Source organism: Chelonia mydas, chromosome 5 (assembly GCF_015237465.2).
Source record: "Chelonia mydas isolate rCheMyd1 chromosome 5, rCheMyd1.pri.v2, whole genome shotgun sequence".
NCBI lineage: Eukaryota > Metazoa > Chordata > Testudines > Cheloniidae > Chelonia > Chelonia mydas.
The window spans coordinates 95,263,031-95,384,926 of NC_051245.2; the positions used below are offsets into that span (position 1 = coordinate 95,263,031).

The 121,896-nt window shown below is 40.9% G+C and overlaps 1 protein-coding gene, 2 long non-coding RNA genes and 1 pseudogene across 4 annotated transcripts; 1 reads left to right on the forward strand and 3 right to left on the reverse strand.

Annotated features, from left to right (window-relative positions):
- Positions 1–806: 806 nt before the first annotated feature.
- On the reverse strand, positions 807–4,179 carry LOC122466005. The gene is made up of 3 exons (XR_006291190.1): positions 4,056–4,179; positions 3,315–3,401; positions 807–1,179 (listed from the first exon to the last, which is right to left on the reverse strand). It is a non-coding gene; the product is annotated as an uncharacterized LOC122466005 (long non-coding RNA).
- Positions 4,180–18,629: 14,450 nt separating this feature from the next.
- LOC119566556 lies at positions 18,630–22,507 on the reverse strand. 2 transcript variants are annotated; one of them, XR_006291189.1, is made up of 2 exons: positions 22,422–22,507; positions 18,630–19,069 (listed from the first exon to the last, which is right to left on the reverse strand). It is a non-coding gene; the product is annotated as an uncharacterized LOC119566556 (long non-coding RNA). The 2 variants fall into 2 exon arrangements; XR_006291188.1 differs by lacking the exon at positions 22,422–22,507 and adding an exon at positions 20,180–20,847.
- A 2,803-nt stretch (positions 22,508–25,310) lies between these two features.
- On the reverse strand, positions 25,311–26,172 carry LOC114020789 (annotated as a pseudogene).
- Positions 26,173–69,739: 43,567 nt separating this feature from the next.
- On the forward strand, positions 69,740–119,565 carry ALDH1A1 (aldehyde dehydrogenase 1 family member A1). Its single transcript, XM_007065556.3, has 13 exons — positions 69,740–69,930; positions 83,498–83,602; positions 93,145–93,285; positions 98,986–99,115; positions 100,270–100,331; positions 101,644–101,772; positions 104,836–104,949; positions 106,678–106,780; positions 107,501–107,685; positions 112,736–112,900; positions 114,609–114,766; positions 116,260–116,334; positions 118,957–119,565. The coding sequence occupies exons 1-13, from the start codon at positions 69,835–69,837 to the stop codon at positions 119,027–119,029; spliced, it is 1,536 nt and encodes a 511-aa protein (XP_007065618.2). The 5' UTR covers positions 69,740–69,834; the 3' UTR covers positions 119,030–119,565.
- The last annotated feature ends 2,331 nt before the right edge of the window (positions 119,566–121,896 follow it).

Consider the following 121,896-nt stretch of genomic DNA (forward strand, 5'->3'; position numbering starts at 1 on the left):
TATGCCCCAGTAAATTACATCCAGATCTAAGGGATTATTTCAGTTTTTGACAGGGTAATGGGAAAGCGGTGAAGTGGGTAGATCTCAATTGTGAATGTTGAACAGCACAGCATAAAAGAGGAAGATTAATTTGGCATACTGTGAAGTGTAACATAAAAAACATCTATCTTGAATCTCTCCTCACTATACAGGTGTAGACTAGGAATGACTTTATTGAAATCAATGAATTTACACTAAAGCAGAATATGCATAAAAGTATAATCAGGCCGAACATATCCATTCCTTTTATCCCCTGTATTAGATGGAACGAGAGAGTCTAGCAACCAATGGTAGAGAGGGGAAATAAGTTGATTGTGCTAATGACTCCCATCTAAGTAGTACACAACTAAGGGTTGAAAGGATGCACAACTGATACTGCTCTGTATAAATCTCAGAAAATTACCATAAATACTAGCCAGGCAGTAACTGCTTGATTACTAATATAGGTCCTGAACCTGCAAATACTTACTTATATGCTTAGCTTGTCCACAGAGAGCAGCAATGTGCACTATGGGGTGTGATTTCTAAGGCACTCTAACACGTTGTGCATTAATTGGTCCATGTAGACCCTGGTGGTGTGCATTAAGGGTTCCTAGTGTGCTTTCATGTAGTAGTGTTTGAAACAGCACTGCATTCAAGTACACTAGGGAACCATCAGGGTCTACACATACCAATTAACACAAAACATGTTAGTGTGCTTTAGAAATCACACCCACATTGCTGCTCTGTGTACACAAGCCCTGATTTAAGTCCTTTTTTAAAAACAATTGTTAAACTCCCCCTATTGTTTATGAAGGCCCAGGTTTTTAAAATGGGTATGTCTCTGATTCAAAATTTGGGACCAAAATGTACTTGAAATGTATAGGTAGAGAGATGGCAATTTAAAACTGTTTAGGTTTCATAGTTAGTCCAAAATAGTAGATCTAGATCTATTTTCTGGCCTTTCAGATGCTTGATGTCCAGTCAGTGTAGTAACATTGTTAGGAAAATGAATATTTCCATGTGAGCAAAGCTTTCTTCCAGACACCTCCTCTTGCCAATCCTGGAGATCATTACTTTTCAGCTAGGTTCTTGATTTCTTGTCTGTTTTCATCAAGAAATCTTTCAGGGCTAAACAAACCTGGGTTCTTCTATAATTTTCTAAAAATAAACATCACACTGTTAGGTGTTTGATAGTTTAATATCTCAATTCTATGAGGTGCTGAGCACCTGTAACTCTCAATGAATTCAATGCAAATCCAGGGTGATCAGCTCCTTGGAGCATCAGGCTCTAAGTAAAATTAGTTAGCATGAAAACACATCTCTGACTCATGTATGGATCTTTCTTCAGAACAGTAGAAAATACGTGCTTTTTTTCATGTACTAGAAACATGTTCAGGTGCTGAGAACCTGCCGCTCCCAATGGGCTCAGTTGTATTCCAATGAAAACCAGCAGCAAAATTCCTATTGACCTCATTGGGACCCAATTTGGGAAAGCATCTCTATCTGGAAAGTATTGCAGCAGGTTCTTAAGTTCAAGCATATACATAAGCCCCACCGAAGTTTAAAGTTAAGTGTGTGGTTAAGTGCTTTCCTGAATCATAGCCTGGAAGCCCATTGACTGTGATGGGAGTGAAGGGTGCTGAGGATCTGTCCCTAATAGTCACAGAATAACAGAATGTTAATGTTGGTAATTTTAAAAAGTAAACCTCTCAATATTTGTTTAGTCAAGTCTATTATTATTTATTTTGCAAGACTGATTTATATTAGAACAATAAAGTTCTTTAATAAACCAAAGAAGAAACATAGAAAACAACAACTGTGAAATGCATCTGATACTAAGGGCTAGTCTACACTAGAAGCGTTACAGCTCTCCCATTGGCATAATAAAACCACCTCTCTGAGAGGCGGTAGCTATCCCACCGACATAGTGGTGTCCACACCAGTGCTTAGTTTGGTGTAACTTATGTTGCTCAGGGGGGTGGCTAACTCAAATCCCTGAGTGACATAAGTTATACTGCCATAACCTGTAGTGTAGACAAGTTCTAAGAGTTGTGGGGAGAGAGGGACTTAACAAAAATTTGTATTTTTATATTATTATTCTAATATAGGTCACAATTATTTAGCTTTAAGTTAATGCAAAATGATGATCACAGAGCACATAGGTAATAATTAATGGCTTATATAAGAACATAAGAATGGCCCTACTGGCTCAGACCAAAGGTCCATCTAGCCCAGTATCCTGTCTTCCAGCAGTGGCCAGTGCCAGGTGCCCCAGAGGGAATGAACAGAACAGATAATCATCAAGTGATCCATCCCCTGTCATTCATTTCCCAGCTTCTGGCAAACAGAGGCTAGGGACACCATTCCTGCCCATCCTGGCTAACAGCCATTGATGAACCTATCCTCCATGAATTTATCTAGTTCTTTTTTGAACCCTGTTATGGTCTTGGCCTTCACAACATCCTCTGGCAAGGAGGTCCACGGGTTGACTGTGCGTTGTGTGAAGAAATACTTCCTTTTATTTGTTTTAAACCCGCTGCCTATTAATTTCATTTGGTGACCCTCTAGTTCTTGTGTTATGAGAAGTAGTAAACAACACTTCCTGATCTACTTTCTCTACACCAGGATTTTATAGACCTCAATCATATCTCCCCTTAGCCATCTCTTTTCCAAGCTGAGAAGTCCCAGTCTTATTAATCTCTCCTCATACGGAAGCTGTTCCATACCCCTAATAATTTTTGTTGCCCTTTTCCAACCTTTTTCCAATTCCAATTTATCTTTTTTGAGATGGGGTGACCACATCTGCACACAGTATTCAAGATGTGGGCGTACCAGGGATTTATATAGAGGTAACATGATATTTTCTGTCATATTATCTATCCCTTTCTTAATTATTCCCAGCATTCTGTTCGCTTTTTTGACTGCCTCTGCACATTGAGTGGATGTTTTCAGAGAACTATCCACAATGACTCCAAGATCTTTCTTTCTTATGACTGATCTTTTCTCTAGTTTTGATCTCTCAAAGAAGTCACTACATGTAAGGGATTAATCTCATAACAGATATATAGATTCATAGATTTTAAGGCCATAAGGGACCATTAAGTCATCTACTTTGACCTCCTGCATAACACAGGCTGTGTAATTTTACCAAGTTACCCCTGCATTGTGCCAAATAATGTGTGTTTAACTGAAGCAGGTCTTTATACAGATTTCATCATGGAGAGTCTGAAAATTCAGTACACATACAATCTAAGACTTGTGATAACCTTGCATACTGGGCAACAAAATACAACTTATTATAGTTGATTAGATATTGATGGATGAAAACACAGGAATCTTTGGCAATAAAATATCCGCTTAATACAATATCTTCAGCGGTACTGCAAGAAAACAAGGATACTAAAAAATCAACCATTTCATGTAGGGCTTGATCCAACTTCCATTAAAGTTAATAGGCTCCCATTGACTTTAATGGAACTTATTTGGTTCTTAGTCAGTTTTTGATTATACAAATTAATTGTGAAGAGAAAAATGTACTTCTAATAAAAGTTCTGAATGTTTTAAATTATAAATAAGCTTTACTAAAAGGAAAAAATGTCTTGTAGATCACTACATGTAGTACAAATTATTTGTAAAACACTCACAGAATGAGAACATTCTGTCATTTCTTAGCATTTTGTTCCTATCTTTCTTTTAATGAAAATGTTATTTATTTTCTTAAGCAACAAAGAAAAATACCATATAAATCATAGTTACATCCTAATATAAAAAATATGTATATTTAGGTGAATCAGATAAACCTCCTGTAAGCCAGTGAGATCTGCTGAGTGGTTAGCACACTTCAAAATCAGTCCATCTCTAGATTTAGGATCCTAACCTTAGGCTCCAGTTTTTTAAAAAAATATTGTCCTAAATAAATAAAACTTTTAATATGGTGTAATATCTTGAAAAGCTACTGTCATTGTTGTTCTGGAAAATTATCAACGTAACAGTTTTTTACAATACAGACTGAAAACTTTTTGCTAAATACTTACCAATGAGGAATCATGAAAGGCACGTAAGATGCATGTTGAACACTTCATAAATTAAAGCTTCAGTGTAGGGCACTGAAGACCTGTCTTCAAATCTGGGCAACCAGCTCTACCCAAATTTCTCATCTGCATGTGCAGAGACAAAAACAAATGTCACTGAAAGATATCACACCATACTAAGAAATAGACTTTGATGAGTGCAACACTTTACAAGATGAAAACATGGCATATTTCAAGTTTCAGAGTAACAGCCGTGTTAGTCTGCATTCGCAAAAAGAAAAGGAGTACTTGTGGCACCTTAGAGACTAACCAATTTATTTGAGCATAAGCTTTCGTTTCAAAACACTCTTAAAGAGAAATTTTCAGAGGGGCCTCAACCTGGCCTCTTGGACTGAATGGACAGAGCAACTAAGAATGAAAAAATGGAAATACATAAACCTGGCTGTAGAACTTATTAGTTGCAAAATAGTTATGCCAGTAACAGCCCTAGTGCAGATGCAGTTGTAGAAAGTGTTTTTATACCAGTATAACTTATACTGGTATAAAGCTGAAGAAGAGTGCTCTGTGGCTCAAAAGCTTGTACCTTCCACCAACAGAAGTTGGTCCAATAATACCTGTCTATCAATCATCTAGACACTTTTTAGAATCACTGAGCTTAGAGGCTGGTCTATGTGAAATGTATGTGATGGTTCCATTCAGTTCCCAGTGGACTCCACATAACAAAGGCATCACAGCTGGTATCTGTCTCACCAGAGAGGGTAAGCACTGAGGGCCTTGTTCCCTGAGTTGTGGAGTGACTCCTCTGAGCAAATGAGAGTTGAGGGCACTCTCCACCTAACAGGAGGTGCACAGCCCTGGTAATATTAATATGGGCCTCTACATCTAACTGTTACTTTCTTTTTAGACACTTGTGCAGGTCAACAGTAACCAAAAGTTTTAAATACCTCTATCAGTTAGGCTTGAGGCCATTATAAAAGTTCTGTGAAGAAGTTTCTTGTGGCTGCTGCCTGAGCTATATTTGGCCTTTCAGTTCTAGCCATGTTGACCTGGCACTTTTCAGGGTAGCTAAATTAATTCACTGAAAACCAAATGAATTAAAACATCAGATTTAAAACACAGAGCAAATTGTGACAGAAAGTATGTTTAAGAAAAAGTAGTCCCTGAGTAGTTTTTCCTCTCATTAAGTGACTGAAGTGCTGTGCTGCCTATTTCTAAGACTGCCGAGCACTACCAAATTGGGGGGAGGGTGGGTGGCTAAAATGAGCAGCTTTTAGATATTAATTTTTAACTAACTTTTCTATTGTAAGCAATTTTGAACATTGTTACTGAAAACAGGTTGTTAGAACTTTTTTAAAGTATGTGAAACTAAAATAAAACACAATCTAAAATTTTCAGAAAAATAATTGGCATTTTTTTGACCAGCTGTAGTAATAAATAGACTTGGAGCTGGCCTTCAGCATATAGGTGAATTTCATTCTGTGTGTCTATCTCTGTGGTACATGAGTACTCGGAAGCAGTGTGGTTGGATATATCTTGAGTGAGAGATTTATTCTACTCTCATTTTTCCCAGTTTTACACTGGTGAAAATCCAGTGACTTCAGTGAACTCACCCGATTTACAGTGGTGTGAGTGTATGATTTGTCATTTAGAAGTGGATAATGTTTGATTTTTAGAGGACTGCTTGCCTGAATTTTTTTTTGCTTCTATTGATTTTAGATGAAAAACAAAAACATATCCTTTGCATATTTATGGTGGCAACTCAATGGTAGTATGGTTATTAAATCTATTTTCCCATGTAATATTTAATAGGAACTGAAATGCCTCGTTTATATTTTGCAACAGTAATAGTTCTGTACATTATTAATGGCAAATACACTGAAAAATCAAGGAAAACTTTAAAACAAAGCTGCTATTGAGTGTTCTGGAATGTAATGTACTGCCAGGATGACAGAAGAGGTCTGTAGCTTCTAGCATTTAGCAGTAAAATTGTTCTGATGTTGTGTTTTCACAATTTCATATCTTACCTCTGTTATATTCTAAGTTCTCAAATTCCACTGAATAAAAATATTCTGATTCACCAAAGAAACAAAATTTAAAGACTGGCCTTCCTAGAAATATTCTGTTGCTGCGCTAAAGAAAGCGGGTGCTGATACAAAAAATAAGCACCATAGATTCTGCTTAGTTGTAATACACATTCGCTTGCACAGAGATCTTTTGTGTCTGTCCGTTAATCAACATTTGAAAGTTTATCTGAGCCAAGAAAATGAAATCAGCCTGTGTAATAATTGGTGAAAGAAAATCAAAAATATAATGTAGCAGAGAAGGGATTTCTATTTTGATTTGGTTGCATGTACCAGGCTTGTGATACTTTTGTTACTTTGTGTTCTAGACTTGACTAGTCACAGCAAACAGCTTTGAAAGGTTGGACTGAAAGTTTTGATGTTGTTTTTAAACAGGAATTTTACCTTCTGTAATAAACAGCCTTAATATATAACCCAAAAATACAGAGATGTAAATCTAAAAAGATTGAGAACAACTGGAATTAGGTCATTTGGAATGATTACAGATTACTAGAAATGAGAGGGGAAAAAATGGTCCCTGGATAGGACTGGCGTGTGGGCAGTCACCTTTGCCCCCTTCCTGGCTACTACAATGAGCAAAGCTCTGGCGGACCTGAGTACTAAGCCCACCTTTTTCACTTTTGCATTGAAATTACTTTTTTTTTTTTTTTTTAAACTGTGTGGACAGTGATCTTTGAGGCTCTGATAGGGCCATGGAGGACACCCCCTTGTGGAAAGAAAAAATATAGTTTACATTTGGCTGTTTGAGTGGTCTGACTGGGAGTACAGTATGCTGTCTCATGGCAGAGCCTGGTCTGAGAGCCACATTAGGGCTTCTACTCAGGGTAACAGAGCAGAGTCATTGTTCTTTGCTTCTGAGGAAGGCAAAAGCTATTTATCGATGATGTTTTGAGTACTGCTACATAGAGGGTAGAGCCGGGGACTGTGGGATTCAATATTGAGTAAAATGGCTGCCCAGAATGAAATTTTCCGTGAAAACCCAATGACTCAATTTGTAACTGCCAGTAATACTGATTGTCAGTTTAGGAATATGCTTGGGGTTGGGTTAGGGTCAGGGAGAGGGAGGGATAGCCCTGCTCATCTGCTGGAAAACTTGGGGTCACCCACCCACTGATGATGACCACCTCCACTAGAACGATATCAGGCAAGGCCTTTGCTTGCAAAGAGCTAAGCACCCTGTGCTCCCATGGGCCTCAAATGGAGGGTTAGGTCACTCAGCACTTTTTCAACACCAGGCCCTCAATGACCGTGTTGTTAAAAAAGAAAAAGAAGCAGAAACCTGACAGGCTTCTATATATATATTTTTTTTTCTTGTAATTCAAGCAGGTCTTGCACCATTAAAACATTGGCATCTATGCCGTTTGGATGCCATCCAAACTCATCTGCTGAAAACTAAAATATTTCCTACCAACAAGCCCTGACAGTTTTCTCAGCTTTCTATGAATTTAATGCACAGAGCCTCCCACACTTAATGTTGATTAGCACCTGTATGTAACTCATGCAACTAGGAGCTTTGCTTAAAGAAAAGAAAAGGGAGTCAGATTTCATTGGTATTTTTGTCATGTATCTTCTGTAGATTTCCATAGGTTAGCTGTCACATAGCCTATTTACTTTAAAGATGAAACACACAACAGAGCTGATGTAGTCTGCAGAACTTTTATAAAATCTCAGTTTCCAATGAGGTTTAATTCGAGCTTGAGGGGGGACAAAGGAAAAAAACCAGATGTAGAATGGAACTGGGTTAACTGTTAAATAGCTCAAATAATATTGAGGAATTCAGACACTTATTCAAACCTCTCTGAACCTTTTCTGGGCCTGAAAATCAATCAAGGAGTCTCACACGAACAGAAGGAACAGGCACAATCACACTCTCACTAATAAAGTCAATGGGAATTTTGCCATTGATGTTGATGGAATAAGGATCAGGCCATTGGAAGAGGCCCTTCAGTGCTTCTGCTTTCCATGTCAGCCTAATTGTAAATTAATGTCTCCTAGTAATACACTTAATTTTGCTTTAATAAGACAGTTATTGTCCTGTAACCTAATAAATGCCAATTGACTGTTTAAATTAATTGAGCTTTAATAAATCAATTTAATGGATTTAAAACTCCATTGTCTGGACCATCTTGAAGCTACAGAGCTCTTCCTCAGGTCTCTTACTTTTTAATCATACATTTATTGACATTCGAGATGTGTAGGGTTTGTTTGTACTGCACTGGAATTTAGAAACAAAATCTATAACTTTTAAAATAACATGCCATTCTAAACTGCAGTTGCATTGAGGTAAAAACTAGTAAAACATTTTTTTCTATATGAAGGACTCACTTGTCAAATGTATTTCAATTTTGTAAACTATTCATGCAAGAGCTCTAATTCTAGAAATATACAATACTAAAGAAAATATGATTAATCTAACAGTACCACCACTAAGAAACAAGTTATTATTAAAAAAGCAATTTAACTTTTAAAAGGTTATAAATGCAAACATACATACTGTGATACAGAATCCTATCCATCAATTTTACCCAAACTGAACACTATTAAGTGCAGTCTGTACTTTCTTTACAATGCATGCATTTCTTTAAAAAAGTTACTCCTGAAGCTATTCTGCTTCTTTTTTTGATGGTAGAATCTGTTTTGGGGAAAAAATCCTTTCAAAGATTTTGTTTATAGATCGTAGTGATGATGATGGACAGATGGGTATTTTGCTGCCAGTTCTGTGTGGAGCTCTTGCAGCAGTTTGAGGCTGAAATGAAGAACTTTCAGACACTCTTATGCTTCCAAATTTCAGGGGGAGGAGCAACAAGGATGAGTTTGATGTTAGAGAAGCAAGCACTAAATTTTAGACGATGGAGAATGTAATTCACACAGCTACATGTAAAATATCAGTGTGTTTTCTGAAAAAAGCTTCAAAGAATGTGTGAGGCTGGTGCTAAAACCTTTTCCCCTCAAAGGAACCACTCTGACTATACAGCAAATGCATTACTTCACAGGAGAGTTTGAAGTTTCAGCTTCTCTTTTTGTACTCTGCCTCCTATTCTCTCTTCTCCTTAGATTCTTATAGTGCTCTCGTCACTGTAGAATCTGAACAAATTCCCATAGTGCATAAGCAACATGACCATACACACACACCCCCGCCACCTCCTTGCTGTTCATTCTTTCACGCATCCTCTTCCCAGGGATTTAAGTGTATGCTATGTTGTGTAGAGCTTTTTTTCACCCCCTCCTTTCCTTTCTATCTCTCGCTCCCCATCAATCTGTGTTCTAAACATGTTCATGACAACTAGATGAGAACTGCAAATATCCCAGTGAATCCATCATATATGGATTTAAAAATAATATCATACCAGTGCTAAATTGTCCTTTATTGGTTAGCCATTCCCTCTCTTCTGCAAAGAGCACTAGAAAGGACAGGGAGATATGGAGAGAAGGCATGGGAACATTAACCCATACTGAATATTACAAAGCATAGCAAAGTTTTAAATAAAGAGGCTTGCTCTTTTCACTGAACCAACAAAACATTATATTATACAAGATTTGTAGTTATTCATAATTTGTTTATTGTATTATTATTTATAGTTTGTACAGCAATAACACTGTCCTAAATACTTCAGAGACGGACACTATAATCCTTCTGCCCCTTCTATGCTCTCTCTCTTTTAGGCAGGTCCGCAGGGTTATGTGAAAGTCCATATCCAGTGCAGTAACGTATTGTGTCTGCATAGCAGAATATTTGTCCTGAATTCCTCATGGTCTGCCAGGGTCACTGCACTGCCATGAAATTCTGCCCTCTGCTTTTGCGGGGTGATTTGTGGTATAAGGGTGCTATTCAATAGTGAGGTAAGGTTACTTCATCTTCTTTCACTGGAGTGAATGACCCTGGCTTTAGTGGAGCTACACTGATTCACAACAGCTGAGGATCTGGCCCTTGTCCTTCCCTTCAAATGCCATCATAACTCTTTCCCTCCGTACGTATCTGATCCAGCCTCTTCCTCCCCTAGCCTTTCTACTCCACCAGTGATGCCAGCCTCAATGTCCTGTTCATCCATTTCCACAACAAACATCTCTGTGCCTCCTACCATGAAGCCCCTTACTCCTGGAATAAACTTTTTTTTCTCTCATCTGCCAAGCTACTTCCTTCTCTTTTAAATCCTTAATGAAGAAAAAAAGACCTATTTATTTTGTACTGTCTACAATAAATGGCTTAATAATATCCACTCTTTCATATATTTATTTTATGTATAGTATGCTGACAAATTGAAGAGGGCTCAGAGAAGAGCCACAGGAATGATTAATGGATTGGAAAACATGCCTTTATAGTGACAGACTCAAAGAGCTCAATCTATTTAGTTTAACAAAGAGAAGGTTCAGGGGTGATTTGATCACAGTCCAGAAGCACTACACAGGGAACAAAATAATTAATAATGGGCTTTTCTGTCTAATAGACAAACGTATAACAAGGTCCAATGGTGGAAGTTGAAGCTAACCAATTTCAGACTGGAAACAAAGTTTAAATTTTTAACAGTGAGGGTAATTAATCACTGGAATGATTTACCAAGGGTCATAGTGGAGTCTCCATTGCTGCCAATTTTTAAATCAAGATTGGATGCTTATATAAAAGATCTGTTCTAGTTCATCAAACAGGAATTAATTCAGGGATAGCTTATGTTCTGTGTTATGCAGGAGGTCAGACTAGATGATGAGAGTGGTCCTTCTGGCCTTATCTATAAAGCTCTATCAAATAGCAACAACTAACAGAACCTCCAAGCTGCTCACATGGCTATTCTGAGTAATCACAGTGAATGGAATCTGTCTCTCCCCTTCCTGTGTTAGCAATGTTAGGACCCCCAGTATAAATGGGCCACCAGTTGCCAAGACCATTTCAGCATTGTATCATCTAACTCTGCTGGCAATAATCTATGACGAAATGCTCAAAACACCTATTCTGCCTTGATTTAGAAAGAGCCTCACTCTACTCAACTTGCCTGCAAGCAAGTGGTGAAAATGTAGGTTCACACATTTCTGTCACAACCCATGAATCTCAAATCCAGGCCCACAAGATTCATGGGAAGGGCCATGCTTCAATCATCTACCTGGCAGCCTGCTGGCAACAGCTTACCTGAGACCCATGAAGTCCAGCCCCATGTGAGGCTCCACGTCTGATGTCCAATTGACAGAGTTTCCAGAGCAGTTGATTGGTCTGACTTAAGCCAGCGGTAGGAACAGAAAGCTATCTGAACAACTGGACTCTACCCTCTTTTGGACTGTGTGCTTCCTGTAACCTGCTCCTGCTTCCCCGGCTTGCTCTCCTAGCATTCAGATCTGGCCTGACTCCTGGCGCTGGAATTGTGGTTCCTGACTTCTGAACCATCTCCTGCTTCTGACCTCCCGGTATCCCAACCCAGATGAATCTTGACTCCTCTTTCATGACTGTGTACTCTGGCTCTGATTACTAGGTCTGGCCACCCACAACCCAGCTGTGACAATTTCCTGTTTTAGTTTTATTTGTTTCCCCAATCAATAGTACATGAGTTCAAAAACTCATTAACAAAAGTGTTTTGTCTAATGCACAATGTTCTAATATACATTGTACACACAAATATATGCCCTGAGCATGGCAAGAGATCTTACGCAGACATATAGGTCCCGTATAGTATCCTACACATACATAAAACATGAGACAAATTTACTGAGCCAAGAAATACAGGAGTCAGGAGTGTGGCCTAACTTGTTGAGGCTAAATAATTGGTTAATTATTAGTAATACAAATCAGCCTGAACCAAATGGTCTAATCTGAGCAACACTGAACTTCAAAGCAGAATTCAAATTGGTAACAAACCCCAATCTGAATTTTGTGATTAGGATTTACCTCTGCAATATCTCAAATGGGCACGCAAAATCCAAACACTGCCAAACTTTGAGGTTATTCAAAATCTGTACCTGAACCTGGATAAAGTGTGGTTCTGCCTCATTTCCAAGTATTATTGTTAGGAGTTACGAGAGACAAGGTTATGCCCATATTTAGAAAGACTGTGGTGCCCTCTGATGTTTGTTTTTTGAAACTACCCAGAGAGATTTATTTAATATGTTTGCTCACTTTAGAAACTAAGCTCAGTTACCAATGTCTCTGAGCACATATATTGTTAAACACAACCCTTTTTGTTTGTTTGTTTTTGTTTTTTTTTAAAAACAAACAGTCATTCCGACACACCAGACTCTGACATTTAAATCTGGGAATTGTTTGCTGCGATTCCTAATCTGATTTCAGTTGTAGTTGCTCATGGAGAGAAAAAAGGCCTCCCAAATTCACCTCTGCCTCAGTCAAAAGTGAACCCTGACCTCAAACTACAGGAGGTGATGATCTGACCATGACATTTGCAATTTTCACCCCCTTAGTCCCCAAATCTCATCCAAAGAAACCTGCAGGGTGTGCCCATCCGAATGCATAAAACCAGAAATCATCTTTGGAATGACATGGTGGTCGCTATTGTAATCTAATCCTGATGCCATCGTCATGTTTGCAGTGTTGTTGTAGTCATGTTGGTCCCACCATATTAGGAAGACAAGGTGCATGATGTTTTATTTGACCAACTTCTGTTGGTGAAAGAGAAACGCTTTCAAACTACACAGAGCTCTTTTTCAGGTCTGGGAAAAGTATTCTCTGTCACAGCTAAATACAGTTGTTTAGCACAAGTAGTTGACACATTTTAAGGGACCATTCAAGATGAAGTGGCCTGTTAACACCCCTACAGTCATAAAACCAAAAAAAAAAAAAAAAAAAAACTTGTGAAACCTTTAACAAACAAAACCTTTAATCTCCATGCCAGAGGACAGCTATACGGTCCCTGAAATCAAACCACCAGATAGTGATCAAATCAGCAGACAAAGGGGGTGCTATGAGGCCAAGCAGCAATTCTTCAACAGCACCTACTATAAAGAAATCAAAATCCCACACTGCAATTCACCCAGCACTTTAAGGATATCATGAAATCCTTCCCCAAACATTACTCCAAGGAAAAAATCCTACAATCTCATCCTCAATCCCATCTCAGGGATCTTCTATATGCTTCCAAGGTACACAGGTAGATCCATCATATCTGACTCTTACTGAAAGAATATCAGAACTCATAGACACCATCCTCAAACTACTCACCACACAAAGGGCCAGCTTTCTCCAGGACACAATCGACTTCCTCCAGAAACTCTGCAACATTATCAACCTCCATCAGAATGCTATCCTTGCCACTAGGGATGTCACCTCCATATACGCCAACGTCCCTCACAATGGTGGCATTGATTCCTACCTCAAATATCTCAGAGACAATGGACAACACTCAGATATTCCCCCATAACACATTGTTAAACTCCTCCATTTCATCCTCACCCATAACAATTTTACATTCAACAACAAACACTTTGGCCAAACCATCGGAACAGCTATGGATATGAGGATGCTTTCCAACATGCCAACTTCATGGACAAATGCACCAGAAAACCAATGATATACCTAAGCTACCACAATGATATTTTTATCCTCTAGACAGATGACCTAAACTCCCTCATAGATTTCCACCATCATTTTAACAACCACCAGCCATTCATCAAACTCTCTCTAGAATATTCCTGTACCAAGATCAGTTTCATGGATGCTATGACCAGCTTCAGTGATGGAACCCTATATAGACAACTACATACAAGAATACCACAGATCACCACACTTACCTCCACAGATTCAATAACTACCTCAATCTCACCAAGAAATCTGTTATCTACAGCAAGGCCCTCAAATGTGACAGAATATGATACAAGGAGAAAGTCCAGGAGCACACCTTAACACACTTAAAACTGTCTTCACCAAATAAGGATGCTCCACCAGAGAAGTACATCACATCATGGAATGGGCTACCTAAATACCCAGAGAGAACCTGATTAAACACGGGGGGTGGGGGAAGGGGGGAAGCCTCTGACCACACATCCCTAGTTGTCTTCTGCCACCTCCCCTGGAACCCATACGGGGTATCCTTAAACAATTACAACTTATACTTGATGTATAGCAAGCATATATGTATATAGCACTCTGATCTCACTTCCACCAGTTTTACGTGTTGAGTTACGCTGAAGTAAATGTCGTTACACTGTAACTCAGTACTGCCAACTCCAAACATTCTAATACCATGAGCCAGGTGCAGGGGGGAATCATGAAGTGTGCTTAAAAATAAGATTTTTTAAAAAAATGTTAAATTTGGGCTTCTTTTTACTTGCCTTCTGCTCTGCAACCATGAGGGATAGAAATTCTCATTTATTATAAAATGAGAGCTGCATTCTCATGTAATAATAGCATTCCAGGAGCTGACTCGAAAGGAAAATACCAAATATCATGAGACACACAATAAAATCAAGAGAGCTGGCAACAGTGTGGGAGTGTGGCTGCAGAGACCAAAGGTGATCCCCCATCTTGGAAGGCAGGGTCTGGATTGCAAGGATAGATCAGCAAACTGCAGATGGTACCAGGCAGCAGGTGCTAGTTGCTATAATATAAAACCTTTTTGAATAAAGGAATAATTTTTAAATACAAATTCTCATTGCTTTAATGCAAATAGAATCCCTGATAACTGAGGCTGTTTGGAAGTGGCCATGAATAAGCACATCTCCCAGGTAGCCTGGCTCCATCCACTATTTTGGCTACACCAATTGCCTCAAAGACCTCAAGCAGACATTTTCAGCATGGGGGTCTTGCAGCTTGGCATCTACTATAGTGAAAATCAAGCCCTAGGCATTGCTTTTATAAGTCTGACCTGGCATTATTTTATGTATTTTTTTAATCTGTGTTATATGATGTATTTCTCTTTCCCTGAACTCATCTCCTATTGCATTAATATTTAATATTGATCTTTTTTTAATTGTCTGTGCTGTAAAAGCATGTAGTATGAAGACACTGCCTGGATAATTTTTGCTTCATAGAGCTTTTCACAAGGAAAAGAAATGAAGTTAGCCTCATCGCTTTATTGTTTTTTTGGGTCAACATCTGATGAGACTCACGTGCTAAAAGCTTTGTCCTCAAATGCCGATGTTATTGATGACCAAGATGCAAATGGGTTTGGGGTGATACCATTAACATTCATCTCCTAAAAATATGTTGTGGGGCGAATCCTTAACCCTAGGAGTTTTTACATCTACTGAAGCATTTGACTCCATAACTAATAAACCACTCACATGGATTATATTAACACGTTAGCAAACGGGTTGTTCACTGTTTATGCAGTAAATGAGCCTTAAAAATAGGGTTGTCAGTGTTCCCTGAATGGCTGCTAATTTATGTGCAGCTGTTTGATTAATCTAAAATGCACACCGTTAGAGATGACCAAACTGGTTCAGAGGAAACAAGAACCGATCCGAACATTTGAGTGTACTGCCGTGCTGCCAGCTCTGATGATTTTATCACTCTCAAGCCTCATGGCATTTGGTTTGTGTTGTTGTTTTTTTTTAAATCCCAGGTCCTTGGGCCATGGAAGTATATGAGAGTCTCTGGTTTCCTTTCAAATCAAAAGTTATGTTTCTAGCCCTCACGGGGTTGCAAAGAAGAGCCTGAAACCATGATCTGAGTGCACCCCAAGGACTCAGAAACTAGAAAGCAAATAAAAAGAACCCACAGTTTGGCTTAAAATCATGGTTTAAAAAATTAATCTCTTGATTTTTTGGGGGCGGGGGTGGGGCTGACTCATGATTTTTTGAATGCTTTGGGTTGGCAATAATGCTAATGAAACAGAATCATTTAGTACCAGGACCCAGGGAAAGAGGAAGCCGATTGGCTCCGGCAAAGCCTCCCACTTCCCACTCTATGGTTAAGTATTACCAGTCGTTCATCCTGCTGAAGGCTGCCCCACCCTGCCCTGCCTTAAAGCCAGTGTAGTTGTCAGAGCTGGGTATCCAGGCTTGCTGGAGTGTTTAACCACATTGCCTTTCTGGGTCTGAGAGTAATTTTTCTCTGTGGGCAAGATTTACAAATGTCCGGTTGTTTTTGTTTTTTGTTGTTTGCCTTCTTCACAGCAGCCCAGAGCCTGATAGTTGTGGCTAAAAAGGATTAGGAGTGTCCAAAAAAAAAAAAAAGTTCTGATCGTGGTAAAGAACATCACTCAATATTGTTGCAAAGGGCAGCCTTGTCCAGTGCAGGTCAGAGGCCTCAAGGGGCCAACTCTTAGGGTAAATCTGAGCACAGCACCCAACAAGGGCTGGTGGTCTGAACCATGAATTTGATAGTGGAAGTTTTGCTAGGAGGGCAGCAATTCCTTGATTGTATGATATGAGGCCATTTAGTCTGACACTGGACCCAATTAATACCTGATAGTTTCAGGAGGAGCACTGAGCTTCTTTCATAATACAATAATGTTGTGTCCTGGCACTGTAAATCTATTCACATACCTATTTCTTCCATGCCTTGATCAGTGTACCATGCACATGGTTTTCTGAAGTTTAAACGTTCCCCAAATTATCCAGCTGTACTGTCCATAAACAGGAAAGTGGCTGAAATAATTACCATCACTGCAAGTGTCCTTCATGATAGAGAATACTGACTTTCAGCGGCTGTTACCACATATTGAGCTATGTGAGTCTCTTCCAACTGAAAATTCCTCTCCGCAAGTGCTGTGTCCTGCATACTGATGGCAGCTCATTGAACACAGCAGGGTGTGCTCTCAGAAAAGCAGAGGGAATGTTTGTGATATATGAACAACAACCCAAAACAGCTGAGTGTCTATCACAGCTGGGTTAATTTTAAGTCTGAGGAGGATGGAATTCTTACTTGTAGCAAAATTTCTGGGCCTGAAATATATTCCTGCCACCATGACTGCTACTAACCAGAGGAATGGGCATCCATACACACTACTGAAAATGACTGCTCTAAGTTACAATCTTCCTTCTAACAGAGACAGTTGAGAATGGTCAGAGGTAAGGGGATTCTTAGAATCTAAGAGCCTGGTTCAAAGCCCACCAAAGCCAATAAGGCCATAAGGGCCGAAATCTCCTCCCATAGTAGTTCCATTCAAGTCTGTGGCATTTCAATAGCATAAAGCCAGTGTAAGTGAGAGAAGACTCAAGCCCTAATGTTGTTCACAACCTAATAACAAAAAGAGCAATAATCTGTCTCAGGCCAGTGAGTTTTTGGCTTCCTCACTCCTAGCTCAGTCAATTGACATCACTTTCATGGAACCAAAATTCTGTGAGTGCAGCAGGAAACATGAGAATTGCATTCAGTTCAGTTAGGAGTATCAATTCCCACCAACTCATATTGCTACTGGAAGGAAACCAGGCAGTCCAAAAATATACTACAAGAATTTGAATCCCTTTATGTTAACTTATGCACACCCTCCCTAATAAGAAAGAGTCCTATGAAGGTAAAGTCTGAGACCCAAAAGCAGCTGGTGCAGGATGGGGTAGAATAAGTGCCCGAGAACAGAAGTGGGAGGTTCTACTGTCATGCTCCAGCCACTTCAGCAGGACTGAGCTGCTCTTGTTTTTTTCCTCTCTTCTGAACAGTTTCTTTGCATCTTTTTTTCGCCTGGCAGCATCAAGAGATTTTGGAAGATGATCCTGCAGTGAAACCTAGGCTAGACTGGATGGAACTGTGTCTCCACTGATGAACAAGGTATTTTTGTTCATTTTGAATGCAGTTCAGATCCATGGACCTCTAAATTAAATAATACGCTACCCACATTTAAAGTGAAGCACAAAGAAGTGAGCTAAGAAGCTGATATAGGTCAGGGTCTACCCTTATGGAGGCCACCAGCGGTGGAAATTCAGTTGGAAGAGGACAGAGCACACTGTTGGCTGGAGCTGGAGCTTCAGCTGTGATCTAAAGCCACCTTTTCTGGGTGAAACCCCAACAAAGAATGTTGCCACTTCTGAGCATGGCTCAGATTAAGTCACCAGTGGAATACAGGTGCCAGGCTGGGGCCTAGATGATGTAATATATTACCTGGAATGGCAACCAAAGAAGGAACTATGGAAAAACCATCTTTATGACAAGTTATCCCCCTTGTCTAACTGAGATCAAGAAATTAAAGGAGAACTCGGAATTCAGCCTGGTCCTGCTTTATATCAAAAACCTGGTTAGCTGAAATAACTCATAGATGTGGAGGCAGGCTGAGACAGGGGTGATGTGTCAGCTGTGATGTCAGATGTGGCACACATCTCATTTGCAGTATGGAACTGGAAAAAAGGTGGTATTGGTTAATTTTTAGTTGATGAAGCTGAGACGCTGACACTAGCCACGAACCAATTTTCTCCCTCTCTCCCCATGCACTTACAGAGATATCCAAGAAATACCAGAACCCCATTTAATAGCACACCTTCTGCAATGATCTGCCTTAATTGTATGGACACAGCACATTAATTGTTTCTAAAACAGAAATGGACATTCTACCATTCAGACAATAGATTTCATTTCAATTTACAGCTAGGCCAATCTTCTAATCTTCTTGAGTAAATCACAGGGTACATATTAAAATGAATAACATTTATTATTTTGTTTGTTTTGTTTCGAAGAGGGAAAACTGTCTGTCCACATTAGAGGTTGGTAATTTTTTGTTTGCCACCAGGAGGTGCAGTTGATCTTTCCAATGAACAAGCAGCTACCCCTATGCTGTCTTTCTTGGCTTGGTACAGTTTCTTTTCAGTATCAATAATGCTTTTTACTTTGATAAATGTTTTTGTCTGTGGTACTTCTTTCATGGCATTTGATGGAGGTGGAAGATGGACAGTAAACTTTCATGTCCTTTGATGTTTGTGTTTGCTGAACTTTACTCCCTCTTTGAGGAGCTCATCTCTTTCTTCCTCATCCTCCCGCAGCTCTATCTTCAGTTTCTCAGCTTGCACTCAGACCTCAGAGCCCAGGTAGTATTCCAGATCTGGACAATCTCCTTTGCTGCTGTTGAAGCCACACTAGAGACAGACAGAAATTTCACTTGCAGTGAGGAATCTCCAGTATCACTGTCTTCCTGGCAGTGAGATTTATTAGCCTGTAAAAACTGCCTGAAGGAAAGTGTGGAAGCCCCATCATTTATGACATTTAAAACTAGTATATACAAAACCCTAGTCAATGTACAATGGGGAGCAATCCTACATTAGAAGGGAGATAGACTAGATGCCTAAATGAACTTTTCCACCTCTAGATTCTATTGAGCTAATTAGTGAAAATCTGCATTAAATATGTTGGACCTGATTCCTTCCTGCCTTGCCCTGTGTGTATTCATTAATACCTTTGCAATCCAGATATAAATCACTGTCATTCTGAATTGGTAGGGTTTAATGTCCACTTTGTGTTCACTTTCAACCGTGTAAATTACCACACAAGGTGCAAGGCAGAGGAGAACTTTGGTCTGATTTAATCAGAAGTGGTATTTACATGTTTTAAGAGCCTATGTGTGAAATCTGCCATATCTGCACTCAGTTGTACTTCCAAATTTTTTTTCTTTTTTGAGGAGCATGGCAGGTAAAGTTGCCTCCTGTACTGAGTTCCGCAGGACATTCCTGATTTTTCTGAGGCTATCCTGCAATTACAAAGCTGCCAAGATATTGAAAACATCCCCAAATATCTTTGCAGCTAAAACATTATGATCTGACACATGGAAGGCAATATTTAAAAGATGGCAGCCTGTCTAGAGTTCTTTCCATTCTCTTTTCTCTGGGCCTCGGGTAAGTGCATTGTCACTAATAATGCATTCTTTTTCTATATTTTCCATTTTTGTTGCACTTTTGATATTTCTTCTTCAGGTTCCCCCATATTGATTTTCAAGGGCACTTGTACAGTTACAGTTCCCTTCCATTCCTCCTACAGTTGATCAGCTATTGAGATTTTCCCTCAATTATTTCCTCTTTACTTTTTTGATCTATGGTAATTTGGGGGGGAAACGCTTTTTTTGTTTTTCTTTTTAAATCGAGACTATTGACTAGCCCACATATACTTCACAGGACTATGTTTACAGTTTCTGTTTTAATATATACTGTCAGATACGGAAAAGAACTTCAGTAACAAACAAACAAAAAACATACTTTGTTTTTATTTTTTCTCTGTCCACAAAACCTTTTCTTCTTTCCTTCAGCAGCCCAAGATAAAATCCTCCAATATGTGTATTCTCCAAAAAATGGCTCAGTCCATTCTTCTTTTTCTCATGTTCTTATGCTTAAAGTGAGAAAATGATTTTTTTTTTTTAAGAATCTAGATTTTTAAAGACAATTTAGTTTTCCTGAAAAATGTCACCTGTGTGATGGATCAGTTGAGATTTGAACTAGTAACTGCTTGTAGACATAGCATGACCCTTTCTGCTAGAAGTCTGAACTTCAGTGAGAAGGAACAGTGCACATTTCGTTCTCAATTATCAGTGATCCAGAAGCAATCCCTTTTTTTGCTGAGAGAGTATTTTTAGACAGTTTCATTCAGAAACATTTTGTGAATTACTGCCTTCTCTGGTATATATGATTAGAATGTTTTTAAGCCTCAATCAGGAGCACTACGTTGTGGGAAAAGTTGAGGAAGGAGCTTGAGTTGCCCATTCCTTTAATTTTGTGTACGGTAGTTTAAAGGAATACAGAGTGTCACTTTGAACAAAGGAGGTATGTGATTCATATGCAAGAATGTGTGAAAAGTGAAGACAATTGTGTTTTCAGATTGCATGAGTTGGGCACATTTAGATGTCTGCTGCATGTGCAGTCACCTGGTTTGCAAGCACAGCTGAAGTAACTGTGCATGTAACTGAGCGTACCTGTTGGTGCACAGACCTCAGGCCTCTTTTCTCAAAAGTGGGCCCTTACTACTTTTGCCAAATATCTCTATAAAAAAACAGTTAAAATGGGAACATAAATGCCACTGATCACTAGATGTTTTCTTCAACAAACCCCTTTATTTTTCCTAATTTAATGGTAAAGGGGGAGTAGATGCTGCTTTTCATTGTTATAACTGACTTTTATGGCACCTATTTTCCAAAGATATCAGCAAATTGATCTCAAAGGCTCCAAACCTGCAACCTGATCCACTAGCATGGAACCCTGGGCCGATGCAGAGCCAGGCTCGGGTCTGTGCTAGCAGATCTGATTGCAGGATCTGGAACTCAGTATATACAGGGGTCATTTCACCTATCCCTGAATGGCTACCTGTTAACAGCACATCATAGCTCTGCGCAACACTATATGACAGGAAACAAAGAACACTTTCTCCAGTTAAGACTAACAAGGAAATTTTAAGTAGCGAAAATGAAATCCCCAACTAATTTAGCCAGGTACCACCTCTAAAACCCCTACTCTTAAGAAAAAGTGCTATGGTACTGTGGATCTCAGTTTTGCATCTCATCTGAAAGGTGGCTCTTTCATCAGCTCAGTTCTCCCTAACAATGTATTGAGGCATGCCTTATAAACACTGGTCTGTGTTGGGACAGTGCTGCACTATTCTGTCTAGAGGGCTCCCCAAGAGGAATTCTGCTTCAGTGAGACAGCATTGTCCTCCGAGCTCGCTACATACACTAGAGATGCACCCACTGCTTCAGAGGGTGCAGCATATTTCTTCCTGTATACACAACAAGCCCCATGTCTTCTATACTTGCCCTCCCCCGGTTCACCTTTGTTGAGAGGGTGTTAAAAAGAAGCAGCGTCTCCACTTTCACAAACGTGAACTTCGCTTTTTACCTGGCCACTGCTCAAGAGTACAAGGGAAGGAAGGTTTTTTTGTTCCCTCCCGTCAAACACCTCAGGAGCAGCCAGGCACAATCAACCCCGGAGTTCTGACTAAGAGGGGATAGAATTGCAGCTGCCTAGGGTTTTGCTTTGAAATCTGCCATCCAAGGACTTATTATCCATGACCTTGCTAAGCTTGTGTTTTGATCTTACAAGACCACAGCCCAAGGTTGCATGACTGCCAGTTAAGCAGATAGTGGAAATTTAACATTATCATTTAAAGTCAGATTACTTTACAATCTAAGCCATTCTCTTCAAAAGCCTCTGTTTCAGGAGCCCTAGTTTCTACTGACTTCTTGGTATGTTGCTATCTTTGTTTCTTATTTACCTTGTCCTTCCACAGCTGTCCATTAAGGGCTTGAGTCAACTATGTTACTTCAGTTTTATGCTGGTGTAATTCCATGGCTACACTGGCAAAAAAACTGGAGTAACACAGGGGTGAATCAGGGCCTAAAAAGCTTTTTTAATTTATTTTATTTTTATACCATTTTAAATCCAAAAGTTTGAATAATATCACACAAAGAATGCCATATAACAAACATAATAAAAATACATAGACATGACTTACGCGTCCAGCTCTGTAATCATTATATCACAATGAGCCATGCTGTGAGTAGAAATCAGTGCAATAACTTTGTAATGCTTAATGGTATAATAAAAAGCAGATGCAGAAGAAATTTTAGCAAGCCTAGCAAGAGAAAGCAAATTATTAACAGTTCATGAACTTGAAACTACTTTATAAGCTTGAGGAACTCCCAGACAGCAACAGACAGATGAAAAACTGATACCATTTTATTCTTGCCAGATAAATAACGAAGTTCATTTCTGTGTATATTATGATCCACTTAAATTGCCGTTTAAATCACTGAAATATCACTTCATTTGCATAACCACACTGATCTGTTATTTATGAGCAGATGTGGCTGAGAGCAGGGTTTCCAGATACTTATTTCTGCTAAATATAGTCCGTGTTCAACCTACACATCAACACATGTAGGTGGCTTTACTAAGTAATTTCTCAACCAGACATGACATAAAGACCAGCATAGTAAGTAACTATGAACATGTGAAAAACAATCTTCAGGTGAAATTTCAACATACAAATAGGAATAAAATATTGGTGATAGTTTGTCACATTTTACATCTTCTATTTCTGGAAGCAAAAATTAAATATAGCCCAGTGATTCAATAACATACTTAACAGGGCTTGTCAAATTTGTTTTTAATTTTGATGAAAACCCATCAGCTGGCCTTGTTGCTCTATAAGGGGCTGAGCACAAACATCTAGTTCTAAGGTGAAGAGATGGGGATTTGGACTGGGCCACTCCCTGGAAATGGCATTCAGCCTGTGGCTCTTCATCACCATCCTATTGTTATCTTCTCTACATGGAATAAGATGTTTTATAATGTCCTAAATGATGATTTGGCAGTTGGCCCACTGAAAAAATGGTAATTTTATACAAAAATATAGACACAAAATGGACACCCTCTCACAGAGCCACTGCACAATGGGCACGCCAATCCCACTGCTGGAGAGGCCTGCACAGGGCTTTGTGTAGGTCTTTTATAGGGTAGAATATAGCAGGGTCTATGCAGCAGCAACAGATCATCTGTTCCCACCCTGGAACCTTCTCCATTCCCGACTCACTCCTTTTTCCAGTATTTGGACTGCAGGCGACTGACATGGAGTAAAGATCCACTCCACAGACCGGATGTTCGTGTACATGAACGCACCCCTCCAAACACCTCTTTCTCCCACCTTACCCCATAACCTCCCTGCCCCATTCTGCTAGAAAGGCTGTCAGTGTGGTCTGAAATATCCCACCCTGATAGCAGGTGTTGATCCTGCTGGGGAATAAGTGACTTCTGTTCAATCACTGAAGCAGGTAGCCTGTTCTAGCCTATCCAAATATAAGGGAACTGGAAGTGGCTTTTTAGAAAGAGAAGACTTACGGTATGAGCTGCGTAAAGCTGGTGTGGAATTCTCTGATGGAACATATTTCCATTTGGAAAATCATTAATAGTGAGAGAGATTGAAACGATTGGGAATGCTTACTTCAGAAAGGAGATGAAGAAAAGGTGTGTGATAAAAGCATATAAAATAATGAATGGTTTAGAGGAAGAACATCAGGAACTTTCTTCCTGTCTCATAACACATGGGGATATTCAATGAAACTGAAAGTTGACAAATTCAAAACTGACAAGAAAATACCTTTTCACATAACACATAATTAAAATCAATGTCACATGATGTCACTGAGGCCAAAAACTTAACAAGATACAAAGGGGACCGGATATTGATATGGATAAGAATATGTAGACTAGCATTAACTATTGTGACCAAAAAAAAAAGTTTTGGAAGGAATATGAAACCTCTCATGTTGAGGTTTAACACAAGCTAACTATTTATGATGAGATGTGCATAGGGAGCAGATTATCTCATAACTGAATCATTGGGTGCTACTGATTGTCAAAGACAGGATACTGAATAGGTTGACCACAGGTCTGATTCCGTATGGCAACTCCTGTTTTCTACATAGAGTCAAGCACTAATAGCCTTGTCCTGAGCTCAGAGCTATAAGTCATATGAACCAAAGCAGAATAATCAGGGTATAAGGGCTGTACAGCTATACATGAAATCTCAAATGTAGTTCCACTGGATCCTGCCATCCTTTGAAATACCCAGACCTGAAGAAGAGCTCTGTGCAGCTTGAAAGCTTGTCTCTTTCACAAACAGAAGTTGTCCCAATGAAAGATATTACATCACCCACTTTGTCCCTCTAATATCCCCTGAAATATGCATTTAGGACAGCTACATCTTTTATAGCTGGGCTAAAACAGACCCTCGCTGGGGATGTGGTTTGAACCACAGCTGAGAGTCTCTGACTTCCATCTATTCATATGCCACCCTCTAAAATTGTCATATAAACAGTAAATTTATTGAATGCAAGTTCGTTTACCGCACAGTAGAAATAAACAACTCCCATGAGACCAGATCCAATGCCTTGGGAAGCCATTAGCTGGTGATGCCTCTCCAAATCTTTCCTTCAGCCTCCTCAGGCTCTTCTCGCTCCAATGAATAATCCTGCATCTTCCAGTCCCTGCCAGCAGGTGGAGCTGTTTGCTGCCATCCTCAGTCTCCATCAGTCTCTGTCACAGCTGGCTGCCTACTCCTCCTCCACTGCAGATTGAAAGGAGAGGTCCTCCCAGGTACCAGAGGCTGGAGGAGGGATATATACATATGTGGTGTGGACGTTGTTCCCTTGTGGTCCTTACCAGCTGCTGTCCCTTGGTAGCGCAGGGCAAATGGATCCCTCGGCCAGGAAGCGGCCATTCAGTAGTGACTGCCAGGCCCCATGTGTCTGCAGCAACCCGAGGTCAGGGCCACACTGCAGGAGACAGAGTCTGAGAGTGGAGCAGGCAGAGCTGGGCTGGGGGATGCTGTGGGCTGGCCTGGTCATGTGCACTGCACCTTCTGCTAGAAGTAGGCCTCGAAGTGGCACTGCACACAGTCCGGATACCCGACCTCGGTAGTGGAGATCTTTGCTTGCAGAATGGGACTAGAGGCCCCAAAAGAAGTGAGAGGCCAGAGCAGTGAGTATCTCCTCCTCAATGCAGGCCTGCTCCTTGTGCATAATGTCCCTGGGCCTCCCCCAGTCCTCTCAGAGGTAGTGCTGAATGAAGTGCAGCTGCTGCTGGCAAGGAGGATAAGGTCTCCATGGAGGCCTTGTACAAGGGCCACGTGTCATGGGTGTAGTCATAAACCCACTCACAGAAGTGATTACCAATGTCGAAGCCTCTGCAGTTGTAGCTGCTGTACTTAAAGTCAGTCAGCATCAGCTTGTCAAGGGTGAGAGCGACTGGCAGCCCACCAGCAGCAGGATGTTCCCTTCCTGGATGTCATCATGGCAGAAGACCACAGGGGGAGGGCGTGGACTCCAGCAGCTCCCTGAGGCTCCTCATTTCCTTCTGCAGATTATAGGCTTTGAGATGGTTGAACTTCTTCAGCTGGGCTTGCTGGGTGAAGGTGAGCTCGGTGTTAGGTACCGTTCCGTGGTCCCAAACAGCTCAATGGCTGTGAGGTTGCTGGGGTGGTCTGAAGGGCTCTGAGGATGCAGGAGTGCTGGCGTTCTATGAGTGCAGAAGGGCTGCGGGAGAGCAGAGGTGATGGTGAGCGGTGGGAGGCAGTTCGAGGTGGCAGAAGGGCTGCGGGAGAGCAGAGGTGGTGATGAGCGGTGGGAGGCAGTTCGAGGTGGCAGAACAGCTCGGGGAGAAGTAGGAAGAGACACACCACACAGTGTGGGAATGGAGATTCCCATAGGAAGAAATGAGAGAAACCCAACGTCGGGGGGGAAATGGGAAAAAACAAATGGCTTTCCAGGAGTGAGGGAGAGAAAGACAAGCTGACCTATTAAGGGTAAGAAAAAACAGATGTGGAAACCAGGTGAAGGTACCAACAAAAACCTGAAAATTGTGCTCTTTTAATCTTTGCCTCAAACGAAGTTTCCAAAGGGGATTGAGGACAAGTTTTCACTTCTGCTTTATTTAGATGTTACTTGATGTGCAAATGGACATCTAGGTATACTCCACAGTTGATGGTTGGGTTATGTACAGTAGCACAGAGCATAGAAGGAATATTTTAGAATATAAGCAGGATGTATGGTATTATACCAGTAGATACACCCAATCATCTCAAATTTACCTTTCAGTGCTAAATGTCTGTTTTATGATTGATTTGGTGACATTATTTTACTTGATCCTTGAACAGGCCCTGAGGATGAAGAATGAATATTAGCGAGGTCAAAGGATGACATGAATGGAATTGAAACGGAGGTTACTATTGCCACTGGTTGAAATTTTCTATGCAACCCTTTTTTTGATGAAAAATTACCTCTTTTCTAAAATGAACATTTTCCCAGAAGGTTTTTTTTCTTTTGAAATGTTCTGAGGGAGGGGTCAAAAAAGGAAAAAGGAGAGAGAATGGGGAGAGAGCAAAAATCCAAACACAAATATGTTTTGGAAAAGTTGTGGTTTTTTTCATTGAAAAATTTGATATTTCTTGAAGAAAATATTGAAATTTGTGTGGATTTTTGTTTGTGAAACATATCTACTATGGGTATGTCTACACTGCATTGTAATTGCAGGGTGAAGGGGGAGGGCCGCAGAGCCCGGGTTCCAGCCCGAGCCCAAATGTCTACATTGCAATTTTACAGCCCCACAGTGCGAGCCTGACTCGGCTGACTTGGGCCAACCACAGCTGTATCACAGGTCTTTTATTTTCCCTTGTGCGTTTTGAGATCTTCTGTTCAAGTGTAAAAAATCACATATTACCTATTCTTATTTAAATATTTTGATGCTTTGTATTTACCCATTATGCCCTTTTGTGTAGGTGCTTGAAATCATATGCAAAAGTCCAATTTTATTAGCCCAATTTTTTAACTAAGATTGTTCAGCTCCTGGCTTCATGTTATAATCTTTTGTAAAGTACTATCAAACTCTATGAGTTAGCAACACACACTACTGTGTTCATTAGCTCTGGTGTGACTGAAGAAAAATCATTAAAAATAACAAACCCACATCCAAAATCAATTTAATATTATATCCATTTAATAATTTCATTTTCATTAATGAATATTAACAAAGTCTATGAAATGAAAGATATTTTAAATACTTCAGTAAACAGGAATGTATAGAGTAAAACACTCAAAAGGCACAAATTATTGTGGTAACACTGTGAACTCTCACATAAACAACAAAACATCTCTAAACAATCAGTTTTCAGAGTAGCAGCCGTGTTAGTCTGTATCCGCAAAAAGAAAAGGAGGACTCGAGGGTGCCACAAGTCCTCCTTTTCTTTAAACAATCCATGGCTTTTTTTCTTTGGTCTTTGGGACAATGAACCCAGATAGATTTATCGATAGGATGCATTACATCATTTAATAAGCCAAATTCTACTCTCCGTCACACCAGGGTTAATCAGCAGTAACATCATTGAGTTAAGTGATTGTACCTTAGTATAAATAAGAGCAGGAATTGATCCATTCATTCTTTTTTTTAAAAAAAAAAAAGGTGCAAAAAGTATCCAAAAAGTAGATAATTCAAAAGTGGGAGGAGGAAGGTATGAATGTTTTGGCTCAAAGCCTCTTTCAGCAACTTACAATTCAGTAAAAGATATTTTTATTTCAAGTGTCCAGTCTATCAAGGCTTCAGTTGTACTGAAGAAACTAATGTTCAGCATGTGTGGAAAGAGGGAGGAGATATTTAAATATGAGTTTTGGTATTAACATTAAAGTTCTTTAGAAAACACATAATAATTCTGAAGAGAAAAACAGGAGGAAGATACATTGATCTCATTAATTTCTATCTCCACAATGAAATAGAAACCTGTATTTAAGAGTGGGTTGTGTGTATGCATGATCAAACCTGTACATTCAGCTTCGACAAATGGGAACAGAATGGTCATTCATAGAGAAGTTTTTTTGATAAAAACAATCGAAGTGACTAGAAGGAAATTATTATTAAACTGGAAATGAGTACATTTCAAAATTAGTGTGCTGGGAATAAATATTTCCTGCTGAAACAATTAAATCTGAAAAATGCATAGTTATATGTGTGTGCTATTAATGGGAAGGGGAAAAAAAGGAATAAAATCCCAGCAGTGCAATATAAATCCCAAACCGGCAATTCATTAACTTAATAACAATTATGGTATTTATTAAATTTCCAAAGAAATAGTATTTCCCGGAACTGATTCCAGACACATTAGCAGGGAGTGAGCAAGAAGAAAACCACACAGAAAAAGAAGTTGCGGTATATTTTTCTTAAAAATATTACCACCTTTTATTAATCACAAATTAATTCTGAAATATTTTTAAAAGATTGCTCCCATCTCCTAACAATAAAAGGAGGAACATGAACCTTGCTTAAAAAATGTTTACTGTGCATATATATAAATGTATACTGTGTGTATAATTTCCATTCTTATGCTGAAGATTAGTCCCATAATAATTTCATAATAAATTATTGAAACATATATTAAGTAATCTATTCAGTGATTTTCCCAATTTTTTTGGAATAAATTATTAATATAAAATGTACACAATAAAATTTTAAACTGACTTATCAGTTTGGTTAATGTTTATAAAAGGGAAGGAGGGAGTCTGTAATTATGGGATATAAACATGGACTGCCCCGCATAAATATTTTTTCTTGTGTGTTTTATATCCAATTTATGTTAGTCTTTCTAAACATGACTGCTTGAATAGCTGCTTTAGTAACACTTGTAAAATCATCAGCTCATTTAAAAAACATTTCCATTAGAAAGGAATAAATGCAAGTAATGGCAAACATCCTAATCAAACACTTTATAGTTTACAAAATCTAGGTAGAAGTCTAACAGAGGCACAGACAACACAGGCTGAGAGGATTTCTCATGATCAATAATAACGTTCATCACACATCCAGAATTGTAATCTGGCTTTTTCATCATTAGGTGTATCTCAGCTCAGATCCCAGTGCAGATCAGGACCACACAGTCAAAGACCATCATTCAGATAGTGATTCTCTTCTCATTTACACCAATTTTACACCCATGTAGTTATGCCTGATTTCGTCCTGAGAGGGGAATCAGCTCCATCATTAACCTCCTGCCCCCTGCCCTCCACTACTTCCATCATATCTTCTTCTGTTAGATACATCAGCAGATAACTAGAGGAATACTTTTTTTTTTTTTTTTTGGGGGGCGGGGGGGAAGGGGGCATTTAAAATTAAGCAAAGCTTGAGATTCTGCTGGTATATCAGGAATTTTAATAAAAGGATCATATTTGCTTTTTGGCTTTCTTCTTAATAGGAAAATAATTCAAACTTTCAGAAGAAATAAAAGCAGCCCTTTAAAAATAAAAAAAAAATAAAATAAAAAAAAAGAGCTGCAATTACTAATCATAGTTCTTTGTAAAATATATAGTGATTTATACCTGGGAGGGATTAGGCCTTTGCTCCAAATCCCCTCTTAACAGTGGATGCCCATAAGTATTATTTGAAAACAAAACTGGAATATAATATGTTTCCCAAGTCATGGCCAGAATCTAGAGAAACTTTTAGATTTGAAAATCTTACCCCAATCTTTACATGCATGCATTTTAATAATATAGTATAAACTCTCAGCAATATCTGCTTCCACTACCTAACAGCCTAAGTTCTTGATTCTGATCTTATTTACATCAGCTCTAAAGTGGTACAATTCCAATGACGTTAGTGGGGCTACTAGTGATTTGCTAAGTACTGGTGTAAATGAGATCAAAATTACAACTGGGCAAAATATTTTGGAAAAAAATTTTTTTTCTGAAAAAATCAGATTTGGGTCAACCGAAACATTTCCAAGTTCATGTAAAATTCACCAAATTGTTTCAGTTGAAAACAAACACAAAAAATTCTGGAAAAAAAATTCATTTTGACAGTTTTGAAATAAAACATTTTGATGCAAAATGTTTCATTTCAAAGTTTTCTTCAATTTCATTAAAAAAATTTAGAGATGTAAAAAAGTCAAACACGAAATGAAACTTTTTTAGGTTAAACAAAATATATCAGTTGACACAAAACAATTTTTTAAAAATGTTTTCTGTTTGCAAAAATATTTGAAAAATGTTCATTTCAGGTTGACCTGAAACTATTTTTTATTTTATTTTGGCAAACAAACCTAAAGTTCAGTTATTCACACAACTCGAATCAGAATCGGACCCTAAAGCAGTGTGGTGTCCTTACTTCAGATGGAGGAGTTACACATACAGTACTATCATGACTAATAATGAACATTTCACACGATCAGTGTACTACTGTACAAAGAATAATTAGCCGTATAACATTTATCACAAACCCACTCCTCTGCATACACTGAGTAGATTTAATGGAACGAAACTGCGCAAGTTAAGTGTCAACTCCAGCAGTTTTTAGTCAATGGAAGCTTATCATCAATAAGTGCAAGACTGGCTTCTACAATATTAATGATATAACATGTTTTCAGGAATAAACTGCAATTTTGCAAACTGCAAACTGAGATTCTAAGATTAAAACAAGGACTGTAACATAACCTTTTTTAACAATTCAATAACTAGCTGTTAATGTATTTGTTTCATATCACTTAAAAGAAAACCTAGTTTCAGTACAAAGATCAGTTGAGTAGTCATTTATAAGTGTCATAATGACATACCAAATATCCCACAACATCATTACATTTTCATCTGTTGATGTACAAATTATCAATGAAACAACACATTTCAATCATTTTAAAAGTCTTATTATTTACAATGACAGTTAAGTACAGAAAGCAACCTATTTAAGTATAAGTCAACAAGCATTACCGAGTAGATATGCCTAATAAATCCTTTGGACTAGTTCAGTATTCGTAGAAATTAATTCAATTAATTTGCCTACCTGGCAGCAGTAAAATAGCTTTTAGTGCAGGGGTTCCTTCATCAGGCAAAGTAGCTGATTTGAGCAGTCCAACTCCAGCAAAGCTTTTTTAATAAACCATTTATCCCAAGAACAGTCCCAGTTCCACTGCAACAAAAGGGCAGGGTCACACATGCAACAGAAAAAATAAACAAACAGCAAATTCATTGACATGGGATTGCTCCACAAAAGCTAAACTCCAGCTCAATTCCATCCAATCTTCTGTGATTAACAGGAGAAAAATCAGGCCCTTCTCATAGCCAGTTTTTTTCTACTGAGCGACCCTGTTAACTTCAAATAAATCCATTATGAAAAAGGCAGTCCTTTACAGAAACAAGCTTCATATATGGAAAAGCAGAGAACAGGCCTTCATGTGACAGGTCTCTTTCACAGCCAGCTAAGCCCACCTTCACTTCAGCCAAGTTCATCATGAAAAGTCACAACAGAGCCTCTTGCAGCCAACTCCTATTCTGAATTTAAAAAAACCAAGATGCTAGAACCAAAGATGTGGGGAAACCTAAATCATGTCATCAAATAGAACACCTCCAGGTGCAAGCACACGTGCACACTTGGCCTTGGTCATCTTGATCATCCAGTTCTGGGTCCCCTGGTGGGTAATCCACCTGAGAGCTGGTCAGTTCACTCCACAGCTCTCTGTGATCTGAATAACTGTACATTCCAACACTTCCATCTTGAATTTCTTCTATACCTGGGATTTCATAAACTACACATCCTTTTGTGACTCTAATTTCTGGAGCTGTCTTTTTAATTGCGAGGGCATGCATGGTAGGAAGCAATTCAGTGACTGAGAATAACTCACTTTCTGCTAGATTGTCTCTTGTGTTATTTGCCAGCAGCTGACCGTGACTCATCAGTTCCTTTTTGTTTAGGGGGACAGTTTTCAAGCAGCATTTTTTTACAGTACTATGTGATTATAAACTAGAGTTAGAGATTTGTTGCTTGGCAACAAGTTTAGCAGTATGCTAACTAGAATCATCCTGGAAAGCCTCAACTTAATTTATTCCTTGAATTCAGATACATGAGGGATTCACAGAAAATTCTAATTTTTGTGTATATTCTCTGGTTTAATGAAATCTTGCCTTGAAAATTAACCTGACAAAATGTGTTGTTCTGGTTATTCACATTATCTGGTTCCCCTTTAAGAGTAGCAGAAGCAATTCATTGTTTTTCAGCTTGTTTAAGTTTTTGTTCCAAGTAATAAGATAACCAACAAGATTTCCAACATGTACCAGGTTGTCATAAAATGAGTATTTAATACCAACAGTACAGAAACAACTGTATATTTTTAATATCATCTAGTTACATAGCAAATGGACCTTAATTTCCAATTGTTTTGCTTAGACTCAGATAAACTACTTATCCTCTGAAAGACAGGATGTGATTCATCTTGTAAGCTTATTTTCTCCTATAACCATTTTAATACTAGATACAATTTTAGCAGCTCATCTGAAAGTTGGAGACATTTGCTTCATTGTCACGGCCATAGATGTGACCAAAACAAAAAACCTTCATAAATTATAGGCTCAGTCATGCTAGACACATGGTTCAGAGGATGGTCTTGCTAGTGAGAGCATAGACCTGATTTGGCTACTTCTAGTCAGCTTTTGGCTCCAAGGCCTTCAGAAGAACAAGGATGGAAATTGGCGGACAAGTGCTAAATAGTCCTTCATCCCGCACTGGTCTGAAAATGACTGAGTGAAAGGGTGATATGTAATGTAACTATTTCACCATATGTCAGCAAACCTAATTAAATCAAAATAATTTCCCCACTGCATACTGTATTACCATCCACAGGGAAATCTTCTTTAGTAAATATAAGCTTAGATCATGTTTATTTTTCTCACGTTCCAACTGGGGAACCTGAAAAATACCAGGAATATAAAAGGTATTAAAATATGTGCAAAATACTAAAATGAGTGCAATCCAAACACCAAAAAATGATATAAAATTTCACTATTTTTGACTCTTCAGGCCTGATTTTGATCTAACGCTGGCCTAAATCTGGATTTGAAGTCAGTGCAGTTACACTGATGCAAAACTGGTCTGAGATAAGCAACAGACCTGTGTTTAACTGCTTAGAACTTTTTCACAGCCCTCTGTGACCCAAAGTTTAAAGAAGAAAGGTATAGACAGGGCCCTTGTACTCTATGGCACAACCTTTACATTTTGTGGCAGCATTCGGTGAGGATGTTACCAGGAAATGCCCTTATCTCCCTCCCACAAACCACACACGATTGTGGCTCATGGCTGGAAATCCTCATTGACATAAAATTCATCAATAATTCTTTTCAACAGTAATTTAGGAGGATTTTTTTTCTATAATTACCAGGGGGCCCAGCGCCAGTCCCTTGCTGTTGGCTCCCCCAGTGTTGTTCAGGCATCTGCCCAAAAAAACTCCTTTTGCATGTGTGCCAATTAATTCCCTCTTATGAGGAAAGCTGGAGAGCAAGATGCAGCCTCAGGCAGGTTCTGCCAGGTCAGGGAGCCAAAAAACAAAATGTCAGTCGCCTAACTGCAGCAAAATAGAAAATTCCATGGTAAAAATATTGTATTCTGTGGCATCTTGGAAAAATACCAAATTCTACAGCTACTGAATCATGGGGCCCTAAATGATGGGGCAATTCACCTATCTCACTGTGATTGTTTTAGCTCTTTGCAGGCTCAGACCATGTCTGCCCTAGAGACCTTACAGCAACACAGCTGTACAGAAGCAGCTACGCTGCTGTAAGATTTCCCAAGTATCCACTCTATGCCAACAGGAGAGAGGTCTCCCTTTGACATAATTAAACCACCCCCGACAAGCAGCAGTAGCTATATCGGCAGGAGAGCATCTCCTGCCGACATAGTGCTGTCCACACCAGCGCTTCTGTCGGTGTAAATTATGTTGCTCAGAAGGGTGCGACATAAATTATAATGACACTCCTGAGCGACAGAAATTATAATGACAAAAGTGCTAGTGTAGACATAGCCTCAGGCAGTCATCACTGCATCCTGTACTCTTGGTTCACAGTTTTAAGGATGTTGCGCAATCAAAAGGGATAATAACATGTTATTTAAATGAAAGCTGAGTTTCTCAAGCATAATTCTGCAGCATGGGGTGAAATAGAGTATAAAGTTCGTGGCTGACTGGTCACTAGATTCATGGGCCTTCAGGTATAGAGTAGTGGCTTGCAAGATGGAAATGTTTTTTTAGTTATGGTTTGTCTTTTAGATAATAGCTTCTTAAGAGGCTTAATGTTAAAGACTGTCATTTGAAAGCAAAACTTTCATTTTAAATTATGATCTGTCTGATAAGTATATGACTAATTTATACATTGGAAAGATTATTAATGGCTTGACATTGTCACCTAACTTCTTTTCAAGAAGCAGGCTTCTTGCTTGAACAGTGATAATTACAGTCTGAGAGCCTATAAACTCCACCTGTTCTGCAGGAGAAAGGTGAATGCCAGGAGTGTGCATGGGAACTTGCTGTAGCATAACAAACTGTTCTCTACTTATTTGTTTGTTATAGGAGGCTAACAGAAATGGAGAAAGTGACAGCAAAGCAAATTGTATTTAACTTTTAAACAAAATTTGTTTGTGCTAAGCGGCTAGCGTCAGATTCTGTTCTCATGCTGGTATAATTCCATATAATGTGAATGCAGTTGCTCCTTATTTTGATTTAAGAGACTCAGGCCCTTCATTTTGTCGACCAGATCGTGACTAAAGGCACAGCCCTGAGCATTGGATTTTACATAAATTGCACCATGCAGGAGTAACCCAGGAGGCATTTTACGGAGGTGGTCATATTTTTTCCATTTACAGTTTTTCTTTTGGCAAAAAATCACTGTTTTAAAAAAATGGAAAAAAAATGTGGAATTTTTGCATAGTTTTTGAAATTTCCGGGGTTTGGATGAAAAAAACAGAAGAAATATCAGTTTTCAAAAATCAAAAAGTTCTTAGTTTTCAGTTTTTCAGTGAAAAATTTCCCCTGAAAAATCTAGGGGGAAAAACTAACATTTTTCATTTCTTGTGTGGTGTTGTGTTTTGATTTGGTTTGGTTTTGGGTTGGGAGGTTGGAATATACTTAACATTTTCCAAAGGTAGAGCTTAATCTCTCTTTTGTGCCTAGGCTACCATGTATGGCTACTCTGGTCAGCAAGAAGGGAGAAGGGTCATAGCCCAGGGCCCACCCATTTTTGCCCCTCTCCATCCACTTTCTCACAGAGGAGAATATTCTAAGAGTAGGGCCTGTGCTCCAACCAGACCCCAGGTCTTGATAGATCAAGCAAGGGGGTGGTTGAGGAACAAGCGTCCCTACTTAGCTAAATAGAACAGGAGGACAATGTAGCTCTAAATGAAATAGTTGCATATCTGATAATTGTATCTGTGTAAGCTACACTGCAAGGATATCCTATATACATAGAACAGAGGAGCATCTTAGGGCTTTCGTAACATTTTGCACAGAATGGTCTCACATTACGCTAATGTAATCATGGTGGGGCATTTGTCATTTTTGTCCACCATTTTGTTTTCCTTTTTTCATGAACACATCCGTTCACGTAACTTTTTTATGTCCCAGTAGGAAGGACAGTTTGCTCAGTGAAACTATGAGAAATTATACATTGTGAAAAACATAATTTTCATTGAAAAAATGTTAGATTTGGTTCATAAATCTAGCCTCTCTCACCCCCACACCATAGCCACATGGCTGCACACACACACACACCCCTTTCCTTCCTATTCATTTTGGTAATAGTTCACTAACAAGAGAGATTTCCCACCCATTTTTTCAAACATATTTAGATTTAAACATTGATGTGAGCAATCCTTTGTTGGGCAATGAGACTGTGACGTGAGAAATAACTCCAGCAAATGATCATATGGTTAACTTTAGTTCATTTTCATAATCCAAAACTATCAAGTACAATACTGTAAAACTTACTTTGTGCATTTTCCCCTCATATTTTAAGAGAGTCATTTCCTGGCTATAAAATCACAATATTACAGGATGGTTTTTCCAAAGGGCTCAGGCCTGATCTCTCTTCCCCCGCTTTCTGTAGGAACTAGCCTGATCAATTTTTGAAACCTGTTTCTTGGGGGGGAGGGAATAATGAAAGTGCCAACAATCCTGCCTCAACTAGACCTCCATTATTTGCACTGCCAAATGTGGAGGCCAGTATCTGTCTTGCCTTAAAAATCACTGTGTCTTGGATAATTATCAGTAACTGAGAATGTATTTTTAATATGTTTGCATATATGGGGAATACGAATGTTGATATAACATGGTCTAGATAATAGTTAGGCCTTGCCATGAGTGCAGGGTACTGGTCTAGATGACCTCCGGAGGTCCCTGCCAGTCGTATGGTTCTGTGATTGCTGCACAGCGTTCTAAATTTCTTGGTATAAGAAAATGCTGAACAAGTTTGATTAGTTTCATTCTGGGCTGAACCAATGACCGTTGACTCCCATTGATTTTAGTGAGCATTGGGACAGGCCCAGCTGTATACTTGTCCTGGCCATGGTTTCTGTAACAAACTTGTGACAATTAGGAGTTTTCCACAGAAAAATCCTGGGGCCTGAATATACTCAGCCTTGTACTTGTTTAGTTTTTTACACCTGGGAAAAGTGAATGTAAAATGAGTGTAAAAACAAATCAGAATGGTAGCGTTTTACACCCCTTTTCCACACATGAAAATGACCTCATAACATACATGGCAGTGGAGAATCAGGACCATAGTGTTTGTCACACTTTTTTTTTTGGCTATACAGGTTTGTTTAACGATGATAGGAGATCTCTAATGTAGCTGTAATTTAGGAATGTATAACATGCTTTATCAGATCTAACTAGGCTATCTTTATTTGCTTTTAAACTATTAATGGCAGCTATTTCCACTTTTCAAGTGGAGAATAATTTAATAATAATTAAAATATTTGGTGCCACCAACTTTCACGTTTTAAACTAAAATGATTAGTGTTCTCTCTCTTTCTCTCTCTCTCTTTTTGCCATGTCAAACAACCAGCCTTATTAATGGTGTATATTTTAACTCAAAAACAGCTTTCTGTGAATGCTCAAATGCTGATGACTAAAGATGTGTTCAGATGTAAAGATGTTTCCATGTGCGTGCAATGAGTATTTGCACTTACTAATTAGCAGCACACACCTCTGGGTGTGCAAAGTAGGTGTATAGTTACAGATATACAAGTGCACACCAGTGTATAAGTCCATGTGTACTTACAGGATCTGACAATCAAGTTGTATGTCTTCCCAGACATGTCTTTGGGGGCAAATTTACTGAGCGCATTTAGAAAGAAAACCTTTGTTTTCCCTCACAATATTGCATGCAAAAAAACCTGTTGAAAATTGTACCTGGATGAGAGACATCTACCCAGAGATATTTTTTAACTACGTGAAGGGAGAATGAATACAGTCTCTTCAGCAAAAATATTTCCTCTTGGGAAGTTCCAGATCCCAGAGGCAGTGGCTGTAGTGTAAGTGTGTTTTGTATTAGATCTGAAAGGAGGTGATCTATAATCTCACTTTCCCTTCTCCAGCCTCTTTTCCCCTACCCAAAGTCTGGTCTCTGGCTTTGCACCCCTCTGCTCCCTCCCTTCTCTCCATTTGCTCTTCTGAAGATGTCCGGGATGGTTAGGATTCATCAGGTCACACCTCAGCCTGTCAGGACACGGCGCCTCCTTTGCCCTGCTTCAGCCCATCGCTTCATTTCATCTGCAAAGAGGCTGGCGACGAGTTGGCCTCGTTAGGCACAAATAACCACAGTGAGCCAAAGGCAGACAGCGATTTCCTTCTCAGTTACCTGTCACATCCCCTCGGCTTTTGCAAAACCAGCCAGTGCTTTTATTAACCCCAATCAGAGCCATGGCAGAGAGGCAGACACACAGGCAACAGAGCTTCGGACAAGAACTCCTACTTTCAAGTTGATAATGACTTGAAACCTGAGGAACCCAAAATCTGGTCTTTCCCCTTGCCCCAGCCTCATACCCATCCTGACAAACTTTTCCTCATCTACCCTCCCTTTCTCCCCTTTTCTGTCCTGACAACTCCCCCCTCCACACTCCACCTCCTACTGAAACTCCTCCCTCTGCTTACCCAATGGCTCAGATTTGACCCCTCTCCTGTTCCTCTAAATGGTTGCCTTTGTAATATTTCCCCCCCACTTTCCTAGCTTGACCCAGGACACTACTCTTTACCTCACCCTTTTACAGCTTAACTTTCCCTTCTCACCTGCCCTTCTTCACCTTCTCCAGCCTGAAACTGTCTTCAGCGCATGCTCATTAGTAGTCTGACATTTCTTCCTGCACTGTTACCCCTCCTTCCCAAGCTTGACATGGCCCTCTTATCACCCAGTGCTCTTATTTCCCCTTTCTTGGCTTGATGCTCCCTGTCTTTCCTCAGCCTCTGCTTCCCCAGTCTGAACATCTTCTCACTCTGTCTGATTTCTCCTCTAACCAGTTTGTCTGTGGTGTGTGTTAAGGGGGAAACTCTCCTGTTTGGTATGTGGTATTGCCTGTGTTACAACTGCAGTAGAGACATTCACTGTCTCCTCTTCCGCTTGCCATGAGGCTTACATTTCTGGCATTGGACAGAAGAGAGAGGGGATACCAGAAGGCCCAGCCAGAAAAAGTGTATTAGGTAATTTGATGCCTCCACTGAAATAGAGGCTGGACACAGAACATGTTCCTGTTAACACCCACTGCACACACATATATACACACACACATATTGGTCCTGCTGCTTGTCTCACACCAGTATAAATCAGGAGTAGTCCCTCTACAGCCAATGAAGTAACAGCAGTGTAGAACTGGTATAAGTGAGATTAGAATCAGGGCTACTGTGTTTAAGATCACCAGAAACTTGAATTCATGCCTAGACATAGGAAGTCCTTCCAAAGAAGTGGCATCAAAAATATATGCTTTCATATAACTGTTTTATATCTTAAAAAAAACTATCAACACATAGAGATGTAATTATAGTAATGAAAGTTGAAGATTAAGATCTCTTTCTCTTTTCCACAAATGTGTGCGTACACATATATGTGTACACACGCTCTTGTAAGCCACAAATTGTGCCCACTTACATCTTAAAAAGCATTGTGTGTGAGCACTGCAATTAGATCCTTCCGTCCTGACTTTTTGTTATGTTGTAGATTTTTAACTGGTATCATAAGGAAAGGTGTATTTAATTTTTGGTTAGAATAATGCAAACCCTGCCATTTTGCTGGCAGTTGAGAAGAAGTTTAAAAAAAACCCCAACAGTCAGATACCACTTCCTTCCATGAACATTTAGCAACTATAAGTAGTACTTTGGTTGGCAAAAATAACTGCAGCAATAAATCATGTATTTTTTTAGAGGTGGGTGCAAGGTAGAAACAGCTGCTGATGGGATAGCAATATCCAGATTTTGGAATCTGAGCTGTTCCCCTGTGGGTGCTGAAATACTTCCTAACAAGAAGCAAGAATCTAACACAACATTGGATTTTATATATTTATTTAGTAATTTTACAGAACGTCATCATCTTTTCTTGGAAACCATGCAAATATCCCACCCCCAAGAATGCAGCCTAACTGTATCTATCTGTTTTCCCCTTTCTCCGTCCCCTTCCAACTCATGATCTCTCTTCTCTTCCTAGCTTCCCCCCACCCCCCTCTCTCTCATTAGTTTAGCTTGAGTTAATTAGGAAGAGAAGGCAGCCCTCAATCTGTTATGTGTTAAAATAGAACAATCCAAACAGAGAGGCACAGACACAACTATGTGATTTCATTGTCTACGGGAGACAGAAAGCCAGTGGGGCTTCTCTTATCAAGGCTAACATCTTCCCAATGGTTAATCTAACTGGCTTTAAAATGTCCCACAAATGCAGATCTAGGATAACAATCTTTCCGTGTTTCCTTTTTTTCCATTTCATCATAGGCAAGAATGAGTGAATTGGATTGACGTGGAGGTGATGGAGGAAGAGAAATGGTCTACACGTCAAAATGACAATGTATATTACATGGTTAACAGAATGAGTGGTACGTGCAATAGCTGTGGGTATTTTCATCTGCTCTGTTGTATAACAAGCTGTTCCCCCCCCCCAAGTGTATCATCAAGATCCCTCCCAATTCAATGCAGATTAAGTGTTTGCTTGAAGGTTCTCTTTCTATGAGTAATATCACTTGATAAATTTGGGATTGAAGTAAGAATCTTAGTATTCACTTGTTGCTATTACTGCTTTGTGTATATATAGAGGTCATGCCTGGTGCTGTGACTATACTGTTGATCACAGAGCTGAGGGCAGAGTGTGCTGTGGAAGTGAAGTTTAGCAGATCTGGGACATCAAGCTTTGGTTGTAAAGGTAAGGCCTTGAGAGTCTTGATTATCTGAGTATGGTACATTTTGCATTTGATAAGATGTATGTTCCAGGAAGAAAAGCATAACAGTACACATACAAAGAAGAATGTTTATAATGCTTTAGCCCTCAAAGAAATGTTATGCCATATTATATGGGCTACCAATATTTAAGTTTATAGCAATGGTTAAATAAAACTGACAGCTTTGTGTGAAGGTGTGCAACATTTAAGATTGTAATTAGTGTTAAAATTTATTTGTGAAGTACTAAAATGCTTAATGCAGATACAAGTATCTTTGAAATTTAAAAACATGTCAATAATCTTTGACATATGATATGCAGGACACAGAATGAAAAATCAGGGACCTTTGCTGAGAAAAGAAGAGAGAGACCTTAATTGTTTAGGAAAAATATTCTGCTCCCCCTCTCCCCCCAACATGATTTTTGAATGAGACAGAGCACCAGCATTTTAAATGAAGAACAAAGTGCAAGCTTCATAATCAGACCAAATAAGGGCATTAAAAATAGGGGAGTCGAGTATCTCTTTTGAAAGGCTTTCCTTGAAGTTTGCTTTTTCTGGAAGAGTTTCAGGCTAAGCAGAATGCAGTTGGCTTCAGACAGGGATATACTGTCTGTACATTTGCTTTGACTAGATTTTTAAATAAAATCATCTTTTCTTACAAAAATTAATTTAGGGCCAAAGTGTGCTCACCTTATTGAAGATAACAGGATTTGTCCTTTAAATTTACTTGATGTTTTTGTACTTTATATGGTAATTCAGAGTTAGTCCTCAAATGCTTTTTCTGTGTAAAAGATTTTATATATAGTGCTTGAAGTATTTTCTATTAATAATTATATAAAATTATTATTAAGAGAAAATACTTCAAGTAATGACTCTTGACTCAATATTGGTAACCAGTGGCAGATGGTATTATGTCTAGTATTTCCATTTTCTCTTTTTTTACTGTAAGTGTCTTAGATCACAGTGTGAAATATTTTTAAACAGGCAATCAATTGAAATGTTAGAAATTACAACAAATTTGGCTTAATTTAAAAATCAAGAAGATTTGAAACAATAGAGTAGGTAAGATTAAGAATTGTACACGTTATTGTTATTTGATATCTTATCAATTCCAACTAAATGTCAGTATGCTTGTAAGGATAGCCATAACATACAGATATATGTATGCATACTTTCTTGGTTTACTCAAAAAGTACAATAAGTATTAAAATATTAATGTTTAGTTACCAATTCCAAATCTCTGGAAGAGTAATCAAGGTTTCCCCTTTTGTAAGGTTGTTTTCATGGACTATAGTTGTTGGGTAAGACTAATATGCTGTGGGTCCCCCAAAAATTGACTTTTACTGGAGTAGATATTTGGCACCATGTGCAGCAGATTAGACCCACAAGTCCCATTACTGTTCATTGCCTATGCCCATGTCAGACTGCCATGCAAGACACCTGAAAATCTACCATTCAAAGCATAGCATGCATCTCAGTATAACATACAGAATCCTTGGCTCCCAACAACCACTGAGGGAGGGGTATAGAGACAGCATTGCAGTTGGAGGAGAACAATTTTAGAACATAATTAGCTAGGGCAAATGTTTGTTTCTAGTCAGTTAAGTGAAGCTACTGTAGAAAAGTGTTGTTTAAGAGAGAGAAATGACAATCTAAAATATTATGTAATTTATCTACTATAAAATTTAGGCCTGATTCTGCACACTTACAACTCCAGCTGAACTGAGTCTGGGATTGTTCAAGACATACAGAATGCAGGATCATACCCTTTTATCTGTAATAAACATATACTATACTAATTTCAGAATAATGTTTGCATTTGATTAGCGATATATGGGTTGTTTGTGTACCAGAAGAATCAACTGTATTGGCAGCTTTGTTCGTTGTCTAACAGCAAAACCTAGAACACTTAAAGCTCATGTATTTTATAATTTGTCCTTCACATGCCATTATCCTATTTACACTGCTTTGTACCAAAAAAACCCTACAACACACCTATGTCTAGTGGATCAACAGATTTGCTAGTAGAAGCTGCTTCAAATGATTCAGTTGTGCTGGTAGTTTACCCCCATGACCCTAAAGCTGATGAGTGTATTGCAGTGGACTTTACTGTAACATTAGCTAAAGATCAAAACAATGATATTTTTTGTACCTAGTGTTATGCTACAAATTAAGCATTGGAGAACTAAAATAGACAGTGATTAGTGAGTAGAAGACAGTATTTATTTTGCTTTTGCTGAAGTGTGTGTGTGTGTGTGTGTGTGTGTGTGTTTGGCCTGAATGTTAAAAAATAACATACCTATACAGTGTTAACACCCATAGAATTTTGCAAGTCTAAGAAGTCAGGTGAAAGGTATTGAAAGCACTGTAACAACTGAGTCTGGTATTCAAGTTGTAACACCGTATTTCTTAACTAAAATGAATATTTTGTGTTAATTGTGTAGTACATCAACAATAATTAACAGATTCCTCTTTATGCTCCACTTCAGGCATGTACAGTATATTTACCACTTTATGTTGATTTCTTCAAAGGGCAGAGATATAGCTGGCGATCTTAATGACTTCACCAACTTTTTAATATTAACATGTATGCTGTCAAGGGGTTTGAAAATTCAAAGTTTTCCATAAACCATTTCCTACAAACTGGAATATTTTACACTGATTTGAAGTGTTTTATCTTCAGCAGTGCATATTTCATCTTGCAACCCATTGTCTTTGGCAAGGATTTAATGAGGGAAATACAATTGTAAGTTTAGATGCAAAGGGCCTGATTGTCCACTTTATTGCACTGCCATAAAAGTAGCGTAAAAGAGTGGATCATCAGGCCCAAGGATCGTCAGACCATTTCTCCAAAAGTCCAGTGTATTTTCTTAGAAAACAGCACTGGGTCTTCCCTTTTAAACATGAAGTAGACCTCTTGTTTGTCTTTGAATCTGTTTTCTGCTTGCATTTGAGTGGTGTTTTCTTCATATCTAGAGGGGGATTACAGACTTGAACACAAATGGTATTTTATGATCTAACAAATAAAACAGTGGTTGAAAATACTGAAAAACTGGCTGCAAGGTATGTGCATGGACGGGGATAACCACACCCAAGGCAATTGTAGTTCCACTGTATTAACAAGTGTGCAGTTCAGGCTAATATCCATATTTTACAATAACAGTGACATCACATGGTGGGTAACTTCTGCAATGCATACTACTTTCTTAAAACAAACCAATACCTAATGAAATTTTAGTTTTTAGGACTTCTTATGGGAAATCTGTGTTAAACAGACTTATTTCTAATTTTAAGCTGTATTTAACATAATGTGATTATTAGTTTTTTCACCACTTTCTATTTAAAAAGAGAAATAGATTTTTAAATGATACTTCAGTGAGAAGGGGAGTTCTGGGTGGTGTGTTTGGTTTTTTTTTCCCTAATGGTACAGTAGAGATAAAGTAAAGAGAAAACCACTATAAAGTATTTTATCGAAGGGGAATTTGACTACTACATGTTAACTGTGCAGACAGATATCTGACAATTAATTAATTTGTAGGACAACAAAGCAAAGAGTTTCTTTGCCCATAATGGATTTCCACACTCACCAATGTACTTTCCTTTCTTGAGCTTGGTCCACCACATATTAACAAACGCCAAACAGACACATGTGATGTAACATAAGGTCCCATTACAACAAATGCTTACTACAAGGCATAGCACCTACTACCATGACTGGAAATGCTGAAGTTCCTCACTGGCACTCCAGCTCCAGGCTCACACTTACATGATATTTCAGTACATAATAAGTATCTTTAATCGATTACCATGATTATATTTAAATCCATTCTTGGGCATGAGGATCTAGACTTTCCTGTTTTTTAACACGTGCTACCATTACTAATATGTTTCAAATTACTAAGTAAAGTTTAAAGAAAAGGAGTACTTGTGGCACCTTAGAGACTAACAAATTTATTTGAGCATAAGCTTTCGTGAGCTACAGCTCACTTCATCGGATGCTGTAGCTCACTTCATCGGATGCTGTAGCTCACTAAAGCTTATGCTCAAATAAATGTGTTAGTCTCTAAGGTGCCACAAGTACTCCTTTTCTTTTTGCGAATACAGACTAACACGGCTGCTACTCTGAAATAAGTAAAGTTTAGTGATCTGAAAACTTTTCTTTTCAGACTGGAGAAAATACTACATTAAACTATTTGATTTTCTGATGTGTGGTTAGATTAGGGAGAAATTATTAAAATGATTCACAAAGATTGCATTTGGCAAATGTTGTGAAATTCTTAAGTATCTGAGGAATATTTTTCATAAATACATGTTAATTTCACAACATTTTCCAAACAAGATACCTGTGAATAATTTTAATTATTATTCTCCTAGTTCTAACCACAACTCAGAAAGTCAAACAGTTTGATATTATACATAAAAATGTCACTGAATGAGTCATCTGTATGTATTATTCAACTAACTTTACTTCTTAATTCAGTATAAAATGCAGCATTGAGTATTACTTTGACCAAATGAATTTGAAACTTATTAAAACTTTATTGCATTAAGTTCACTATTATGGTTCTCATTCTCTACGTTAAGGAAAAAACTCTCATTGACTTCAATGAGAGCAAGATCAATCCTTCTATCTCCATACACAAATAAATATTAAAAAAATAAATGCATCATTGACTTTCATATAAGTGAATTATCTTTACAGCCATGGCTGCACTTAAAATGGACAATATACTTACTACAATCCAATCTGATATAATGTTCATATAATATCCTTTTATATGTGGTATCACACTGATTTACAGAGGGAGTCAGTCATATGATTAACATTGTTAAATACCATATACACTTTGCTTTTCAAAGGGTCTTATGTTGATTATCCTTCCATCCAAAATCTGTGGTCTCTGATGAAAGACTTTTAATTGCATTAGGTGAACCGAAAATACATGATACAATTCTCAAAACACTGAATGCTCTTGAACTATGAGTACTATATGCAGCTATAAATTTGCCTAGTCGCAAAGCAGCATCTTAATAACTTGCCCTAGCTTGGTATGAGCTTGCATAACTTTACTGGTAGATGACACTACTGCCTAGTTTTACAATTGTTCTTCCTCTTCATTGCAAATTACGGCACTTGAATGTTGTAATTTCCTCTCAAAGAACAGATATTTTGTAGTTTTACTATGTGCAATCTTGAGTGGGTAGGAGGAACAGCAAGGAATTCCATTACTTATTGCATAGACATGATGGTATTCCATTAATACTATTCTGTAGGACTGACAATCCTAATGAATTAACAACAAATTGTATAGAGGGAAGAAAGTATTCAGTGCAGAGAATTTTGGTTTCTGTATGTGATTAACTGCATCATACAGTCATACCTGTGTAAAAGTATTATTATTGTTGTTATTTCTACAGGAGTTAGAGTTAGAGCCCCTTATAAACACATAAATTGAGAGGTTTCTGCTCCTGAGATGAGATTTTACACAGTAAGGGATAACAAATTGTGGAGTGGAAAAGTGGCGAACGATTATGAGAGTTTATGCTCAAATAAATTTGTTAGCCTCTGAGGTGCCACAAGTACTCTAGTTCTTTTTGCTGATATAAACTAACACGGCTGCTACTCTGAAACCTCCCAGATTGTTGGGAATCAAGAGAAACTTTGTTTGCTGGAGAGCACTCTGTAACAACCTCTGTCTCACTTTTGCCTCTCTGTTTGCTCTACAATTTGCTGATTCTGCAGGTACATAGCATCATCATCATCATGACCAGGGGCTATGACTTTGGGTTATAATTCAGGTAATGTATAATTCTTATAATTTTGATAGCTATGGTTCTAATAAACATAATTATTGTATGTTCAGTATAACATTGTCACACACACAAACCATAGAGTTAGTAGTAGGAGATAGTGTGGATTCGGCAATAGACACTATTGTCAGGAACTTAGAAAAATAAATCATATGCACTGAAACTTTATAAGCTTACACTGATTTTTCTTGGGATACGTGAACCAAATATTAAATGAAATGTTGACATTTCCAGTGCACAGCCATCATATTCTCTCTTGTGTACAATGATGGAAAACAAGTAGGCAATAACTAGTTTATTAGCTGATAAAATTAATAATCAAACAAAAATATATCTCTTTTCATTTCAGACTTTTTGAAGTATAGTAAGTTCTTAAAGGATTTGTTTTAGGATTGGGCTCTGTTTCTCCTCTTAAGATATTTGGGCAACCCCCAGCCAGATAATGTTACACACAAGTGGCAATAAAAGGATTTAATTTACATTCTTGATTATATAGATTACAAGCGGCCTGAATCCATTGGTGACCAAAACTTGCTTCAGAGCATTATTCTAGACAATAGAATGTACAATTTAAATAGAACAGAATGAAATATACAGTGTGAGATCAAAAGGTACTCTCATTGTATAACCATGTATTTTTGTAGAGAAAAAATAATTATATTTTTTTAAAAAGCAATTATAAAAATAAAAAGTAAAGGGGACAAAATATTTACGTTGCAAATAAACAGCTGTCCTAACATTTGGTAAATGTCTGTAACCATACTGGTTCTTGTGAATGAGTGGACTAGGTAGATAATGTATTACCTTTTGTTTGACCAATTTATTCATTAAAATATACACATTTCTAAGCCACTGATTGCTAATACCTGGAGAAAGGGCTTTTTTTATTTTCTTTTTCTGGCTACTTCCCTAATGGTGAGATTAAACATATATATTAAATTAATGTGAAATCATAGCTGCATTCAGTGATCCTACTATTCTGAAACTGTGAAATATTCTGGCAATTAAAAAAAAAGAATTTTAAAACAGGAAAGGGATTTGTTTTGTGCTAACTCTAATTTTGGATAAGATAGTTAATAGTGTCACTACACAACATGCAGAAAATTCAAACATATTCCGTTTTTTAATGCAGGCTAGGCTATCTCTAGGATTTACTGTGTACTATAATTGGGTTTGCTTTATACTTCTGCTGACTAAAAGCATTCCTCCAACAAACTAGCAAATTAATTCTTAGATTTTTAGTTGATCTCTTTGATTTTTGCTTTAGGATTGTTTTAAATTTCTGGGTATAAGTGGGTATTATAGGAATGCCATTCCCTGACTGAGTATTAGAACTGGGCTTAAATATACATTCAACGTGTGTTCATATTATTTGCCACAAAATAGATTAATTTTTAAAAATATTTATTTAATTCAATGAGACTGTCCTACTCCCACTGAAGACAATAGCAAAACTCTGATTGACTTCATGCGGAGCAGGGACTAGCACCTAAATTAAACTGTATTTCCAAAAACTGCAATAAAATGTTCTGCTTTGTTTTATTAATTTTTGCTGATCAGTGTTGCAGATGACTTGGAACCTGTACGTCACTGGTTCAGCAAACAGTATGCATGGGACCACAAAACAACCAAATACATGAGAAACCGGTATTTCAGATTATTTAATTAATGAAGTCAGTTACACTGTATTTAAATTTGAGGATTAGAGGTGTACTACAGAACAATGGGATAATGTAAATTCTACTAATTACCTTAAAAATAAGGTACCTCTCAAGATCCAGGTGTGGGGGGTTTATTTGGTCCATGATAAAGTTAGCAGTTGGTAGTGAAATTTGGATCCGAAATCCAAGTTTGAGTGTGTTCAGATCCACAGTTTTGGTTCAGGCCCATCTTTAATTAAACTGCTCTGGACTCAATGAAATGCTCAGCAATGCTTTACAAAATGTAAATGGAATAATGTTTTCATTTTTCTTTTCTTTTGTAAACCCCCCACTTTCATTATATGGCTAGGATAATATTTTGAGTTGCACAGCAAATTAATCTGAAAATGTTGTCTGATGAAGCCCTATGGGCAATCATTTTTGATAACAAAGATTATTATGACATGGATGGAATTTTCATGATCCTTCCCGTTCCACTTCAGATTTTACAAATTAGCATCCTGATCCTGTAAATCCTCACTCAGGCAAGTAGTTCCTACTGTAGGCAATGGAAATACTTGTGTGAATAATAGCAGTGAGGCCAGACTCAAGAATTGACAAAAGATCCAATGCTGATCCCACACTGGTTTTACAACTGTTTAACTCTATGCAGTTCAGCAGGATTACTCCTGAATTACTGCAGTGCAGGTGAGATCAGAATCATGCCCTGCATGTTTACTCCTGTACTGTGTGGCAAGTGAGTACTGGATCTCAAACTGTACATTATTTGTAATGTAAATTTCTAATCTGCCGATTCTGAGATCCTGTAAATCAAATGAAAACAAATCTAAACAATGGCACTGCAACTTATACTCTTGATCAACTTTCGCTTCTAACAATGCCATTAGTAATAATAAAAAAGTGGTAACAGGCTATCTTGGAAAATGCATTTGGGTATATAATCAAAAGGTAAATGTGAAGGTAAGTAGGAGAACAAATGTCTCACCATTACCTATCATATATTATCAAAAACTTCTAACTGTACTACATTTAAGTATTTATTAAATACTCCCTCAAACTCAAAAAAAGGAGAAAGACATTTTTACATACAAGACTTCCATAATGAAGGACATAATCTTCTACTGACACACAGGCTTATAAAGCACACAAAGCAATTATGTAAAATCAATTGAGGCTGTCTAAATCTTGGCTTTGAAACAAATGTTCATGTAGGGAATGCTGAAAACTACTTGGCAGCAATTGTTACTAACAATGCAGGTTAATAACTGACAACTTTTGGCTTGATCCTGGTCTCACGCAAACCATTTTTACTTCACTGACTTCAGCTGAATCACTCCTGATTTACTTCACTGTGAGATCAGGTTAAGGTCATTTATCTGCAACCTGTGGCATAGACCAATCTGTTTGTTCAGACACAATTATCTGAGAAAACTTTGAACCATTTAGCTAATTATTACTCTAGCATTACTAGCAAGTTGGGAGCTGAACAGAATTATGTATCTTAAATTCTTTTAACAGTAGAAAAATGGGAAAAAATTGACTTCCTTCTTCAAGTATAACTTCCTTATATAATTCAACTGTCCTATAGCATTTATAAGGACGAAAGATAATTTTGCTTGAGTAAATGCCACAGATTTTTGTTGGATTGATTATTAATTAAAAATCTGCTGATTTCTTTTCATGTGTGTGTGCTTGATCCTGCTAACACTCAATATCAGTCATAGTATTTCAGAGCATGAGAAATCCCATTGAAATAAATGGGGTTACTTCGGAGTATATAATGTATACCTTTTCGTAAGTGTATGCAGGATTAGGCCCCAATTTAAGATTCATACTTGCTTCCTGATTGGGACCAGGACTGGCCTTAGGGGTAAGCCACCCGGGTGACTGCCCAGGAGTGCCATGGTCAAGGGGGTGCTATGTGGCAGCACAGAGGTGTGCCCTGCTGGTGTAGAGTCAGAAACTACTCCCAGCTGGCAGGGAAGCGCTGCGTGGGGGGGCATCCAGATTTCTCCCTGCTTCCTTTTGGCAGAGGAACATGGGTGGGGAGCAAACAGTGATGCACATATACTGTCCCTCCCACCCAACATTCCTCTGCGCCCCCCTAGGGCTTATGTGAGGGGGATAGCAAGGAGCAACACCAGGGCTTCCTGTATCCAGGTCACTTTCCCCATCTGGGCTGTGCTGTGAGGCATCAGGAGCTACTGGTCTCCTGCCCTTCCTTTACGCAGCCCAGGTGGGGAAAGTGATCTGGATGCAGGAAGCCCTGACGTTGCTCCTCATTACCCCGTCTCTCCCCGCCCCCCCCCCCAAAAAAACCTAGGGGTGCTCGGAGGAGCAGCATTTGGCGGGGGGAACAAGCTGCAATGCCAGCTGCTCCATGCATCCAAGTCCTTTTCCCCACATGGGTGCAGGAGGGGGGAAGGGGTTGGGGTGCAGGAGGGGAGTGCAGGGGTTAGAGGAGCGGGAGAGGGGGCAGGGGTTAGGGGTGCAGGAGGGGAGTGCAGGGGTTGGGATGAAGGGGGGTGCCTAGATTCCTTTTGAAAATGAGATTTCAACTCTTAAATCTTTAGGTGCAGTAGCACCTAAATACCCTTAAAAAGCTTCATCTGGGTCCCTGTTGATTTGTAAAGTTCTCTCTTCTTACATTAATTATTATTGGCGTTGTTATTGCTGTTACTAAATAATTATTTCATGCCCAGATTTGCTAGGCACAGAGAAGACATGGTCCCTGCCCAAACAACATACAATCAAAAATTAGATAAAACAAAGGAGACAAAACATAGTAATTGTCAGGGTAATAGACAGAGGGATAAATGTCATAAGAACACATGGTTGCTTAGACTGGTGCACATGCTTCTAATGAAGCAGTTTGCTCCAGCTGAGCACAGCTAGTTTTTACATAAATATGCCTGGATGCCAAGTCAATCTCTGCAATGAGCAAAGACTCTCTCTACACTCAAGAAATGTTAATCCTCTCTCTTGGACCTGCTAACCACTGACAGGTTTTGTATCCCCCTGGGAATTACCCTAGCATTATTAAATCCTAATCACAAAATATTACATCTACCACAGAAATATAATAATTCCTAAATCTTAAACAGGAAACCAGTTTCCTGGGGCAGCCTCCAAGGGCCTGATCTTGATGGACCGTCCAGTCATGTCATCTCAGCCCAGTTGGGCTGAGGTGTTGGGGGTCATGACTAAGTGGGCAAAGATATCTTCCAGACTGGTTCTCTTCAGCCACCTGGACTATTGGTAGGGTCACTCAGGTGTTTGCAGCCCCTTTTCCTTCTTGGGCTTGTAGCTGAAGATTACTTCTCCTGCCATCATGTTCAGAATACGGTACACAGGAGGCTGGGAGCCCCCCAGCCTTCACTATGTTTGCCTCCATTTTGTCATTTCCTACACATAAGTGTCTATTTTTATGGATTTATGGCAATAATTGTAATGACTAGTTATTGCTGTATTTGTTATGACTTTGTGCATGCTTCTTGCCAGTGCATGTAGAATATAGGAAGTGGAGTGGGAGATTCACCTTCTAAAACTGTGCACACAGTTGGGAGAAATAAAATAGTGTCATCAGCAGGGCTAAACTTGTTGATCTACATGGACGACATGGTATTCTTCTGCAGTGGCTCAGGTTTGGAACAAGAACAGGCAATGGGACAGAAGACACACTTGTTTTGTATCTTGTGCAGAAAGTGTGTTTGGCTTGATGTGAAATTAATAGATTCTGGAGGGGTTTAAGCTGGATTAATATCTAAAAAAATAATGGCATCAACACCCTGCTGAGTAAGTTAGCTGGAAATCAGTTAAGGTGTTATATGATGTCACCAGTACTCCAAAAGTTTCAGCCTTGCCTTTTCCACCTATCCCATTTCCTGTACCCTTCATTGTGATGCATACATAGCAATACAGATTAAATTAACCATGACTACTGCAAATTCTTTTGTATGAATAGAACAAAAAGCCGGTATTACAGCATTTGCTTAGACTTGTTAGTGATGAAGATGTTGTCAAGAAGTATTTCTTGTGACACTGCCTCATATAATGTTACATTTTGTGTAGTAAAGGTAGAATAAATAAAATGAGAACAACCTGCAAACCTAGGTACCTAAAGCTGCCCACTCCCCTACTTCTATTTAGGCACTTAAGTAAGTGCTGATTATCAGAAGTATGGAGCACCTAAAATTCCTGTTGAAGAAGAAACTGCTCAGTACCTCTGCAAATCAGGCCATTTTGGCCTGAATTCATAACTCTTAAAATGACTGTTAATAGACCTTTTATGTTCACTTCAAATCCACTAAGAATTCTTACTGGCTCGGATGTTGGTAAAGGGGTAATTCATTTTTCATATCCCTTCACGTCTTTGGCTTCTCTGCTCAGACTGCTAATATTGGTGCAAATTAGTGCCTCGATAATGGTTTTCTGATGGGTATTCCTGTCCCCTGGGAACTGGATAAAGACCACTAACTCATTTTGCATAGGCCATTTATTAGATGTCCTAGATTTTCAAGGATGCTCCTAAACCCCTTTGGCATTTTTAAAACTCTCCTTCCGGATTAACATAACTTTCTGTCAGTAGCAACATGGGATAGGTCTGAAGCACTAACAGTCTCCCTTTATCTCCTGGCCATCCAAACTCTGAAGAAACGTCTCTGTTTATCGCAGTTTTGAACAAACACTGATATATCTCGTGGGACACTATTCAGATATTATTTTGCATAATTTAAATATGTGCTTCAACATATTGATCTCTTGTCTAACTTCAGCATACATGATACAGACCTATTAATAAAACTGCTTATCTTGTGGACCCGGTGATGAGTTACAATGAGGCTGAAAGAAATTGTAAAAGGGCTATTCACCTTTTGAAACAACAACTTTCATATATATATTGTGACAAAGTTCCTGCTCTACCTTGGTGGGTCTTGTGCTTATTGGCAGATTTGCTCGCCTTGGAGCTTCACGGCAGCCCTCAGCTTGGTTGTTTTTCTGAACCCACAGTCCAGGTCGATTCCTCCTGTGTCTGACCAGGAGTTGGGAGGATTTGGGGGGAACCCGGGCCCTGTGGAATGCAGCTGTCCAGAGTGCCTCCTGGAACAGCTGTGCGACAGCTACAACTCCCTGGGCTACTTCCCCATGGCCTCCTCCCAACACCTTCTTTATCTTCACCACAGGACCTTCCTCCTGGTGTCTGATAATGCTTGAACACCTCAGTTCTCCAACAGTCTGCGTTCTCACTCTCAGCTCCTAGCGCCTCTTGCTCCCAGCTCCTCACACGCACCACAAACTGAACTGAGCTCCTCTTTAAACCCAGATGCCCTGATTAGCCTGCCTTAATTGATTCTAGCAGCTTCTTGATTAGAACACCTGCAGCCAATCAGCCTGTCTGTCTTAATTGTCTCCAGAAGGTTCCTGATTGTTCTGGAACCTTCCCTGTTACCTTACCCAGGGAAAAGGGATCTACTTAGCCTGGGGCTAATATATCTGCCTTCTATTCCTCTCCTATAGCCATCTGGCCTGGGCTTTTCTTACTTTTTGCCCCTGCTTCAGCTTCCCCCCCCCCCGACCGGGCCAGACGCTTTTCCTTTGTTTCTGTTTTTTTTGCTGTTTTTCTGCTGCCGTTCAAGTGCTGTTTGGCTGCCAGCTAGCTGCCAGCCCCCCTCCCCCCCCCTCCTGCCCTCGGACGCTGCTACTGCTCCAGCTGAAACCCCCTGGGGGGGACTGCCGACCCGCTCCCCGGAGGGGAGGAGTGGAAGCCCCCAGACCCAGCCGTTTGCTGTTTGTTTGTGGAACCGTACCCGGCCGAGAGGAACTCTCTTATCTGTCCGGCATTTCTAGTATGCTACAGCTGAAAAGCCTTGCTGTTTAAAGCCACAAAGCCCAGAAGAGAAGACAGCCAACAGAAAAACCGCCCAGGGAAGCTACAAACCATCATGGAGGGGGCCGTAAGACTGAGTAACTTTTGAACTGTACTCTAGTGTGGAGGGAGGTTTTGACTGTGTCTTGACTGCGTTTGTAGGGGCACAGGGGGTGCGGCACAGAGCTACCCCCCGATCCATCGGTGCCCCCCCCATCTCCAACACTACTACAACCGTCACAGCCCCTCCACCATCCGTCCCTGCTGGCAACTTGCCATCTGCCTCTGGATTCAGCTGCTCACCCTGATTCCATCGTTCGGACCAGAAACAACAGCCTACCAAACAAGACTCTTTGGACAAACGCGCGTGGGTTCACGTGCCCCACCCCCTCCAGACTGTCCACCCCACAGTTCGCCCCTACTACCTGACCCCAAATCCTGTTTCCTCCTCCTGTCCAGTCTGACCCATTTGCCCCCCCCGCCTGCAGCCCAACAGGGAGGAGTGGTTAATCTGCTTCCCCCTCTCCGCTCCTCCTTCTGGTGTCTCCCCTTCTCTCCCTGCTCTCGATGGTGGGGAATGAGAGGGGTGAGGCGCCTCTGACAACCTCAGCTGCCCCTCCCCCACCTACCCCCCGTCCAACCCCCAAGCCTTCCCCCCCACCACTGCTGCCAAAACACCTGCCACCACCCCCACTGGGGCAACAGCAGCAGGAGGCACAGGAGCGACTACCGCCGCTGCCACACCCACTGCCCCCCCAGATTCTAGGGGAGCCCCCCCAGTTGGATGGAAAGGCCAGGGTAAGAAGACGGGAAAGGGCCCCGCTACAACCACCAGGCCCTCCATGGCAGGGGCTGCCCCCACCGCCGCGGCCCCATCACCAACCACGGTGTCCCTCCCTGCTGTTCCCTCCATCAGCTCTGCGAGTATCCCTCCCCCGGCCCACAGGGCGTATGCCTGGGCGGCGGCAGCCCCCCCGCCTGCCGCCTTGTCATCTCGCACACCCACTGCTCCCACTACCATCAATAGCGGCTGGGGCCCCTTTCCCACCATGACCAGAAAACACGGTGTGTGTTGCCTCCTGGTGCCCACCTCACCCCACATGGAGACATACGTGCAGGCATTGGCGAGGGTGGTAGGACCCACGGCTATTGTGGCGGCCTCCGAAATGTGCAGGAAGGTCATCTTTTTCTTAGCATCGGAGGCTGCCACCTAGGAAGTGGTGGAGAAGGGCCTAGGGGTGGGGGGGTGTTCGACCCCTGGAGCCGCTAGAGGACCTGGGCGTCCGCCTAGTCCTGATCTCCCTCCCTCCTTTTCTACCCAATGCCGCCCTGTTACCTGCTCTCTCCACCCTGGGGAAACCCGTCTCTGTCATAAGCCCTCTCCCGTTGGGCTGCAAGGACCCCACCCTCTGTCACATCCTCTCGTTCTGCAGGCAAGTGCAGCTTCTACCGCCGCCAGCGGCATGTGACGGAGAGGCGCTCGAGGGGTCCTTCCTAGTCCCCTACCAGGGAGCCCGTTACCGGGTCTACTGCTCTACGGGAGAGGCCCGGTGCTACCTCTGCCGATCAGCGGGGCATGTCCTAAGAGACTGCCCCTTGGCCTGGCGGGGAGGGGCACCCGAGACCCCCGAGACCGCCGAGACCCGGCAGGACATCGGCTCTGTCGTTGCCGACGCCCAGTACCTGAAACCACCTCTCCTCCTGCTCAATCCACTGCTACTCCCACCCGGGCCCAAAGGTCACCTCCCCTACAACGCCCAGATGAGCGAGGGAGCCCCGCCCTCGCTGCTAACAGTCTGGCAGAGTCTATGGAGGAGGGTGCAGCAAAGATACTACCGGGCATGGGAGAGGGCCTGCCCCAAGGGGAACTCTCCCTCCCTCATGTTGCCTCACCGTTACTCCCCTGAGCCCCTGAGCCATCACCTCTGCCCCCCGACATGACCCCTGCTAACCAGCCCCCAGACGATGCTATGGAGGGCTGGACCCTACTCCAAGGGAAGCGAGGCAAGCGGAAGGCTCGAGCTCCACATCACCCATCTGATGCGGAGGCCTCCCGGAAGACCAGGAAGGAGGGCACTGGCACTGACACTGAGCCTTCCGCTCTGCCCACGAGTGAGATCCATCTGCCGGTGTCGGGTGGGGAAGACACGATAGCACTGGAAAGTAGGATCTCCCCTCCATGGGAGACCCTCCTCTCTGAGACCCCTGAGGAAGCCCCTTCTGCCAGGACATCACCCGAAACCCCCGCGAACCCCAAGGCGACCATCAAGGCGGGCACCAGAGGGGAGACCCTGGGGTGGCGGAAGGCGACCTCTCCTCCATGTATGAGGAGATCGAGGCCCTAGGTCTGACCCCGGTCACCCAAGGAGAGGATGACCTTCTGCCGGCCTCGATCTGGGCAACCTCACTCCAGCCCCCATTTCCCCATGCTCCCGCCCCCAACCACCTTCCCGGGCGGGGACCCTACAGAAGGTAGTCCACCACCTGATGCCTTGGCTGCCAAATCCACCACAGAGCCTGCACCTGGCATCACTGGGAGCCCCTTTCCCACCCCCTTAACCCTCGAATCTGATCGGGAGGTGCCACCTTTCAGCTGCTTGCCTCCCGAAGCCCAGAACTTCGCCTCTGCCCCAGCCCCTACCCTACCCCTGTCCCTGCCCAATCCACCTCCTCCTGTAATGCTATTGCCACCCCTGGGGTTATTTCTTTCCCTTTTCTTGCAGATCCCTTTGCATTTTCGTGCCACGACCCATTAGGAGTCGCAATCTTCCCTCCGCCACCCCCTTTTACCGCAAGGCTTGAGACAGACTCAATAACTTTAGCCTGTCAGACGCCCCGTCGGTTGTCCGCACCCTACCTGCCTGCCTCAGTGGACCACGAGGCCGCACCAAAGGCCCCCCAGGGAATAACCGAGAAATCTCAACCCCACACCCCCATGAGCTGCGAAAAGCGTTGCGGGAGTTTTTAGAAGACACCCATGGCTCCTGCAGCAAGGTACAGCTAGCTCTCCAGCGATTGGGGGACTTTGACCAAATCCTACAGGCCAAAAGGGCCCTCATAAGGGAGGGTAGAGGGACAGGAAGGCAAGGTGCTGCGGCCTATGGGCGGGTCCGCAGCTTCCGTGATCATTTACTCACTTACGGGACGGGTCACGGATTGTTGCGCCACCCGCTGGGGGCCGCAAACACCCCCGCCAACAAGGAACCCCCGACCCCCCCCCCCAGCCTTCCTCATGACACTTCTCATTATCGCAACTTTGAACACCCGGCGCTGTAGGATGGCTCTCCGCAGGTCCCAGGTGCTCTCTTTCCTTCGGGAGAGGGTACTCTGTGGTTTTCCTGCAGGAGACCCATACGGATCCGACCGCCGAGGACAGGTGGCGGCTGGAGTGGAGGGACGGGGTCTACTTTAGCCATTTCATGGTTCGACAGGTTGGAGTGGCGACCCTGTTCTCCCCCGACCTACGGCCCGAGGTGCTAGGGGTCACTGAGGCCATGCCGGGCCACGTGCTACATCTCCGGGTCCGTACGGAGGGGCTCGTGATCAACCTCGTTAACATCTATGCCCCGATAAAGAGCCCGAAGTGGCCGCAATTCTATCAGCAGGTGTCCGCCTTCCTCAGCACCCTAGATTCTCACGAGTGCCTAGTCCTGGGAGGGGACTTTAACACCACCCTCGAGGAGCAGGACCGCTCTGGGGCCGAGCTGAGCCCGGCCGCCGCGAACATTCTCCGAGAAATAGTCGAACATCGCTCCCTAGTGGACATCTGGCATGACCACCACCCGGATGACACTTCCATGTTCACCTTTGTCCAGGTGGAGGCCCATCGGTCACATCGCTCCCGGTTGGACCATGTTTATTTATCACGTTTCCATCTTTCATGAGCTCACTCCTCCAACATTCGGCCGGCCCCATTCTCTGACCATCATCTACCCACCATAACAGCCTCCCTCTGTGCAGAGAGGCCGGGACCGGCCTACTGGCATTTTGACTACAGCCTGTTGGAAGATGAGGGCTTCGTGATGTCTTTCCGGGAGTTCTGGCTGGCCTGGCGAGAGCAGCAGCGTGCCTTTCCCTCGGCGCGGCGATGGTGGGATCTAGGGAAGATGCGCGCCAAGCTCTTCTGTCGTGACTACACCCGGGGCACCAGCCGACAGAGAAATGTGGTGATAGAGCAGTTGGAACGGGAGGTCTTAGAGATGGAGAGGCGTCTGGCCGCCAGCCCCGAGGACCCATTCCTCTACGGAGCGTGCCGGGAGAAGCGGGAGGAGCTCCGGGCACTCGAGGACCATCGGGCCCAAGGTGCCTTTGTTCAATCCCGCATCTGCCTCCTTTGGGAGATGGATCGCGGCTCCCGTTTCTTCTACACCCTGGAGAAAACGAGGGGGGCCAAGAAACACGTCACCTGCCTTCTAGCAGAAGACGGCACCCCCCTCACGGATCCGGTGGAGATGTGTGGGAGGGCCTGTGACTTCTACACAAGCCTTTTCTCCCCGGATCCGACCGATCCTGGCGCTTTCAGAGTGCTCTGGGAGGAACTCCTTATGGTCAGCGCGGGTGACCGAGACCGACTAGAGCTGCCTCTCACCCTGGTCGAGTTCTCGAAAGCCCTCCATCACATGCCCACCAATAAATCTCCGGGCATGGACGGGCTGACCGTGGAGTTCTACCGCGTGTTCTGGGACATCCTTGGCCCAGACCTGCCACTGTCTGGGCCAAGTCTTTGCAGGGCGGGGTCCTCCCTCTTTCGTGCAGGCGAGCAGTGCTCGCCTTGTTGCCGAAGAAGGGGGACCTCCGCGATTTACGAAAATGGCGTCCCATCTCGCTCCTTAGCACGGACTACAAAATTGTAGCGAAAGCAATCTCGCTGCGGCTAGGGTCCGTGCTGGCAGACATGATCCACCCAGACCAGACCTACACTGTCCCGGGCCGCAGCATTTTTGACAGCCTATTTCTAGTCCGAGACCTTTTGGAACTTGGGCATAGAGATGGTCTGTCGTTCGCCCTCCTGTCTCTTGATCAGGAGAAGGTGTTCGATAGAGTGGACCATGGGTACCTCCTGGGCACTCTGAATGCGTTTGGATTCGGACCTCAGTTTGTGAGTTTTCTCCGGGTGCTGTACGCTTTTGCGGAGTATCTGGTTAGGCTCAACTGGACCCTGACCGAACCGGTCAGCTTCGGGCGAGGAGTACGGCAGGGGTGCCCCCCTCTTGGGCCAGCTGTACGCTCTGGCGATCGAGCCCTTCCTCTGTCTCCTCCGAAGGAGGTTCACGGGGTTGGCGCTGCGGGAGCCGGAGCTGTGGCTGGTCCTGTCGGCGTACACCAATGACATGCTCCTCGTGCTCCAGGACCCGGGCGACTTGGCGCGAGTGGAGGCTTGCCAGGCCATCTATTCGGCAGCCTCCTCCGCCCGAGTCAACTGGGTCAAGAGCTCTGGCTTGGTGGTAGGGGACTGGCAGCAGGTGAGCTCCCTCCCACCCACGCTTCAGACCATCCGGTGGAGCGCAGGTCCACTGCTCTACCTAAGCATTTACCTTTCTGCCATGCACCCATCTCCACTGGAGAACAGGCAAAATTTAGAAGGCGGGGTGATAGAGCGGCTCCGGAAATGGACGAGACTACTCCGATGTCTCTCCCTCCGAGGGAGAGCGCTGGTGCTTAACCAACTAGTCCTATCCACATTCTCCTACTGGCTCAACACCCTGGTCCCGGCCCCGGGTTTCCTGACCAACCTCCGGACATCGATTCTGGAGTTCTTTTCGTCAGGAATGCACTGGGCCCCTGTTGGGGTTCTTCATCTACCCCTGAAGGAAGGAGGGCAGGGCCTGAAGTGTCTGCACACTCAGGTCCGTGTCTTCCGCCTCCAGGCCCTGCAGAGGCTCCTCTATAGTACAGGTAGTTCAACGTGGAGCATACTGGCGCACGCCTTCCTGCGCTGCTTCCAAGGGCTCCGATACGACCGGTAGCTCTTTTATCTCTGTCCGAGAGGTTTTCCGTGAGACCTCTCCGGGCTGCCGGTCTTCTACCAGGACCTCCTCCGGACCTGAAAACTGTTTTCAACAACCAGGTCCGCGGCGGCCACTGTGGGAGCAGATCTCCTCGCGGAGCCCCTGCTACACAACCCCCAGCTCCGTGTGCAGGTGGCGGAGTCATAGAATCATAGAATCATAGAATATCAGGGTTGGAAGGGACCCCAGAAGGTCATCTAGTCCAACCCCCTGCTCAAAGCAGGACCAAGTCCCAGTTAAATCATCCCAGCCAGGGCTTTGTCAAGCCTGACCTTAAAAACCTGTAAGGAAGGAGATTCTACCACCTCCCTAGGTAACGCATTCCAGTGTTTCACCACCCTCTTAGTGAAAAAGTTTTTCCTAATATCCAATCTAAACCTCCCCCATTGCAACTTGAGACCATTACTCCTCGTTCTGTCATCTGCTACCATTGAGAACAGTCTAGAGCCATCCTCTTTGGAACCCCCTTTCAGGTAGTTGAAAGCAGCTATCAAATCCCCCCTCATTCTTCTCTTCTGCAGACTAAACAATCCCAGCTCCCTCAGCCTCTCCTCATAAGTCATGTGCTCTAGACCCCTAATCATTTTTGTTGCCCTTCGCTGGACTCTTTCCAATTTATCCACATCCTTCTTGTAGTGTGGGGCCCAAAACTGGACACAGTACTCCAGATGAGGCCTCACCAGTGTCGAATAGAGGGGAACGATCACGTCCCTCGATCTGCTCGCTATGCCCCTACTTATACATCCCAAAATGCCATTGGCCTTCTTGGCAACAAGGGCACACTGCTGACTCATATCCAGCTTCTCGTCTACTGTCACCCCTAGGTCCTTTTCCGCAGAACTGCTGCCTAGCCATTCGGTCCCTAGTCTGTAGCGGTGCATTGGATTCTTCCATCCTAAGTGCAGGACCCTGCACTTATCCTTATTGAACCTCATCAGATTTCTTTTGGGAGTCCCGCTCAGTGCACCAGAGTTTGGTCCTGGCAGAAGTCACGAGAGTCGGAAACCTCCTGGACTACGACCGGGGAGTCTGGCTGGATCCCCTGACGCTCGCGCGGCGCATGGGGCTCTCCAGACCTCGTACCCCCCGGCGCGTACTTCAGGAGGTGAAGGCTGCTTTGACGCCCGCTGCTCGGGCTTATCTCAACCGAGCTCTGCGCGAGGGCGCACCGCGTCCACCCTCTACCCCAGGCCCGCCAGACCTTTCAATTGGGCCCCTACCCCGTGGATCCCAACAAACCCCTCACCCTTTCACTGCGAGCCGGCTGCATGAACTGCAGCTGGTCAGCTTCCAAACCGCGCCAAGGAAACATCTATACACACTCACGCTTCACACCCTTCACGCCCTCACCCTGGTGTCCCGCCCCGATACAAAGTGGCGGGACCTCCTGCCACCTTTGGAGGGTGAGCAGTCCCGGTAGGCCAGCCTGTATTCCACCTTGGTCCCGAGGCCCATCGGGGACATCAGTTGGCAGCTCCTTCACGGAGCTGTGAGCACGGGCATGTTTTTGACGCGGTTCACCCCCATTCCAGATACTTGCCCTTTTTGCAACGTGAGGGAAACCATGGCACACATATATTTAGTGTGTGCCAGGCTGCAGCCCCTTTTCCGGCTCCTCACGAATATTTTATTACACTTTTGGCTGCACTTTTCCCCTCACCTTTTCATTTACACACTCCCCATCCGTGGCCCCGCAAAGTCGCGGGATCTCCTGGTTAACCTCCTCCTAGCCCTAGCTAAAACAGCCATCTATAAAACCAGAGAGAGGAGGTTGGCCGATGAAGCTTCCTGCGACTGTAGGGCCGTTTTCCGATCCTCAGTACATTCACGTATCCAGGCGGAGTTCCTCTGGGCGGCGTCCACCGACTCCCTTGATGCCTTTGAGGAGCAGTGGGCGCTGTCCGAGGTTCTCTGCTCAGTGACCCCATCTGGTTCCCTCCGTCTGACCCTTTGATTGAGGGGAAGAGCGAGAGGCCCCAGCCCCAGCCATTGCCGCTGTGGATACCGTCATCACCACCACCTAGGAGGGGTCCTTTCACACGTGGGTGCACGTCCCCCCGCCCCCCCAAATTGCCCACCCCGCAGCCTTGCCCATCTTGTTGGGCATTCTCAGGAGAGGAATAGTTGGTGACTCTAGGCGTGGCACTAGGTAACTCGAGGGAGTGGAAGACCATGAGTGTCGAGGAAGCCCCCCCGCTCTAGGCCACCAGGTAACTCAGGAGGGTGGAAGACCATGAGTGTAGAGGAAGCCCCCCCGCTCTGGGCCCAGGCAAGCCTGAACACTTCTCTCCCCTGAAGGCTGCTGTGTTATACATTGCGTTTGCTTTTGGTTTGTTGCATAGTTTTGTTTTATTTTTTTTGGTGATTTTTTGTAAGTGTGTTATGCAAATAAAATTTTCTCCTGCTTCAAAAAAAATAATTACTCTCCTATAGCCACCTGGCCCGACCCTGTCACAATATATTTTTTCTTTATCACACTTTTTAGGAGATTGTAACAATTGTGAGGCTCAAGAGGAATTAATTCATCTGAGCTTTTACCTGGTCAACAGCTGCCAAAAAATGTATAATTTGGAGCATTCTCAGAACATCTGAATTGCAATAGTTAAAGAAGGGGAACACCTACTCTCCATTTTCCTGCGATAACAATATGAACCCTGTGTTGTATTACATGTAGGGAACTTTGAGTGGAAATATGGATCATCTTATAAGCTCTATATAAATAATAATTTGGAGTGCACATGTAAAGGATGCTAGCTTGACTCCTGCAGTGAAAAGTTGTAACCAGTTTATGTTAAGGGCGAGACTATCTGGGTTTTCCCTAAACCCATTGACTCTTTTAACGGGCATCTCCTTCTCTTCGTATAACTTCATCTTCTCTTTTAGCACATAACTCTCCTTTATATTTGACATGGATATGGTGCCAGGTTTTCTTCCTTATTTGGTGATGTTTATGCAACGTTGTATATGTACGAACCAAAAAAAAATCCTTCCTGAAATCCTGAACTTCCTTATGGAAAGACAACTCAGATTAAATAGTCAGTGAAGAAGTTTACCCCTCTCTTTGTCCGTCCTTCCTTTATATGATGGGGTAAATCCAGGGCATCTTGCATTTTTCCACCAATGCCACAGTATTAATAAAATGTTCAGGAACTTAAAAATATTATGATGGACCATTGGCCTGATCCTATGCTCATAGAAGCTCCCATTGATTTCTATAGCATGAAATCAAGCTGGGTGTGTTTAGGGAGAGGTATTTCTGGCCCTCATAGTTAATCTTCAGATGTATTTTACCTTGTAGCATAACAAATGATTAATTTTATTCTGGGCATAAAATAAGTTACCTATAAATATAAAATAATTGTTATTTTAAGAATTATTAAGTTATTTTAAGGGTTAGGAAAAAAGTCATATTTGGAGTTGTGACATACTTGGTTAAAGGCAACCTTCAATTTATGACCCTTACAAACAGAGTAAAAAAAGGCGGGGCGTACGTAGTAGATAAAGTACTTGCGCAAGCAGGGCCCTCCACGATCAGAGCTACTGTGCCTCTTGATTGATGCCAGCCATGATCTTTTAAGGACCAGTGTATGGGAAATGTGCTGTTTCTGGAAAATTAAGAAAGTTCAGTGTGATCCTAATTACTGTGAGTTCTTACATAAGGGAGCAGTGTGATCTCCCTATGATCAAATCGATAGTGTCTTATATGTCATTATCCTTTGTCTTCCTTCATCTTCTTGTCCCTCTTATTTTGTTGTTGATTTGGTTTGGTTTGGTGCATAGTGGATCATTATCTCAGTTCATATGCACCTGAAAAAAATTTGCAATTCGAGTTTAGTGATGACGTAGTATTTGAATATCAGGACCAATAATGGAAGATTATGGCATTTCTGACCTCCACACGTGCCTCTGACCCTCCTCCCTATCTTTCAGGATCATAAATACTGGACAATGGTATAGAATTATAGTCATCCCTATAACTAAAGACAAAACTTTATATGAGGATTATTCCCCTCTGTGGAAAAGTTTGAGTGAAGTATCAGTAAAAATTGCTTTTTGAAGTATTTTCCCCCCATTAGTTTGTAGTAGTAGTTGTAGTAATTTGTCTCATTTTATTTAATCACAGGTGGTGTATATGTGCTGGCCTACCCAGTCCTTTTAGATGCAGAAGGCAACTGTATCTAGGATATGTATTGCTTGGATAAAAGTGATTTGTATTCCAATCATAGTGTCAACTTAGATTTGCCAGAGAAATGGAAACTACCACATTCAGAATTTAATAGTCAGTCCTGCCATCTATCCCTTGTAGATAGAAACCCAGATAGATCTGATGAACCTCAGTTCTTTTATCATTTCAGGCCAGTTGGGGTAAACAGAATAGTAAAAATCACAATGAAAATACATAGCCATGTATATTTTAACATCATAGAGATGATTTGGTGTAAGCTGTGAAGCAAAAGGGCCTAGTAGAGGGCATTAAATCAAAAAAGAATGAACATACAGACACACGAGATAGTTGTCTAGGAACATTTTTGTCACTTTGTTTGTTGTTTTTTGTAAAATCTTCACTCCCATAAGAGGGTGCTGTTCATAATTAGCTTGTGAAGATCACATTATGAAAAGGAGAGGAAGAGCACTTGCTGATGATGTAAGCATTCCCCTTTCTGAGCTGGTGGCAGAGGTAATGCAAAGTAAAATATTTAGGTATTGTCAAGTTTCTCAGGACGCCCTAAAGAGTGAGATGTTCTTGCACCAGACTTGGAGTATGGGGGCACTTCTCCTTTCCGTATAACCACATTTGTGATAATGGTGTAATGTAATCCTATAAAATAAGATACGTATTTTACATGCTGTCCCCATAGGTATCAGATTCACAATATGAATTTCTGGCCAAGTCCTTTATGCCATCTTCTAAAATACACTCATCTTCTGATCTATATTATCCACGTTTGAGATTATGGATCTCCATAAAGGATTATACCTTTGCCTTGCATACACCTTGAATAAGGTTACCAGAACTGAAGTTCTTGCATTTGTAATCTGATCACATTTAGATATCCACAATAAACTAAACCTGACTTTGGATGGCTTGATAGCTTAGAACTTTAGTTAATAATGAGTCATATGATTTAAATCGGTTTTTTAAATCTTTCAAAATTTGATCCTTAAAATGTGTAAGTTTATAAGTTGGAAGATAAAATTTCACTGAATAATGACATCTACAGTAGTAGAAAAAACTTGGTTTAGTTGTGGAAAGATGCAAGGCCAACCGTGAAAGACCTATTTCTAGTTTGTCAAGGAGGAGGGAGATAGAAGCAAGAGGATTTTGGCTGCTAGAAGTAGTTTTTCTGGAACATTTTACCCAGGGTGGGAGAAGAAAGCTTGGAGGGGATCAGGATGGAGGTGTTTGGGCTGGAGGAAAGTTTTGGCAACTTGAATGGATGGGGCTGGAGAGAGTCAGACAAGAACAAACAACTTGAATTTGAATGTATTCTCAAAAATGCGGAATTCATGTCTACTTCCATGAAAGATTCAGAATGGGTTTTTCTTTTTCTCCATTTATGAAGTAGTTGGAAGGCTCATGCTTCTGTATTATTGATAGCTGAAGGGGAAATACTATGTACATTATATAGCTTCCAAATTATATGTAACCTCTGAGGAGCACTGAAGGAAACCAACATTAAAAAAAAAAAAAGTAGAACCCTTAATCTTAGTATGTGACAGGTTTATTCCAGTCTACATCCACAGCACAGTAATTGCATTGGTAGAAAATCACAAAGCATGTTTACTAAAAAACTTGACATCAAACTCTGTGCTGCTTGTTATGCAATGAGATATATCAAGTGACTAATTTTTATTGATTCTGTGAGGCACGAGGCTGTTGGCAAACAGCTCAATGCCAAGCTTGTGTTGCAATACATATAACTAAAGGCTGAGTCCTTACAACCTTGGTGGTGTCTCCCAATGTTACTATACCTGAGGTATGTGTAACTGGGTGCTGTGAAATTCCCTGTTGGTGGCTCTGTTTGTTTGTTTGGTTTTTCTTGTTTTTAATCGTTATGAAGAAACCAATGTAATGCATTAGAAACCAATGTAATGCATTAGCTTCTTGCACATAAACAGTGTCTCAAAACACATTAAAAAGTTTTATAACATAATTGAAAAGTTTTTTTTAAAGATAGCACTAGAAGAAAAAAGAAATCAACAGGCTTAGGCCAGGGAGAAAAGTTGTACTATCAGATAGCATTTGAAAATAGATGGAGAATCTAGTTACAGGAAATCTCTTGTAAATTGAGGATCTGCCTCTCACACCAGCAGTGGTGAGATAACAGTGTAAGATGAAGTAGAGAGGCACCTGGGCAATACAGTTGTGAAAGGAAGAGGAAAATTTCCATACCTTGGAGGTATGGGTGAGATCCCAGGAAGGCACCAAAGATGCAGACCAGGAGGACAGATTGGATGTCTGAATCAATAAGGGAGATAGAATTAGATTTGAGGATGACACACTTGCTTCCATCTTCAAAATGTTTTGCCGAAGAAAATTGTCACGAACTTTCAAGTTTACTTGACTCCTCCATGCAGAGAGAGTTGAACAGGGAAGAGTCACTAATGATGTCAAACAATATGTCCAGATGTTCTATTTTAATTGAGATTTGAGGTAAAGATAAGATGATGATTGAGATGGAGAAGGTAGATAGAAAAGAGCAATTCGTTAAGGACTGAACACTGGACATTGGTATAGAAGAGCAATCTTTCCACACAGAAGGAATCCTCCCCTGATATGAGGAAAGAACCTTTTGACAAATGTGTATGTGATGAGATTTGCCCGCCTAGTTATGGAGGAGGTCCAGGACGATGTTGTGGTCTGCTATGTCAAAGACTTCACAGACTTAAAAAAGAATGAGAAGGGGGAAAGAATTGATTATGGCGAAAAGCAAAAGCAGGAGGAGAGCATGAAAAGAAGCAATTTCTGTGCTAAGGCCTGAGTGAAACCCAGGTTAAAAATGGTCAAGGATGTTGCTGAATGATAGGTGACTAGACTGCTCACAGAAAGCTACCTAATGAGGTATTTTGTTGAGAAAGGACTGTAGTTAGAATGTCAGGTAGAAAGGAGAAATTTTGAAGAGGCAGGCAGTCATAGAAAGTAGAAAGTTGGGGAAATTAAAGGTATTATTGACAATAATAGTAATGTAAGGCAAAAAGTTTCAGCAGACAGGATCAAATAATATGAGAAGTCTGGGGATCAAGATAGCAGGTAATCCTTTTTACTGGACTGCACATTGTCAAAAAGGTCCAAGGATGGTGGGGAGGAAGGAGTCAGTGCACGTCTTGTAGTGAAGGTAGCTTAAGTCAGTCCGAGATTGAAAGAAAAAACGCAAATTCCTTGCATCTGGTCAGGGAACAGTTTGGAAGGGAGAGTAAACTGTGTGTGGAAAAGAGAATAAATGGCATGGAAAAGGAAGCAAGGATTTCGAGAGTCTTCCCAGGATCTCTAAATAATATCTGATGAGATTTTGCACTCTCATAACATATAGGGAGGTGGGATATGTGCCATGGAAATGAGAATGTGATTCAGGAAAATGTCATTTGGGAACGGCACATTTCTCATAAAAACCAGGAGAGGCCATTGGTCATTATGTTGCAGACCTGAGTGATAAAGCTAAATCATGTGAATTTGAGCACTTAACAGATTGGCTAACTAGAGACTGTATTATTTTCAGGAAAACTGATAACCAAATCACAGAAAAGTTATTACAAAGTATGGACGTGACTTTGCAAAGTCTATATTTGTTGTGCTATTGAAAACCATGCTTCCCAAGTGAAAGTGGTAGTGAAAACTGCTTCCCAAATGAAAGTGGTAGCAAGCAGTAAAAGGCCTGAAATGTCTCTAATTCAAGTGCATATCAAGACATGAAGAGACACTATAGAGGGAAACAGATTGCATATACCCGGTCTTCAACGCAAACTATTGTACAGTGCTTCCTAGTGGCTAATCTTTCCCTTATAGATCTTGAATGGGGAGGGCTCACTTCCTTCAGGGATGTGGAGGGGCCAGAGTTGCAATACAGCTGGGGAGCACCCAGATTAGCAGTGTAAAAAATCATAGTGCCGCAGCAGTGAGCACTGAAGCACTGTGTTCGTATGGGTATGTGGCTAGTTGGCATTTGCTGATGATGCCTCACTTTAGCTCCACCCTGGAGTAAACCAGCAATACGCTTATTCACATACAAACACAACAAGACCCAGGAGCAATAATAAAGGAGAAGCAATCTCTCTCCTGCCTACATCAAATAAACAGACTATTTTCTCCCCCTATCTGAAGAGATTTTTTTTAAAGCAGATACTTTAATAATCCCTCCTCTGGGACCTACATTTAGTTTTGAATGCCCTCGCTAGCCACCTATTCAAATTAGCTGAGGAGTGTTCCTCTACTTCCGCAACCCGTTCTGCCATTTTCGCTGGGATAAGGTAGCTCTGATGATAGAACTGACTTTCATTTCAAAAATTAATTTGGTCTTTCTTAGAGCCAGAAGATCATGCTACCTTCTTTTGTCCAAAGCCAAAGCTCCACAAGGAGAAATTATGGCACATATTAGAAGTCAGTGGGGCTTCTAAGATATATACAGAAAGAACCAAATGGATCAGAAGATCAGCTTAATTATATGGCCTATATCATCAATCAGTGAGAGGCAACAAAGCTTCTACCTTCTCCATTGCAAGACAGCTCAGATGAGGCCTGATCACAGCTCACTGAAATCAATGAGACTTTCCATTGACTTCAGTATGCTTTGGATCAGGTCCAGGAGGCATATCGGAAGCTTAGAAAATGAACAGAATAGTGTCTCCACAAAAACTCAATGCTCATTCTTCAAGAGTGATGGCATCCTCATGGGCACAGAAGTTTCATGCTTTCTATGAAGAGATGTGTGGAGTAAACACCTTTGCTCCACACTAAGTAATAGAAACTAGACATACACAAGCATCAGTGGGCACCTCCTTCAGCAGCGGGGGGGCATTGGATGAAACAGTACTTCAGCAGTCCACTTTTCATAATGAATTACACATTGTTATTTGAATAAATTCAGGTACCCTTTCTAGTGGGCACTGCTGAAAAAATGTTACTCACAATTTGTGGAGCTGCCTCGGAAAAGGAATAGGCAATTTTTTGTTTTTATCTCCAAATGTTCTTTCTTGGATCAGCAGGTCCATCATTTTGTCCCTCCCTTAAATTACTTTGTATTGGTAAGGATATGAGGACCTTATATTAATACACTAGTCCTCATTCCACATGTTCTCTGACAATAAGTGCTGTCGACAGGAATTGTGATTTTGTTCCAAGCGTATTAAAATCACAATTGAGTACTTTACAGCTCTGGAAGTTATTCTGCCTGGCTCTCTCGTGCAAAAGGCTTTGCCTGCACCCATAACTAACAAATTTGTCTCTACCTCCAAAGCTGAAGAGCCCAGATTCGAATTTCTGGACCTGCCTGATCTAAGAAAGATATTTTGCAGGTAAGAACAAGCAATGTTCTAATATTTGCAAACTTTCATAATGTCTTTCAATACAGTTTATTTCTGAAGAATTTGCATCATACAGATTTCAACCTAAGTGAAAACACTGGTGCCCTTGGTGTTAGAAATAAGTAGTGTCATTTTCTTTTTGCAGTGAAATCTTTCATCCAATCATAGTCTTGTATGCAAATATACCATAGCCAGTTCAAACAAAATAGCACAAATAAAGCTAAATGCTCAGTGAGGACAAAATCACTCAGCTTCTCTGATTCCTCATTTCACCTGTGTTTCAGGAGCTAACTAAACATGTCAACTGAAAATACGAAAAAACAAATCCCAGATAGGAACTCGGCTCCAGCTATGCCTGCACCACTCAGTGATCTGAAAATTAAGTATACTAAGGTTAGTATGCATATTTATTAACTTGCCTTAGGCATTCATCTAAGACTATATATGTACTTACCATAAGTAGTTTTGTTCAAACCATCGAAATAACACTAACTCAATTATTGTTTGCAGTGTTGTAGCCATGTCGGTCCCAGGATATTAGAGAGACAAGGTGGGTAAGATAATATCTTTTCTGAAGAGCTGTGTGTAAGCTTGAAAGCTTGTCTCTTTCACCAACAGAAGTTGGTCCCATAAAACATATTACCTCACCCACCTCGTCTCACTAACTCAATTGTGTATTTACAAATGTTTACCTAGATTTAATTCTTATAGTGTAATTTCTGGGAACATTCTCTGATCTCTTCTGCCTTGAGAAACTCTTCCAAGGAGTTGGTAAGTTTTAAACTACTATTTTTTGGTGTGCTGTCCATATTTTTTTCAGAAGCTAAGACCTGTGGTCATAAGTATCCTGGAAAGTGTAAATGACCCAGAGAAGGAAACATTTACATCATTGCAATGAACAGCAAGAAAATAAAAGATAATTGTAGAATATGTTAACAATTAGTCTAATTTTAAAATAAACTGGGATATTTACAAACAGATTTTAAGAATTATGCCAATGATGTTGGTCTGGAGGAAGGTTTTTTGTTTTGTTTTGTTTTTTAATAAAACTAAAGCAAGGGTCCTCCTGCATTTGACATATGTTCCGGCTGATAATAAACCTGTTTATCTTGCTAAGCAAGTAACTATCAATAAAACAGCTAAAGTCCACCATTGCTAATTAGTCAGTATTATCAGGAACCTTGTACAATAGCAAATTCTTTCCATACTCATTTAAAAACACAGATAAGGTAAGCATGAAATGGATCCTCTGGGCTAACCCTAAAAACAGACTTGTATTCCTGCCTTAAAAAGACACTTTATGTGTTTCATACCACATTACACAGAGAGTTGCAAGAGAGTCTGAACTTTGAACAAACAGCAAAGTCATTGGTAGTTTCTGCAATCTCAGACTTTCAGGTAGTGTTTGGTAGAGCAATAAAATGAAATATAGCAATAAAGAGAAACTGAGAAACTTCTGTAACAATTGTAGCTTTTGCTGGCCATGGCTATCTCAGATTCTGGACATACAGCAAAATGCCACATAGTATGTTACTGCTATCCAGAAAAGTTCCCAAGTAAAACAATCAAGAAAGTGTTATTGTTGCGACTTTGTGAGCTAAACTTCAATTTTTCCAAAATACAAATATGTATGGGATTGAATTTTAACTTCTCACTAGAGTCAAAACTTGACTTCTTTTCAAACATTAGGGTATAATCTGAAGAGCTCAGTGCCACTCAAGGTCAGCTCTTTTGGACCCAACTCTGCACCCCATTTTCAGGGAGACCCCAAATTGATTTTGGTACCTATTTTTCATGAATAAAAACTTCAGGTTTGGGACCTCATTTTGTAAATATTTAACAAGCTGTTAAAACTGTGCAAGTGCAGTATAGTTCTGCTATGTGATAGCTCACTTTGGCTATTCCTGTCTCAGAGTATAAAGGGCTTAATCCAGGAAAGATATTTTAGAAACTGCAATGATGCATTTTCAACTGCTGAATTAAACTACAAACAAAAAGTAATGAGGACAAGGTGATGCCCCAAGTTATTGAAGATCTGAAAAGCATAAATTGGAATATTCCTCCCCATTCCCCACTGCTTTCTTTCTTAGCCAGCATAAACTCACTTAGAAAAAACTTTCACTAATAGGATAGATTCTGTAGGTAACCACAGAACAGTCGTCATATCAGATGTTTTTACATTGCCATCTAAAAAGTGTATTAATAGGAATATGTTTCTTGAGTGTTTCATCTTTTTGCTGAAATAACTAATGCACAAGAGCCTCATCAGAGACTTTGCCATGAGGAAGGTATTTCCCTATATGTGAAGGTATACAGCTTTCAACTAATTCAGAGTTTCATGTGCATTATCGTGTACTCAGGGATTGAACAAAGGGTCAAATCCAGCATATGAAAAGATCATTGAATATGTAAATAATTATGGTTACAATCATGATTCACAGCTGTACATGTAGAGGGAACCAGCTTCACCTCTGCCCTTCATAGCACTTTCCTCCTTTTCCAAAATCTCACTGAGGACTGTCTATGGGCCAGGAGACCACATAAAATGAGATGGTGAGCTGGGATGAGGGGACCAGGATAGGGCAGGGGGTGGGAAGCATACACAAGGTTACAAATACATCATCCTAATACCACACTACCAACCCATGACTAATTCTCTGACAAGCTAATATTGTCTAAGGCTGGACTGACTTTCCTAGCACTCCCCCTCCCCGACCCTTTATGGGGCTTCCAGGAGAACCAGCTGATGGCAAAGCCCAGGTAGTGTGGCATCACAGAAGTTAAGCTTCAGGGATCCACAGAAAGGCGTGGGGGGCCCAGAACCAGTGCAGTTGTACAAACTTTTCAATCTTCACTCTCCTTGGACTCCAGCAGATTCTCAAATATTTGTAGATTCTAGGGACTGGACTATCTCCCTGTACAACATGGGAAAACTGCAACTCTCTGCCCTCCTTAGAATGATCTAGGGAAAACTCTCCAGGGGACCCTCATGGACTTTTCCTCACACCATGGGCCCCTTTCACAGGTTTTTCTACAACTGGGAGCAATGTGGCCCTAAATAAATTAGATCCATTTAATCCAGAGGTATTTCTATGGTGATATAAGTATTCCCAGATCATAGTCTGTACCCTTCTCATAAAGCATGAACTAAGCATTCTAAAGAGATATTTAACACACTCAAGAGTCAATTGCCAGAAGCTGGGAATGGGTGACCAGGGATGGATCACTTGATTGTCTGTTCTGTTCATTCCCTCTGGGGCACCTAGAATTGGTGACTGTTGGAAGACAGGATACTGGGCTAGATGGACTTTTGGTCTGACCCAGTATGGCCATTCTTATGTTCTTAATTTGGATGGATTAATTTTTAAATTGTTAAAGAGAGTTTGGATCCTGAATTGGGGCATGATCCTGAATTCCTTCTATACCCAAAACTCCTTAAGAGATGTGCCGATGACATTCGTGAGTATTTTAGGTATGTAAGATTGGCTCACATGTACTGGTAAATATTTTACTTTGTTACACTACAGAATTAGACAATGATTGTTTAACAAATTATTTCTGTTGTGATGCTTCTGAAAAGAGCAGGTCCTACGACGCTCCAACAGCCAGGTATCAAAGCACAATTAGTTACTTATCAGGTAGTTAAATTACATGAGGTAGCAGAAAAAACAATATTTCTCTTGCCACCGCTGCTCTTCACAGTGTCTGAGGGAAAAACATGGTGTGTGGAAAGTTAAATCACTTACGGTAAATAAAGGAAAAGTGAAACAAATATAAAATGTATTTTAATCATTACAGCTAGAAGCAAAGAGGAAATAATAAAATGGTTTCAAATTTTTAAAAAAGGGTCAAATCCCTACTCAGCTGCCACCTAACCCTGTAGGTGCCTAAAATCCCCAGGTGCCTGAATTTCCACCTTACAGGAGGTATGTTTCTGCCAGTGAGGATGCGCACAGCCAGCTCGTTCTAAGGCACTTGGGCACCTATTTTATGCCTCAACCCCAGCAAGATCCTCAGACTAGGCATTCCCCTGCCTATTTCATCTGATCCAATAGGCATTGCCACACAAAACAGCCCCGGGGCAGAGGGAGAATGAGGAGGACTCCTCCATCTCAGCCTTTAGCGTGTGGCTAGAGCACTCACCTAGAATGTGGAATGTAGGGTTCAGTGTCCTCCTTTGCCTGATGTAGAGCAGGGATTTGAACTTTTTTTTTCCCCCACCTCTCAAGTGAGGCCCTGATTAGCTGATTATGAGATGTTCTAGTCTGCAGGTCTCTCTGTGTCTCCTACTGCAGCTGTTCCAATGTGTATGAATAATTAAATATGCACTGGGCCAATGTGAGAGTGGGAATGACTCTAAGGCCCAGTGATTGGAGTACTCCCCTGGTTGGCTAGAGACCTGTATTCAAACCCCATTCTCCACACCTGACAGAGAGGAGAATTCAGCCAAAGTCTCCAATGTCCTGGGTGAGTGCTAAAATGTATAAGAGAGGCCTTTTTCCTCACCTGCGTGCCTCCCTGGCATTTCTTGCGAAACATGGCTTAGACTCCTAACTCCAGCAGAGAGTTCATGGCTGAGAATCCCAGAATTTAGGCACCTAACTCTCAGAGAGGGGCAGGGTTTATGTTATAGCCATCTCCTCAGCATTTCTGATTGACTAGCTTAGATGGCTCCCCATGCAGCATGCTGGCTTTTGTGGGTCCCAATCTTAGGTGCCTAATTCTCGCTATGCATTGTATAGGGCCTAGGCGCCTAACTTGGGGCTGTGGCTTTCACTGGGTGGCAAGATGCCTAAAAGAGAAGCAATACTAAGCATTGCAATACTTAAGTCACTTTGTGGATCTAGCACAAAATAAGTGGGGCAGAATCAGACCCTGCAGATTCCCTTTAATAGTGTTTCAGGTTTAATTGACTGTTTTTTGATGATCCATAGAACTCTTTAGGTTTAGCTGAATTGGTGGGATTTTCCATTCATACCCCATCAAACAACCACAGATGTACAGGATAGGGTGGCCAGGTGTCCGGTTTTCGAACAGAATGCCTAGTCAAAAAGGGACCCTGGCGGCTCTGGTCAGCACAGCTCTCCGGAACGTTAAAAGTCCATTCAGTGGTGCAGTGGAGCTAAGGCAGGCTCCCTGCAGCTCCCAAAAGCAGTGGCATGTCACCCCTCCAGCTCCTATGTGTAGGGGCAGCCAGGAGGCTCCGCATGCTGCCCCCACCCCAAGCGCCAGCTCTACAGCTCCCATTGTCCGGGAACCATGGTCAATGGGAGATGCAGGGAAGGTGCCTGCGAATGAGGCATCATACAGAGCTGCCATGCCATGCCTCCGCATAGGAGCCAGAAGGGGGACATGCCACTACTTCCAGGAGCTGCTTGAGGTAAGCGCTGCCCGGAGCCTGGCCCCCTCCCACACCCCAACCCCCTGGCCCAGCCCTGATCCCCCTCCCACCCTCCAAACCCATCACTCACAGCCCAGAGCCCCCTCCTGCATCTCCAAACCCCTCATCCCTGGCCCGACCCCAGAGCCTGTAGCCGGAGCCTTCACCCCCTCGTGCACCCTAACTCCCTGAGCCAGCCCGGTGAAAATGAGTGAGAGTGGGGAGAGTGAGCGACAGAAGGAGGGCATGGAGTGATTGGGGGGCGGGGCCTCGGAGGAGGGGCAGGGCAGAGGGCAGAGCAAGGGTGTTCAGTTTTGTGCAAGTAGAAAGTTGGCAACTCTAGTACAGGACTATAAACTTGGAGCAATTATCACAGTTGGTAAGAGTGTACATGAGTGGATACCAGCTATTTTTCAATATTGTGTTTTAAATTTTTGATTTAATGTTAGTGTAACTGGGTACAGTGCTCCTATTATGGCCCTTGGGCCTCTTAAGAGCAGGCATTCTGGGAAATGTAGTTTCCCAGGAGGGACTGTAAGTCTTGAGGGCACATGACCAGGGAGTCAGGTGACCACCTTTGGAACAATATAATGGGTAGCCTGAGTAGTGAGCGCACTGTGGGGGAATATGATGGCTCTTAGAGAGAGGTATCTCCATGGCAGGAATTATAGGATACCTAGAAAAGGTTACCTGTAGAGAAGAGTGTGCTCTTCCCCTCCCAACTTACTGAGACCTGGTTGCCAGGTTCAGGTGTTTTAAGTTGTTTTGATGTTGTTTGAGTCTTTTTTTGATGATAAAAGCCAGCCCTGAGGAAAGAACCTTGGATTGAACTGGTTTATTTATTGTGGGGGTGGGGGGAGTTATTTTACCTTCCCTGGCTGGCATATCTGCCCACTATTTTACAGTGGGCAACAATTATATCCAGTTAGATGGAAATCTTTCTTGCTAAAGGATAAACATGGGGTAAATCCAATTTGTAGAGGCCAGCTTGAGTAACATGGGTGCATGCTGAGGTTTGCTGAAGAGCTGGGGATGAGGAATTTCATTTTTAATCCATAGAGTAGTTTAGGAACCACTCCTCAGTTGCTATTGAAACCTTTAGGACTTGAAGCCTGTGCAGAGTAGCCAGCTGCCAGTTGGGGACCAACTGTCAGAGGATTCATGCAGCAGATAATCCTGCCTTTTGTCACCCACATATGGAGGTCCTGCAGAGCTGTGCTCCACAGCGTATAGTAGACACGCACACTGTGCAACCCCATGAAACCTTCTTCTCTCTTTCTGCAGAGCTGCAGTAGGTTCCATTTTACACCAAGCCCTCTGTGGGTCAAATGCTGTCTGTGTGTGATAAATAACAATAGTAAGATAATAGCACTCTTTGTCTTAAGAGTGCCTTGCAAACACTAATCAATTTTCACAATACACCTGTGGGATGGAGAAATATTATCTATATTTTCCAGATTGTGAAACTGAGCCATAAAAAGGGCAAGGGTGCCCAAAGCCATAGAATAAATCATTCTCAAAGCCAGGATCAGACCTCAGGAGTTCCTTGCTCCCAGTCCTATGCTCAGATCATGAAAGTAAACAAATAAAATCCCCAGACAAGGACCTTAAGCCTTCAATATTGCCTAAACCTCACAAGGCTGAAGCTAAACCCTTGCAGAGCTGCCAATTTCCCACATTTCTGATTGTCTGCAATGACTTGGAGAATTTGGAGAATCAGGATTTTACTATATTTTTATCACTGAAGATGAATTCCAATCAAATAAGATTTTGCTTGCAGCCACCGTAGAACTACCACCTGGGTCTGTATTTTGAAATACAAAGCTTCAGAACCGTAGAACAGTGTCAGAATCCATCTACAACAAATGTTGATTTCTAGTTCTAGTGGAAAGGACAAGAGTATGGTCATTATAAGACTTGCCATCTTACTTGAAGATCTCAGTGAAAACAATAGCTCTACCATGCACACCATAACATTTCTAATTAAAAAGTTACTTGCTGCAAAGATTTGACTTGTCAAAAACTCTTAAACCCAATGAGTCATATCCAGTCCTTACAAGTGAACATGAACACTCATGCAGCATGTGCAACAGTGGGTGAACATCTGGCAAAAGAAACACCTTACTATGGAAGACCGGGCTATCTGACAGCAAACTACCACACCATGATGTAAGATAACTGCTACTGCTTTTGTAAGCATGGGCAATGAGTGTACTGCAATTCAAGCAAGCCAGAGGCTGATCTTTGTTTCAGCGTCTGTTCACATTGGCTTGTGCACTAGGTGTTTCTGTTTTCAGTGCACCACAGCCCATGTGTCTATGCAGTGTACACCCCAAAGGAGCGTAGCTGCCAACATACTCTGGAAAAAATAGCCCCCAGTGTTACAACATATGTAACATTGCGTATAGGTTGGATTTGGGCTTTTTGCACCATTTTCCTTAGTTCATAGCTGTATAAGCAAAGTCATAATGTATCCTAACGGAGATGTTTGGATACTGCAATTTTCAGTGTTCTTGCACATTGTACAGGTTTGTACATAGTGAAAGGTTAGGATTAGGAGGAAGTGACATTAGGAACAATAATAAGTAAGGGGCTGTAAAATAATAGCATTGTGTCAGTACGCTAAATGCAGTACTTAAACCAATATTTGCAAAACTTCCCAAAATGGTAAGTTTTACTATTACTCCTTTCACAGACAGATATGAATTTGGCATACTGTAGCATCACCCAGCACTGTTATGTTAATATTTACCTTTTACTTTGTCTCTTTTCTTGGCAGCATAGCTAGATGACTTCATAGGATTTTTTCTTGTTAACCACCTGACTGCTGTGCATCTGTGCCCCCTCACAGCATCCACAATTTCATATGGACTCCTTAGGATCAACCATGTGAAATTGCTAGGAAATCGTATTGTACCTTATTATCTTTACAACTTTTGACAAGCCTGAGGTTCAGGCACCGTTGGCTGCAGGCATCGATGTGGCTATGCATATATCTCTTTGGATACCTATACAAATACACCTCTACCCCGATACAACACGATCCTCGGGAGCCAAAAAATTTTACCGCATTATAGGTGAAACTGCGTTATATCGAACTTGCTTTGACCTCGAGCATTTCCGTTATTAATAGTCACTTCCCGCCCCCGACTGACCCCTCAGAACCCCTGACCCATCCAGCCCCCCCACTCCTTGTCCCCTGACTACATCCTCCAGAGACCTCCCCCGCCCCAACCACCCCTCCCAAAACCCCACCCCCTATCTCAGCCCCCCTGCTCCTTGTCCCCTGACGGTCTCCTCCAGAGACCCCCACGGCCCTAATCACCCCCAGGATCATAGAATATCAGGGTTGGAAGGGACCTCAGGAGGTCATCTAGTCCAACCCCCTGCTCAAAGCAGGACCAATCCCCAACTAAATCATCCCAGCCAGGGCTGGATCCCACCCCCAACCGTTATCCACACCCCACCCACTAACAGGCCCCCCAGGATGCCAACGCCCCTGTTCCCCGTCCCCTGACTGCCTCACCCCCAGAACCTCCAAACCATCCAACCCGCCCTGCTCCCTGTCCCCTGACCGCCCCCCGAGACTCTCTGCCCCTTATCCAACCCTTCGGCCCCGGCCCAGCACCCTTAGCATGCTGCTCAGAGCAGCGTGTCGGAGCCAGACACACTGACGCGCTGATTCACCAGAGCGCGCAGCCCCACCCCCCAGAGCGCGGCTTTACCACGTTATATCCGAATTCGTGTTATATCGGGTCGCGTTATATCAGGGTAGAGGTGTAATCTAAAATGGTACAAAAATATAACTGTAGGATAGTAGGCATCTCAGTTTAGGAAATATTTTTGTGGACTTGAGGTTTTCTTATCAAAATATCCACCTTTACCATTTTTTGGTCACAGTCAGTTTAAGTAATATATCTAGTTTTTGAGGAAATCAATCTCCATTCTCCCGAATTAATTTAAATCCTTTGTTACATAATTTATGTGGTGGTGATATCCACATGCTAAATTGCAAGACCATGTGATAAATACGTTTATTCTGCTGTTACAACTGCCTTACCTGCTTTCTGCCCTGTGGTAAATCAAGCAAGTTAAAACAAATTCCTACTAGGCTGAGCTATAGAACAGGGTGATATTGGAAATGGGATTAAATCTTTCTCATGCTCATTCTGCTGCAGCTTTGTCTTTCTGCACCCTCTGAGTTTGGCTCCATGGTGGTAATATGAGGGACTGACGGAGGAGCTTTGTGCCAGAAGGTGATGGTTTTAGCTATGATCATAGAGATATGCCCACTAAAAAACCCCCACTACGAACGACAGTGGTAGAGTTAGAGCTTGTTGTAAAATATAATGCAGAGGGTGAGGGATCTGGATCCACAGATAATGGAGAAGACTTGATAGGGAAGGGTACTTATTTTCACTATTGGTGGTCTTATATAATAATGCCCACAATAAAGACTAGCTAAGGTAACAGCAAGCACCAGTGTGAGCACTAATCTTTTTACCCATTAGGGTATTTCTTACCGATGTTTTTCCTACTTCCTTTTCTAAACCAAACTATATGCTGCTTGTGAGGCATTTCACCAAAAAGTGTTGACTTTTTGTGAAAGAAAAATTAGCTCTTCAGAGCTGGTGAAGAAGTCTTTAATGGAGCGTGGATCTAGCCCAGTTAATAAACAAAACCTTGTTCTAGTTAACATTTATATAGAAACCAGTACCTTGAATTTCAACTGTTGAGTGAATTACTTCCCACTTGGCTCTTCTAAAATTCAATATCAATGTTAAGATTTTACAGGCACTCAATAGTTAAACCCTACAGATCTGACATATATGGGGAGGCATTTTTCCTGTTTCACTCTCTCAGCAACTGCTGGGCCAGTCCAGTTTTGCACCACTCTCAAAAAGAGGCTATGTCTTAAAGGCACAAAAGAGAGCACAGTATTTGATGCAAAACTATTATAATCAGTTTACCAAGGTATAATGTTCACCATAAAGAAAAACACTTACCCTAATTTACCATGGTGACATGTGAGATGTCAAATTTTCCTTATAGTTACAAAAGAAAATAACTGCAGTATCTCCAACACCACTTGCTGGTAACTGTAGGTAAATGTTGACTTTTTGATAGCAACTGCTTTGGTTTCTTTCACAGCATTTTATAGGGAGACGTTGTTTATACCGGCTGTACAGGCACTCATACTAACCTTCAAGCAGGATTTACAAGTAACTGAACACCAAGGAGAGAGACAGACTTACCCATTTATGAAATCCTCATTTTGTGTAGTTTTAGAACATATGCAGTCAGCTTAGGGATGATCAGTGTGGCCTAATACCAAAGGGAATGAAAGTGCCATATGGAACAGACTACAAAATTCAGAGTAAAAAGCAGATAAGATTGGGTGGTGATTTTATCCCTGCCAATCCTGAAACTTCTCTGCTGTCTTTGAAGAAAGTGCTCACATTTGACTGTGTTGTCATCCAGACATTCTAAGGAATTCAAATATTTACTTCTTGCGGGGGATTATTCCAGAGTGAGAGTGAATTTGCAAATAAGATAATCAAATGTTTTCCTGTGTGAGTGACGTCATTTGTGTGTTTAATGATACTGATGATGGATAATGATATCCATTCCATCTAGTTTTATTAAAGTGTGCTTCTGTGCCAGGATATCTCAATGTTCCTATCTGTGCGTGAGGGTGGTTGTTCCAGCTATAAAAAGGAAAACTGGCATGTGCTGCTCTTTCTGCCTGTATAAAGGTTAAAGCTACATATGTAATGCAGTTCCTGGCAAATATGAAATAATCTCTGGATGTGATCTCAGCAGTTTTAAGGTTGCTGCATAAACCAGTTTGATTATCTTTGCTTTATACTGGCCACAGTACATTTTTTGTTATTCATTATGTTTGTTAATTGCCAACAACATGCTCAGTCCTATATAAGAGCTTAAAATCAAAAAGACAGAACCAATAAGACAGGATACCCAGAGGGGAGAATAGCTTACTGTTTTGATTTGTTTGTTTTTAAATGTCACATACTAGCCCACTTCTAGTGTGGACCGGGCAAGAAGTTGGTCATTAGAAATCATTGGAATGAGAACCAGTTGCTGGTTTGGTTACCTGGGATGAGGAAGGTATTCCAGGCAAAGGCAAAAGCATGGAATAAGGCACAGAGAAAAATGTGAGAGAAGGAGATAAATGGAACATCAAGTCTGGTGTCATTTATAGAGGGAAAATGGTGAGACAGACATGATAAAAGATTTAATCAGAGATATAGGGTGGAGCGAAGTTGTGTAAGGCCAAGAAATGCTAATCTGATGTGGTGGATGACGGGGATCCAATGAAGACACTCAAGTGGGTGGTGACGTAATCACAAAAACACTACGGTATATCAGAAAACCTTAATTTTTTTCTCGTTTCCTATGATTGGAAATCCCCTTTTCACAAAATATATAACACTATAGCAGATACGTTTTAAAATCCATACACACACACACACACACACAAAATTAAAAGAACATTAAGGTTGCAAAGTGGAGCTCTTCTGGGAACTAAAGTTGGTTGCCTAAAAATACTATGTGGTTATGTAATTAAAGACCATGCACCAAGTTCCTTGCCGGTGTAAATTTGGTGCAGCTCAGCACCAGCAGAAAAATAGGCCCACACTATTGTAATGCATACATACAGCCTTCACTTTTGCGTTGCCAGACTTTTGAGAGCTTCACTTTGTGTCTGTGTGAAACTTCCTAGGGTTGGGTTGTTTTTAAAAAAAAAAAATTAAAAAAAAATGATAAAACAAACATAGGTGCTGGAACTAGGAATGCTGGGCGTGCTGCCGCACCCCTTGGCTTGAAGTGGTTTCCATCATATACAGGGTTTACAGTTTGGTTCAATGGTTCTCCGCACCCCCACTATGCAGATTGTCAGGGGGGCTGGAACAACAAAGAAATTCTGTCCCACACAAACCTTTGCTAGAAAACAGTTGGATACTCTCAATGTGTGTGCAGAACAAGGGAAGGGCTCCTGCAGGATGATGCAGGGCTGCTCTGAAGCCCTTCATCATGCCCTACATAATTTCAAACACTGACTGGAAGGATATGGGACACCTTTGGAATGAAAACACATAGTCAACCTTAACTATAGACCTTTTTTCACAATCCATCTGTAATACTCTAGAATTAACATGGAAACGAGTTACTGTGCACCATGTTCTGCTCTCAGGTCATGGCGCAACCTACTGAAGTCAGTGCGGTTTCCCCCACGTAGCTGAGAATGCAATTTGACCCACCATATTTAGAATATATCTCATTGCACAATGTTTTCACTTAAATAACACAATAATTTATAGTATTGTAACAGTTTTAATAAGTTTCCAGCATTTTTGCATGCATTTTGAAATATATGTGCAATGTGTCTTTAAGATCCATCTAATCGTTACAAAGACAATCCATGTTTTGGCTAAATAAGCACTGTCATTTTAGTAAATGCCTCTTGATCTGTGGATACTCCTCCATGAAATGAAATAGATCCCTTAGTTCCTGTAAAAGATTAATATCATTACATTTCTGCTTTTAAATAAGCTTTTTATTAGGATCATATTTAATGAAGCACCAGTCCGCAGGCCAGAGGGATTTGGAAATAAAATCACAGAGATTAATGTTCCTTTTTATTTTTTTCCTGTGATATGGAAGTAGAGGAGTGTACAAACCACATTTTCTTGCTCTTGCACTATGCCTCAGTGGTTCCTTCTTTGTTGTAGATTTCATTAAACTGGCTGCAGCACTTTAGTGTTGTCTTTCATTTCAGAGACTCATGTTGTTTGAAAGGAAATGAAAGAAAAGTTAGATAAACGGTTAAATAAAATTGCTCTCTCCAAAACATCTATGACTCTCTGACCTAGTTGTTTGTCATCTTCTGTTAGGTGACAAATCTTCTGCCTCTGAGACACAAAGGCTCCCCTAGCAGCAAAACCTGTGTGGTTCTGCTGGGCAAAGGGGAGACAGGATTTCAAGAGGGCTATACAGGGAGTTTACATTCCCTGTGCAGCACAGAGCTCAGTTTCTCAAAGAGATTCCTGTATGCCTGCGGAGCAGGACAGGAGAATATACTGCTACACCATTCCGTCTGCCGTCCCTACCCATGTTGAAGGAGTTTATTAATACTAGAGGAGCTGCAGTAGTTGTGAAAGTGGATAGAAGGCTCTATAGGTCATATACTGCCTTCTATCCACTTGTGCTAGTTCCCTGAGTGCCAATGATCTTAAAGAAGCAATTATTTTATTATATGAGATGAAAGCCATGAGAGAACGTCTGCGTTTTTTAAGTCATTGGTGACTCGAAGCAGATAGGTGAATGTTACTGAAATTTTCAAAATCTTTAAAATTCCACATTTATTTATCCGTATTTACTCTGCAGAACTCGAAGGGGCCTATTCCCCATTGATGCATAGGGACCTAAAACAAAAAAGGATCCTTGGATAGCTATCAGGTGATACCATACTAATATTTCATTGCAACAGGTAATAAACTATGACGATATCTGTGTTATCGATGATGTTCCACTCTTTGTTTCCTTGTTTCCTTGCAGATATTTATAAATAATGAATGGCATGATGCAACTAATGGCAAAAAATTTGCAGTCTATAACCCTGCAACTGGAGATAAAATTTGTGAGGTTGAAGAAGGAGACAAGGTAGGTTTTTAAAGCTTTGCCATGTCACTGCTTTCTTTGTATCCAATCCAGCACTTGCAAGGCAATGGGACATATGCTGTGCTGGTGCCAATTGACACAGTTCCATGACTTCCGTGGAGCTATACCAGCTTCCCCCAGCAGAGCATTTGGCTCCATGACAGCTTTGCTATTGATTACGCTGAGACCAGGAGCAAGACCTTTTTATCAGCCACTACTCCAAAGGATTTAGTCGCTCAAGTAAACTTGAAAAAAGAGAACATTTTAGAAACAAAGCCCCAAACCCTGTGTTTGGCTAATTGTTTTCTTGATTCATCTTACTATTATTCTGGCTATTTATGTCTGAATTCTTTCCTTCCATACTGCCTAGCTCCTTCTTCTGATTGTTCCTTCAGTGAAGATATAATGACATACCTGATACCATGAAAATAACTGGGATACAATGTATTCATCACTGACTGATTTATTTCAAAGTTTTGCTTACTGTGAAAGCCTTTCTTAACAGTTCTATTCACACTAAGCGCATGTACTATGTAAGGACAGTTACAATAGTCAGCCACACTGGTATTTGGCCACGCTAGCCACGTTAATCCCTTAACTCATATATAAAATGCCAGGGAATCTTTGCTAACAAGTGGTCACAACTCTGTATGTATGTCTTTTGTGAATGATGACACTTCCAATAAGAGAGTGCATCCTTACAGCACAGTGGAACATTGATTTCATACAGATTTGCAGTGATGAATGCTGCCTGCTGGATCACCAGCACCAGTTCCTGTGAAATGGATCTGCTCATACATTCCTAATTGTTAAGATTTGATGGGAGGACTGCAAAAGGTGGTAATAGCTGAAGAGAAATGTACTTATTTTGCCATGTATAAGACCACTTAGGGGGAAAAAGATACACTTACATACAGATTTCAAAAATCTGGAACGGAACCTGAAGAACTGAAGAGCAACTTTCGTATATTTTCATAATTTTGTATAATTTTCTGTTTGAAAAGACTTTGCTTAATAATACTATCTAGTTTCAGTGCACATTATCAAGTACAGAGTGATATGTTTAAATATAGCAGGCTCTTTTGTTTCCATAGTTTTAGGACTGATATCCAGAGACATTTTTTGGATGAACTCTCTAAAAGGAAGCCTGAGATGCGGGTGTTCTATTTCTAGCTGACAACTGTAGAAAAACTTTTAACTAGACCTGTGGAAAAAATTACTGGTTTTATCTGTTAATGTTTTCATTCATGCAAATATTTGCCTTTGTGTATGTTCATTCCAGAGCATGCATGTATACACAGGCACATGCAGGCACACATTTTTTCTGTTTCTATAAAGTTTTCTCATTTGTGACATAATTTTTGGCCTCAAAATTGGCCCGTTTTTGCTTAGAAAAGTTTGCACACAAATAATGAGTTTTGTGTATATAGATGGGTCCATGGTGAAATTAATAACAAAATGCAGAAAATACAATTTTTCAGGGCTTTTGCATTTCATTAAAAATATTTTGCACCTGTTTTAATACTAAGTACCCAGTCCTGTTTTCATTGTATATTTCATAACTCCCACTAAGTCAACAGCCATAAAGAAATGCTTATTGGGCTGAATCTTCAAATGTGATCACACCACAATTACCCTAAAAAAGTGAGATGGCCAGAGGCTAGGTCAGTCCCTTTTGTGACTTTGAGGATGAACAGGCTGGGACGCTACTTCCACCAGATGACACTGTCATCAACAGAGTCACTGTCCACACCATTATTCTGGAGGACCCCATGTAACCCCTTTTGCCTTGACTTATGAAACTGTACCCTGCTTTTAGAAGCCCTGGCAAAAGATGTTTTAATTACACTCTCAGCTGGTGTAGAATGGTTGTTGAAAGTGCTTTTGGCAGATTGAAATCCCATTGGAGATGTTTATGACCCATTTGGATTCCAGTGTCTGTATTACTGTCAATGCTGTACTGTGGCTTGCTGTGCTCTTCACAATCTTTGCAAAGCCAGAGGCGAGTCATTTCCTCCTGAATGGAGCTATGACAGATAGGGGCCACTGAATCAGTACACTCAGTCAGAAGCCACTGCTGGAGCTGGATGTACCCAGGCAGAAGTCAGGGATGTTTTGTGCTCCCACATTATAAACTTGCGTGGCCCAATGGAAGAAGGAGAATAGTACATTTGTGAATCTGCTTGTCGGGGATGGGTGGATGGAACTCATTGATTGATGGTGAGGGAGGGGTGGAAGGTTGGGGAGGGGTGGAAGGTTGATTGTCATGCAATATACTTGTGACCACTTCCCGAATGGGGTTGGGTGGTTGGTCCACAGTATGGACTGACGTAAGGAAGTGATTAAAATACGGATTGAGGTAGCTAACTGTTTAGAGGACTAGTGTTTGCATATTAATTCCTAATTGTCCCTAATCATGTGTTTTACCTTTATAATTTGAAATGTACATTGTGTGATGTGATGCAGTGATAGCAAGACACTTTCTTGATGATAAAATAAAAAGCTTTATTTATAAACATGTATTAGGAAAGTACTCCATTAACCCATTGCCAGGAAGGCCAGCTGCCATTACCACACCAAAACACCAGTAACAACAGAACCTTTTAAAAAAAAAAAAAAGCGCATGAACAAGAGCAAACAGAAACCCCCTACTGTTGCATGTCCCCTGCCCCCACCCCCACCCCCTATTCTCCTTGCCCTTCTTTTCCCTTTTGCCACTCGGTGCTGGGTGAGATGGGAGGGGGTCTATATGGAGGATAGCAAGGGGCAAAGTTGCCTTTCCCAGTCGTTCATGGGGCCTGATTGCATGGGCCACCCCTCCATGGAGTTTTTCCCAGCTGTTTCTGGACTGCATCACAAGGCACGGTGAAAGAGAGTCAAGCTCCGATATGAGTGATGCAGCAGGAGCTGATACTCTTGTGGCCATTAGTGATATCGGCTGCTCAAGCAGTTCTTTCTGCTAAGCTCTGTCCTCTACCTTTAGCCACCATTCCTGTTCCAGGAACTGCAAAACAAGTGACAGTTCCCATGTTGAAATCCTGCCCTCAGACCTGAGCCTTTCCTCTTGCCTCTTGCCATGACTTTCCTCTCTCTATAAGTCCCTCCATCTTTGGTGCTGGACCTGCTTGTTGGCCCTCTCCAGAATTTCAACTGTATGTTCATCATGGAAACAGTCTGTGAAGGTGCAAGGTGAAGGTTCAGGCTTCTGCTGCAGTATAGGTGAGCGGTGGAGGTGCTGCAGCCAGAAGAGGTCGAGGGGCCTGGAACAGGACAAGATACAGAGGGATATTGTCTCAGATAAACTCAGAGCAGGAGCATAGACAAACTTCTTGAGGTATTTCAAGGACTTAAAATGTTACTTTTCCAAGCTTCAGACCACAGAAGCTCCCTGGACACAGCCTGCTTAATCCCAGCAACAGAAGTACAGGAACAATGGTAAGTTAATTTGAAAGCTGGTTTTTGCTTTCTAAAAATTGTAGAACTACTTGGCCTTGCGAGGTCGGGGCATCAGTGGCTGAGCTCCAAAAGCTTTTTCTATCATTTCAGGCCTTCCACATTTTGGAGGACATAACAGTCCTTTTCGTGCGCAGTTGACACAGAGAGATGTTATTCTAGCCCGCTGGTCAGAAACCTGCAGCGTATGCAGCTGAAGTATTCATACGTATAGTGACTGAACAGCACATCTATGAGTGGAGTGGGCTGGTCAGCTATCAAGGTGGCCCAGGAAAATACTTCCTTTTCTGAAATGTGACTGCCTATCTGAAGTTCCTGTTTCAAGAAAAGTTTACAGCTATCAGCACCAGGAACTGGGTCATAATTCATGACTGAATCAACAGGATGATTTCTTAGCTTCCGCATGGCTTAGCCTGTTATGGCTGCCCACAAACACATAGAACTCCATAGCCATCCTCCTTATCCCCCCTCCTCTCCCCGGCCACATTTCTGGACAAAATTTCAAACTCCAGTCAAATATGGCACAAAGAGTTTTGTCACCTATGGACTGCATGGACTACTTCTAATTGACATGGACTAGATTAGTAAATGGAAAACGTTTCCACTTCCCCTTCCCACAGTTCACTGTTTTCAGTCAAACTCCTCATAAAACGGGCATGAAGTCAGTGAGTTGCCCAAGGTGCAGTTCTGGTCCCTGGTTTGAGACCAGAGTAATGTTAATCCACTCCATGAACTGGTCACCGAGCCAGTAAATTTGCAATGCTGCCAGCTTCTTTGCTATTTCCCGGTACACATGGTCATTCTAAGTACTCTGACTAAAGTATACAGTTTTGCTGGCTTTATACCAGAGATTTACCCAAATCTGGCTGTGCTCCCATGACCATGAAGCAGCACGCTTTGCAAAAGACTTCTTCTGCTCAGCCTTTATTGCAAACCCAGAAGAGTCTCATGGTGGGTTTGTAGCTCAGCGTTGGGAAGACAATGGAAGGGTTAAACACTGACCTACCAAGCTGCTGCATTACACCAATGGGGATTCTGTCTGCTTCCCTTGCGTGGATTGGAGATGCTAAGGACAGAGCGGACAAAGGAAGTTGGCCCATGGAACTGTGGGATACTTTTGGCAGACTCTCAGGACCAAGTCAGAGGAGGCTGCATCTACAGTGTAAAGCAACAGAGCTTAAATCCTGGGTCCTGGCTTGACTTGGGCTCAAACCCTCCACCCCTGCAGGCTCCTAGAATCTAGGTCTGAGCCCAAGAGATTTGTGTGTAAACAGAAGAGGGTTTGGGCTCAAGCCTGAATCTGGGCCCGGGCTTACTTTGCAGAGTAGACATACCCAAAGTTTCACTGTCACAAAAAACCCTTCATATTCAGCCTAAATGCCCCCTTTCTTAATGTTCTCGGATTCTCCCAGTTTTATCGCTTTTTACTAGACCAAATCATTTGTTTACTTTGTTATATGTTCAGCCTTTGAATACATAGGAGCTGTTGCTCAGCTTCCCATCCCCTTCCAGTAATCATTTAACCCTAATATGGTACTGATCCAGATCCAGCATAAAATATTCTGTCCGCAGCATAATTCTGTGGATTCTAAATTACAGGTTTCAGCACTTTACCAGAAACCTGTACCATGGATTTGACTATAGGATTCAGGTCCAAGTGTGATTGTCTGATAGGTGTCCAAGCATAAGAGCTGATTGTAAGATATCTGGCAATGTTTGGAACATCTTTGCTATGCAAGTTTGGATCTATTTCTTATAAAATAGATGGCTAGATAAAGTCCCTCATGAGAATGGTTTCCTATGGTGTCAAATATCTCAGGAGGACTCATGATGTTGGATACATGACTGCATTTATTGAACAAAAACTCCATGTAATGTAAAGCAAATGCACATCTATAACAAGTATTTTGTTTTTTTAAAAAACCTAGTAAATCTGGCCCTATGAAATCTGGTCTTGGAATTTTTCATTCTTGTCCTTCTCCAGTCCAGGTTGTCTGTAGCTTATGCTCAGTGTGGCTTCGTCTTCATTTTTCATTCCTTTTGTCCTTATCCAAAGAATTTCATAACCACTCTTGATTGTATCTCACTGGCATTGTAGGTATCTTTCATGTAAAGTGCTACCCCTCTGTCAGGGTTCCCTCCCTACTCTGAACTCTAGGGTACAGATGTGGGGACCCGTATGTAACACCCCCTAAGCTTATTTCTACCAGCTTAGGTTAAAAACTTTCCCAAGGTACAAATCCTTCCTGGTCCTTGGATGAGTCCTGCTGCCACCACCAAGTGAGTTAGACAAAGATTCAGGAAAAGGACCACTTGGAGTTCCTGTTTTCCCAAAATATTCCCCCAAACCCCTTCACTCCCTTTCCTGGGGAGGCTAGAGAGTAATCTACCAACCAGATAGGTAAACAAGGCGAGCACAGACCAGACCCTTGGGTTTTTAGGACACTAAAAACAAATCAGATTCTTTAAAAAAACAGAACTTTATTATAAAGAAAAAAAAAAGTAAAAGAAGCACCTCTGTGAAATCAGGATGGAAGGTAATAAGACTTAAAACACAGAGGATTCCCCCCTAGGCAAAACTTCAAAGTTACAAAAAACAGGGATAAACCTCCCTCTTAGCACAGGGAAAATTCACAAGCTAAAACAAAAGATAATCTAACACATTCCTTGCTATTACCTACTATTTCTGTAATATTAGATGTATCATTTCAGTAGGAGCTGGATTACTTGCTTGGTCTCTCTCTTTGTCTCGGAGAGAACACACACAGAGCACAAAAACAAAGCCTTCCCAGATTTGAAAGTATCTTCTTTCCCCATTGGTCCTTCTGGTCAGGTGCCAACTAGGTTAATTGAACTGATTGATTAACAGGTAAGGGGACTCTGTACCTCTGGCTAAGAGGGATTTTATATTACTGCATCCATAAAGGTTGTTACCCTTCCCTTTATATTTATGACACCTTCTACTACTTCTCTTTTTAATCTTTAAAAATCAAGTTACACTGCAAATCAGGTTGGCCTGTTATTTGATCATCCTCAAATTAAATTACTCATGACCTGCAACTGTTCACTTAACATTTGAAACTCTTGTAGCTTTCATTCTTTACAAGCAATCTAACAACTCGTTAAATAAAGAGATAATGCTGTTCAGCATACAGGTTTGCTTCATATGCAGTAATTTTGTAAACTAATGTGTAATGACAACTGCTATTAACTAAATTGTCTAGTGAAATGTACAAATCTAATAAATTACAGTCATTGTAAACCTAATATTCTAGAGTCTCGTCTTTAGCCAAGAGATTTTAGGAATTTAATTTGTATGTACAATAGAGTTAACAGAGAGCTGTACACTGCCTTTCAGTGTGTTTTTTTTTTAAGTGAAGATTACAAAGTGCAGACACATATGTGAATGGGAATGGTTTTCCTTTCAGTTAGATGGCTCTTTTAGGCTATGCTCACTAATCCTGAAGGCCCCTAGTAATAATAAAGCATGACTACATTTATTTAACAAATGGTCAGTGAGATGTAAAGTAAATGCACGTTTATAACAAGTGTAAAAAAAAAAAAAAAACCTAGTAAGCCTGGCCCTGTGCATAATTATCTGTCTCTGTTTCTTGGTGTAGATTTCTATGTTAAATTAAGTCTCATACAACTGACAGAGCAGTTTTATATTTTATATTTTTTTGCTCAAAGGACTTAATTAGTTGAATTTTTGTTTTGCTTTCTGGTTTTATGGATTCTAACTAGCTATTTTTTACTGTAGAAAAGATCACTGCAAAAATAAGCATTTGATCATATATAGACTAAAAGCATCTATTATCCTTAGGCCAATAGGCACCATAAAATTAAACAGTATTAATTATTATTTTATACAGTTGTTCTGGGTCATTAATATCTGACAGAGTGCATGGGAGAATTTTGAAATTTCAACAAGTATGATGGAAAATGTCTTGAACTTATTTGCATTTTTTTTACAGCCAGATCTGCAAATTCTATTCATTATATGATATTGGAACCACAATTAATTAAAATGAGAATTTGAGACAATTTTAAATGGTCTAGCCCAACATTTTCACCCTTGGGTACCTAAAACTAGGCACTTAAATAAGAGGCCTAATTGTCAGAGGTGCTGAGCACCCACAACTCACTATTGGCTTATGTGTGGATCAGATGGGTTGTGAATTTGTGGGAGTGAGGAAGAGGATCTGCCACTGTGCAGACCATTCAATCCTCTCTCTCAAAGCAGGGCCACATTAAGGGTACATGGGGGCTACTTCAGCCATTGAGCTGAGATTGCCTCTGCAGAGCAGCTACAAGGCTACTCCATCGGCTTATAGGGTGGATGTTCCCTCATTCTGCTGTGCATTTCCCCTGGTATTCATGCTGAGTGAAGGGGTGGGGCATAATACCATAGAGACATTGTGTACCATTGATTTTTACACTTGTAGGAAAACATTATGTCTAAATCAGTACATGGATTACGATCCATCATACAGTGTATATAGTTGTTTCATCCGTGACAGAGAAAGTATAAATGTTCAATTGGGGATCAAATCCTTATCCCTTCACAATGTCCAACTACATGGTCTATGCATGTGGTAGCTTCCATTTGGGGAAGGAATCCTCTCCATCAGGCTACAAAATATTAGCGGAATATTAGCTTTATTGTAGCCTCAATATTCCCCATAGCTACCGTGCCTTCCCATATAGGTGGGATTGGTCAGCAGAGCTACATGGTCATGAGTCCACCTGCTCCACACGCTCCTTTCCTTCATCCTGCCCCCAAACCACATGCTGACTTGGACACAGAGAGCCACTGTGGAGCTGTCTGTGCTGTGATGGTAAGTACCCACTGTAGGAAGATCCTGCCTGCATAGCAGGTCTGCACTGGTTCTTTTGCTTTCTGGGCTCTCTGTGACATGATTTGTCCCTCACTAAGTCATTGAAGGATAATTCAATTTCAGTTATCAATATTGATTAAAAATATTGGGACTGATTCACCTTTCACAACAATTTTACCCTAGTGTTGAATTCAGTGGAGTTACTCCTGATTTACACCAGTGTGAGAGGAGAATCAGGCAAATTACAATGTGGGACAAATTTTCAGGAGTTGCTGCTTAAATTTTACATGCAAATTGCGCTACAGATAGATTCCTACTTTTTCTAGAAATATTCTTTCAAAAAAACCAAAGGGCTGAATTGAACCTCCATTTGTATTTTACTTGGAAAAGGAGCAGCAGGATGTGTGAAGTATGACAGACTCTCAAATACTGAAAATCATTTCTAAATAGCCTTTTAATTGCTTCTTTTGCATCCTAGAACACCCTCCATGTAGATACAATTCCCGCACAGTGAAATATACATTGCTCCATTGTTGTGAAAGCCAAAAGATTAATAATAAACAGTATTATAAAAACTGCCATAGGCTGACAAGTTAACATGTTTAATTTAGAGACAGTGCCAGCATTGTGGAGTGCTTAGGGTTGGCAATTAAAACCTGGTCAATTAATCAGACACTTCCATGATTTAGGGTGCTTAGGTCCTGCACTTCCACTTAAAAAAACAAAGATGATTTGTTTTCCAAAGAATACATCTGTGATTATCATATGAAATATTTTGGGACATATTTTGAATCTGGCCTTAACCAAGCCTTTGGGCAGTTTTATGTCTAGAATTTAGGCTACATTAGATGTTTAGATGCCTGATTTGTGGGTACGGGCAGTTACCAGGACATTGAAATAGATTGTTATACCTGCAAATAACTGTGGGTGCTAAAATGGGGGGTAAGTTTTTGAAAATCTAGACTTAAAAGTGGAGTTCCTTAATATACTTTTATGTATGGGCTTTGAGACTTCAGCTGTTTCCTATATCACTTCATATAACTGGGAAACTTTTCAAGTGATAGTGAGCATGTTTGAAAAAAACTGATGTAAAATGAGTGTTCTCCTCTAATTAGACTGTAAGTTGCTTGCAGCAAGTTTGATGTCTTGTATTTATTCTGCAAAATGCCTAGCACACTTAAGGTGCTCTACAGATAGGAAAAAAACAGGATTATATAACAGAATCAAATAAATCTCCATATTTTTCACACACAGGAGGACATAGACAAAGCTGTTAAAGCAGCGAGAAAAGCTTTCCAGCTTGGGTCGCCATGGCGTACAATGGATGCTTCAGAACGGGGAAGGCTCTTAAATAAACTAGCTGACTTAATTGAAAGAGATCGTCTGCTCTTAGCTGTAAGTATAAAACATTTACAGAAAGAAGGGAAAGGGTGGTCTTATATTGATGCCCTGATTTTCACAGGACACATCATCAGTGGGAGAAGTTGATGCTCAGCCCTTCTGAAAATCAGGCCATGTCAGGGCTTGTTTTCAGCCAAGTCTCTGACTGGCTTGTTTTGTATTGCTAATTGGCATGTTTAAATGACCAGCACTTTTGTACCCTCATTCAGCAAAGCAGTTAAACATATGCTCAGCTCCTACTAACATCAATGTAACTTCAATGGTATTTAAGTACATGCTCAAAATTGCTAAATCAGGGCCTAAAAGCAAAGCTCCGCTCTTAAAAATGGAAAGAATTTTGGATTTCATTAACGCACCATTTTCATCACTGCCTCCTCCTCCTCCCACCCTCTCCCTTATATCTCACAAATTTTGGATCAAAGACCAAAGGCGCAACATATTTGCTGTTGACAGTGAGCAGGTGAGCAAATAGAGGACCCACCTAACTCTGAATATTTAGTACAGTGCTCCTTACTGGAACATTTTAACAGTCAGATGGCTGACAACTTGCATTAATGCATTTTAAAACTTTACAGCAGTGCTGCAAATAGCTGTGTACATGGTCCAAAATATTTACCTACACCTTTCTCTGTAGCCCAGTTTTGTTGTTGTCATTGAGATGTTCACTTTGCTATGGCAAGCAGTGTTAGAGATGGGGTCTTATAGTAATCAGCTACATAAAAAATAACCACCAGGTATTGTAATAGTTCACAAAATCTTGAGCTGGGACAGTGTTTTTCTGCCAAAGATGCCAGAAATTTAGCCATAGCATCCAGTGTAGCTAACCTCCAAGATAACACAATGATTTAACCACGTTACCCAGAGTAATTCAATCACAGCATTCAAACTATACAGTCAGCAGCTGCAGACGGCACCAACAATTTAATGTAATGGAACCGGCATACTTAGCCTACAAAAATACATAAATATCTGCAAAGAAATCTCCATTTGCCCTTCTCTTTCTTTCTGGCTATAGAGTCTTCTTAAATAACACTTGCCTGCATTCCAAAAGGCTTTTTAAACCAAAAATGAAGATTTATAGGGGCTGTGGTCACTTGCTCACACTTGAGAGTTGGCAACTGCTAGTTTCTAGGGCAGCTTATTTTTCAAAAATCAGATCTGAACATATACTTTTCTTCAGCAAAGTACCCACTTTAAACTAGTTCTGTCAGACCTAACTGAAGAACTAGCTCTCACACTTCTTGGGAAACACAGGGGAAACTACATTGTGAGCCTTCCACTATTTGAACTAGTGGTTTAGCACATTTTAAAGGAGTCATACTTTTCATGTGGATTTTACATACCAATTTTAATGATGACATATACTGATATTTGTATCTTTGCCATACAGTACAGACTATAGAGGTGTAAGAGTCAACAGTGTAACACTGTTGCAAAAAAAGCAAACATCATTCTAGGGTGTATTAGCAGGAGTGTTGTAAGCAAGACACAAGAAGTAATCCTTCCACTCTACTTCATGCTGATTAGGCCACAACTGGAGTATTGTGTCCAGTTCTGAGCACCACATTTCAGGAAATATGTGGACAAATTGGAGAAAGTCCAGAGAAGAGCAACAAAAATGATGAAAGATCTAGACAACATGACCTATGAGGGAAGATTGAAAAAATTGGGTTTGTTTAGTCTGGAGAAGAGAAGACTGAGAGGGGACATGATAACAGTTTTAAAGTATGTAAAAGGTTGTTATAAGGAGGAGGGAGAAAAATTGTTGTTCTTAACCTCTGAGGATAGGACAAGAAGCAGTGGGCTTAAATTTCAGCAAGGGTGGTTTAGGTTGGACATTAGGAAAAACTTCCTAACTGTCAGAGTGGTTAAGCACTGGAATAAATTGCCTAGCGAGGTTGTAGAATCTCCATCATTGGGGGTTTTAAAAGCAGGTTGGACAAACACCTGTCAGGGATGATCTAGATAATACTTAGTCCTGCCTTGAGTGCAGGGCACTGGACTAGATCACCTCTTGAGGTCCCTTCCAGTTCTGTGATTCTATGAAGAGAAAAGGAAAATAAGCTACTTCCACAAGACAGCTGAAGCAGTCAGTTTTTTTTTTACTTGCCAATCCAATATCTAATTACTCCTTCCCTCCCCTACTAAAACCTCTTTTACATCTCTGTTTTCCTTAATTTGTTTTTTATTTTCCATACCTTCCACGTGATGTTGGATCCCTCTTCCATTTTAGATAGTAAGTGTTCATAAATTCATAGATTCCATGACCTCTGGGATAACCTCCTGTATAACAAAAACCATAGAACTTCCCAAAGTAATTCAGAGAGCACATCTTTTTTTAAAAAAAAATCCAATCTTGATTTAAAAGTGATCAATGATGGAGAATTTACCATGACCCTTAGTAAATTATTCTAATGACTAATTACCCATACTGTTAAAATTTACACCTTCTTTCCTAAATGAATTTGTCTTGCTTCAACTTCCAGCCATTGGATATTATACCTTTCTCTGCTAGATTGAGGAGCCCATTACCAAATATTTGTTTCCCATGTATGTACTTAAACCCTGTGATCTAGTCATCCCTTAACATTCTCTTTGTTAAGCTAAATTGAGCTCCTTGAGTCTATCACTATAAGGCATGATTTCTAATCATTTAATCATTCTTATGGCTCGTCTCTGAACCATCTCCAATTTATCAACATCCTTCTTGAATGGTGGACACCAGAGCTGGACACAGTATTCCAACAGCAATTGCACTAGTCCCAAATACAGAAGCAAAATAACCTCTATACTCCTACTCAGGATTCCCCTGTTTATGCACTAGCCCTTTTGGCCACAGCGTTTCACTGGGAACTCATGTCGAGCGGATTATAAACCATGACCCTCAAATCTTTTTCGGAGTCACTGCTTCCCCAGATAGAGTCCCCCAGCCCGTAGGTAGAGCCTACATTCTTTGTTCTAAGATGTATACATTTATATTTATCCATATTAAAAACAAATACTGTCTGCTTGTTCTCAGTTTACCAAGCCATCCAGATCACTCTGTATCAGTGACCTGTCCTCTTCATTATTTACTACTCCCCCAATTTTTGGGTCATCAGCAAACTTCATTAATTATGATTTTACGTTTCTTCATAAACATTGATAAAAATGTAAATAATGTAGGGCCAAGAACCAAACCCCGCAGTACTCCACTAGAAACCCATCCGTTTGAGGATGATTTCCTGTTTACAATTGTATTCTGCAACCTGTTAGCCACCTTTTTAGTCCCTTTAATGTGTGCCATGTTAATTTTATATTCTAGTTTTTTAATCAAAATGTTGTGTGGTACCATGGCAAATGTCTTACAGAAGTCTATTACATCAACACTATTACCTTTATAAACCAAAATTTATAATCTCATAAAAAAATCAAGTCAGTTTGACAGGATTTTTTTTCCATAAATCTATGTTGATTGGCATTAATTAATTTTTATTAGTCAAGTCCTCTATCAGACACTCCATTACCTTGCCTGGGATTGATGTCAGACTGACAGGTTTATAATTACCAGGTCTTCCTGTTTACCTTTTTTAAATGTTGGTACATTAGCTTTCTCCCAATCTTCTGGAACTTCCAGTGTTCCAAGACTTATTGAATATCATCATTAACAGTCCAGCAAGATCAGCCAGCTCTTCTAAAACTTTTGGATGTAAGTTATCTAGACTTGCTGATTTAAAAATGTGCAACTTTAGTAGCTCCTGTTTAACATCCTCCTGAGATACTAGTGGAATGGAAAGAGTGTTAGCATCATATGATATGCCTACATGATCTGGTTTTTCCCCCCCTAAATCCTGAACAAAAATATTGAACACGTCTGCCTTTTCTGCATCATTGTTATTGAATGCAGTGCCTTCCAGACCCCATCAACAAAAGATTCTGAGTTTTTTCCCTTCCCAAAGCTGAACCAATTTGGATAAACTCAGAACACCCCTGCGAACACCATTGATCAAAACTTAAGGAGAATCCAAATTTTTTGTTTTGATTTTAGTTCAATTCATTTAAAAAAAAAATTTGCATAAGGTTGCACATTTGGCCAGGACCAAAAACATAAATGCTGAAACTCCAAAACAGTACATGGGGATTTTTTGGTATTTCCGACCTGCCTAGGAGCAGGAAATACTAGGTGCTTCTCTTACTGATGATCCCCACAAGAGCCTTCACACAGTTTAAGACCCCTGGTATCCATGTGCATAGGGAGACATGAGAAAAACTGTTCTAACAATATTTCAGTCTCCAAGAGGTTTCTGAATAGTTTGCTTAATCTTCAGTTTAGTTCTGGATAAACATGTACACCTTTGATTACTTAGTGAAACGTCCCAACCTTTAGCGGTTTAACTCCATTATCTATATCTCAGCATGGGAATCTGCCTTACTAGCAATAGGTGTTTCTGAGAAATTGCTTGTACGTTCTGAGTCTAGTTAGGTCAGAAATCTCAAAAAGCAATAAGTGTACAGCTGGATGAATGTGAAAAACACAAATCAACAATGTTTTAAAAGTTCAGTTCTGATCTATTTTGAGCTATGGGCAAATGTTCAGGTCCATTCTTAAATTTATGTTAACCTACTTTCCAACCCTAATTTTAACTGTGTCTATTTTTTCTTTAACATCTTTGCTATTCTGAAAAGTTTTAGTAAAATGAAGTCAAAACATAGTGGAACGTGGGATATCTTTAATGTTAACTCTTGGGCTGGAGTACTGACAGAAGTGGGCACCCATGATCAAGGGGAAAATTACAGGTTTGGAATCACTAACTTGTCACTCTGAGAGTTAATGTTTTGGATGGCTATTTGCCAGAGGTGGAGGGAGGGCTTGAGTGTAGAAACCAAGTTAGAGGATTTTATTCATTCATTTACCACTATGTAGCTAGCTAATAAAAGACAATCCATTGTTTAGGAGGTGTTTATTTTTCCATACTGAAATGCCCTTCATCAAATGCCCTGCCTCATTTGTACAGGCCTCTCATATGCAGACTGGGAGACTTTGGTTTGGTTTTGGATGTCATTCTGGCCTAAGAGCCCTCCACAATGGAACCCTGCTCACATTATTTGTAGATTATTCACTCTTTCATTGAGGTTCCATGGAAGGTCTCCCACAATACTGAAGAACCACAGTATCCTAGTGCAATGACACCTGAGTGGTGTTGCCCTTGCTGGGAGCCTCTGCATCCCTTGGACATCATTGAGGAGGGTTAATCAGCTCTGAATAAGCGGTTGCAGAGTGTGCAAACTGAGAAGGCCCACTGGCTCAGTATTTATGGTTCCATTTATATCATCTGAGCCAGGAGCTTCCAGTTGTAGCTCTTTTTATACACACCAGTAGAATACTCAGTCTAAACTGGAGCAGCTTCACTTACTCAGCTAACAGAAATCTGTTTCCCCCCTCCCCCCGAACCTGCATCATTTAAAATGCACCATTATCAAATGATCTGTATAAATCACTGAGAGTAAAGCCCTAGGGAAACGTCTGGTTTACAGATTTCCAAACTGATTTTCCAGCGGCTCTGCTTCCTTCAGAAAGTGATTGATTTGCCTTTTAGAAAGTGAATATACCAAAGCTGCAAATCTGTAATTTGGGCAGCCAATAACACCATAACGAGTGATTTAGATAAAAAGTAACTGCCTTTATTAATACATGGTTGATGTGTTTTCTTCTAGACAATGGAATCCATGGATGGTGGGAAACTTTTTCCCACTGCCTACTTCATGGATGTGGGAGCCTGCCTTAGAACTTTACGCTACTGTGCAGGCTGGGCTGATAAAGTTCAAGGTCGCACCATTCCAATGGGTGAGTAGCTCTGAGAAAGTCTTTTCAAGCCAGACCTGATGCACGACATGTGATATGCCTTTGAACTGCCTCCTGCTAAAAATTCTGTAACGTGGAAAAATATCTTGCCTTGGGACAGATTTCAGATAAACATTTAATATGGGTTGGTTAAGGCTTATCAGATGCCTCTTTTTACATCTTTGGCACAGTTAACATAACTTACTTATTCACATTTTTGGTATTTATTCAACTAAACAATATTAATTATTTACTAGAGAAATATTAGTTTCTACATGTGAAAGTAAATCTGAAGAGTCTTTTTTAAATGGGCAATATAAGTGGTAGAGGTTACACATAACAGTGTAACAGTATTGGAAACAGATGTTAAGAAAGACTTTGGTTCAGTAAAGACTAAGACCTGGGCCAGAAGAAAGTGAGGTGCCCTACTATTCTTTGATTCCATTATTTGAGGATGGATGAGGAAGAGTCTGACTGGAAGAAGGGAAGGGAAGAAACTCACCTGATTTAGCTCAAAGCCCATTCTGTTGTCCCTTCCATTGGTCAACTCTAAGGAATTTGACTGCCCTGCCTTCTCTCTAAGAAAGATAGATTTGTACTGAAGGAGGAATTAGGGTAAACAAGAGTGATAAATACTTCAACTTCAGAGATTTTTGCATCACACAGACTTCTATACTAGGCTTACTGAAACACATGTTTATCTGAAACCAAGAGGATTTTATACTTAATGGATTTCATGTCAGGTAAAATATAATATTAAAAAATGTCTAAGTACCTAGGATTGTGAGTAGCTTTTTTAAAAAAACACTTTTTTTTTAAAAAAAAAAGGGGGGGGGAGGGAGAAGAAGGAATTAAAAATGCTGAGTGGGCATGCTTTACACACCCCATCAGGAGGCCTACCCACCACACAGACAGAAGCAGAGCTGCCACTAGGAAAAAATCAGCCAGGCTGGGCAGAATCAAACACTGAGGCATGTAGGGAAGGTCCAGATTGAATCCAGATGTACTTTTTTGTTGCATACTTAAGATTTTGAAAATATCGTTTATAAGTACAAGAGTATGTAGCTATGTTTGGTAACTAAGTTTATCTTCTTTATACTTGAGCTGTTTCTCACAAAAGCTTGTGTCTGAGTGTACTATTTTTTCCTCTTGTTTAGATGGAAACTTTTTCACATTTACGAGACATGAGCCCATTGGTGTGTGTGGCCAAATTATTCCTGTAAGTTGGAGCCTTTACATAAAAAAAAAAAGTTTTTTATTTAAAAGGAGTTGCTTTCAAAATTATCTCTGCACAAATGAATGTATGGATCTTTAATCATCAGAACCTTCCTTCTCAGGCCAGACTGCTTCTGGACCTGATCCTGAGAGGAGCTGTGCTAAAATCAGAAGGTGCTTGGCACATGAAGGGTAAACCCCTCACAAAATATAGCACTGTTTAAAATATGTACAGTCTAGAATGTAAAATAAATTATTTCCTTACCATAGTGTCTAGGAGTCTTAGTCATGGATGAGGACCCACTGTGCTGGGGGCTGTACAAACACAGAAAAAAGATGGCCCCTGCCCTCAAAGAGCTTACAATCTAAGTATGAGACAAGAAATAACAGATGGATACAGGCAGACAAGGAGTAAACAAAACAATCTGCATCATCTCTTATAATAAGTTGTAAATCTCCAAGTACCTTTTGGTGTATTCACTGGCTGCTTCACCCCTCACAGATCTTCAGAGATGGCCAGATGGCACATTGTACCCTCCTCTGTCCCTGGCTGCAGGCACAGAGACCAACTGCCTCCTGCCTGCATGAAATATTTTCAAAAGAACAGACAGTTGGCCCACCCTGCCCCAGCTACATCGTCCGCAGCAGCATGACTAGGAGATGTTTCTCCAGTGCTGTGTGGATGTTTTAAAGACTCTCTTTATGAACCCCATGATGATCATTCCCTATGATAGCGGTACATACCAACCCTAGCAGAAGGTAAACCTTTTCAGACACCAGCAGGAATGAATGAACATTTCACAGTCCTGCTACAGCAGGTTGTGGGGTGGAGGGACAGGCTGTTAGTGATCCTGAAGCTATTTCCTGTTGATTGTGAGACAACAAACCAACAGTTGACTCTCCAGAGATGCACAGCAAGGGGAGCAAGCCAACCAGCTGCTCCCTGAAGACTGGTTCTCTCACACTCAGCAATCAACCACTCACCAAAGCCATGCGGAGGTGAGAGATTGCAAGTTACAATCCCGTCCCTTTCAGTAGGCCAATTCAGGTGAGGAACTATAGAGAGAAGGAGATGGCAAGACTCACCAGTTTCATCACTAAACTGGCAACTTTTGTCAGGCTTTGCTTGAGTTGCATTAGGTGTTTTCAGCCTCATCTGATCTCTAACTGCCAGTCTGAGTGCACTGAAATCGCATAAATCCAAATCAGTGGGTTTTGCACAGCCCATGTGGCAGTTCATGCTTCTGTTGAAGGGAAAGCCAATGCAATACAATGTTGTATTAGAAATAGGATACATCTTCTCATCTGTCTTTTAGTGGAACTTCCCTTTGGTTATGTTTGTCTGGAAGATCGCTCCTGCTCTTTGTTGTGGAAACACGGTGATCGTCAAACCAGCAGAAGAAACTCCACTGACTGCTATTTACATGGGATCTTTAATTAAAGAGGTGAGTTTACCATAGCAGACTAGTATACTTTTCTAAGGGGCCAGTACAGTAGTAAGAACTAGTTTGCACTGTGCCAAAATAGCAAATAGCATATCTAGCCTTGTACTATGGAATTTACTGCAAACCACTGAAGCAAGTGAAGGGTAAAAAGCTTACATATTTTACAATCTAGCCTACTGAAAAAAAATCACACCACATTAGCAATCTAGTAAACTAAATTTCTTGGCAAATGACTGTGTGTTATAACAGCATCATACCTTTCAAAGTTCAAAGCAAACAAGAAGCTTTTGGAGATGAGTGGTGGTTAGTTTATCATCATGGTTATCTTAGTAATAGATCTGTTTTATGCGAGTGATTTTACGGAACACATATTTTTTTCACCTGGGTTTATGATTAATGAGGATAAAATTAAACTGCTTGCCTGCTGCCAAACTTCATGTACAATATGTCCAACTATAATACACCTCCTCTGCTTCTGAATGTCTCAAATACAGTAGTCCTTAACGTTCCATTGGTTTCAAAGTAACGTTGCTGAGTATCACCAAGCATAGAAGGGACGCCAGAGAAGAGTGGTGAAACAGTTAAACTGGCTCTTGTTAGGATCAATAAAAACAAACTAAAAACTTTATCTAGATGTGATTACTGCCACCAAAGTCAATAATCACCAGGTTTAGTAACTTCCCCAAGTACTGGCAACACTGACTCAGCACATTTTAGTGTTATGACTCATAACAATGACTCATCACAAATACAGCCCATAGTCCGTTTAGGGCAAAGATAACAGTATGACAAAGTGGACAAGATTCACAAAAGGGCCAAATGCTGCTCATAGTGAGTCACAATGGAAAACTTTACTAGAAAATACAATTTGGGGGAATTGCTTTTACTGCTCAAAGTATTTCATCTGTTCATTTTAAACAGCAAAAATAAAGATGATGGCTCCATTGAAAAGCAGTATAAAAGAAAAATTAACTGAGTTCTACCCTGACCTTGATGAAGTACCATCTCTCTCTAAATATAAGATTAACATTCCTGCAATAAGGAGTCAACTGTATTCAGAATCTCAGTGCTGTTGTTGTTCAATAGAGTATAACTGATACAAGACAATGACACTTTTATGTAGAAATGAGCAGAGGAGTAGAATTACCATTTTTATTTTTAAAAAAATCTAGTTTTATCATTGTTCATTTTGTTTGTGTTTTCTTTATCCAAATTTCACCTGTTGAAAGTTCAGGTATATCTGAAGTTTGAATATATCCAGATTGAATATTTTTGATGGATGCTCCGATATAAGTTATAGGGCATTAAAATGTGCAAATTCTTATTAAAGTTGTCAAATTGTTTCTGAGTCCAAATTTGTGAACCAAAATTCATCACAGTTCTGCTTTTGCATCTGAATTGCCTATTGAAATCTGAGTCTAGTAGTAGTGGCAAAAAGTTGTTACTCTGATAGCTACTTTATGTGAAACCAACTGGTGATCTAAATTCATGTCTTCATGGACAAGTGTTCACATCAGAATACAACATAGTCACAGTTGGCACTAACTGATACCCTCATTGGCAGTCTCATTATGGAGACCAGTGATGGTATAGATTTATAGACCCTACACTGTCATTTTTTTCACCCTAATGTTGGTCCTTTTAGGTTAGGGATGAAACACAGCTAAGGCAGCATAGAGAAGATTTCATTGTTTTATCACAGAATGGGTCTGCAACAGAGGACTTCAGTTGCCAATGATGTAAATCTGGTGCCTTTAATGAGCACTTAAAAAGACCGAATTTTAAAAAAATTAATTAAAAAACCTGCTTATATTATATTATATCATATTATATTATATTATATTATATTATAATTTAACATGTATATTGTAGTAGGGCCTAGAAGCTAACTAGGGTCAGGGTGCCATTTTGATAGGAAATATGAAATAACTTTTAAAAAATATATACAATATATGTATGAGTTTCAGCTATATGGTATTCTTAATTAAACCTGTCTATCTGGGAGTTATATTTCACTACTAAGTGCCTCAAAGGCTTCTTATTTCAAAGTCCCAGTTCTACTCTAAAAAGGGACTCTGTTAAAGTGATAACATGGGGGATCTGTGTTTATTACCTTTCGTGATTCCATGCCACATTTGTTTCATGTAAAATAAAATCTTCTGCTAACTGCCAGCCCTGCAGATCCATTCTATAAAATTGAGGCCCACTTTAACTACACTTACCTTGCACCTGAGTTGGGTCTAAGTTAGCAGTGAGGATTCACAAGCAAGAAGGTACCCAACTTGACTCTGAGACCCTAATGGGAGTTTGCTGGGGTGGAAACACATTCTTTCTGTAAACTGAGCAAATTTCATCTGGAGTCACCGAGAGACAATGGATTTGATTCGTGCCAAAATCTGTACACCAGGGAGGAGGACAGCATTAAACAGAAGCTTTTGAAGGAAGGTTAAACAGCACATTTCCTAGGTACACAGGACATGCCTCCTCACTAGCCAGATCCACCCACTTTGTATTGGAAAGTTCCTTGCTAGCAGTCCCTCCAGGAAGTCTTTCCACCACCAAAGACCTACAGCTCAGGTTGTGCCAATGGAAAGAAGCAAGCCATTCTGTGTGGCACACCACAATGTCATTTTTACAGTCACTTTCCAGAGCAGAATCTCACTCTAAATCACCAGTCAGATGAATGGAATTGGCTTAATGAAGTTGAAAAAGATATTAACCAGTTTTCACGTCATTAAACGTTTTCTGACTTGGGGAGGAGCATATTGAATTAATGCTGTTTCACCATTTGACAAAAGCATTGAAATAGTGACAGAAACCAAGTCTGCTTTTCCAAAAGAATGTCCGCAATGGATTGGAGCAAGATACCTAGTCTGCAAGAAAAGCAAAAAAGACAGAACTGTCAGATAGAAAAATATTTGAGTTGGGGGTGGGAATGACTTTTTGGGTGGTTGGGGAAAATTATTGGGGAGCTGTAGAACAGAAACAATTTAATGAGAGTAATAGACATGCTCATCCATTCTTCATCATTAACTCATAGTTCTGGTGGTTTTTACAATGTAGGCTGGATTTCCACCGGGGGTAGTGAATATTGTGCCAGGTTTTGGACCCACTGCTGGAGCAGCAATTTCTCACCACATGGACATAGATAAAGTGGCTTTCACAGGCTCTACACAGGTATTATTCTGAATGCAAGTAACTATAAACTGGAACGCTCCACTCCTCCGATTCTGAGTAATGATTTAGTGTCTAGCTTGCTTTATGTAATTATTTTAACTTTTTTTCTTTTTTGGCTGCTGTTTTGTTAAACAAAGTCTGTGTAATGATTTGTTAGTTATTGAAACCTTCAAACTTATCTAAACAATGTTTGTACTGTAGGAAGGCCTCTTCAAACAAAGGAATCCAATGAGATACAACTGGTTCTAACTTAGCAGTACTATTTTGAGTCTTCTTTTTAAAAATATTATTCTCATATCTTTTTTGGGGAGTGAGGTTGTCTTATATATTTGAAAATTCAACAAATGGAGCTTTCTGCTATTTAATTTCATCAATGGCATTTTGGTAGGAAAAACTACCTGAAATCTACGCCCAAATCTTGCAAAGATTTATGCATATGTGTGCACGTGAGTGATCCTATTACAGTCAATTGGGCTGTTCACATGTGTAAAGTTAAACTTATGCATGAGTCTTTACAGGATGGGCCTCTGTTTAGATCAGGGATTCTCAAAGTGGGGGTCATGACTCCTCAGAGGGTTGTGAGGTTGTTATATGGGGGGTCATGAGCAGTCAGCCTCCACCCCAAACCCTGCTTCATCTCCAGCATTTATAATAGTGTTAAATATTTAAAAAGTGTTTTTAATTTACAAGAGGGGTGGCACACAGAGGCTTGCTGTGTGAAAGGAGTCACCAGTATAAAAGTTTGAGAACCACTGGTGTAAATGATCACTCATGCCATATGCCTTTATCATGACATAAATGAATGATGGCGTCGATAACTCATATCAAAGGAAATTTTCTTTGAGAAGAAAAGTGTATTTGATAATGTTTCCATTCAATAATTTAAAGAGGGGTTGCAAATAAATTCCTGGAAGCAGGAAGATCTAGGTATTATCAACTCCCCCAAATTATCCGGCTGCAATGAAAGCCAACAGGGATCTTACCACACTATCCCTCACGCTGAAGCTGGCATCGCCACCCTACCTTCTCCAGTCTGGTTTGCAAGGGAGTCCCCTTAATAATGCAATAGGTGGAGGGGAAACAGAATGGTGCCATGCGCTGTGTCTGCCCTTCCCATATTCTCTAGTCCCCTCTGGGCCTCCTTACCTCATCCCACTGAAGAGGTAGAAGCTGGGCCAGGGAAGAGTGGGCTGTGCAGACAGAGTCTTGGTCTCCACAGCTCCCCTCCCATGTATGGTGCTTCAAAAGGCTTTCCCACTGCCTGGAGTAGAGGAAGGCTGCTTGAATGGGAGAAGGTGGGAGATCAGAGCCCTGGTGCCCACTGTGGCAGCAGCTTTTCCTGCCCTCTACCTCAGAATGCCTGTGTTACAGAGGCAGGGGTGATGTTAGTGCTCAGTGCTGCTCCAAGTCAGGCACGAATGGTGTGGGAGGTGCTGTGTCCACGTGAGGGAGCCACAGAATAGCCCTTCACAGATGCATTAGTGGGAGCTGGGCTTATCTCTGGTTTGGGGATGGGGGAATTCCTGGGGGACATAAAACTCAGGGACCCACCCCACCATCTGATCCCCCCCAAAAATATTTTTAATGATTCTCATATTGGACAGCTACTAACCCGACCTTCACTTTTTTGGGAAAGTGAGAGCTGGGGATGGAACAACACTTTTAAGTTTTATGGGTTTTTTGTTATGAAAACGTTGAGATTAAATTCTATTTTGTGCTACATTTTAGGTTGGCAAACTGATCAAAGAAGCTGCTGGAAAGAGTAATCTGAAGAGGGTTACATTGGAACTTGGAGGGAAAAGTCCTAATATTATATTTGCGGATGCGGATCGTTAGTAATTCTTTTTATCTTTTTTCCTTTTATAGCTACCTTCCTCTTTTGCTTTGTGGTCTTAGACAATGTATCTAAATCACTGGTGTTTTGTTTCTTTTTTGTGTGTACAACTTTGTGCATTTGTCCAGTACCCGTGTGGGATCCTTCATTCTTTTCTAGTCATGCCTCAGGATCTTTAACTTAATTTTCACTTAAAAACTAGAAAAAGGGACCTTGGTCTGACATCCATGGAAGGACAGAACTTCTGTCAGTGTGTCAGCCCTTAGTATCGTGTGGTAGTTTTGTACCCAAAGTTGATACTAACTTCTGTTATGGGACATGAATCCATGAGATTCTGAACCAATGGCAAGAGTGCTGCTAACTCAGGAAGATGGATAGCTGAAAGCTGATAATTTTCAGCATACCATAACTGAATGCTCCTTTTGGCACTGTTGACCCAGCATCATGAGAAAATGTGGAATGAAAATTCTGTACCATGTAGTCAAAGGTGCACTTGTCTAAGTATATCATATTTAGAAGTCTTTTGAGGAGTAGTGTTGGATACGTGTAAGAGGGATCATCTGTGCCTTAAAAGACCACATAGTGGAAAGTTTTACCAATGAGGTGGCATGACAAAGGGAGGCAAGGCAGATTTTCCACAGGTTGTGAGCATTCAAAACCAGTATATGTAGAGACTGCAAAGAAATGAGATTTGACTAAATATTCATTTCATTGCAGTGGACAGTGCTGTGGAACTTGCACACATTGGTCTGTTCTACCATCAGGGTCAATGTTGCATAGCAGGCTCTAGGATTTTTGTGGAAGAACCTATTTATGAAGAGTTTGTCCGCAGGAGTGTTGAGCGAGCTAAGAAAATTACCCTTGGTGATCCTCTGTCTTGTGGTGTAAATCAAGGTCCCCAGGTAAGTTATAGTTACCTAACTTTTTATGGTCCTGTAATGCTATGGCAAAGAGGCACTGGGAGGGGGTGTACTCCCCACACTGGCCCTGAGAGGGTATATTAGGCCCATTTAACCTATAGGCAGCACCTGGAGGAGCACCCAGGGAGCAGGGAGTGATTAATCAGCTATGAGGCTCAACTGAACAGGAACAGGAGGGACCTATATCAAGCCAGGTAGTTGGCAACAGAAGGAGGCTGTAGGGAAGTAGGCTGCAGTCACTCCCTTAGAGAATGGAGGTGTGTTAGGACTATAGAGGATAGTCCACTTATTCCCTGGGAGGAGAGTTGGGAGGCTGGCAAACTCAAAAAGGGGGGAAGTCAGGAAGATAGGAGAAGGCTCAGAAGAGCAAGGAATAGGAGTGTAGACCTTGCTATTTAGAGGGTCCCTGCGCTGGAACTCGGAGTAGAGAGTGAGCTCGGTTTCCCCTACCAGCCATTGGGGACATGGCACAGACCAGGCAGAGGACAGTGGACTACCTGGGACAATTTGTTCTGGAACGTCTTTGTTTCACCCTCCCACCCCGCCCTGGAAGGGGAAACGCTCATAGTAACCTGGCCGGAGGGCTGAGTCACAAAGAGCAGGCTGTGGTTCCTGGAGTGAGTGGGCTTCTGTGACAGGCACCATGCTTTAAAATATATTCTATTATTAATTAGAGTCCTGGAGAGGATTACATATCAGGAGACCTGCATTTTATGCCTTACTACCTTTAACTAAAGGTTCTTGGGCAACATACTTCACCTCCTTGTCTCAGTTCCCTCTTCTATAGAATGGGGATAATACTATAGTACCTACCCACCCCCTAAAGTGCTTTGAGAAAACTCAGATGAAGGCCATTGTAGAAGTTCAAATTACTATTACCCATCTATACTAATCAGAGACCTCTAACGATAATATATTCAAGTACTACCACTGTATTATAAGTGAACAGCTGTGCAGAAGTCAAAGTTACTGACATTTTTCCCACTCCTCCAAGGCTCTTGTACTTCTCCAGTTCTGCTAAAATATTGCAAATTTTAAAACACTTTGTATCACAATTTGGTGGTGACCTGTTACATAAATATTCAATTAAGCATATTTTAAAATATAACACTATGCAACCGATAAGGATTCCTTTTAGGTTACTTTATAGCGCTGTTAAATTGTTCCTTGTCTAAAGTATGACTAAAATGGGATTCGGCACTGTAGGATATGTACTGTAAATATACCTTTTTTACTCATTGTATACCTGATCTTTATAGAATCTAAGTATCATCTTAGAGATGATAAAGCTAGAGCTGAACAAAGAAAACTCCCCAAAATTAATGGTTATAAAATGTTCCTCTTCCTGGCAACTGTACTGACACTTGGAATAATCAAAGACATCACAAAAGATGGAAAAATACATCCAAAACCATCTTAGCTGGGGAGTTTGAAAGGTGTGCCCTGTTAGTGAAGTAACAACCCATATCTTGGGTTGAATAAACACCAAGGCCAAGGAATGTGGTGTTCATAACAATGAACTTGAGAGAACTAAGGTGTGTTTGTGTTTCTTAGTCTAGTGTGTGATTAATACTGAGCTAACATGAAGCCACCCCCATGTTATTGTTGCTGTATTGAGTTTAAAATTAAGTACTCCTGCTTGATATGAAAGAGGAAAACAAACAACAATCAAAAGGGTTGGTCAAACTGCTGAAAGGTACATTTCTGAAGAGGTTTAAATGGAAAATAAAAAAACCTTTTCTCCCCACTCCCACCATCTCCCTCTCACCCTCATTTTCATTCTTAGCTCACCAGCACCCCTTATCTTCCTCCCAGGCCAGCAGAGCTTTTATCCCCAGAATCAGTGTACTGTCCTTTTGTTTACACTGTTTTTCAAAACAGAATTGAAAAAAGGATGGACTGGGATTCAACCGAACATGGTGAACAACAATTACTGTTGTTACTGTCCTGAATGTGTGTACTGTTTAGTAATTATGTCAAACCCTTTCCTCTTTTCTGTAAGTTCCTTGAACTATTTTGGCCCTCTTCTCAGTCCAAAAGGCAGCAGCAGTTTCTGATGCAGCAGCTTCTTTCAATGCGCCAATTGAAATATTTGACATTTTTTGTACTGGAAAGTGAGTTAAAAGTGACAGGCAGGCCAGAAACTGGAGTTGAAAGAGTAGCTGTGCACTTTGGGGGAGGAGGTGCTTAAAACTCTCACTTTTAGTTTTGCCCATTTCCCTCCTACTCTAGCTGCCTCTCTTCACTCTCTCATGGTACTTTTATTTTTGTTGTTTCTCCTCCCCCATATCCATTAAATATAATGAGACTCGGGGGGGGGGTTGTTCTTTACATTATTGGGGTACCAGGACCAAGATTTTGCAAACTGTGTGCAAACTGTGTGCGGGTGTGATGTCATCAAAAGGACCCAATCAGAATTTAGACAATCGGTGTCTCCAGCCAAAGTCTAACATGTAGGAGACACAGGTTCATTTTATTTTATTTTTTTTAATGGACCTGCGAGAGAAATGTTCCCTCTTTAGCCCAATACCCAGGATTGGCAAGATTGCTATCTGAGATTCTATATGCAAAAGTCATATCATTTCCAAGCGTGTTATCAAACAAACAGCCATGTAAGGCTAGGAATGAGAGCTTTATCCTATGGGGAAGCAGTGCTTCCCAGCTTCTCAGTGAAACCTGTCTCCTACACTGGAAGGGCCTGGTCATAACAGTTTTATTTCTGTTGTCAATGTTATGACACTGGATGTTGTTTTGGGAGGTGAATTACATGCATCCTGATTTGTATCTCCCTCTGAGTCCTGCACAGTGGTACTCATGGGAGCACACTACTTCACATACTCATTCATATGTACATGCACACTGACTCACACATCATCATCACGTATTATTATTTGGGTATTACAATAGGGTCCAGAGGCCTCTATCAGATTAAGGCTCCATTGTGTTGGGTGCCATCCAAACAGATAGCATGAAACAGAGTCTTTCCTGAACAGCTTACAATCTAGTTTACATTATAACTGAAGTCGCCAAAGAGTTAATTTGGAAAGTGGACACAGCTGACAGCAACATCCAGCTATTTCAATTCAACATTTTCCATTCTTCATGATGTTGCACATATCAAAGATATTTTGCCCACCAGGATAACAGTAACCTTATATATCTATTGTGTACAATAAGGCAACTGCTTAAAAGTATCGCAGGTGGCCAAGGGGGTGGGGGGGTGAAACAGACTTTAATCCTCATAAATATTTTCAAGTTTTTATCATAAGTTTTGTTGAACCACTGGGTAGCTTGGAACCTCACAAAAGAGACCAAAATGATCCAGGGTTCTCCAAAGCCTTTTAAAAACACTGTTTTATGGGAATGAGTGTGATAATACTAGAGCTGATTAAGATGAAGCGTCTGGCCTCCTGCCTTGTCCTTCTGTTTGCTTAGTCAACTCTCCTGTCCCCTTCTCTACTGTGTGGAAAAGGGATGAGGTGCAAAACATCCATGGTGAATTATGATACCAGACCACAAAGAATGAAAAAGAAGAAAAACTGCTTCCCAGATAAAGCTGTCTGTGTATACTTTATTAGCGAATCCTTACTTAGAAACTCCACCAGTAAGGTTTTAGAACACAACCCTGATAACTGTAAACAATGGTGTTAGCAGTTGACAATTCTAAGAACTGGACAAATCATGTGAGTATTACAGTGAGATTTGGCTTGAAGTCAAATTCTGTAGCAAGAGTTTAGTTGTCACCTCCTCTCTCTAAGGTGTCATCTTAAGCAAGAAGATAGAACTCCCTTTTCCCCCTCAGCAAAATGATATAATAATGGGGAAAATTGCTCAATAAGAATGCTGATAAATGCTGGGCAAAAGTAAACATAGTGTGCCTACCTGAACTTAATCAATGGGAGTTTTGCCACTAACTTCACTGGGACCAGGATTTCCCCCTGAGTGTTGCGCTGTCCAGAGTAAGGACCCTATCCACACTAATGGATAGGGGTAAGCTTACTCATGGGAGTAGTCTCATTGTCTTAATGACTGGGTGTTTGTAAGGCTGAACCCCAAAAACACACAGAAAAAAATCACTGAGAAAATGGACAAGATAGGAAGGTTCTCAACCTATGAGAAACAAGTTGTGGTTGGTTTTATATTTTGAAACATATGCAGAGTTACTTGTAAAAAATTTCCCTCCAGGAAGGAATGGACAATAGTGTGTTTATTTTGCTGCCATAATAATAACTTTCTAACATGGTACAACTCTATTTTCTGTTATCAACTTTGCCATTTTGTTGGGAATGTCTTGTCTCAGTTCCATTCCCATTGTAAATGTCTGCTCCTTCCACATCTTGCTCTGATGGACCTGCCAAGCTGATAGATGCTTGGTGTTGCTTGCATTTGTTTTTTGATTTTGGTGTAACACAATAAATAAACCACCATTCAAGCTCAGTGCCAACAGTTATTCTGTATTCCAGCAACTTCCAGTGATAGAACAAAATTAAATAGTACTGAATTCAAATTCTGCTCTGTTTTTTCCCCCTCTACTAGTGTTAGTAAAAGAGTGTGACCAATCCGGCAGTTCTTGGGAAGGCTTGCCTGTATACTTGATCCCAGACAATCCCACTGACTTCAGTGGGTGCTAGATCGGGCCCTATATTAGGACTGCAGGATCAATCTCTGTGATGCCCACTTGCATGGGCCAATAGTAATCCCACAGATTTCAGAGTACTGAGAGAAGTCTGCAATTAATGTATTTTATAGAGAAGAATCTTTATTTTTTATGCAACCAGAATATCAACTTGTTTAGAACATTTAACCCTTCGTACTGTGCTTATATCTCTTATTACTGATATATATGGGGAAAGCCTGTAAAGTTTTGAGAAGTTAAAGGCAAAAAAATTTGTGGGGCTTGCCAGCTGTTTCATTTCAACATGTAAGATTTAATGAAGCTACAACATTGTTAAGGAACATTGTTAATGGGTTGGGAAGGGATTGCTATCAGTACATGCTACTTTTATCCCTCCTGCAATATATTTTCATTTAGATTAATAAGGAGCAGTTTCATAAAATACTTGACTTAATTGAGAGTGGGAAAAAAGAAGGAGCCAAACTGGAATGTGGAGGAGGTCCATGGGGAGACAAAGGTTACTTCATCCAGCCCACGGTTTTCTCTAATGTTACAGATGATATGCGCATCGCCAAAGAAGAGGTAAATAAATTCATGAGAGTCTGTACTTTCACATGCAGTTCTCTGCTTAAATGTCTGTACAAAATATCCATTTAAAAGGTCAATTTGATAGATAAAAATTTTTGCAATAAATCTTTCATTCTAGGTTGGTTCAGTTTAGAATCTCTTTCTTAGTTACTTACATTAGCTTAGTTAACTCAATGAAAAGTGCTGGAAAGGGAGAATAATCTGCCTCGCTAAAAAAGGTTCCAGTTAGTCTATATGAGACAACAGGTACAGTGGTTGGAATTTTTAGTTACATCACCCTGTACTGCCAGAGCTAGGGTAACACATAACAGAGAAAACAAATCTTTCAGGGACAGCTTGTGAACTCCTTGATCCCCTTGATGAGCAACTATTTGCTACAGTAGTCCCATTGACTTCAGTTGAATTATTCTGTTGAGTAGCTGCTACCCCCCTCCCCCCGGAACAAGGAGTTCACAATTTGGCTGTCAACAGATTAATTTAAAGTGAATAAAAAAGCCCTAGTGCCTCTAGAATGAATCCTGAGAGACCAGGAGCAACAGGAGAGCGATTTAAAAATCCTCACCAGATTTACTGGTTTCCATTAGGACATCACTCCTGCAAGAATAGCCTCTCTGTTATCTGCACTGATCTAGATGAAATCAGGATGAACAGAGACCATTTTAAAATGTTCAAGGTTAATTTACAATTTTGAACCTCAGAGGTTGACTTTTAATTTTAATTTGGGGGGAATGTTCAGGTGACTGCTTCTTTTATCCAAACCAATTCATATAGCCCTAGTTGCAAAATTTGAACTAGATGCTGTTTCTAGTAAAGTCACGCACAAAGCTCCCATTCATTTTGGTGGGAGCAAGACTGAGCCTATGTGGTACTACTCCCCTATCCCTAGTTACAGAAGTACTGAATAGTGCAGCATTGCAATTTCTGGCTGAGAACACGGAGCTAAATTAATTGCCCAATAACAGAAGAAGAGCTGAGTCTAATGGAATATTTTCCTGTTTAATAGTTAACGCCCAGAAGGAGAGTAGAATTAGTTATTTTACTTGGCTTCCTTGTTTAGTTGTGCAGGCACTTGTGGAGATAAAACGCTAATAAAAGGTTTATGTGAGGAAAAATTGAATGTATTTTTCAATTTTAAAAATGGAGTTGACCAAAAATAAATAATTTAAGAGTTCACTGGAACACTGTACAGATGTGAGATGTGGTAACATCCTGTAACTTCAGGTTAACGGGGGGAGGGATAGCTCAGTGGTTTGAGCATTGGCCTACTAAACCCAGGGTTGTGAGTTCAATCCTTGAGGGGGCCATTTAGGGATATGGGGCAAAAATTGGGGATTGGTCCTGCTTTGAGCAGGGAGTTGGACTAGATGACCTCCTGAGGTCCCTTCCAACCTTGATATTCTATGATTAAATGATCTTCTGTTTCTCTTTAATTATTTTCACGTTTACAATCATCTTACTTTAATTAATTGTCGACTCCATATTATTCTAACCTCACTTGCACTTAGGATAGTAGTGAACATTTAGTTATCATGCCCTAAAGGCTATGTTCTTGATTTGACTAATAACATAGGAATAAGGCTCCTTTGACAGAAATAAATACTTCAGAAATAAATTATTTCAAACAATAAACCATACTGAAGTTTCCACAGATTTTAACCACCTTTTTTTTCTTTTTCTTTTTCTTTTTTTGGATCTGAAATAGATTTTTGGGCCAGTGCAGCAAATCATGAAGTTTAAAACTGTAGATGAAGTTATCACGAGGGCAAACAATACTCAGTATGGGTTAGCAGCAGCAGTTTTTACCAGAGACCTTGATAAAGCATTGACATTTACAACTGCTCTTCAGGCTGGAACAGTATGGTATGTAACAATGATTTAATTATCCCTCATTGATAATATTTATATATAGCCAAGGCTTAAATAGGAGGCCATTTGAACAACACTTTACTGGGTGACTTACTATATATGTTTTTTTCTTCTAACCCTTTCTGATCTCCAGGCAGGCAGATTCCCTCCCCTTGCCCTCCAATACCTCATTTGCTATTATGTAGTATTTCTCATGAATCTGCCAGTTAGAAAGTGCAGGTGACTTGATGGACTCTCCATACACAATACTGTGGTAGCACAATATAAACTTAGTTCATAAAACTCAGTTTCTCACATTACCTTAAAAAGCCCATTCTCTTAAAATGCTTCAGACATCAACCTTGGTGGAGTGGCACCCTGGGGATGAGCTGAATGGAGAGAGAGACTCAAATGATTAATGCTGTTCTCCACATTGAGAGTGACCGGGGTGCAGCAGTAAAGTGGCACCTGGTAGTCAAAGGGGTAGACAGATTTTTCAAGGACCCAAAGCTTGGCCTTATTTTGTGTTGGATCTTAAACAACACACACTTAGCACCAGTCCCCTGTCCAATTAGACTTACATTATTCACAAAAGAAAACATGGTTACCGGTAACCCAAACAAATGCACCTTCTTACAAAAGTAATTTCAGGGTTTTGATTCAAGAGTAGGTATTTTTCTTTAAATTATTTAAAATTGTATAAACCCTTCAGAGAGAGAACCAGTGTGAAGCATCTCAGTAGTCAATAACCAAAAACATTTGAAGAGAGTAATTTTAAAAAATATATATTTTCTTGTCTCAAATAAATGTTGTTCTCTGTGGAAATCTCTGTTTTCTTCCTAATCCTCACTTGCCAGTGTTGAAGTCAGTGGGACCTGGCAGTGAAAGAGAAGAGAATTAGAAGCGGTAGAAATGAAGAATCACTCAGTTGAAAATCCTGGAGGACTGAGTCAACTAATCAGTTGAACCAGTAGAAGGCTCCCTCTGCCCACACTATTAATTCTGTTAGTTTCCAGCCCCATTAAAAATTTTTTGCCATAGGTAATTACACTTCTACTGAGGTTTCTTGTCCTCAACAGTAAATAATATAGAGTATTGGAACTGTCATGCAGAATCCAACAGAATATCCTGAGTAAATAGTGAAATGACCCTAGACTTTGTTTCTGAGAACAAACCTGAAAGACACTGACTGTTCCTTGGGCTCTGAAAAATGGTGCCGGAACTTCACAGATTTTCAGTGGGAGGGAGATTTGTTATAGTTGTCAGTTACAAATATAAAATTATCATTATCCCTTGAAGACCCTAAATTGTATTACAAATCCAGTATCTACAACTGTAAATGCAAGTATTACTGTTTCACTGAACTATAAACGACATACCTGGTAAGTATATTTAAGATCTTCAGCTGGTGGAAATCACCATAGCTCTACTGAAATCAAAGGCACTATACTGATGTTCACCAGCTGAGAGTCTGGCCCATGATGTGTAAAGTCATCTTTCTTTTTCAGGGTTAACTGCTATAGTGCAGTGTCTGCTCAATGTCCTTTTGGAGGATTTAAAATGTCAGGAAATGGACGAGAACTGTAAGTAATGCTTTAGATCTGTACACTAGGATTTAGCTGTATGACATTCCCAGGAATTCCCAAACTCGACTTTGGGGGACCACTTTCACCATTTTTCACTAGAACTCTTTACCTAGGGTCTGTAGTGTCATATATTTCAGCTAAAGTTCAGAGCTTTCCTGTTATTACATATAGCGTCAGACAAATCATTTAATAAATGTCAGTAATTAAATTATTGACACTATAGCCAGTTTCTCAAAGAATGGGCACTTGTGGTGAGGTATAAGGGCACACATGTATATGCAAAATTGGTATTTGTGGGTACAGTTTTCCATTTTGCATGCACACATGCATGTTTTAATGCTGTTACCTGAATGCTCATGTATAATTTGTGGATTCCACTTTAGGTGCTCAGTTTTTGAAAATTCGACCCATCCTGCATATTGTAACTAGTGAGGCACAAATTTCAAAAGTTTTGGAGCTTCATTTTAGTTTAGATGAACATTTCCAGGTTTACAGGCTCGTGGCAACAACATATTAAAAATGCTTCCCAGTTCCAGTTTACTCAAAAGTAGCCACAGAAATAGCCTTTCACAGTCTCAGTCCTTCTACCTCTGGTTTTGACCCAAACCACAAAGTGCAAAGGTACATACAAATGAAAAGTGAACCAAATGCATTTGAATCTCTGAAGTTTGGTTCATATTCCATTTGGACTACTTGTTGGTTTATCTGAGCCAGCTCACTCATCCCTACTTGTAATATTAGCAAATGTGATGAGTCATGTAATGAGTAATATCATGAAACACCTGACATCATGTAAGCCTGTTGCATGAAATAGCATTATGCCTTCTGATTTTCAGAACATACATTGAAAGCAGCCACCTGCAAGTTTCTAAAGAACACCAATATATCACAGCAGCAATGTTCCATCTACATTAATTTGTTAACTGAAGGGTAAAGCCAAAACAATAAACATTTTCCCTTTTGTTAAGTCTCAAGATAGATACTTGCATCGAACAACAGAATTAATTTGATAAATAACATATGTACAGGTGTACCGCATCTGAGTTAATGCTCTCTTTCTAGAGATAAGGGGTAGGATTTTTCAAAAGCACTCAGCATTGGCCTCAATCTGCTCCTTTTGGCAAAACTAATTTTGAAGGGAACAACTAGGCCTAATCTAGGCACTTCTGAAAATCCGACCCAAAGAGAACAAATGATGATTTAAGCCATTGCTATCAAAGACTGTTTTAAATTTGGTATGTCAGATACTTGAGGCAGCCATTTATGAACCACTGTCTTTAGAAACCAAGGGAAAAAAGCCCTTGCAGAAATCAGGAAATACATACAGTTATTAGAGAGAGATTTCACCACTGGAAATTGTACAAAAATAATGTAAACACTGGTATTTTCTAGAGTAAGGATTTTTAAGGAAGTTGAGCATCTAATTCCCATTCTTGCCTTTGTAAATCTGCTCCCTCATGATGTGTAGGAGTGCATCATCAGAGTTAATGGAGTGACATAAAAGGACAGTTAGGAGGCAATGTTTCCTTTGGCTTAGGTGTCTAACTTAGGAATCTGAGCCATAAGTAAACCAAACATGTGATAGAGAGAATTTATGGAGACAAGTCATATGGAAAGGAATAAAATTTTATGTTATATTTCTATACACAACATTTGGCAAAAACATTTTCAAGGAGTAGACACACAAACAAGCAAATGTGTAATAAATAACACAGAGAACAAGAAAGTAAATGTGTCAGGCTATATCTAGAACTAAAACTAAAAGAAAACTTAGTAGGTAACCATTACAGTGAAGGTTATACAATTTTGCTGTTACAAAGTAAATAAATGAATGTTATGAATGGCCAAGATGCCTCATGAAAGAAATCTCAGTAAAGGATTTCTCAGTGTAGGGTCCTGATAGTTGACAAATCTCAGCTTTTCTCATATACATACTTAACAGTATGGTTATAGGAGCCAAGATATAATTAGATTGTAGCAAGGCCCAGCTTAATATGCTGTAAAAACAATCAATTATTTCTAAACAGTGTGGCATAAAATGTAAAACATCTAGGAAACTCGAAGTTAAAGCATACAGGCCATCCTGATTTCACAATGTGAAATTTAAAGGGCCACCATAATAGGTTAAGGGTCAGTCAGATTTAACTTTAAGTTTCCTGACTTCTGTTGGTTTATGTCAAAGCCTGAAAAATATTTAAACATACTGTTGTATACAGTTTCTTCACTAACTAAAAGTTCCCATAATGGGTTAACTATGTGTTTCATTCACCCAAGAATAAGATTCTTAGGAAAATTCAGACAGCTGAGGAAGGGCCTGCAAAGTGTATGCGGATGTATGTCGTGACAAGTTCCTGGTTTGGGGCTCAGTTTAAATATGTGCTAAATGGCTTCAGTAACATTGTGTCATACCAAAATGGAAGCCCTTTGACACATTTTTCCTGGGAAGCAATTGCTTTTGTGTTGAAAATAGCATCCAGCGGTAGCCTAGCTACACTGAAAACTTCCAAGGAGGCCAAGAAAATGTAGCCAGTTGTAAAGTACTACAGCAGATCCATTCTGAGACATCACTAATATGATCAGCATTGCAGCGAGTGCTATTGTTGTTTCTCATTTATCTAGGGGAGAATATGGCATTCATGAATATACAGAAGTTAAGACTGTCACAATCAAAATTCCACAGAAGAACTCGTAATGTTGCTCCAGGGCAGAATTTAGCATCTTCAAATGCTAAGCAAATCTGCAAAGATTAATTGCGTTGTGAAAAATTTTACATCCCAAATTATTCATTAACTTGCAAACAAGGAATTTGCTTACATTAACATGATCGAGATTAATGTAGAAATTGTACGTGTAATTAACAGAGAGGGACATTTTAATGCCTGGAACATAGCTAACAAATTTTGAAATTCTTATTGAGAAAGGACTATTTTTTCAATGGAAGATATGTGCTATGAAAATGTCTTTTTTTTTTCCAATACATATGGCTTGTGCAGTTTGATTTAATGTGCTATTCTAAATATTAGATGGCAAGCTGTCTTTACATTTTTCATCATGACGTTAACAAAAGCACTTACAAATTACTACCTAATCGATATTCTTCTCTGTCTCTTTGGAAAATCATAGATTTGTTCTGGGTACATTGCTGAGAATGTTGAATTTGTTCATCATGTTAAGTACTCCACACGTAATCTGGATGTAAACCTTATTAAAATCTATCTTCAAATCTAATATTGTTTCTTTTACTGACATTTAAAATGGCAATAGTTTTCACTGAGCACTGTATAGTACACTTTGGATGCGACAGAATATGCAGTACTCTCAATTAAATGTGCTTAAGTCATTAGAAATATATTAAGTTGGCTCTAGGAAAGCTAAACTGCCTAATTCTTTGACAGTTACTTATAGAAGAAAACTGTAATAAATACATAGGTGCACAGAGACCAGGATAATCTACGTCCAGCATTTAGGGTACGTCTACACTTAGAAGTGGAGATGTAAATTGCAACTTGAGGTGACCTACTCAAACTAGCTCTAACTGAGCTGCCATGCTAAAGATAGAGTGTAGCCATGCAATGGGAGGGGCTAGCTGCCCCAAATAAGGACTGCAGTCATAAACATGGTATAAACCCCTAGACAGACAGACAAGAAGTAGAAGCAGGGTTCCCTTGGGGTGGGACACCTGCATTCTCTCTCTCTCTTGTTTTTCTTCTCCACTTTGTGTACACACACACACACACTCCCCTCAATGTTTTTTTCTCCAACTGTTCTCTTTAACCTCATCTCTCCACTGTTTTCCCCTCCCCTTCTTCCTGATCCCTCTTGTTGTTCTTCATCTCCTTCTCTCGGCCTCTTTCTCCCCTATTTTTACTCTCACACAATAGGGCTCCTCATACTATGTGGTGGAGGCACAGTGTGCTGATATTATCATGCAGCACCTCTGCCCACACCCTCCCATTGCAGGCCGCCTGCAGCAACACCAGCAGCCACCAGCTAGACCGGGAGTTGCACTGTGAGGCAGAGAGTGCTGCAACAGCTCAGACCCGCTATCAGAGATGCTTGGTGGTCCTAGACCCTGCTGAAGTCAAGACCCAGGGCAGTTGTGCTGGCTCTCCCTCCCCATTGACAGCCCTACAAATAAATTCTGTCCATTAGCCAGGATATGGTACATTAGTAAACAGAAAATATGTACAATACAGAGGCTGTTGTGCAGTACAGAATGGAAGAGGATTTGATTTATTAGGGGTATATCTACACTAGAGTGTAAGCCCAGGGTCTGAGCTCAGACTCAAGCCTATCTCCCCTTCTGTCTACATACAGATCACGCTAACCCAGGGCTCAAACCAGGATTCCAGTGGGGTGGATGGTCTGAGCTTGAGTCAAGCCAAGACTAAGTTTGAGCCCTATTGCTTTGCAGTGTGGACTCTTGCTCTTGGAGTCTGCCAAAAGTATCCCACAGGGCAACTTTCTTTGTCCTCTCAACAGTCAAGTTTGATGGACTGTCAAGCTTTCCCACACTGAACCACAAACAAAGGGCTATAGCAGCCATATTTTGGGAGGGCACTAGGACGTCTGAGATATGGGTGGTTGGAGTTGGGCCTGCATAATGCAATGTAGATTCTGGAGCCCCAGATTGGGACCCAGGGTTCACCAGTTCCTAACCTGGGTTTACAGATGAGTGTAGACGCTGAAGCCTAGCTCAGGCAACCTTGGCATGCGACCTGTCAGGGAAATCTGCTGATGAGCCGGGACAGTTTGTTTACCTGCAGTGTCTGAAGATTCAGCTGATCGCAGCTCCCACTGGCTGCGGTTTGCCGTTCCAGGCCAATGGGAGCTGCAGGAGGGAGCGGCCAGCACATCCCTCGGCCCGCACCGCTTCCTGGAGCCTTTATTGGCCTGGAACAGTGAACCGCAGCCAGCGGACGCTGCAGGTAAACAAACCATCCCAGCCCGCCAGCAGATTTCCCTGACAGGCCACATGACAAAGGTTGCCAATCCCTGCCCTAGGTTATAGAACCAAGAGTCTGCTAAGCTGACTTCTGCTAACTTTGGGCTTACGTTGCAGTGTAGCCAGACCTTGTGATACATTTGTCAGCGCAACCAAAACCCAGATCTGAACTTCACATCTGGCCCCTTCTCCAGATACTAACAAACTCCCCTGGACTTTGGGGAAGATAAGGTCAGGATCCAGTCTTCATTGCCAGGCCCATCTCTACACAGGATTCTATATTATCCTTTTTTGGAAGGTGATACCACCAAATCAACTCACTCATGCTCTAGAACAGTCTCATCACCACCCACATTTGGAGAATAAGCAGGACCCACATTCCAGCTCCCATCACCAGAAGACTAAGGGGCTGTAGGAGAAATTGAGCAGAGAGAAAAGTAGAGGGGGAATCAAAAGTGATATAAATGCAAGGTGATAATGGTAGAAGGAGATTGTACAGAGGGGGAAAGAGCGAGAGAGAAACCACTGATGGTAAAATAGAGGCCAAATAAGAAAAGAAAACCTTCTTGAAAGAAAGAAGGAAGGAGGGGGAAATGAAGCAAAACATTTAAAGA

Coding starts and splice junctions, on each gene's coding strand:
- ALDH1A1 (XM_007065556.3), top strand. CDS start 69,835: ATGTCAACTGAAAATACGAAAAAACAAATCCCAGATAGGAACTCGGCT. Junction 100,332..101,643: donor TGTGTGGCCAAATTATTCCT/GTAAGTTGGAGC, acceptor TCTGTCTTTTAG/TGGAACTTCCCTTTGGTTAT. Junction 116,335..118,956: donor TCAGGAAATGGACGAGAACT/GTAAGTAATGCT, acceptor TCATTTATCTAG/GGGAGAATATGGCATTCATG.